At 31.8% G+C, this 144,179-nt stretch overlaps 16 protein-coding genes across 18 annotated transcripts; 9 read left to right on the top strand and 7 right to left on the bottom strand.

Annotated features, from left to right (window-relative positions):
• The first annotated feature begins 22,898 nt into the window (after nt 1-22,898).
• Nucleotides 22,899-26,665, top strand: LOC130942250 (sorting nexin 2A-like). Its single transcript, XM_057870971.1, has 6 exons — nt 22,899-23,714; nt 23,987-24,406; nt 24,752-24,961; nt 25,126-25,386; nt 26,192-26,278; nt 26,359-26,665. The coding sequence occupies exons 1-6, from the start codon at nt 23,112-23,114 to the stop codon at nt 26,443-26,445; spliced, it is 1,668 nt and encodes a 555-aa protein (XP_057726954.1). The 5' UTR covers nt 22,899-23,111; the 3' UTR covers nt 26,446-26,665.
• Nucleotides 26,666-27,136: 471 nt separating this feature from the next.
• On the bottom strand, nt 27,137-30,106 carry LOC130941599 (probable leucine-rich repeat receptor-like protein kinase IMK3). Its single transcript, XM_057870160.1, has 3 exons — nt 30,025-30,106; nt 28,058-29,927; nt 27,137-27,972 (listed from the first exon to the last, which is right to left on the bottom strand). Exons 1-3 carry the CDS (start codon nt 30,058-30,060, stop codon nt 27,359-27,361), a joined length of 2,520 nt encoding a protein of 839 aa, XP_057726143.1. The 5' UTR covers nt 30,061-30,106; the 3' UTR covers nt 27,137-27,358.
• A 6,975-nt stretch (nt 30,107-37,081) lies between these two features.
• Nucleotides 37,082-38,653, bottom strand: LOC130942014 (PRA1 family protein B3-like). Its single transcript, XM_057870680.1, has 2 exons — nt 37,840-38,653; nt 37,082-37,515 (listed from the first exon to the last, which is right to left on the bottom strand). Exon 1 carries the CDS (start codon nt 38,516-38,518, stop codon nt 37,880-37,882), a length of 639 nt encoding a protein of 212 aa, XP_057726663.1. The 5' UTR covers nt 38,519-38,653; the 3' UTR covers nt 37,082-37,515; nt 37,840-37,879.
• Nucleotides 38,654-39,203: 550 nt separating this feature from the next.
• Nucleotides 39,204-44,823, bottom strand: LOC130941845 (probable dolichyl pyrophosphate Man9GlcNAc2 alpha-1,3-glucosyltransferase). 2 transcript variants are annotated; one of them, XM_057870464.1, is made up of 7 exons: nt 44,296-44,823; nt 42,074-42,519; nt 41,574-41,757; nt 41,365-41,472; nt 40,660-40,821; nt 39,913-40,165; nt 39,204-39,826 (listed from the first exon to the last, which is right to left on the bottom strand). In XM_057870464.1, the coding sequence occupies exons 2-7, from the start codon at nt 42,478-42,480 to the stop codon at nt 39,381-39,383; spliced, it is 1,560 nt and encodes a 519-aa protein (XP_057726447.1). In that variant the 5' UTR covers nt 42,481-42,519; nt 44,296-44,823; the 3' UTR covers nt 39,204-39,380. The 2 variants fall into 2 exon arrangements, with proteins under 2 accessions (XP_057726447.1, XP_057726448.1); XM_057870465.1 differs by having other exon boundaries at nt 42,074-42,506.
• Nucleotides 44,824-57,724: 12,901 nt separating this feature from the next.
• LOC130941940 (uncharacterized) lies at nt 57,725-60,613 on the top strand. Its single transcript, XM_057870583.1, has 2 exons — nt 57,725-58,635; nt 59,773-60,613. The coding sequence occupies exons 1-2, from the start codon at nt 57,725-57,727 to the stop codon at nt 60,410-60,412; spliced, it is 1,551 nt and encodes a 516-aa protein (XP_057726566.1). The 3' UTR covers nt 60,413-60,613.
• Nucleotides 60,614-61,648: 1,035 nt separating this feature from the next.
• Nucleotides 61,649-66,274, top strand: LOC130940282 (uncharacterized). Of its 2 annotated transcripts, none has more exons than XM_057868384.1 (9): nt 61,649-61,861; nt 62,394-62,594; nt 62,970-63,037; nt 63,488-63,541; nt 64,013-64,291; nt 64,392-64,454; nt 64,893-64,961; nt 65,065-65,110; nt 65,849-66,274. In XM_057868384.1, the coding sequence occupies exons 2-9, from the start codon at nt 62,399-62,401 to the stop codon at nt 65,908-65,910; spliced, it is 837 nt and encodes a 278-aa protein (XP_057724367.1). In that variant the 5' UTR covers nt 61,649-61,861; nt 62,394-62,398; the 3' UTR covers nt 65,911-66,274. The 2 variants fall into 2 exon arrangements, with proteins under 2 accessions (XP_057724367.1, XP_057724368.1); XM_057868385.1 differs by having other exon boundaries at nt 64,013-64,279; nt 65,849-66,270.
• Nucleotides 66,275-68,128: 1,854 nt separating this feature from the next.
• On the bottom strand, nt 68,129-70,118 carry LOC130941584 (arogenate dehydrogenase 1, chloroplastic-like). Its single transcript, XM_057870143.1, has 7 exons — nt 69,870-70,118; nt 69,628-69,799; nt 69,393-69,548; nt 69,092-69,174; nt 68,942-69,011; nt 68,778-68,852; nt 68,129-68,656 (listed from the first exon to the last, which is right to left on the bottom strand). Exons 1-7 carry the CDS (start codon nt 70,031-70,033, stop codon nt 68,567-68,569), a joined length of 810 nt encoding a protein of 269 aa, XP_057726126.1. The 5' UTR covers nt 70,034-70,118; the 3' UTR covers nt 68,129-68,566.
• Nucleotides 70,119-72,223: 2,105 nt separating this feature from the next.
• On the top strand, nt 72,224-73,315 carry LOC130939379 (uncharacterized). Its single transcript, XM_057867489.1, has one exon. The coding sequence runs from the start codon at nt 72,224-72,226 to the stop codon at nt 73,313-73,315; it is 1,092 nt and encodes a 363-aa protein (XP_057723472.1).
• Nucleotides 73,316-73,603: 288 nt separating this feature from the next.
• Nucleotides 73,604-74,579, top strand: LOC130940315 (protein EARLY RESPONSIVE TO DEHYDRATION 15-like). Its single transcript, XM_057868424.1, has 2 exons — nt 73,604-73,899; nt 74,142-74,579. The coding sequence occupies exons 1-2, from the start codon at nt 73,656-73,658 to the stop codon at nt 74,309-74,311; spliced, it is 414 nt and encodes a 137-aa protein (XP_057724407.1). The 5' UTR covers nt 73,604-73,655; the 3' UTR covers nt 74,312-74,579.
• Nucleotides 74,580-84,300: 9,721 nt separating this feature from the next.
• LOC130941019 (heavy metal-associated isoprenylated plant protein 33) lies at nt 84,301-85,388 on the top strand. Its single transcript, XM_057869363.1, has 3 exons — nt 84,301-84,553; nt 84,676-84,751; nt 84,965-85,388. Exons 1-3 carry the CDS (start codon nt 84,545-84,547, stop codon nt 85,111-85,113), a joined length of 234 nt encoding a protein of 77 aa, XP_057725346.1. The 5' UTR covers nt 84,301-84,544; the 3' UTR covers nt 85,114-85,388.
• A 1,217-nt stretch (nt 85,389-86,605) lies between these two features.
• On the top strand, nt 86,606-89,708 carry LOC130941017 (staphylococcal-like nuclease CAN2). Its single transcript, XM_057869360.1, has 9 exons — nt 86,606-87,307; nt 87,819-87,874; nt 88,004-88,118; nt 88,230-88,340; nt 88,498-88,685; nt 88,780-88,836; nt 88,916-89,075; nt 89,248-89,316; nt 89,402-89,708. Exons 1-9 carry the CDS (start codon nt 87,158-87,160, stop codon nt 89,498-89,500), a joined length of 1,005 nt encoding a protein of 334 aa, XP_057725343.1. The 5' UTR covers nt 86,606-87,157; the 3' UTR covers nt 89,501-89,708.
• Nucleotides 89,709-89,766: 58 nt separating this feature from the next.
• Nucleotides 89,767-91,447, bottom strand: LOC130941018 (uncharacterized). The gene is made up of 3 exons (XM_057869362.1): nt 90,828-91,447; nt 90,126-90,195; nt 89,767-90,049 (listed from the first exon to the last, which is right to left on the bottom strand). Exons 1-3 carry the CDS (start codon nt 91,161-91,163, stop codon nt 89,997-89,999), a joined length of 459 nt encoding a protein of 152 aa, XP_057725345.1. The 5' UTR covers nt 91,164-91,447; the 3' UTR covers nt 89,767-89,996.
• Nucleotides 91,448-92,053: 606 nt separating this feature from the next.
• LOC130941330 (uncharacterized) lies at nt 92,054-94,791 on the bottom strand. Its single transcript, XM_057869799.1, has 3 exons — nt 94,574-94,791; nt 94,392-94,484; nt 92,054-94,080 (listed from the first exon to the last, which is right to left on the bottom strand). Exon 3 carries the CDS (start codon nt 93,993-93,995, stop codon nt 92,334-92,336), a length of 1,662 nt encoding a protein of 553 aa, XP_057725782.1. The 5' UTR covers nt 93,996-94,080; nt 94,392-94,484; nt 94,574-94,791; the 3' UTR covers nt 92,054-92,333.
• An 8,739-nt stretch (nt 94,792-103,530) lies between these two features.
• LOC130941856 (alpha-soluble NSF attachment protein 2-like) lies at nt 103,531-111,627 on the bottom strand. Its single transcript, XM_057870480.1, has 9 exons — nt 111,399-111,627; nt 110,606-110,655; nt 110,425-110,497; nt 105,117-105,196; nt 104,809-104,960; nt 104,494-104,653; nt 104,187-104,234; nt 103,972-104,052; nt 103,531-103,863 (listed from the first exon to the last, which is right to left on the bottom strand). The coding sequence occupies exons 1-9, from the start codon at nt 111,541-111,543 to the stop codon at nt 103,783-103,785; spliced, it is 870 nt and encodes a 289-aa protein (XP_057726463.1). The 5' UTR covers nt 111,544-111,627; the 3' UTR covers nt 103,531-103,782.
• Nucleotides 111,628-120,645: 9,018 nt separating this feature from the next.
• On the top strand, nt 120,646-123,989 carry LOC130940492 (amino acid transporter AVT6C-like). Its single transcript, XM_057868627.1, has 5 exons — nt 120,646-121,141; nt 122,255-122,407; nt 122,508-122,708; nt 122,835-123,318; nt 123,673-123,989. Exons 1-5 carry the CDS (start codon nt 120,754-120,756, stop codon nt 123,779-123,781), a joined length of 1,335 nt encoding a protein of 444 aa, XP_057724610.1. The 5' UTR covers nt 120,646-120,753; the 3' UTR covers nt 123,782-123,989.
• Nucleotides 123,990-127,794: 3,805 nt separating this feature from the next.
• LOC130940368 (amino acid transporter AVT6C-like) lies at nt 127,795-130,904 on the top strand. Its single transcript, XM_057868482.1, has 5 exons — nt 127,795-128,231; nt 128,593-128,745; nt 128,912-129,115; nt 129,208-129,676; nt 130,538-130,904. The coding sequence occupies exons 1-5, from the start codon at nt 127,865-127,867 to the stop codon at nt 130,665-130,667; spliced, it is 1,323 nt and encodes a 440-aa protein (XP_057724465.1). The 5' UTR covers nt 127,795-127,864; the 3' UTR covers nt 130,668-130,904.
• Nucleotides 130,905-144,179: the final 13,275 nt, after the last annotated feature.

The raw sequence follows: 144,179 nt of genomic DNA, 5'->3' as shown, positions 1-144,179 counted from the left end.
AACTCCAAAAGTAACCTCAAAAAATACAAATACCTGCATATACCGATCTATGGCAACATCGCCAATTTCCTCAGCCAACGTGACATCAGACAAATTTTGACAAATATCATCAGCAACAGTCATATAGGGGTAGTCCTTCCCCCACAACGATGCCCCATCACTGTGATCAGTTACATCATGCAATCTCTGTTGACTTTTGAAAAAACTCTGAATCTCCTCAAAGGGAACTTCACCACCATCATCCTCGGAACCTTCCGATAAATCAACAACACTTGTCTTCCTCTTCCTCACAATGACCTTTCTTCTCCCAGGTTTCGGCTGATTAACTTCGCCAACACCCACAGCCTTCTCTACTTTAGAAGTAGAACCCTCTCTATCAACATTTTTGCTCTTCACCCGAGCTCTTAGAGTAGACGCTGACACCCCTGGATACTTTCCACCTGAAACCGTCAAAAACATATACATCAGCACTATAGTTCAAAACCCCTAACATAAACAATATAAACAAAACTCACCTAAATACTCTACCACAGCCTGCCTATCTTCCTTCCACTTCAGCAAATCAAACACCGACATTAATTCTTTACGATCAATAACCTCCACTAAATATTCAATAATACACTCATTCCTTGAACTAATGATCTCCGGCCCTAAAATATTCTGAGGCTCCGAACACCACCAAAGTGGAAATCTCTCCCCCAAATGCTCATCAACATAAAATGGAAACTGCCCCTCAGCACTGGTGACCTTCAAGAACATCTCCTTAAAATCTTTAAAGGACGACTTATATAGCTTAAAAATAGCAAACCTTGGGAAACTATTCAAATTCACCCATCCCCCTTTCCAGACACCTTTTGCTTGAAATAAAGAAAATAACAACTCCACAGAAGGAGCCTCCTCCAGAAAATCCATCAAAATTTCAAAACCTCGCAAAAATGCCCATCCATTAGGGTGCAGTTGCGAAGGCGCACAGTTAAGCTGCCTCAAAACCTGACACTCAAAATCACTGAAAGGCAACCTCACCTTCAATTCCTCCAACACACAACTATACATATAGAAAAACTCAAACCCTTCCTCCCTATGAAAAACACGATCGCTAAGCGCACAAGGACGCAGCTCAAACAAAACCCCCGAACCACCCCTCGCTATTTTACTCTTATCTATCTCTTTCACAGATTCTTCATCCAAGAACAGTAAGCATCGTTTCCTCACATCATCACCCACCCAATCATATGACCAATCAACTTTTTCTTCCTTATCTTTCTCGAAACCCATTTCAATACTAAAGAAGAAGAAGAAAAGTTACAGAGACGAAGAAAAGAAAAACGTACCTCTTTTGCTCATTCTCTTTTCCTAAGATGCAACTGATACGCTCGAAACTTAGAACCAAATACAAGACACCCCTTGGACTCCAAAAAAGAATTAACTTCCCACTAAAAATGGTTTTCGAAAACAACCCAATCAATCACATCAAAAGCCATTACCAGCATTGGGAACACGCAAAGCCTGCAGCACGCATTAAATTTTTCTCTCTCTTCTATTTATAGCACTACTTACCCATTAAAAACTGTTTAACAAAGCAGATTGAACTGGGAGCTACAACGCATAATCACCTGCCGAACTCTCCAAATACCAAACTTATACACCAGCTCAAATGACCGATTTATACTTCATTAAAACACTTTCTCAGGCCAAGCTTGGGGGCTATGATCCGGTCATTACAAATTCAACATCATAAATCGGCATTATCGCTCATAACTCGGCACTATTCAGATCATTACTCAGAAAGATGACGTTATAGTTCGGCAATTCAATCATTAAATCGGCGTTTCCATCATTCAAATCGGCCACTTACGTTACAACTCAGCTTAACGGATTGATTCACAAAATAAAACGTCCGACCTAACGTTTCACCTTATTTATTACTCTTTAATACAGGTAATAAAGGAGAATCATAACAGACTGATATATTTTTCACCTACAAAAAGGTATGGTCTCTCATCTAAAGAGGACATTGAATTCTCAATACCAATTTAAGCTTCAGAGTGCCTTTGCAGATACACTCCCCCTGTTTCTTACTCAAAGCTCTACGTGATTGGATACACTCTTGGAGAAAAGTTCGGATTATCACAAGACTTGAAGGTCGGCACCGAAAGCAATAGCTCGGCGCTGGCCCCCAGAGACTGAGTTCTCTCTCCAGGTATCCATACAAGAACACAAATAAAAACATAAAATACAAGACAAACTTTACTGGGGTGGAACAAGGATAAAAGGTCTTCTTTAATTTTTGTTTAAATTTATATTTGTTATCGTAGTTTGATCTTATTTTTCTTTAAAAATGTTGTCAAGATGTAATGTAATTTTATTTTATGTGATATTTTTTTCAAAGCTTTAGTTTAGTTTTTTTTTATATTAACACATCTAATTAGATACTTTTATGTAACAAAAGCGGATAATTTTTATATTTATGATTAAAAAGGATTTTATTTTTTATATCGTTGGTTAAAGCTCTCAATTATACAAACAAAAATGCACAAACAAAAACAGAAGCAAAACACCTCCTAATCGAACAATTAAGACAAACTCACATGTCCATATGGACTTGGTTAGGAACACCAGAAAGTTTATAAAAAAAATAATACACCATAAGGTGGAGAGCTACCACCATATGAATTTATTGAAGGGACAGAATAAAAAGTATAATCAAGAATTTGAGATTTATTCTTTAAGTTAAATATACATCTTTTTAATATTGACTATGTAACTCTTAGTAAAGAATACACTTTATTAATATTTAAATTAATATGAATATTTTTATTAGTTTTGTCAATTTTCGTTCACCCATCAATTTATTCTTTCAGTTACAAAATAATTTAGTTTTTTAATATCAGAAAAAATTAAAAAAAATAACAAAAAAACAAATAATAATACCTAGTATATTCAAATTAAAAGAGTATTGATTGTCAATGCAAAATACAGTATTTTTGCGGCCATTTAGACGGAAAAATAGCGGCGGTTATAAAATGGCCCATAATAAATTTAAATTTTTAGAACATTAGATAACAGCGATTTGAAACTGTCGCAAAATACATTTTAAAAAAACAACGATCAACAGAATAGCAGCGGTTCAAAACCACGAGAAAGTGCGGCCGAATTTAATGTTGGACAAATAGTGAAACCGCCGCTAAATCAATCGACGCCATTAAAAAATTTCGCTGCGGTTGTGCCGGCGATTCAAGAAAACTGCCGCAAAATCAAATCTTCACGCTCTATACTACAACGGTTTTTGAACCGCTGGTAACTCTCGTTTTGCAACAGTTAAAAATCGCCGCTAAAGCCCGCTTCTCTTGTAGTGATATAAATCATCAAATGACTCTATAACAAGGACTAAAAATTAAAAAGGATTAGAGGCACCTTCTTATATGTTGAACTCCTGTCGCTTACACCTATATAAGGTTATGATTTCAACTTTGCATCACTTTTTTTCTTCTTCGGGTTCTAATAGCCTCCTCATTGCTACACGTTAGATTAAGTTACGAATCTAATCTCTAAATTTTGGTAGCTTCAATTCCTGACTCATCATCTTTATTTTTACTGGAAATTGTCCCTCTAAATCTTCCTCGCTTAAAAGGATTTTAATTTGATGTAAATTAAAGTTTTTTATCCATATGTTATATCATCAAATTAAATGTTAGTATTTTTCGATTTTTTATGATATTCCTTATTAGATGCTTATATAGAATTGGATAAATCAACAAAAATGTACTCAACTTATCTTAGCGCTGACAAAAATATTTTTAAATTTTGTTATCAATAAAAATATTTTCAAATAATTTAAAAACATGTTAAAAATAGTCAGCCGTAATTAAAGACATGCTTTGTTAATAGAAAAACGTGATAGAACTTACTTATCAATTTTAAAATCTCACTTTTTTATAAGAAGACACATTTGTCATATCATTTTTTTTATTAATGTAAAATATTTTAGTTTACAGATGTACATTTATGTCACATTTTTTAATAATTTATAATTATTTTTATCAATAACAAAACTTAAAAACATTTTTATCAACGATAGAATAATCAAATGCATTTTCGGTGATTTATCTTATGGAATTAGAAAGCAGATTGCAAAAAACTTTAATGCATGGTTATAATAATAAACGAAGGATAAAAGATAAAAATTTAACTATGGTCCTTTTTGAATGAATCATGATATACATGACAAAAAGAAAGAAGAAAAAAATGTCATAGAAATACTAAATCTATGTATAGATAACACGATCCAATAATATTCTTCTCTTCCAGAAGCATAGTCCATTAGTCCTGTGGGATTATTGCACAACATTTGCATAAAATTTTACAGAAAAAGAAGTGGTTGAAGGGAAGAGGAAAATTCTTACAATTATATACATGCAATTCATCAACTATAGGTTTTTACGGCCATTCTTATAAAATTACAAATTGCATGGTTTAAACACAATTGATGATGAGGTCCTTAAATTAATTGCAAAAACCCATCAAACTATACCTACTAATGTTTTCCAGGTATCTGCTCCATTGTTAACTACAAAGAAATGCATCAAGAGTCATAATAAAGCACTGTTCCATACTAATAATATATTCATCCATACCTAATAAATATTAGGAACCACTCACATAAAACGCTTAAAACGTTTTTTTGTAAAGATATTTTTCTAATAATTAAAATTTAACTTATATAATCGATCAAACTTTTTTATTTTTGTCAAAATTAGACGAAATAAATCAGTTTGACCAAAAAATCGATAAACCAAATCTTGAACAAATTTAAATTAATATTTTTTATAAAAATGACTATAATATCCCTATTATGAAAAATGACTTAAAATATTTCTATTATATATTTTAAAAGCTCTAAATCCTAATCTTTTTCTTCTCTCTATGCCATCATTGAATTAGAATTTAGAATTTTTAAAATTAATATATATAATAAGAATATTTTAGTTTTTTTATAATAAGATCAGAGTATTATAGCCATTTTCTATTAAAAAGAATATTAATTTAGATCGATTCAAGATTTGATTTATCAATTTTTCGGTTAAATCGGTTTGTTTGGTCTAATTTTAACAAAAAATAACACAGTTTGATCGATTATATAGGTTAAATTTTAATTATTAAAAAACATCTTTAAAAAAAGACGTTTTAAGAGTCTTTATATGAGTGGCTCCCATAAATATTATAATCACTGTTAATTAGCACACAACAATATAATGTTCCTTGAAAGTCTCCAGATTTGTTAAATCCTTGGCTTAGAAAAAAATTGATGTTCTTTGTATCTACTATTTTTCAGTTGTGACTAATGTTCATTAGTCATTTAAAAAAAAAAAAAAAACTTTAGCCACAATAACTAACTGAGGCTAAAATGTGTATTTTTGGTAATGATATAGACAAATCAGTCAATATTTATAATGTTTTGTGGATTTGTCTCTTTCGTCACTTACTTGAAGCTGAAGTTTTGTCTTTAATTATTTTCTTGTGTTAGAATCTTTATTTGTAAATCTCTTCCTAATTAGCATGATTAATTAACGGTTAAGCATCTTCAACTTTCATTGATTTTGGCTTAGCTTGCTACCTTTTTGCTTTGGACATGGAATATCTGCAGTTTCAAAATAAACTTCAGGAATCGTAGTCCAATCATGCATCTACCCATCTAAAATATCATTGTAATAAAGACTTTTAAAATAAAATTATCATGTTACAAAATAAGTTTAGAATAAATTATTATTATATCTGTTGAATAGTAAATGTGAGGGACAATTGATGGATTGTTTTCTAAACCTCGATCGACAATGGTACCGAATGTATCAAATAATACTACGGTGAGTGAATATCATTTTTACAAAAAATAATAGATTGAGCAAGCAATGATTAATTGATAACTTTTAATTAGACAAATCAAAAATAAAAAAATAAGAATTAAACGTTAAACAGAGACAAATAAATAGTAAAGCAGCGAATAAAAACAATCATGATGAGAATGTTAAGGTTTCGAAGATGTCCACTCTTTAGAAAAATAATCTTTGTGTTTATTTATTTAGAGGCATGCAGAGATCAATTTACGACAAACTATAAATATTAAATTCCAATTGTTTGGCAACTCAATTTCTTTTTATCTCTTAATCGCTAATTCCTTAGTCAATTAATTAAGAAAAGAGATTAAGTATAATTCCGATTTATATTTACATAAAGTTCAAGAATGATTCTAGATTGAATTATATGTCACTTATTTAAAATAGTTCAAATCCAACTGAAAATCATGAAAGTTATAAAGCCGCACACTTTTTAAACCACTATTCCTAGTCAATATTAAAAAGTCACGAGAAAGAGTTTTTAAATTAATTCCAATATTAAATTTCCTAAAGTAATACTAGAATCCAAAATGAAATTAAAATGCTTTTTAACAATTCTAATCTTTAGGTATGAAAAATAAAAATTCAATAATGAAATATATCAAAGCATAAACCACAAATAAAATAAAATACTTAGATTAATAATTCATAAAAAGAGATAAATAGAGTTATTAACATTAAGAGAGGAGATTAATTACTCATGATGCAGAAAATGATGAGATATCCGGTGATCCTCCTCGTATCAAATCCTTAGACTTATTTAAATCTTGAGCTATACCTAAAATTTAAAATTAAAAAAAAAATCAAATCAAATCAAATCATATCTTTTCTAATAAATTTCAACTAATTAGTAATCTTTCTTATAATTGAAACTCAAAACTTGGTGTGTTACTTCGTTAGAATCATGAGCTTGCAACTTAATATTGGGTTTGATATAAAACTTGGACAATTAATGTGATATTTGAGGTCTTGGCATGACACGCCAATGCATTGAGTTGTTCTCGAAAGTTAGCCCAAGAATGGCATGCCACTTGAGCTTGTTTGGAGGCATGGACACTTGCTAGATTTCGGCCCATCGTGCCATGCCATTGCATAGAGGTGGAGGGTGTGATCAAAGGTGTGTGAAAGGGATGCTGGCTTATTGCACGCCCTTACTTTGGAGGATTGCAAGCGTGTAGAGGAGGGATCGGCATGTGCACGCGCTTGCTTTGGAGAAGTTGGCGTGGTCTTGGCGTGTTGGGAGGGAAGCTGGTGTGTGTACATCCCTGGTGGAGTGGGCTGGCGCGTGGAATGGCATGTAGGATGTTTGCACGCCCTTGTTTGGAGGTGGAGTGAGGCTTCTGGATGTTGGTCCAGCGTGTCACGCCAAGGAGTGGTGGCATGACACGTCCAAAGAGAGAAATTCACAGGGGTGTAGGATTGGTTTTGGACGTGTAAAATGGTGCTGTTTTTACGAGTTTAAAGGTGAGGGTTGTTCGTGACCCAAATTAAATATCTATTATAGATATATGCATATTATTTTGAAACTCTGGATGTTAGCTTTCTAACATCACTAGAACTGCCTCATTTGGATCTCTATAACTCAAGTTATGCTTGTTTGAGTATGAAAAGGTCAGGATTAACCGCATCTACAAATTCTCTTTGCATTTCTTTAGGATTTGTCTGTAATTCTTGATTCCTTGGGAGGTTGCTTTCTTTTTTATGCCATCTTCTTTGATTCTCTGAGGAGCTTATTTGGTTGTTCTTCTCCTTCTTTATTCTTTTCTAAAATCTTTCAACAACTTCTTAAACATATCAAAGTTCAAAGTAATTCCAAAAAATATTTATTAAAGCACAAAAATCTCAATTATAATAAAAAAAATTACAAACTCTATTAGAAAAAATTAAAAATATTCATGCATCAACAATCTCATCTGAAAATGAAAAGTTTATAGGATGAGAAATTTATAAACTTATTTAATACTTTAAAAATTTGGATTAGTGTCTTTTTAATTATCTTGTGCGTTTTTTTAGGTTTTTTTTGTTGTTGTCAAGAACTTTTCACAGTAGTAGCCTAACACAGTAATCTATATTAAAATACTAAGTATGATAAATTACTATATATACCCATAAAAGATACAAACAATGACAAATATATCCATCAAATAAGAAAACGACCATTATACCTATAAAAATGAGTTTCGTGTGACAGAAATATCTAAACCCTAAAAAACTATTCAAAAACCCCAAATTACCCTTCTCTCCACCACTACTACCAACATCCTCTCTCTCTCTCTCTCTCTCTCTCTAAATCCTCTTCCAACTTTCCAGTGAGTGCTTCATTGAAAATTTCCTCCATTTCTTCTTACTTCTTTTTTCCTACTCTTTCATTCGGTTTCTTCTTCCTTCAGATTTTGTCAAACTTCTCCCCACCCACTTAATCACCATGCACGCCGCGCATGCGCCTCACCCTCTACACAAAAAAGATATATTCCTCAGCAATACGTTTCTCAGCAGCTACGTACTTTACCGCAACGCTATTTTGCTTTTCGTTGAATTGGTCTCCGTGGCAGGACTTCAGCCGGATAATTTCACGCTACCGTGTGCTGTCAAAGCCTACGCTGGGCTCACGGAGCTGAAACTCAGGGAAGCGTTTCACGCGCTTACTTTGAAGCTGGGACTGTGCTCTGATTCTTTTGTGGAAAATGTGCTTATTGCTATGTATAGTAAGTGTGGGTTTGTGAAGAGTGCATTCAAGGTGTTTGAGAAAATGTCTCGAAAAAATTTGATTTTGTGGAACTCAATTATACTTGTGTGCTCAGAAAATGGATTTTTTGGTGAGATTTGTGGTCTGTTTAAGGGGCTTTTGTTGAATGGTGGTGGTGATGAAAGTTCGGTTCCTGATGTTGCTACTACATCACAATAGTTTCTGTGGTGGCTGCAACGGGTGACGTGAATTTGGAGATGCTACTTCATAGTTTGGCTTTGAAACTGGATTTTTAAAATTGAGACACTCATCAGAGAGTTGAAAGAAGATTTAGAAAAAGAGAGGTAGAGTGAGAGAGAGAGTAAATATGGTGGTAGCAGTGATGGAGAGAAGGGTAATTTAGGATTTTTGAATAATTTTTTAGAGATTAAATATTTCTGTCGTACGGAATTCATTTTTTATGAATACAATAGTCATTTTCTTATTTGATAGGTACATTTATCAGTATTTATATCTTTTATGGGTATATATAATAATTTATTCTACTAAGTATTATAACACTTTAATTTAAAAGAAAATAAATGTGCATGTATACAAATAGAGGAGTGTCACCTAATTTTATGAGAAGTTATATATATATATATATATATATATATATATATATATATATATATATATATATATATATAATAGAGGAGTGTCACCTAATTTTATGAGAAGTTATATATATATATATATATTTTGGCGAAGGGTCTTCCAAGCCCTGAGATCGCGGAGTGCTGCGCGCTTCCTTAATAGGAGTTATACACTGACTAGAGCTACAAAAGGAAACCGTCTCGCTACCACAGGTTTCCCTTACCTACCGGAATGAAATACAGGAATTAGGTACTGATCCCCTTCGGCAACTCGGCCGGTGGAAAAGGTTCTATTGAAAAAGGTCTTACCGGAGAGTGGGACGGGTATAGAAGGATGTCCTCTGTGAAAGGCCCCTTGGAATCCAAGGATACTTGATATTCTCCTTTCCTTTTTCAAAAAAGTGGTGGAAGGCAGTCCCGAGACTCTAATAATCAGTGGACTGCTCGCCGCATTGATTCTATCTTTATCCCCGGATGGATATTGATGGATTCCTAGTACCGACCTTACTTCAGGGTCGGGGTCAGGAAGATTCATTCAAGCCTTCAATCTCAAGCAAGCTTTGTTGAATCCCGGTCTCCGCCTGTTGAATCCTTCTCTCAACTTCTGATAGCTCATACATAACGGAAGACAACTCGTCCCTTCCGCCAGGTGGCACGTTCAGGTCAAAAGACGGTTGCTTCGAAGAGCTGGCATAATTTTATGAGAAGTTATATATATATATATATATATATATATATATATATATATATTCATATTTTTAACTTCTTGCAGATGATCTTGATAGCAAGAATAATATAATAAGGTCATGGAAAATCTAGGATCTCATGGGAAAAAAAAACACCAGTTGACTATTTGTCAATATCAGTGTGACCACTTGCCTAACCAATAGCATTCAATTAACAATAAGTGTTTTTTTTTTTTTTTTTTGGGTGTGTGATTAATCAATAATAAGTGATTTATATGGCAGTGAAGCATTATCAGAATATTTTTACTCATAAAAAATCAATTAGGTCCACTATGCTGATTGATTACCAGCACATTAATTGAAATCTAACAACATCCTAATCCTAATTTGAACTAAGGAAATACGGTAATAATAGAACGAAGTAATTATTATTATTGCTGAATGATGCATATTATTGCTAATAAGTCAATGAACCTAGCTTAAGCTAGTCATCATCATGTTACTCCATGTTTATTAGACTAGCTAGGTTAGTGTAGCAAAATAACACAACCTTTTGATAATAATAGACATTAACAATTAAAGTGGTAGATTAATTTCCCTTTTTTCCCCTTTAAATTAGACAATGGATTTTCAAAGGTTTGAATAAATTATTTCTGTAATAAATAAGGTTTAATAGAAACGGTAATATTAGAGAGATCATAACTTAAGATATCTTATTTAATTTAATATTTATAATTTTATATATATATATATATATATATATATATATAATATTACTTAATTTTTTTAGTAGTAATTAAAAAATATAAAATATGATAAGCAGTAATTAATTGCTTTCACTACAACAAAAAAAATTTTAATGATAATAATATAATAGGTCATTATATATTTTATTTAACTTATGTTTTTATAGTAATTTTATTTTTTTTTTTTGAGACCATTAAAAATATTTTAATGTCAATTATATAATTGTCGTTAAAATTTTTTGACAACAAAACAAATGACGATTAATATCGTAAATATATTAGCGATTTTTTTTATCACTATTAAAAGTGATTTTTTTAATAGTGTTTAAACATATTTTTTTACTATTTTCTAAATATTTTTGTAAAAAAAATAACTAATGCTCCAATTTAATCCGAGTTTGAAAACAAATTTAATGTGAAGCTTTTAAAGGGGGGAAGTTTCTAGTATTAAAAAAGGGCACCTGACAATAAATAAGAACTATGTCCCATTTCCTAAGTAAGAACCTTTTAGTATAATTAAAGCAAAAGAATGAGACAAAATATTCTAATTTGAGACGTTAAATACTCAGTAATTAAAGCAAAGGGCTTAACTAGCTCGTCAATTAATTGCCATTTTAGTTGCTGCTTTTATCTTTGGGATTCACAAAGAGTTGCTTTCTAATAGAGTAAAAATTAGAGATAATACTCAATTTGGTTTTTGAACTTACACACAAAATTTAATTTAGTCTATAAAAATTTAATTGTTTATTGTTTAGTTTTCAAATTTCGAGAACATAGTTTATGTTAGTCTCGACAATTATTTTTGACCCATATATATTAATAGAATGCTGATGTAAATAGTTGAGTGTCATATTAGATTCTATAAAGTGATATCATTTTGGTTTTTTTATTCAAATAATTTAAAAATAATATCGTAAGTGATATTTATCGAAATTTTTTTTTTCCAAAGCAAATGATACATTGTCGTTTTGAGACTATTTAAGCGTCAAAACTAAAATGACATCTTTTTACAAGTTCTAGCGTGACATTTGATTGTCAATATTAATGTTTCATTAATGCTTGATATCGAAATTTGTCTCAAAAAGTAATGTGAGTTACGTTTGTAAAATTTAAAAACTAATTAAAAATAATTAAAATGTTAGGAATTAAACTAAAATTCGTATGGAAGTTTAGAAATCAAATTGAGTATCAATTTTAAAAATTATCCATTGTTTTGACTTTCTAAAGTTAATAAATCCATAAAGTTGCTTTTAATTCATACAAGATCAAGTGATTCATTGTAAATAATCACTGATTTTTTATTTACTTTTTTTCCCCTTATGATCATCAAATTGGTTGGGTGGGACATAGAAATTAGAATCCAATAGATACTTGTTTTTGCTGGAACCGGGTCCAGTACTCTTCTTCATTCATTTAGGCTTTCCTATTATTGGGCCTCAATTTCTCAGATCATGGGCCATTTATGGTCCAACTATCATAATCCAAAGTAAAAAATGTCCCATATTTTGGATCCAGAAAAGAGAAAAGGTATGCGCCCGAAAAAAATAACGAAAAGGTAGAAAAAGCATTGTAGCAGTAAGAAATATGATCAAGTATGATTACACACACCACAAAAAAAAACCACGAAGAAGAATAACAGAAAAGAAAACCCACATGAAAAAGTAACTTTACAATTATTATTGGGTTTTCTGAAGAGAAAGGGTAATTATTAACTTGATTCATAGGCAATAATAATAGGAATAGTTTTTTTTAATTAATTAAAGTTGGATTGATCTAGTGATTAATTTATTAGTCTGATTAATTAACTGTTGGAGGTTCGAATTTTTTTTGTACATGCAATAATTTATTGGCCAATAGCAAATATTACTCAGTATCACAGCGGATTAGTCCTTGAATTGTTGGACTGAGATATACCATGAAAAAAAAAATTTTAATAAAAAATTAATAAAATAAGAGTTTATACCTTTAAATTAAGATAATAAAATTTATTTATAACAAATTATAAACTTAATGATAATTAAATTTCACTATTTTGCTTTATTAGATGGTAAAGAGTAATTGTGTTTGAAAAATTGATAGGAAAAAAATTAAAAATAAAATTGATTTATCGAGAGTATGCATATAAATTTTCACAAAAATGATTGATTGATAGAAAGTATCCAACTTGACACACAAAATAAACGGGTTTCTCATGCATCTCCAAGACTCCAACTATTTCACTCTCATTTATCACCTATGTTTGGCGTCAGCTTGTTTCGGAAAAGTATAAGTTTTCGGCTTGGTTATGTCTTAAGGAGGCTCTTCCTGCTGCAAATTTTCGCTTTAGAAGAGGAATGTCGTCATCAGATAGGTGTCCAAGATGTCTTTCTAGCCAGGAATTGGTTTTACATTGTATTCGAGATTGTCCAAAAGCTCAGCTTGTCTGGCATAGGTTGGATATTTCTTGTCATCCTTTGGATTTGAAGAAATGGTTCTTGTATCATAGCAAAGAGCATCCGTTCAAGTTCTTTTCGGGACTTTGGTGGATATGGCGAGGAAGGAATAATGACATATTTAATCCCCATGAAACTTGGCCTCCGGAAAAAGTGATTTGTCTGGCATTAACTTCAGAAAAGGAGCTTAGGAATATTTTTGAATTACAACGTATGTCCCTTCCCTCTACTCTAAATGGTTTTTGGAATTCCCCATCCATTGGTACTTTTAAGATTAATTGTGATGCTAATTATTTTGGTTCGGGTGATAGTGTTGGTTTTGCTTATGTTATTAGAGATTGTAATGGGAGTTGGCAAAGGGGGTGTTTGGGAATGATTGAGAGTAATAGTATTCTTCAAGGAGAATTGTTTGCTATTTGGAGAGGATATCTCTTAGCTTGGGATGTGGGTCAACGAGATGTTATTTGTGAGACGGATTGTGTAGAAGCATTTAATCTTGTTACTCAAGATAGTTTTGGGTTTATTGATCCATTGGTGCTCAAAATAAAAGATATCATACATTGGAATTGGCGTGTTGACTTTCATTTGATTATGAGAGATGCAAACACGGTGCAGATACTATGGCAAAGATGTCGATGAAGTTACAACTTTCGCATGTAGAGCTTATTTCACATTGGGAAGAGTTTAAGAGTAGTCTTAAACGGGACTGCCCCTCTATTTAAGCAGTTCCTTGTTTTGTTTGTTTTGTTTTTCTTTGTTTAATTTATTTCAATCACAAAAAAAATACTCTTTTAATATGTATTTTGTAATACAATAAATATTACATACATATAACATAATTGATTAGCAAAATTATTTTTTGTTTTCATTCTAAATAATTTGTTAACTTACTCCTGTTTTATCTTCGAATTTCAATCAAATACTTAAACTTACAAAAATAACAAAATAAAGTGCCAAATAAATTGCTAATGTAGGAATAATTGGAGCATTTAACCTAAATTTTTTTACCGATATATGCATGGAAATTTTTTTATTTTCTATAATACGCACAGATAAAAATTTCTCTCTAATTGCATATAATCAATTCACAACCCTCACCCACTAAATGAAAATAGACACCATTTCATGCAAGATGGTCATGAAATGGGTGTTGTCATCTAACACACGCCAAGCTCACCAACCACGCATTTCGTGGCTAACACACACGAAGTAATTTAGAATAGTGGATATGTCAAGGATTTATGAATATATGAGAACGTGCAATTTATTTATTAATCAATTATAATCATTAAAAAATAGAAAAATATCATTTATGTTTAGTAATTTTTTAATTAAAATTAGTTTCACAATAAAATTGATTAACTCAAGATGATAAACCATTAACAAATCCTTTGATGTTATATTTGATTGATTGGTCAAGGGTCCTATCGAACAGTGATGGTAACGAGGATCTTGAACCATCTAAAACTCTACTCATTTTAGAAATTATTGTGTAGGACAAGTCTCACGTACCACACATTACTTGTTCAGATTGGCGCAACCGAACCACAACAAAATAAATGATGGGATTTAGTATTTATTATAGGTGTCAGGTAACAGACAGTGATACTTGATTGATAAATCTTATTTTTTTAAAGAAAAGTCTTTTTTTTTGTTTGAATTAAAATCTCAGGTTAAAATTCACCTGCAGTCGACTTCATATGAAATTGTTTTTTTATGGCTAACACATGTTACTATTTGGTTTGAAAAAAAGGTTTATTTTATACATATAATTTAATTAAAAAAATCGGTTTAGACATATCAAATAAATACTTTTGAAAAAAATTTCGATTCTTTCTACGTGTTATTCCTAAATTCTTAAATGATAAATTTAGTACGTTTTTTTCTTTATTTGTTTACCAATCTTTTTTAAAATTTATCTGTTACTATTATTTATTTAATTTTTGTCAAATATATGTATATAAATTATTTGAAAAAGTAATGTTTAATATTTTGAAAAAAAATAAAATTTACTTTTTTTATGTGTATAGGAATGACAAAAAAAATTAGGAATCCAAAATGAAAGATAAAAAAATTAAAATTCACATGGAAGGAAGAAACCGAATTTGTGATGCCAATAAAAAGTTGTAAATGATATCATCTGTCTTTATTCTTTTTTTTTTCAACGACTTAAATTTTTTAAGAAATTTTCATTTTGTTTTCAATGGCTTAAATTTTCAGTTGCTAAATCTCTTCTCTAACAATTAACTTTCATTTCACTAATAAACTATTTTTATGAAAATTATTGTTGATTTTTTAAGATTATTCTATAAATAAATTATTTTTTTAAGATGATAAGACGATAATTTATTTGTTTAAAAATTATGATTTCACTGTAACGCATGATTTTGTGTTTTTATTAAAAAAAACTAGAATTTATTTTAAATAAAACTAAATAAAAATTTTCTCATATTTACTTAGAGATTATAGGTTCGAATCTTCCTATTTTTAGTAAAAAAAAAAAAAAACTATTTAAAAGTTATTTAATGATCCTAGGATGGCATGATTTTTTTTTTTTTTTTACCTAAACCACTATGGGGTAATAACCTACCCACACTATCCTAACACGATTAAAAGAATATGCCTATTTATTTAAATACATTCATATTATTTTTAAATTAAAAGAATATATTTATTTAAATAATATGAGTATATTTATTTAAATTTAAAAATAATAACAGTGTGTTTATTTAAATTAAAAAATAAAATAATAAAAATACATTTATTTAAAAAATTTTAATTTAAAAATAATATAAGTGTATTTATTTGTTAGTTAAAAATTAATAACCATTTTTTAAAATCGAATAAATATAAATAATCATATGAGTACAATAATATGAATACATATAATTTTATAAATTATTAATTTAAATTATATTTGTTTAACTTTTAAATTATAAACTAATACAAATTTTATAATTTAACATTCTAATTATTTAAATAAAATTTAATTGATTAAAAAATAAAAATATACTAATACAATTTAAATCATATTAAAACGTAAACAAGTTTTCTAAGTTCATAAACAAACTTTACGTAAATAAATAAATTTAGTATAGGTAAATTTTGTGCAAAATTCATGAAAACACAATAAAAAAAAATTAAATCCTAAAAAATAACATGATTTTTTTTAGAATTAAATTTTTTATATTTTATAACAGAAAAAAAAAACCTAATTAACATTGAACTGGTCTAATATACTAGATAATTTTATTTTTTTAATGATTTTTAATTATAATTTTGGTTAAAAAAATATATAGTAAACAATTAACTACAATTTCTCAATTTAAATTTGTCAATTTGTTTTCAAAATAAAATACGATGAAAAATCTAACATCATAGCTATATTAATTGGTTTTTTAATTAAACTATTTGTATAAAATAAACCGATTTTTTAAAACTTAATGGTAACACGTGTCATTCATTCAAAAATAACTTAATGTGAAGTCGACTACAGGTGAGTTTTTGTCAAATATTAATCTTTGTTGTTAATATGTTTTTATCATTATACTCATTGTCTTCAAAATTCAAACTCTATATATCAACTTCTAAAATTTTAGCTAAATCAAAGCATTCAGTCTTCATACTTTTTTTCTCTCAATCTTTTTTTTTCTCTATGCTAATAACACTTCTAGTCCTATCTAGATTAACCATTTATAATAAAATTATATAATATAATAATATAAATTTGTGCTATATAGTATTTTTTATTATCATTAAAAATTTGATAAAAAATAATAAAATTATATAATATAAAATTGTATTATTTAGTATTTTTTTATTATCATTGACGATTTGATTTCAAATAATAAAGTTATATAATGTAATAAAATTATATAATATAATTTCAGTTGTGGAATTGGCCAACTCGTGTGTGTCGCCAGTGAGTTGGCCACTTCGTGTGTGTCAGCCTTGAAGTACTCCATTTTGTGGCTGATAGTGAGCTTGGCATGACATGTGTCAGATGGCAGCACCCATTATGTGGCCACCTTACATGAAATGGTGCCTATTTCCATTACGTAGGCGAGGGTTGTGAATTGGCCATGCGCAATTTTAAAGGAGTTTTCATTCGTGCTTATTATGGAAAATAAAGAATTTTTCATGCATATATCAGTAAAAAAAGCCATGCTAGTAACACTTCTAGTCCTACCTGAATCAACCATTTATAATAAAATTGTATAATATAATAATATAAATTTGTGCAATATAGTATTTTTTATTATCATTAAAAATTTGATTCAAAATAATAAAATTATATAATATAGAATTGTACTATTTAGTATTTTTTTAATTATCATGGATGATTTGATTTCAAATAATAAAGTTATATAATATAATTTCAGTCGTGGAATGGGTCAACACGTGTGTGTCGCCAGTGAGTTGGCCACTTCGTGTGTGTCAGTCTTGAAGAACTCCATTTCGTGGCTGGTGAGTTTGGCACGGCATGTGTCAGAAAGCAGCACTCATTATGTGGCCATCTTACATGAAATGGTGCCTATTTCCATTACGTAGGAGAGGGTTGCGAATTGGCCATGCGCAATTTGAAAGGAGTTTTCATCCGTGCGTATTATGAGAAATAAAGAATTTTTTCATGCATATATAAGTAAAAAATCCATGCTAGTAACACTTCTAGTCCTACCTGAATCAACCATTTATAATAAAATGGTATAATATAGTAATATAAATTTGTGCTATACAGTATTTTTTATTATCATTGAAAATTTGATTCAAAATAATAAAATTATATAATATAAAATTGTACAATTTAGTATTTTTTTAATTATCATTGATGATTTGATTTCAAATAATAAAGTTATATAATGTAATAAAATTATATAATATAATTTCAATCGTGGAATGGGCCAACTCGTGTGTGTCGCCAGTGAGTTGGCCACTTCGTGTGTGTCAGCCTTGAAGCGCTCCATTTCTTGGCTGGTGAGCTTGGCATGGCATGTATCAGATGGCAGCACCCATTATGTGGCCACCTTACATGAAATGGTGCCTATTTCCATTACTTGGGTGAGAGTTGCGAATTGGCCATGCACAATTTGAAAGAAGTTTTCATCCGTGCGTATTATGGAAAATAAAGAATTTTCCATATATATATATCAATAAAAAAGTCATTATAGTAACATTTCTAGTCCTATCTGAATCAACTATTTTTAATAAAATTGTATAATATAATAATATAAATTTGTGCTATATAATATTTTTTATTATTATTGAAAATTTGATTCAAAATAATAAGATTATATAATATAAAATTGTACTATTTAGTATTTTTTAATTATGATTGATGATTTGATTTTCAAATAATAAAGTTATATAATGTAATAAAATTATATAATATAATTTCAGTCGTGGAATGGACCAACTCGTGTGTGTTGCCAGTGAGTTGGCCACTTCGTGTGTGTCAGCCTTGAAGAGCTCCATTTCGTGGCTGGTGAGTTTGGCATGGCATGTGTCAGATGGCAGCATCCATTATGTGGCCACCTTATATAAAATGGTGCCTATTTTCATTACGTGGGTGAGGGTTTGCGAATTGGCCATGCGCAATTTGGAAGAAATTTTTATCCGTGCGTATTATGAGAAATAAAGAATTTTCCATGCATATATCAGTAAAAAAGTCATGCTAGTAACACTTCTAATCCTACCTGGATCAACCATTTATAATAAAATTGTATAATATAATAATATAAATTTGGGCTATAGAATATTTTTTATTATCATTGAAAATTTGATTCAAAATGATAAAATTATATAATATAAAATTGTACTATTTAGTATTTTTTAATTATCATTAATGATTTGTTTTCAAATAATAAAGTTATATAGTATAATAAAATTATATAATATAATTTCATCCGTGGAATGGGCCAACTCATGTGTGTCGCCAATGAGTTGGCCACTTCGTGTGTGTCAGCCTTGAAGAGCTCCATCTCGTGGCTGGTGAGCTTGGTATGGCATGTGTTAGATGGCAGCACCCATTTACATGAAATGGTACTTATTTTCATTATGTGGGTGAGGATTGGGAATTGGCCATGCGCAATTTGAAAGGAGTTTTCATCCATGCGTATTATTGAAAGGAAAAGTATATGGAACCAAAAGGTTACCAGCCAAAAACTAAACAAAATCATATTAATTTATATTAATAATTAATTTTAAATTTTTATATTCAAAATTAAAAAAATTTAAAATTAATTAAGTAAACATAATTAAAACCTATAAAAGATTTCCTCTTCTCTCTCACATTAACCTACCCACCCCCAACAATCACACACACATCTCTCTCTCTCTAATGCTGCTGGAAGTGCCGGCGACTTCCATGCTCTCCGCGACGCCCTCAACAAGCATATCCAAAACAATTGCTTCAACACGAAGTCCACCTTCGTCTCCAGGAGGAGAGGTAGATGACGAGGTCAACGCTGGCAAGTTTGGCGGCGGCGAAGAGGTCAGCGAAGACGTCCTAAGTGTGTGGCGATTCTTAAAGTATAAGAGGTGAAGAAGAAGGAGGAGAACAAATGTTGTGCCGTTTTGTGTCTCCCATCATCTTCGCCGTCCTCGTGCACCAATTGTTCGGGCAATTGCAAATGTGTGGTTGTATGCTCATCAAAATGCGAGGGCAAATGTGACAGGTGCGAGAAATGCGAAAGCCCTAAATGCAAATGCAGGTGTGTGTTAGTATGTTCAAAGTGTCAAAATACAAAGTGTGATGGGAATATGTATCTTGTTATATGCTTCAAGTGCAAAAGCCCTACGTGTGATGGTCAATGTTGTAAGCCCCTACCACAACAACCATGCTGTCAGGAGAAGAAGAGGGACATGTGGCTCAACTGCCATTGGATCTGGAAGGCGTTTGGGAGGGGCAAAATGGAAAGTGGTGGAGCCACTGAATAACAACAACAGCATGGGGTAATAGTCCATCTTCAAAAAACATTCATTTAATATGAAAAAAAAATATCCTAATACTTAATAAAAGAAACATCCAATTATATTTTAGTAAAAATAATTAAATATCTATAAAATTTAAAAAAAAATATGAAATTTTTAAAGAAATAGAAACATTCACATTTGCAATACAAAAAAATTCGAAAAATATATTAAAGAACATCCATTTAGTATGAAAAAGAAGCATTCTGATACTTAACAGAAGAAACATCCATATATATTAACTCGTAGAAATTTTAGATTCACCCAAAAGTATTTGGTTGGTTTTTGGCTAATACCCTTTTGGTTCTCTAGCATTGCTCTTATTGAAAATAAAGAATTTTTCATGCATATATCAATAAAAAACTTTGCTAGTAACACTTCTAGTCCTACTTGAATCAATCATTTATAATAAAATTGTATAATATAATAATATAAATTTGTGCTATATAGTATTTTTTATTATCATTAAAAATTTGATTTAAAATAATAAAATTATATAATATAAAATTGTACTATTTGGTATTTTTTAATTATCATTGATGATTTAATTTTAAATAATAAAATTATATAATGTAATAAAATTATATAATATAATTTCAGTCGTGGAATGTGCCAACTCGTGTGTGTCGCCAGTGAGTTGGCCACTTTGTGTGTGTCAGCCTTGAAGAACTCCATTTCGTGGCTGCTGAGTTTGGCATGGCATGTATCAGATGGCAGCACCCATTATGTGGCCACCTTACATGAAATGGTACCTATTTTCATTACGTGAGTGAGGGTTGCGAATTGGCCATGCACAATTTGAAAGGAGTTTTCATCCGTGCGTATTATGGGAAATAAAGAATTTTCCATGCATATATTAGTAAAAAAGCCATACTAATAACACTTCTAGTCCTACCTGGATCAACCATTTATAATAAAATTGTTATAAAATAATAATATAAATTTGTGCTATATAGTATTTTTTATTATCATTGAAAATTTGATTCAAAATAATAAAATTATATAATATAAAATTGTACTATTTAGTATTTTTTTAATTATCATTGATGATTTGATTTCAAATAATAAAATTATATAATATAATTTTAGTCGTGGAATAGGCCAACACGTGTGTGTTGCCAGTGAGTTAGTCACTTGGTGTGTGTTAGTCTTGAAGAGCTACATTTCGTGGCTGGTGAGCTTGGCATGGCATGTATCAGATGGAAGCACCCATTATGTGGCCACCTTACATGAAATGGTGCCTATTTCCATTACGTGGGTGGGTGAGGGTTGCGAATTGGCCATGCACAATTGGAGTTTTCATCCTTACGTATTATGGGAAATAAAGTATTTTTCATGCATATATCAGTAAAAAAGCCATACTAGTAGTACTTCTAGTCCTACTTGGATCAACCATTTATAATAAAATTGTATAATATAATAATATAAATTTGTGCTATATAGTATTTTTTATTATCATTGAAAATATGATTCAAAATAATAAATTATATAATATAAAATTATACTATTTAGTAGTTTTTTAGTTATTATCGATGATTTGATTTCAAATAATAAAGTTATATAATGTAATAAAATTATATAATATAATTTCAATCGTGAAATGGGCCAAATCTTTTTCGACACAGTGAATTGGCCACTTCGTGTGTGTTAACCTGGAAGTGCTTTATTTCGTGACTGGTGAGTTTGGCATGGCATGTGTCAAATGACAGCACCTATTATGTGGCCACCTTACATAAAATGGTGCTTATTTCTTTTTCGTGGGTAAGGGTTGCGAATTGGCCATGCACAGTTTGGGAGGAGTTTTCATCCGTGCATATTATGGAAAATAAAGAATTTTTCATGCATATATCAGTAAAAAAGTCATGCTAGTAACATTTTTAGTCCTACTGGATCAACCATTTATAATAAAATTATATAATATAATAATATAAATTTGTGGTATATAATATTTTTTATTATCATTGAAAATTTGATTCAAAATAATAAAATTATATAATATAAAGTTGTACTATTTAGTATTTTTTTTATTATCATTGATGATTTGATTTCAAATAATAAAGTTATATAATGTAATAAAATTATATAATATAATTTCAATCGTGAAATGGGCCAACTTGTGTGTGTCGTCAGTGAGGTGGTGGCTACTTTGTATGTGTCAGCCTTAAAGAGCTCCATTTTGTGATTGGTAATCTTGGCATAGCATGTGTTAGATGGCACCTATTATATGGCCACCTTACATGAAATGGTTCCTATGCATGGCATGTGTCAGTCTTGAAGAGCTCCATTTTATGGTTGCTAAGTTTGGCAGGGCATGTGTCAAATAATAGTACCTATTATGTGACCACCTCACATGAAATGGTACTTATGTATGGTATTTTATAGTTGCTAAGTTTGGCAGGGCATGTGTCAAATAGCAGTACTTATTATGTGGCCACCTCACATAAAATGGTGCTTATACATGGTATGTATTAGCCTTAAAGAATTCCATTTTGTGATTGTTGAATTTGATATAGTATGTATCAGATATGAGCACCTATTATGCGACTATTTTATATAAAATGGTACTTATTTCTATTTTATGGGTAAAAATTATGAATTTATCATGCATAATTTGAAAATTTTTTTTATTAGTGCTTATTATGGAAAATAAAAATTTTTGCATGTATCAGTAAAAAAGCCAACCCTATATTACTCATCACAAAACTACCTTTTGATATCTCAAAGGTTATTGTTTTTTTATTTTTTGAGTTGATCAAAGATAATAAGAAAAAGAATAATGTAAGTTAATATCTCTTGTATTTATCTTTTTCCTTTTCCCATTTTGAATTATAAATCATATTTTGTTGATATTAAGTGCTGCCGGTGTTGAGGTCCGAGTTGACTCACGAGTCACGAAGAAGGAGGCCGAGTCGTCACTCATTGTCTTCTACTCTTCTTCTTCTTCGTCTTCTTCACATTCAATCTTTCAACCTTGAAGCTTGAAGCTTGTCCATGCAATGATCCACCACACCAAATCCCACTGAGATTCAAATCCTCCAATCACCCTATTCACCTTCCATCGCAACAATGATGAACCACCACGATTTCCAACAAGACCCCGACGACGACGACGGCGTCATGGAATCCCTCCTCCTCCACGACGAACCCTCCAACCCCCTTCAACCTCCCCCAAACCCTAACCCAAACCCTAAACCCGATCACCACCACCCCTTACTCCCCTCCACCCAATCCCCCAAATCCCCCACCACCTTCAACTCCTTCCTCGACCCTCCCTCCTATGCTGAAGCCATCTTCACTTCATTCGATTCTTCTTCTTCCTCCTCCTCCAACGGCACCAACCACAGTCACCACCACAACCGTAACACTTTAACCGATGAACTCCCCTCCCGATCCGGATCCGGATCTGTTTCCGATTATCTCTATATCTTCGTCTCTGACCCTCAGAAGGAGCAGGAAACCTCCGCCTCCCTCGTCCCCGGCGCTGCCACCACCTTCTACACTTACCTCATCACCACCCGTACTGACCTCCCTGAATTCGGCAGCTCCACATCCGAATTCGCCGTCCGCCGCCGCTTCCGTGACGTCGTTACTCTTTCCGATCGCCTCGCCGAGTCTTACCGCGGTTACTTTGTACCTGTCCGGCCCGACAAGAGCACAGTTGAGAGTCAGGTATCAACAATTTCCACAGAAAAACACGGTTATAGTTTTAAGAGTTTGTTCGGAGTTAGTTGCACGATTGTGTTAATGAATGAGCAATTGCATAGTTTCTTTAATGCACTAATTTACTTGTACATAACAGAAAACGGTTATTTATAAGTACTGAGTTGTTAGCAGTTGGTTACATACTGACAGAGGTATGTTAATGTATGAGCGAGTGCATGGTGTCTATGGTGCACCAATTGAGTTGTCTGTGTTCTGATTTATTGTGATTGTGATACCAGGTGATGCAGAAGCAGGAGTTTGTGGAGCAGAGGAGGGCGGCTGTGGAGAAGTACCTAAGGAAACTGGCTGCACACCCGGTAATCCGTCGGAGTGAGGAGCTGAGGCTGTTCTTGGAGGCAAAGGGAAGGCTGCCGCTGCAGAAGAGCACCGATGTGGCATCACGGATGCTTGATGGGGCAGTGAAGTTGCCAAAGCAGCTGTTTGGGAGTGAAGTTGCTACTGCAGGAGAATTGAGCGAGGTGGTGCAGCCTGCAAAGGGTGGGAGGGACTTGCTTAGGATTTTTAAGGAGCTGAAACAGTCTGTTACGAATGATTGGGGTGGGAGCAAGCCTTTGGTTGTGGAGGAGGATAAGGAGTTCTTGGAAAGGAAGGAAAAGTTGGTAGAGTTTGAGCAACAACTTAGCGGTGTTTCTCAGCAGGTTTGTGTTTGCCTAGTTTTGTTTTTTTCCCCCTCTTGTTTTGGGGGTTATTTTCATTTAGGTGTTTTGGTTGGATGCATTGGTATTGTGGGGAAATGGTTGTTAATTTAGGTGATTGAATTGAAAGACAGATATTTAATTACTTATCATGCATGAGTTATTTTAAACTGGATTGTCGGACCGACAAAGTTATCTATTTTAAAGTCTCATTGCCATATTTGTTGTGGGGAATGATTACACTTGCGGTTTTGGCTGAATTATACAAAGAATGGCATTGCTATTCCTTCTATAAATGCTGAGTTGGATTCTGATCTTGGTTTTTATTTTATGAACATTGATTTGCAGGCTGAGTCTCTTGTGAAGCATCAGCAGGACATGGGCGAGACAATGGGTGAACTAGGGTTGGCTTTTGTAAAACTTACCAAATTTGAGACAGAAGAAGCTATATTTGATTCACAGAGAACAAGGGCATCTGACATGAGGAACGTGGCAACTGCAGCTGTTAAAGCAAGCAGGTTATATAGAGAGCTTAACACACAAACAATTAAACATTTGGTAAGTACAATTTATAATGAATTAGAATTTATCATATGCACTTCTTGGTAAATCTACAAGAGAAATTTCATGATGGCAGAAGTGTTAGCTTCCTAATATATATACCTCTCAGTCTGTCATTTTGAAGTAGAGTTGTTGGTGAGTATTAATTCTATATGTCACAGGATAAACTACATGAATACCTTGGGACAATGCTGGCAGTCAACAATGCATTTGCTGACCGGGCAAGTGCATTATTGACTGTTCAAACGCTCTCATCAGAACTAGCTTCTTTAAATTCAAGGATTGAGAAGCTTGAAGTTGCTTCATCAAAAATATTTGGAGGTGACAAATCTAGGATGCGAAAAATTGAAGAGTTGAAAGAAGCCATTAGAGTTACTGAGAATGCCAAAACATGTGCAGATAGCGAGTACGAACGAATAAAGGTAACTTTTTGCTTACCATTTTTGTAGTTCTGTTTTCCCCTTCCAGGGCATCATAACTGTTACTGTTCCATATTCTTTCAGTTCAAAGCCTTCTCTCCCTCCATAGTAATATATATTTACTTCCAGAACGGGCTACTATACAATTCATGTCTCTACTAATAAATTGCTGTCCTTTTATGCTTTTATTTCATGTTTCAATTATGTAAGTCTAGGGAGAAGAAAATTTGGCAAACTATAACTCGACAACCAAGTATGATAGTTTCATTGAATTTAAAACACTCATATACCCCTTCTAGAAAATTGACTTTAAGATACTATCAAAATTTATCATTTAAGCAATCAAAGCATACTAAAATGTAAATACCATCTTCGTCAAAAGCCTTCATAATAATTTGGGATCTATAAATTTCTTCCCCACAACTTTCCAGTAGTTTACAATACCAGATGAAAAATATAGAGTATGGCCAACTACGTTATTTTATGCATTTTAAATCAGTAACAGATTTAATATCTATTTCTGGATCTATTGCCATCCTAACATGTAAAATCTATAAATTCAATAAAGTGATAAGATAGGTTTCTTATTTATGTGGGTTACTGGGTTCCTGTAGAATGAGATAAGTGCACTGATGGTTAAACCTGGTTGAAATTTCTGCTTTATCCGATATATTGTTTGGGAGAAATTCGTATATTATCAATAACCAACTGCACAGGACAGATCCTATGAACGATTTGAAAATTAAGCTGATTAATCTGCTACCATGGTATTGGTCATTTATCAACTCTCGATGTGGAATATGTGCAGGAAAATAATAGGAGCGAGCTTGAAAGAATCAACAAAGAGAGGCATGATGACTTCTTAAGCATGCTGCGAGGATTTGTCGTTAATCAAGTAACATATCATTTATCTTCTGTGTCTGGTAGACTTTTTTATTTCAATGACCATTATCAATGACACCATGCATTTTACAGGCTGGCTATGCGGAGAAGATGGCGGCTGTGTGGGAGAAGCTTGCAGAAGAGACCACTGCATACTCCAAAGAAGCAGCTGAATTGTAGTTTTTGCTGTACATTTTTGTTTATTTGATTTCTAGTTTAGAACAAACATTTTACACGGCAAACTTAGTTTTAACTTTTAAGTCTCAACTATTTAATTTCTAACTAATCAGAGTTGTATATGCATCTTCTTTTACTTTAGCTTTCGGATTGAATGTTTTACTGTCAAGTATTTGGATAAGTTCTATTTAATACATGCAAATATTTCCATTCGAGTCCTGTTCAGCATTTACATTTCTTTTTTTGTTACTGCTTTGAGATGGCATAAGCTACCTGAGTGGTGCATGGGAATAAAAAAATGAATGCAAAGGCAAGATGAGATCATCTGCTGTGTAGAGAGGGTGAAAGATATCATGTTTTTGTTTGTTTATATTTCTGTGCATGTGTTATGACAAAAGTACCAAATATTATTATGTTCCTAGATTTGATTTCCCCCATATGATTTTAAATGCATAATTGATTCAAAACTTACATCTCCCTCAACTTAGGCTTAAAAGAATTCTTGTTCAAATAAAATTTGATGTGATCCCTTATCACCCCATTTCTCAATTTCCTAATTTTTGCAAATGTGGGGAAAAAAAAAACTGAGCATCTTAAAAACTTGTAGGATTCAAAAACTAATTTATTCATAGAAGACTAATTGCGCTTAGCACACTTCTTAGTTACACAAATTATCAGACAACTTTCTTTCGGCTTTCGGAAGAACTAATTTCCATTATCAAATGAAGTGTTAAGGTAGAAACACTTACTTAATCAACAGCAGTATTTACAGACAAACAATCAAACAGGCAAAAATTAACACAAGAATGAAAGAATTGACGACACACTTAAGTCCTACCCACTTCTACTAACTAAAGACCAAAGAACAAAGGCAACTACAAAACTTGTTATAGCACCCCTAACACACTACTTAATATCATTCGCTAGTTGAAGGGATGCCTCCATCATCACCAGAACTGGCTGATACTACCTCTTGCCTAATCTCTTCCAGCTGCTGGAGCACTTGCTGTGCTTCTGGCCGCGCCGACGGAGTAGGATCAACACAGTGCAAAGCAAGCTTCAAAGTGTTGAGCAACTCATCCCCATTTGTTGATGCATCCCTCATCAACTCAACATCAAACACCTCATTAGTCCACTCCTCCTTCACAATAGAGGCAACCCATTGTGGCAAATCCACACCATTCATAGCCTCACCCGGTGGCTTACCCGTTAGGAGTTCTAACAAGATAACACCAAGGCTGTATACATCGGTTTTCGTGTTGGCTTTCTTCAGCTTTGAAAGCTCCGGCGCCCGGTACCCCAATGCTCCGGCCGTTGCAATCACATTGGAGTTAGCCGCAGCTGTCATCAACCTGGAAAGACCATAGTCAGCTATCTTGGCATTTGTGCTCTCATCAAGCAACACATTGCTGGAGGTGAGGTTCCCATGTATGATGTTCTCACGAGAGTGAAGGTGGAACAAGCCACGTGCCATGCCCTGCGCTATTCTCATCCTTGTTGGCCAATCAATCACTGTTTCTGGTCCTCTGGCTGCATCAAAATGAACATTAAATTTTCATGATCTTAGCAAACTTGGTTCCATCTCAAAAAGAAAATGCTAGAACTTTAGACTTACCATGTAAGAAGGAAGCAAGACTTCCATTAGGCATGTAATCAAACACAAGAAGCTTTTCTCCTTTGGGTCCCATGTAATAAGCTCTTAGTGCCAAAAGATTTGGATGTCTAATTCTCCCTAACACAGCAACTTCAGACTCAAATTCTCTCTGACTTTTTGTGATCTTTTCCCTCAATCTCTTAACTGCAGCTTGGCTTCCATCCTCCAATGTAGCCTTGTAGACAGTTCCATAGGTGCTTTTTCCCATTATCTCTGCTGTTGCACACAAGAGGTCATCGGCAGTAAAAGCCAATGGTCCATCGAAATGGACTAGTTTCCCTCCATTCTCACCACCAGTTTCGACATCACCGGCTGCAGCTGGAGGAGAGATTCCCTTCCCTGTCCTTGTTGTGGTAGCTCTCATTGCAGCCCGGCCATGTTCCGTATCTGATGTTGATCTTTTTCTGATAAGGCAGACTAGCAGGATGCAGCAAATTGTTACCAGGACTACAAGGAGCACCCCTGCCACTATAAGAATTATGTCTTTGATGCCTAGTTTCTTATGATGCTGTTGTTTAGATGATTCAGGAGTTGGGACTATGACTCCTTGTGAAGGAGCTTGTGAAGGACATGGATTTGAAGGGCTATAGCCACATAATTGAATATTTCCCACAAATGAGCTTGAGTTAAATTTGTTGGCAAGTAATGTGGGAACAGGACCAGATAGATTGTTGTAAGAAACATTGAAGGAATTAAGACTAGCTAGATTCACAAAGGAATCTGGAATTTCGCCACTGATGTTATTTAGCGACAAATCAAGTCGCATAAGTGTTGAAATGTTTCCAATACTATGAGGAATGTGACCAACAAATTGGTTTCTACTCAAAACTAGAACAGAAAGATTGTGTAATCTTCCTAAAGCTTCTGGGATTTGACTAGTAAAGTGGTTGTTCTCTACATTCAACAGAGTGAGTGAGGATAAATTTGATATAGTAGCAGGCAAGCTTCCATTGAATGCATTGTTAGAAAAATCTAATGTCTTGAGCCTAGAAAGTTTTCCAATTTCAAATGGTATTTCTCCACTAAAATTGTTATTACCAAGAGAAACCTCTCTGAGTTCAACTAGGCTTCCCAAAGAAGGAATGGTTCCACTCAAGTAGTTGTGATCTAAGATCAAATTCTGGAGCTTAAAGAAACCATTTTTACCACCCCATGAGTTAGGAATTGAACCTGAGAGATTATTATGTTGAAGAGAAAGGAAAGTCAAAGAAGGTAAACTAGTTAAGCTAGATGGTATTGAACCATTGAAGGAATTGAAGCTCAAGTTGAGCCAATAAAGCTTGGTTAAATTCCCAAGAGTATAAGGGATTTGACCAGTGAGTAAATTGTTGCTGAGGTCTAAAGATTGAAGCAAAGGACAAGACCCTAATGAAGGAGGAACAGAACCAGTTAGCTTGTTGTTGAAGAGTTGAACACCTCTTAGATTGGGAAGAAGCCCCAATGATGAAGGGATTGAACCACCAATTTGGTTGTCATGAAGACTTAGTTTTCTGAGGCCTTGAAGTTGGGAAATTTTCTGAGTGATGTGTCCCTTCAAACCCTTCCATGGAAGCTGGATCACAATGACTTGTCCTTGAGCACACTTGATTCCAGCCCAACCACCTGAACAAGCTCCATAGCCACTGTCATTCCAGCTTTTCAAGAAGCCTTTTGGGTCAATGAGTTCTTGCTTGAATGCTTGAAGGGCTAAGAAGTTTGATTGTGTGACAACCACTCCATCCCAATGGTCATCACACAAAACTGGCTTCAATGGCAGCAGCAGAATCAGGAATAACAACCACTTTAGATGGTGCCAATGTGCTACATTTCTCATCCCAAGTTGATAAATAACCTGCAAAGAAAAATGGTTAGAGTTTGAACAGCTAATGTAGCAAGAAAATGAACTAAAAACTAAACTAAACTAAAACAGATGATGTTGAAGTGATTACTTGATTGTTGTTGTTGTTGTCTCTTGTAGTGTCCATAAGACACTGTGGTTGAGAATGTAGGAGAGGAGAATGGGGTGTGTGTGGTGCTAATCCTATTCCTAAGAAGAAACATGGAAATGAAACAGGAGAACAACAGTTGAATAAGGAAGGGTTTTGTAGTGAGAGTAAGTAGCAGGAAAGAGAAAGTCTTGCAAGACTGAGAAGTAGCACGTGATTGTCATAAGTTAATAACTAGAAGCTTGGGTTACATTGAAAAACAGTTATTATTACTCTACATTACTTAACTACTAAAATCTTTACTAATATCTTGTGTTTAAATGCTAGGTACACTAAAAAATTAGTTATTAAATTCATTATTATATATTTATAAATACATTTTTTAATTTTTTTTAATAAATAATTATTTTTATATAAAATTAATATGATAAATTATTAGATAATTTAATATATTTGATTAAATATGTTTGATTAAATAATTTAATAATTTATAATATTATTTTTATATAAAATAACTGAATTTAATTTTGATACACAAACAGTATAAAATATTTTACATAATTATATAATTGTATTTGACTTTTTGATGATCATTTGTATTATTAATGAAAATAATAAATTATTTTTTATGATATAATATTATCTGACTAGATACACGTATAAAATTATTTTATATTAATATTACATTAAAATTAAATTGTACATATTTTATAATAGTATCTAATTTAATAAATTGATCTATTAATATGATAATTGAATTTTAACAATTTTTTATGATGAATGGGCGCGTCGAGAGCGTGAGAGAGAGAGAGGGAATCTTGTTTTGGGAAGAGAGAGAGAGGAGAAAGAAAAACTGGAGACACGTTGTCAGAATGGGGAGATAGGAGTACAATACAAGGCTCTCTTTGTTCTTCTTACAAACACAAACGGCTACTTTTTAATTTTATTTTATTGATTGAATGAATGAATGAAGGTTTGATTTATTTTGAGGTTCCAACATTCCTTTTTCGGTTCTTCCTTTTAGTTGCAAGTCCGCACCCCAAGGTGCCAACGGCTAGTTTCTTCCTTCCTTCTTTTGTTGGTCCATCTTCATTACTATTGCTTCATTTGCTTCTCTCTCTCTTCCATTCCTTACCATGAAAACACAAACTTAACTGAAATGACCTTGTTGCCCCTTCAATTCAGCGTTGACAAGTGACAACACATCATTCTTGCCTCTTTTGAAGCTCAATTGAAGGGTTTCAAGCATTAGACGGTTAGACCATCTCGGGACAAAACTCATCACCATCTTTATTTAGGATTCATTTGTCATAAAAAAAAAATACTACATCTATTTTGATGTGATAAATAATAAATAAAAATTCAAAATATTTATCTCTTCTTTAATAAAAAAAGATTAAATTTGGCCTTTATTATGATTTTTAATTAATTAATTAAAATAAAAATAAATTAATATAATTATTAAATTTTTATAATAATATTATTAAAATTTATAAATTAAAAAATAATTTCCTACTTAAAATATTTAGTATTAAAAAAATTAATAACTTCGTAAATAACAATAATACACAACGCATAATTTGAGGTTGAGTTAATTTACAACATTATTTAATATAAAAAAATAGTTAAACTCTATAATTGACGACGCACATTGTGAAATTATCATATGTATTCAATTAAGTCATTTTTCAGTTGTTGATATCGTTGTCTATTTTGAAGTTTGGCATTTCTTTGGAGAAATTGATGATATAGTGCAAAGTTTTCTTCTCCCAAATGAAGTTGTGATAAGTCATTTTCGACATTGTCTTGAGCAAAATTTTTCTGCGTAAGTGTCTCTTTCATCCTCAACTAGGGCTGCACACAGATCGGATCGGATATGATATCCGCAGTTTTTCAGGTTGGATTCGATCCGCATATTTGCGGATCGGATCGGATATCAGGTATATCCGCATAATTAAAAAAAACTATTTTAAGGCCTTGTTTGGCTGTTTTTACAAAAAAAAAGTCCAGAAAATCCATTTTTCAACTATTTAAACCTATTTACTCCTAAAATATTATCAGTAAAAGTTCTCTTGAATAACAAAAAAAATAACACAAGATCTAAGTTTAATTATTCTAAGTTAAAGTAGAACATAAAAAATTAAAAACAATATATCATAAACTATGTTATTTATATGAGACGTGCGGATATGCGGATTGGATCCGCGGATATCACTGTCAAATCTGCAATCCGATCCTACCATAGTGCGGATCGGATAATATTCACGAACTTCAAATCGGATGCGGATAATTACTGCGGATATGCGGATATTATTCGATCCATGTGCAGCCCTATCCTCAACAATCATATTATATAATATAATACAAGTTCTCATTATGTTTTCAAATTTCTTCTTTTTCGAAAAGCGCATTGAACCACGTATAATTGTAGAATGTGCTTGCAACACTTTGAATGTTTGCTTCACGTCTTTTCTTTGCCCTTCTTGATATTGTACAAATAATTTGTGTTTTTCCTTTTGTGTCTTTCATATTGATTTAACAAATATGGCCCATTCAAGATGAATATCATCCGCTAAATAGTATCGCATAATATAATTATTACCATTGAAGTGTAATTTACTTTCGGAACACGATCATTTAGAATATCATCGAATACTGGTGAACGATCTAATATGTTGATATCATTATTTAAATCAGAAAATCCAAAAAATACATGACATATCCAAAGGTCTGAAGATACTATAATCTCAAGTTCTATAGTTACAATCTCACAATAACCACTCATGTACATACCTTTTCACACATTTGGATAATTTTTTCATTGTCAATACATACAATCGATGCTACCTGACATGATAGGAAAGCCACAAACCTCTGCTATTTTTTGTAGGCGTTTACATAATTTGAATTTGGTTTTCGCAAGTATTCATCCTCAAAAACTGAAATGACACCTTTAACAATTTTGTTCAAACATTCAACTGTGGTGCTCTTGCCTATGCACACATAAACATCAACATCATTAGCTGCTACTCCATATGTTAACATTCACATCGTAGTAGTGCATTTTGCAATGTTGACAAGCTTCTTCTCCTAGTAGCATCGACCCTTTGTTAAAAATACGAATAGACATTTGAGAGAGTCTCTACTATCTGAAGGAATACGTGTCTTCTCATTCGAAACTTTCGTTAGAAAATGTTAGCATTATACACAGGCTCATCTGCAAAATAATATTTGAAAAGATGATCATGTCTTGCTTCTCAATATCAGTTGATTCATCTATGAGGAGTTGGGAAAGAGCTTTTATTGATATTTTCTCCTGAATCATCGAACAAACATTTATCAATCCAAATATACATGAATGTGTTATTTTGTCGTCTTCTTCTGCCATACAAAGTCTTGTTAAACATATCATAAAGAATTTTTAGCTATTTGTTGAAATATAATGTGTAGTATTTTTTTGAGGTGAGAAACTAGCTTTAAAGTGGAGTATGTGATTGTAACTGTTTGATAATTGATATTTATAAGTATATTCGCAACAAGTAATTGCTTCTCAATGACTGTTTTTGCAACGGTTACTTTATTATTAGTAGTGTGAAGTTTTGATTTAGAATTTGAGAGTTTGAAAGTTAATATTGTTAGGTATTTGAATTTTAAAAAAAAATTGTAAGTAATTTAAAAAAGAGTTGAATTGATTTAGATTTTTTTTTAAAAGAAATCAGTAAAATTTTGATTTCAAAAATTTAAAAGAAGATTGAAGAAAATTAAAAGAAATTGTAAGAATAAAAGTATAATAGTCGTATATCATTTTAATTTTTTCTCTTCCTAACTTGGCACATGGCAAAGTTTCGTTAGATATTCAAAGTCTCTAAGGAGAGATTACCCTTCCTTGATCTGAGGGACTCTTTGCTTTTCTTCTCCAACTGTTGGAACGCTAAATTTTTTGACAAATAGTAAATGAAAACTCTAATTTTCTAATATTCTGACAATTGGAGCTGCTTTGAAGGAGAAGAAAATGTACTCTACGGCCTACATACTTGGATTTGTTATTTTCACCAATTTTTTTGCCAACTCTATTAGCTGGGTCGTACCGTTTGAAGTTAAATGGTACAAATTAGATTGGATTAGTGGTTATTTTATTAGTATGTTTAAATAAGTGTCGAATGTTTGAATTTTGTTTGTAATAATTCATTGGCCAACGATAAATCTTTAAATAGAGCTTTAATCTGTAATGAATTAGTCATTAACCTACTAGACTGAAGGATACTGTGAGAAAAAAAAACAAAAATAGAATTGTTCATTACATACCAACAAATTTTTTTAAGGGTTAAGTATGATTTTGGTACCTAACGTAGATGTCGAAAATTTATTTCGTCTCTAACCTTTTTTTCGTTACAAAATAGTCCCGAAAGTTTTAGTTTGTTTTAAAATCATCTTTTTTACCAATTTTTTTATTTTTATTACCAAATTACTCCTAACTAAAAAAATTATAAAATAAAATAAAAAAAGAAAGAAAGAGAAGGACGAGGGGAGGGGGGAAGAAAGAGAAGGGGGGAGGGGAGAAAGAGAATTGGGGCGGAGGGGGGGAGGAAGAAAGAGAGTCGGGGGGGAAGGTAGCGCCGCCGCCTGTGATGGAGAGTGGAGAATCTCCATGCCGCCGCCGCTTTCTTGCCGCTGCTTCCTCGTCGTTCTGGTCGCAATTCGCAATGTCGCCACCACTGCCGCAGTCCTTTCCACGTGATTCGCCACCACCACTGCATCTCTCCTCCTCTCACGATTCGCAGTTCACCACCGTAGCCCCTCCTCCCCCACCATTGCCGCAGCCCTTTTTTCTTTAATTTTTCTATTTTTACTTCTGCTTCTGATTTTGCTTTTGTTGTTGCTTTGTTTTCATTATCCATTGTTGTTGTTGGTGTTGTTCTTCTAGTTGTTATTCCATTGTTGTTGTTGTTGTTTCACTGCTTCTGTTTTCTGCTTCTGCATGCTGCTTCTGTTTCTGTATTTTGGGGAAGATGTAGAAGAGTATTTTTGTCCGAAGGATGATTTTTAAACAAACTGAAACTTTTGGAAACATTTTATAGTAAAAAAATGTCAAACACAAAATAAATTTTCAACATCTACGTTAAAGACCAAAATCGTACTTAACCCTTCTTTTAACCAATATCTTAATCTTACTAATGAAAGTTCTATCTATTTTAAATAATTATCGTTTTGATTTTTTTTTATACATTAAAATTAGTGTTTTAAAATTATTCTGCATCCAAATACATTGATTTTGGAGTAAAAGCGATTTTTTAAGAAAATCTTTTAATGTATTAAATTCATTAGTAATTTGGATGTCTTCTCTTTTAATTAGAAGTGTCTTTCATTTTAAAACGTCAACCGCGGTCTTATTTTTTGTTTTTTTTATTACTTTGAAGGGGACATGGGTGTTTTCTCCTTTATTGATACCAAAAAAGAAAGGTCGCGTTTTATTAAGAAGGGGTTAAAATGTTGAATGATGTATAGCTAACTTTAGAAAACCTTCGAGTGGGTCGTTCCAATTGGTATCGATAACAGGCTGTGAAATATGGGAAGAGTCGTCGTCATCATCATGTTCATCATATCAAAGGGGTACTTATCTGCTGCTGCTGTAGTTGGTGTTGGTCCACTATTACTATACCTTTGCATACAACATATTACGACACCTTTTTGCCCTTTGACACTTCCTTCATGTCGTTTTATGTAAATGGAGAACAATGCCGTTCATCAATCATCTTCTCATCCTCCTCAGTTTGTAATGAGGATGATGGTATCTATGTATGTACGTTTGTTAGGTTATTAAATTTGACGGAATCAATATCCATGATCCATCGTTCGAAATGCGTTGTTTCATTGAAGTGGCACATTCAGTACAAAAATTATTGGTCATTTTTGTAAGTGTCTGATTCGACTAAAACGGTAATGTTCATCTTACTTTCGAATTTTCACCAATCATTTAAATTTACCAACTCAATCTTCAAGCAGGGTTCACGCTTCAATAGAAACACCTCGTAGTTATACTCGTACCACACGAAATTATAAGTACCTCAAATAACAAGCGAGCCTTTCTGTCTATCAAATTCGAATCATTTTGTATAGTTTGGTAACGGAAGTATATGGGATGAAAGGACTGCTGACTGGTGTGAATGTTTCAATCTTGTAACGTGATCCACTATCAATAACTAACCTTCACGAGACAAGTGCTGGATGCGATTTAGTTCCAAACCGCTCCTTGAGTTTAATTCTAGTTATTCCTTTATTTGTTTTTATTGTTGCGATAGCTAGTCCTCCCCAACTTTTTAGCAAAGTGAATGAAAACAAACATACAAACAAATAAACTTTCAAACGCATCAACTCAAATCCGCAAAATTGTGTGAAATTCAAAAACTATCCAATTGAAAATGTCAGCATCAAAACATGCGAAGGTCAACTTACCAATTCTCCCCGGACCTATAATGTTGCATTAATTAATTATTGTTGTCTCTTTGGTGCGAGTTAGCTACCCCGAAATTAAATTATCGTATACTCCTAAAACACATATAACTCGTAGTTCCACACTTTAAGTTGATACCGCATCTAAAAAACAAACAAACAAATAGAATTTGAGATCATGACTTGACTTGTGAATCATGACATTGCATTACCCTTATATCTTTCTTTGTGCACGAGATTAATCAATAAACCAATTTCAATTTCCCTCACTGAAGATTGAAGAACGGAGAAGCACAAATTTTCAGCAAGATAGATGCTTACCAAGCCAGTCGATAGAAAGGTATCAGTTCTTGCATGCAAACCATCAATCACCTAATCCCTTCCAGCTGATGCAATTCACACCCAGCAAAGGAATCACTATCATACAGACTCGTTTATTAATTCCATCTTTCATACTTACCAACACCAGAAAACAAGAGATCAAGAGAGAAGTAAGAAAATATAGAGGAAAAAGAAGTGCTCCTCAATGATATTAAGTATTAACTAGATAACAGACTCACTGTTAGGCATATTTATTTTTTTTTTTTTTTTTTTTTGGTGACTAGGCATATTTATGTTTGTAAGATATAGCATTAATCTTTAAGAAGTCAGAATGAGAAGAAACCAACATCCAGGTTCCAACAACCACAGACACTTTTTCTTACCAAAACCCAGGCAATAACAAAACAAAAGATTATAGAATTTGTTGGAGGCAACTACCCAACAAAACCGATCATTTCTACGTTCTGGCAATGCCAGTCTGCAGCAGGTCATCTAACTCAAAATCCAACAAGGCCCCAAAACCAGATTTTCTGTAACATCTATCACGCTCAAAGGCAAATATATATATATATATATGTCCCTACACTCAAGCCAATTATGGCTTATGGGGTAAATATCTCCTATGTTGCTTCATGGAGAAGCCACATCAAGACGCATACAAATGAATAATACCAGAAATTACTTCCAGCAACCAAGAGCCTTATATCGGAACACCAAAATAACCTGCATTTAAAATTAAATTTTTGTATATAAACACCACCATAGAAGGATTTCACAAACATTAACCAAATACTTGTAACCGAAAGAGCAAAACAGGGCACATTTCTATAGTGACGCATGAAATCAGAAAAAAAAACATGCACGCAAATATAGCAAAAATAAATTGGTGACTAAACTGCATTGATTTGATATGGAAGAACGATCTCTTGATAATAAAACAAAAAAAAGTCACATAACTAAACCCTATGCAATTCGCAAGTCAAAAAAGAATCAGCACATTACGATTTTTTCCCCAAGTCACCATAATACAACACCACTAACACGAACCTTCGATCCAGCGGCGAACCTTTGTAGATTCCCCGAAACTCTACACCCGCGAAACTACCGGAGCGGCGGCGGAAGTGGCGGCGCCACCGAGGAACGAAAGAAGTCCGGTGGATCCTGGCTCCTGTTCGTCGAGAAACAGATCTTCCGGCATTCTAAACGCGCCGTGAGCACACACGATGGCCAATCCGACCATCGACGCCGAGATCAAGAGCGACCCGACGCTGGTGAGGAACACGACGAAGATGGTGAGCGCGGTGAGGAGTCCTAGGGTTTCCTTGTCGTTGAAGGTGCGGCCATAGAAAATCACCGGCTGGTCTGCGGGGCGGAAGAGGTAAAGGAAGCACCACGACGCGAGGAGTCCGAGGAGGACGAGAAGCGAAAACGGATGCGTGATGAGTGAAACCGCGACCGCGAACACGATTAGGGTTACATAGTTAACGCGGAAGTAGTTGAAGTTCTTGCGGATCCTTGAGTACGCTTCAGTTAGGGATTCCGGTTTCGAGAAGGAGGATCGATCGGCGAGCTCCGTCCACGGACGGCGCTGGGAGAAGCCTTGGCGGAGAGAGGATGACATGCGGGAGATGAAGGAGCGAAAAGCAGGCGTGGCTATGGGAGGCTGAGATGCAGAGCCTGCGGCGGCTGTGTTGGTGGATTGGGGGAGTGTCGGTGGGGCAGACATGGTGGCGCGTGAATCTCCGAAAGCCCGCGCGTGAGAGTGAGAAGAAGCGCGAGGCAATTGGAGACTCTATAGAAACTTAGGAAATTAGCGATAACGAAAACTCTCTCTGGTTTTGGGGTTTTGGGCTTTAACGCGTGCATGTATATTAAATGCCGAAAGAAAATAATTGTACGGCGTGGAACAAATGCTGGAAAATGACCAATAATTCTAATATGGGGATAAATCTATTTTGCAGAAAAAGATATTGTTAGATTTGAAAAAAAGAGTTAAAAAAAGAAAATAAAAAATCTAAAGAATAGCATTGGAAAAATATATATAAAAAGGATCTCCCATCCCATAATTCACCGCCTCACCGACAACCACTACTTATTTAGACATTCATGTGAAGGGAAATGAAGCTGCATTCTTTTGTAGTTTTTGCTATTGTTTTTTAATAGGGTACAAGAAATGAGGGTACTTTATCTTGGTGCTTGGATCTTGATCTGGCTAGCTAATAATTTCACATTTATTTTGAAATATGACAACAATAATAATCAATATGCCATTTGAGAAGTGTTTGTTAACAATCCATAGCCCACTAATTTCGGCACTAGAGTCTAAAATTCGTTTTTTCCTACACTTTCAAGATTATGAGGCATAGAGATGGTTTATCAATAGGATAGGACCAATAAAATCTGAACAAAAAGTGAAATGAAAATAAAACAGAAACATTGAACTACAAAGTGCAGGGACAAACAAACCTAAAAGATCATAAAATCATTACAGAAGAGAAGAGGTCAATGCGGCCAAACTCTCAATTCAATTAATACTAAACCAATTAACAACAAAAACAATCTATCTAGCCTCCAAAGTAAAAACTGTATCAAATAAACTTCTTGTCTACTTCTAATTTGGTAGGTTTATTCAACACCCACTGCTTTATATTGCAGCCAAGAGTTACAAGCACAAACTGAGAGAAGCACACATTCATAATTATTGCTTCAAAAAGGAAAGGATACTTCTCAGGTGGATTCACGGTCAAGTAAACTATGTGAAGAATGAAATAGCAAAATAAAACAAGGCGTACAGTTGTTGCACCCAAATAATTATACAAATAATTGCCCTCTTTAACTCTCTGTTGACCAGGTGCGTCGAATATCAGGATGAAGAGAGCAAGCAAAGCGAAGTATGGAACAACCAACCCGTCGCGACATATCAGAGGGAACATGGAGAGCATGGCAAATTGCATGAACCACTTAAAAATAAAAGGCTCTTCCATAGCCAGCAGGCTTGCAGGAAGAAGTGGCAGCAAAATGGACTTCTCATGCACTGTAAGGCACCATGCATACACTCATAAGATATTTTCAACAAAAATTATTGCAATATGGCATTGTAAAAAAAAAAATGTTACAAACCTTGAAAAGAAAACAAGTAGAACGCAAATGAACAATTTAGCATCCCATAGAGGAAACCTCGGTTACTTGGAGATTTTATTTGTTGAATCATTGAAGGAAGGCAAGTTATAACTGTTGCAATTAAGCTGAGAAGCCTCAGTGACTCTGGCGTAAATAATCTCTTCCACTTGATGATAATGGAAGAGGCACACCAAAAGTTGGCCACATAATCCTCAAATATTCCTCTTTCAAAAGGAGCAAGGCGCGAGAGGACCTGTTACAAGGACCATCCATACCCAAAGTTCTTATCAAAGATAAAAAATAGTTTTAGCAACAAGTAAGACAGACATCTCTATTATTTTACTAGATTTCTCAATTCACCAGTTGAACTTACTCTACTGCCACATGTATACATAAAACACTCAGTAGGACTTAGTCTAGACGGCTAGACCTATTGTTTCCATATCAAATAACAGACTTTCTGATACCACATTTAAGACCCGAGACCAGGTAGAAGCATCATATGTAACTTTTATTAAGAAAAAATGGACTATCAAGCAATCAAATAAATAGCAAATAGCACAAGTAGGAATTATTAAAATCTCTGTTCAAATAAAGCACAGCAGTAACAGTAATGTTAAATGGATTCCAATTCCATGCATCAAGATTCAAGAGCATACAGCAAATGGAATGAACAATCCAACTTCTGCTGGATTTAGGATTATATCTACTTTCTAGCTGCCAATGATAACAATTTCAGTATTTTACCTCCAAAATGGAATCCTTTGAATACAGATAAGGCCACCACAGAGCTGCAAAGGTTCCCAAAACATAAAACCCCAGTTTTGATACCTCAAGGAGCGGATGTTTACGCCTCAAGCATTTACCCAGGAGATGGCTGAAAAAAGCAGGGGCAAAATATGCACTCATCTGTAAAAGAGTAACTAACAACAGTTATCAAATCCCAATCGATGATAAAGACAAAAAATAAAGGAAATGCAGGTTCAGACTTAGCTTATCCACAAACATTGTTGTGTCCCACATTACTTCAATATTTTTTTCCTTGCAAATGTATGTTTATGGAAACTAGGTACAAAATTCAAACTAAACAAATAACAGAATGAATTGCCATTTACTGACTGCAATCCATTTAAGACATCAGTATCAAGATTGGTCAAGTAAAATGTTAATAGGATTTATTTGACGCAAAGCAATAATACAGCCTAAAGATATATCAAGATACAATTCACCATGCACACATTAACATATAATTAAGAGACATATATGTATGACCATTCACCATGCACACAAACTATAAACACACCCAATTTTTTTAGTGACAATTCCACCTGGACAGGGTTGAGCAATCCTATATGACCATGGACCATACATGGTATAGACTATGTATAATAGCTGAAGGTAGTAAAAGAAATTAATGACAAATAGACCCATACTAAGATCAGAGATTAAAACCTGCTTATGATTTAGAGCTAGACAATACAAAACACATGCTACAAGATCCTTCCCAGAGAGGACACCAGCAACAGCTCCAATGGTAAAGCCCAAGCTGATGCAGTTGTACTGACATACAACACATACAACAGTCAAAGTTAGAGCACTACAAACCTGAAAAATACCTAAAGGGGCAAGGGACTAAACAACAAAAGAATTTCTATGCAAACCTGAAAGTGACCGTGGTCAATTAAGATCAAACAGGGGTTTAACAAAAGCATGGCAATGTGCCATCCTATGTCACTTTTACGACTCCTTGAAGGTTGACCATAGCGAACAATAACAAAGTACAGAACAGCTGGAAAGAGTATCAACAAATCAGATGATAACACTGTCCACCTCATTAGTAGTTTTCTGCAGAGTTCAAAATAAATTATCAATAAAGTTAAAATACTCGGTGCTAGCTCAGAACCTGAACAGAAAGCATTAAAATTGTAACAATTGATAAGATCTTAAATGGACAAACTATCTTTTGTCCCCCAAAATATAAATATCTCATGCGTGATTTAGCCACTGATTTAAATTGAAACATGATTTAGTTGTTGAATTGCACATAATTTAAACCAGGGACTAAATGAAAAGAGAGGCACACTTTCAAATTCCAAGAACCAAATACCATTTCTTTCAACAGATCTGTTAAACTATGAAAGAAAATGTGTAAAATACGCACCCGAGATAAGACTCATGACCTCTGGAGGTGAAAAGGGAAACAGATTCAGGGTGCACAAATCTCAGAAAAAGGCCATGAATGAAACTCTGGTAAGCGGTGAGTGGTGGATAATCAAGGCCCCAGTAGCTCAAATCATTGCTGGTGCTGTTTCTATACCATTCTTGAATTGGGAGATTGATGGTGATCTCCATCCAATGCCTCTGTGCCTCATAGTCCCCAAATTTCGGAGGGTTAGCAAAACCGGAGTAAGGGTGGAGGGACACTGCGGCGCGAACCAAAAGCGCAAACAATCCAACAATAAGGAATGTAGTTGTTGTTCCCTTGTGAACCAGCCACCACCACCAGCAACACTGGTTTCCATCACCATCAACTACACTAACAGTGTCACTAGTCCCCTTTCCTTTCATTTCAGCAAGCAGCCCAATTCATAAGACTGCATCCGAAAACTGAAAGAAAGTGAGAAATTGCTTTCAGTCTAAATCGTGTGGTTGATTGATAACTACGGAATTGAATTTAATTGAATTGAACTATATTATTTGGAATGTGTATGAAATGAATCTGAATTTCTATGTTGACAATTTTGAACATTATTAATAGCTCGGAGTATAGCGACATCACCCAATCAAACCACACAGTGACAACAGCAATAAAAATATCAAAATAAAAATCAAACCACCATTTCAGAAATATTCAGAAAAATATTATGAAAAACCATAGCAAAAACAATATAAATTTGAACAATACCTAAAAAAGGGGGAAAAAGCTTTCCTCAGCAGCGAAGAGAATGATGGTGCTAGCGGATGAAGGAGTGGGAATTTAGTGGTGTCAACATGTTTGACCCTATAGGGCTTTGGCCCTACTTTATAGGGCCGGAAGAACAAGAGGCCCTATAACTATTAGGGTTAAATTTTTAAAAAGCCCTCGGGGCCAAAAGTCCTAGGGCCAACCCATGGGCCACCTAATCCTTTTTTTTTTACATTGCTCTCTATCTCAATAATACATATAAAACTTATTCAAAGTCATTAGCTTATTCTATCTCTTTGTCATTTTTTACGTGTAGAAAACAAAGAAATTAAAAAATAAATATCAATAATGTGCATTGTTCATATTAAATCCAACTTTTAACTATAGACATCAAGAAATCAAACATGGCATTCACTATCTCATCACCCTTCTCCTTACTCCTTAATATCTACCATCAATAATGTCTCTAATAGAAAATCAAAATAAAGTTTACACAAAAATTCATCATCTAAAATCATGAATGTTGAGGGGATGCATCGATTCCATTGACACTTCTTCTTCATGAATTTCACCAATGTCATCATCTAAAATCAACCAAGAGTTGTGAAAGTGTGCAAGGTTCCAAAACCAAGAGGAGCTGGCATCATTTATATATTCTTTAATTACTTTATTTTATAAAAATTCAGTTTAATAGTAAACCTCTATTTGAAAGTTGAATCTTTATGAGAGAATAAGGAAAATAGAGACACAGAATGCATGATCCAAAGGGGAAGTAGTTCTCAACAGAGAACAAAACAAGGTTTGATCCTAGGAAGCAAAAACAGCAAGAAAAACAACTAAGTTTCAAACCAAAACCAAAAGGGTTCACTGATTCCTAAGTTTCTGATTTTCATGCCCTGATTAACCATTCAAAACCTACTTGCATATTCGGTGAGAGACTAAAAACAAGATAGCAGTTGCCACTGCTGGCCAACTAATTGCTGCTGCTGATTTATTTAAACCAATTCTAAATGATTTTCATCTATTCTTTGCAAGAAACAAAAAGCAGCAAAGTTTTACTTGTATTACTTAATGTGGTGAAAATGTTATTATGGCTTCAGAATATAGTTCATCCACAATCCAAATGTACTATTATGCAGTTACTGAACTTGAAGAAGATTCATCAAGGCAGATTAAAATATTAAACCATGCAGATTAAAGTTCATATCAGTTCAAGGACATTTGCTAAACAAACAGAGGAATCAAAACCATGCTCAAATTCTCAGGAAACAGAGGAATCAAAATGTTTACAATCAATTAACCTGAAAATAGACAATTGAAGAAACAAGTTCACAGTTCAACCATTTTGAAATCACAGAGAGGGGCAGAGAAAGGGTAATCATAGACCCATCTCGGTTTATTTAACAAGAGAATTAAAATGGGTGATGCAAACAAACAAAGAAGAAACTCAGAGAGGGACAGAAAAAGAAGAAACTCACCTCTGATTCCGCGTCAGGGAGGAGGAGCAGCCACTGATTTCGTCCACCGCGTCAAGAAAGAGGAGCACCGCGTCAAGAAGGAGGAGCAGCCACCGCGTCGTCCACTGGGTACAGCCACCGTCATAGGAGGAGCAGAACGCAGAAGTAGAATGCAGAGGAGGAGGAGGAGCACCGCGCAGGTTTCCCCGTTTCAGACTTTCAGCATCTCAGGGTCAGGGAGGAGGAGATCAGATTTGGGGCTTTTAGGGCTTGTAGGGCCAGCCCTGTTTTAATATTTTTGGGAGATCTTAATTTAGGTTAAGGCTTACAAAAAATTTTGGCTGTAGACTGAAATTAATTTGGGGGTTTAGAGCCAGCCTTAGGGTCTTGGGCTCAATTGACACTACTAGCTGGGATGCTGTGTCGACGACGAGATCGAGAAAGGGAGAACTGGCGAGGGGACGAGATCGGAGGAGACAGCAGCTGCTGCCGGAGCGTGTGGAAAATTTTCAAAGAAGAATCGGTTGTTATTTTCGCTGAGGACATTTTCGAAAATTCATTCAACTAACTTACAATGTCCAAAAAGACAAAGGATTATTCGTCAATAATTTTTTATTATATCATTAATTGTTAAATAAAAATTTAGAAGTTAGAACAACAGATAATTAATTAAAAAAAATTAACGTTAGAATATTTGTGTTTTTCTTCATTAATAATTTATATTTTTAATAATATTTATTGATTAACTTAATTACCGTATATAAATACAAGCAAATAATTAGTTTAAAAATAACAAAATAGAAAATGTTAGCAATAATACTGCTAATACATAAATTATATGAGAAAGCAAGAATCAATTTTAAACTTGGTTTGAAATTATATATATATATATATATATATATATAATTTTAAAAAAGGATCACGATTTTTTTAAGAATCAATTTAAATGTTTACTTATAAGAATTTTCTAAAATACTTTTGGTTCTTAGTTTATTCATCTCTTTCCTTTTATATATATATATATATATATATATATATATATATATATATATATATATATATATTTAAACTAAGTGTTTTTTTTTTCCAAAAAATATTTTAATTTATTTTTTTATTATACCGTTTAGGATAAAGTACTAAATTGGTCCTTATATTTAGATCTAATCTTTTTTTAGTTTTTAAGGTTTAAAGTGTCTTATTTAGATCCAAAAAAATATCATTTAGTTTTAATGTAGTCCTATTGCCATAAAATCAATGTTAAATAATTAATGAAACTCAATTTGTAGATATGAAAAACTTACATAATCAAACTCTTCGAGTTGCCGAGGAGAGTTTCCTTGTGACTATGGCCTTGTCCTTGTCGCCACCGCCGAACTTCTCCACGGAAAGCGAGTTATCAACGATGTTCTTCATGTGCTTAAGGCAAGGCCAGTGACTCGCAGTGATGGATTTGCTGCTAATAGTATACCTCTCGAGTTTCATGACAAGACTACATTGAAACTAAATAAAACTTTTTTATATTTAAATAAGATATTTTAAACCTTAGGGACCAAAATAAAATTAGGCCCAAACATAAATAGGCTGCACATGAATCGGATAATATTTGCATATTCGCAGTAATTATCCGCATCCGATCCGAATTTTACGGATATTATCCGATCCGCAAAGCTATCGATCGGATCGGATCTGATCCGCACTATGGTAGGATCGGATTGTGAATTTGGCAGTAATATCTGCAGATCAAATCCGCATATCCACACATCTCATATAAATAGTATAGTTTAAGAAAGTAAACCTAATTTGATCTGAATTTTAGTGTGTTGTTTTATGAATTTTATAATATCTTGTTTTTTATTTTTTATGTTGTACTTTAACTTAGAATAATTAAACTTATATTTTGTGTTATTATTTTTCTTTTGTTATTCAAGAAAATTTTTATTAATAATATACGATCCGTGTGCAGCCCTAAAAATAAAAGACCAATTAATAGTTTACCCTACTATTTAATATTAAATAAAAAATACATTTTAAGAATAGATAATTAATATAAACAATTAATGTCAGGAAATTTATTTTTTCTTATTAATTACTTATATTTTAAATAATATTTATTAATTATTTTAATAACTATATATAATTGAACGATGACAGTTAATTTGAAAAAAAAATAGAAATATTGCCAATACATGGATTAGAGGGGTAAATATTTTTTTTTATTTGTGTTCAAATTGGTAGAAATTTATGCACAATTATTTTTAGATAAAATTAATGATTAATAATTATTAAATAATAATTTAATTAAATTTATTAAATTATTTAATAATTTTTATTTACTAACATCATATAAAGATAATATATATGCTTTCCTCTCAAATTTTAGTCTGAAAAAAAAAGTTAAGAGTTGATGTCTTTATGAAATCTTTTTACAAGAAATTAAAATGCCAAATATATCAATTCTAAGAATAACATTATTCGTCCTTGAAGCTTTCTCCATCTATGAATGTGTATTGCGTGCAAGCGACACTATGAATGCATAAAGCCAATAAATCCATCCCCCATAGGCCATAGCTAGCTAGTCCCCTTTTTTCCCCCCTCCTTTTCGTGTTTTAAAAATGCTGTTTAAATAAGAATTATATCTCTTTTTATTTAAAACCTCCATAATCTTTTTAAGATTGAATTAATAAGCCAAGAGTGCAATATTATTTTATGAATAAAATAGATTTAATCTTTTCTCCTTATTAAATTAATAAGCCAAGAGTGCATAAAATTATTATTACTACTACTACTATGTACTACTAAGTGCTTATTTAGATGTCATTAAATTGATAAAAAATATTTTTTATTTTTTAGTGTATTTAACAAATTTTTAATAGTAAAAATAAAAATATTAAAAAATAAAAAAATTACAATTTACATCTTTTTAAAAAAAATTTAAAAAAATATTTTTTACATAATAAATTAACAAAAAAATACTTTTATCTTATTTTATCCAAACAAAATTAATATATAAAAAAATTTTACATAAATTATTTTTTTTTATAAAAAATATTTTAAAAAATATTATTTAAAAAGGATCTTGTTAAAAAATATGGCCCTAATTTTAGATTTCTCGTCTTCCTTCTCATTCTCCTTAATTTTCTAATCTTTAAAAAATTAGTCGTTCATGCATGTAAGTCGTAAGAGACTAAGAGTCAACTATATCTGCAGCATCTGAAACCTAAATTTGCCTCTAGCTAGAAGCTAGTTAACCTTTAATTTCCGTGGCTTAATTAAGATCATGACATTGAACATTGTTTAAACTCAGTTATCACTCATGGATAAATGACTACGTAATAGCTTTTAGAATAAGAGTTTTGTGAGCTTGTTTTCTAAGAACATAAATGAAGTATATTATAAAAAAATACTTTATAAAATTATTGTAAAAACTAATTTTTTTTATACTTTTAAAATATATTCTTAGAATATAAATTAGTTATTTTCTTAAAATAAAATAATAAATAAATTCTAAAAATTTACACTTCAAATAAATTAGTCTTTTAAAAAAATACCAATAAATTCTTTCAAAATATTAAATATAGACACATTACTTTGTCTATATTTATTAGTAATTTAATTTTTTAAAATTAATTTAAAATATAAATTTTCATAAATTTATTTATCATTTTATTCTAATTTTTTTTCTTTTCAAATCAAACTGAAATGCACGCGTTGAGGGCAACTTTCTTACTTTCTTTAATATATCAGAATTACGTGTATATAGAAAACAGACACCAACGAATTATTACGTGTAAAAATATATTATTATTAAAAAAATATTATACTATTTATATAAATAAATTTGAGTACTCGTTTATTATAAATTTAATTATTTAACAATGATAAATTTAGTTTTTCTGATGACTATGTTAGGAAATTATTTAATTTCCTAACTTATTTGTGGACAATACATATATCAATTATAATCACAAATGATGCTATTTCAAATTAAATGACTTATATAATGATGATCTCAATTATTGTTATAAATGCTATTTGAATAAGTCATTGTTACTTTTGATTTGGAATTAAATGAGAATAAAACCGGATATTATCTTTTGTTCCTTAGATAATTATCTTTTTGGATTTTAGATATATTATCTTTTGGGCTTTAGATACTATTTTATTTGGGCTTAAGGGTTTAATGGGTGTCATGCTCAAATATAAATAGACCTTTAGGGTTTCGGTCCCCAATATACCAAAGCCGCCTTTGTTGCTCTTTCTCCATCAAAAGAGTTACAGTTCAACCCCCTAGGAATACAGAAGGCTTTGGTTGAGGAAGATCGAAAGAACCACAAGATCCAAATTCTTCCGATCGTATGATTCATGTTTATGAATTCAGGTACGCTTCCGCATTATGTTATATTTTTGGTGATTCAATATGGATGATCTGGGATATGAAAATTAATTTATTCCAACAAGTGGTATCAGAGCCATCCATAATTTAATCATCCAAAATATTCGATTTTTATTAGATCAATATATATACATATGCACGGTTTACATTACATATAAAATCACTAAAGGCTTCGTGAAATTATTTTCATGATGTGCGTCGTCTGTCATATATGTATATATATGTATTAATTAGTATGTTTATTGATGCACATCATGAATTTTCTATATATGAGTAAAGACGTGCTAATGGGTATAAATGTTGATAGACATATATCATTATTTGGTTATACATTGAGACACGTATATATTTTATGAGGCAATCTTTCAGCTCGGCAGAATTTTTATTTTTTTTAAGTAATAAATTTATTTATTTTAAAATATTAATAGAGTTTTGCTAAATTCTGATTGTTCAAAAAAAAAAAATTTAATTGTTACATAAGGAAACTAGTAACAATTTGGATTATTGTACCCACTTTTTTTATAAAGATTTGGTTTTAGAATAAATTGATTGAACATTATGCTGCCAAAGTAGCCTCTTTTGTGAAAATTGATTTATTTAAAACATTAGAAATATGGTGATATGTAATTCATGCGAATATTGGTCGGCCCAAAGAAAGGCTTATATTTGGCCGAATTACATACACATATTAATGGTAAATAAATATTTGGGTAACTGATTAAGAATAAAGTAATACTTATTATTTATGCGAACAATAATCGGCCCAAAGGAAGTTTATTGTTTGGCCAAATAATAAGCATTGCACACTTTTGTTTATTTTCTATTAATTATGCGATCAATAATCGGCCCAAAGGAAGGTTATTGTTTGGCCAATTAATAGAAAATATATGCGGTAATAAATAGGTTGCGAAGTTTAAGTTTCCATGTGCGCATTAAGTCGGTCCAAAGAAAGGCTTAATGTGTGACAGGAATTTTGACAATATTTGATTACTGCAATGAGAGTATCACTTACAGTTAATTTTTCTATCCAAAGATTGAAAATTAATGTTGTGCTAGATATCTCAATATGGATTTTTACCCATTAATTAACTAATATTTACTGCATGTTCTTTTGTTCTAATCCAGAAACTATGGCTTTAGCTACCAATGTTTCTGCGCAAATTAGCAGTATTCCTATGCTGAATGGTTCAAACTTTAAAGTTTGGAAGGATACTGTGGAGATTGTCCTCGGTTGTATGGATCTAGATATAGCTCTTCGAAAAGAGAAACCCACTTCCACTCCAGAAAATCTCAATGAGGTTAAAATAGAGAAGTGGGAGAGATCCAATCGAATGAGCATTATGATCATGAAACGCTCAATTTCTGAGGCGTTTCGGGGCTCAATTACTGAGGATAAAGATGCCAAACAGTTCCTAAAGGATGTAGAAAAATTCTTTACTAAGAATGAAAAGGCGGAGGCAAGTAGTCTTTTGAGCAAACTTGTCTCCATGAGGTATAAAGGTAACGGGAACATAAGGGAGTACATTATGGAAATGTCTCATCTTGCTTCAAAATTGAAAGCACTAAAGTTAGAGTTGTCTGAAGATTTACTTGTGCATTTCATTTTGATTTCCCTTCCTGCACACTTTGGGCAATTCAAAGTGAGTTATAACACTTTGAAGGACACTTGGTCCTTAAATGAGCTTATATCTCACTGTGTGTAAGAAGAAGAGAGGCTACAGCAAGATAAGACTGAAAGTGCTCACATGGCTTCATCTTCTCAGTATAAAAGAAAGCGTGATACTACTGCGGATGTGCCTTCTCAGCAAAAAAAAAGGCTAAGAAACAAGATCAAGTTTCAACTTGTTTCCTTTGTAAGAAGGTGGGACACGTGAAGAAGGATTGTACCAAATATGCCACCTGGCGTGTGAAGAAGGGTATAATTCTCACTTTTGTTTGTTTTGAGGCTAGTTTAAGTTATGCACCTGTTGATACTTGGTGGGTAGATTCTGCTGCTACTACTCATGTAAGTGTCACTATGCAGAGTTGCCTGTAGAGCCGACCGCCAAGTGATGCTGAAAGATACATCTACGTGGCAGACGGCAATATAGTTGCAGTCGAAGCTATAGGAACACTTTAGATTATGTTCCACGAGTGGACTTTATTTGGATTTATTAGAGACATTTTATGTACCGTCATTTAGACGAAATTTGGTTTCTGTTTCTCGTTTGGACAAATCAGGTTATTTTTGTTCATTCGGAGACAATAAAGTCAGTCTCTTTTATAATTCGAATAATATTTGCTCTGGTCATTTGGTGGATAATCTATATAGGCTTAAATTAAATTCCTATAATAATGAAATACTGCAAACAGGTACAAAACAAAAAAAAAACCGAATGAGAATTCGGCATCATTATGGCACAAACGCCTAGGCCACATCTCTAAACAGAGAATTCAGAGGCTCGTGTCAGATGGAATTCTCGGACCCCTAAATTTGGCAGACTTTGAAGTCTGCATTGAGTGCATAAAGGGGAAAAGGACAAACGAAAGGAAATTAGGTGCCGAGAGAGCTAAAGATGTCTTAGAACTAATACATACCGATATATGTGGCCCATTCTCTATTGTCTCTTGGAATGGACAACGGTACTTTATTACGTTCATAGATGATTACTCTCGTTATGGGTATCTATATTTAATTCATGAAAAGTCCCAAGCCTTGGATGTTTTCAAGTCTTTCAAAGCTGAAGTTGAACTTCAACTTGGAAAGAAAATTAAAGCTGTCAAATCTGATTGTGGTGGTGAATACTACGGAAGATATGACGGCTCAGGTGAGCAACGTCCCGGGCCTTTTGCTCTTTTCCTAGAGGAGTGTGGTATTGTTCCGCAATACACTATGCCAGGCAAACCTAGCATGAATGGTGTTGCAGAGCGAAAGAACCGAACTCTTAAGGACATGGTGAGAAGTATGATTAGTCATTCTTCCTTGCCTGAATCACTCTGGGGAGAAGCATTAAAGACCGCAGTATACATCCTTAATAGGGTGCCAAGCAAAGCAGTTAACAAAATCCCATATGAAATTTGGACTGGGAAAAGGCCCAGTATAAAGCATTTGCATATTTGGGGATGTCCAGCTGAGGCGCGACCTAATAGGCCGCAAGAAAGAAAATTGGACTTAAGGACAATTAGTTGCTACTTTGTTGGTTACGCGAGCGCTCACGGGGGTACAAGTTTTACAATCCTGCATTAAGGTCTATTTTTGAAACGGGAAATGCGAGATTTCTTGAGGATGTTGAGTTTGGGGGGAAGGGAATATTAGAAATGTTGCTTTTGACGAGGATTCTATAACTGACAATGATTAGGTCTTTGTACATACTATTGTTCAAGACACAGTTATAGTACAAAAGCATAATGAGAATCCTACTGTAGATCCAGTTACAGTACATGAGAACAATGAGAATATCGTTGTTGCTCAAGATACTGCTACAGCACAGAAAAATAATGAGAATCCTCCTCAATCCCAATCTATACAGCAAGCTCAACAACCTCAAGAAGTGTCATTAAGGAGATCCAATAGAGAAAAGAGAAAATCCATCTATGATCTCAAACAAGCTTCCCGTTAATGGTATCACAAGTTTAATTAAGTCATTACCTTATGATTTTGAGGTAAATATTATAGATGAATGTGTATACCGCAAGTTCAGTGGGAGTAAATATATCCTTTTGGTCTTATATGTTGATGACATTCTACTTGCTAGTAACGATATAGGCTTGTTGCATGAAACTAAGAAATTTCTATCGGACAAATTCGAAATGAAAGATTTTGGTGATGCCTCTTTTGTATTAGGAATCGAGATACTAAGAGATCGCTCTCAAGGTATTCTTGGATTATCACAAAAGAACTATATCGATAAGATTTTAAGTAGATATGGTATGGAAAGTTGTAGACCAATGGACACACCCGTAACTAAAGGAGACAAGTTCAGTCTCAAACAATGCCCTGAAAATGATCTTGAGATGACAGCAATGCATGATAAACCTTATGCATTAGCACTAGGGAATTTAATGTATGCTCAAGTCTACATATATCCCGATATATCATTTATAGTGAGAGTGTTAGGTAGATACTTGAGCAATCCGGATATGGATCATTGGATAGCTGTTGAACGCGTAATGCGTTGTTTAAAGAGAACAAAGGATTACATGCTTATTTATCGGAGATCAGAAAATTTGGAGATCATTAGGTACTCTGATTCCGATTTCATGGCATATGGTTGCAAAACTTTGTCACTAAGCTTCATATAGTAGATGACATTGAAAGGCCATTAAAGATGTTTTGTGACAATAAGTCAGCAGTATTATACTCCAACAATAATAAGAGCTTGACAAAATTGAAGCATACAGACATCAAGTTCTTAGTTGTCAAGGAGGAAGGTTAAGAAAAATAGATTTCCATAGGACATATAGGAACAGAGGATATGCTAGCAAACTCAATAACCAAGGAATTGATTCCTAAAGTCTTTCATGAGCACACTGCTCGGATGGGTGTCAATATTAGTGATGCCTTGGTTTAGTGGGAGTTTATTTTATGTTATATGTCCTATGACAGATATTGAGTTATTTTCTGCAGAATTAAGTTGATGGTTTATTTCATGTTATATGAAATGTTCATTTTGCAATATTTGTATTGTGTTTGATCTCAATAAAGTTGGACCAGCTGGAAATAGACATGCATGAGATCACTTGGCATGTAATTTCCATATTACTCATCCAAATTTGATCTATGTCGTTAAGTATATTAGGATGGTGATTGGCGTGGTTTAGTCACGGCATTTAATGTGATAAAAGCTGCGGTAGTTCCATATCTAATGTATGAGACGGACCAGATTGTTAAAGTAATGAAAGAAATAGCATTCAGATGCGCGCATGAAGTTTATAAAATGTGATTATGTCAAGAAAGAATATATGTATAGCCCAAGTGGGAGATTGTTAGGAAATTATTTAATTTCCTAACTTATTTGTGGACAATACATATATCAATTATAATCACAAATGATGCTATTTCAAATTAAATGACTTATATAATGATGATCTCAATTATTGTTATAAATGCTATTTGAATAAGTCATTGTTACTTTTGATTTGGAATTAAATGAGAATAAAACCGGATATTATCTTTTGTTCCTTAGATAATTATCTTTTTGGATTTTAGATATATTATCTTTTGGGCTTTAGATACTATTTTATTTGGGCTTAAGGGTTTAATGGGTGCCATGCTCAAATATAAATAGACCTTTAGGGTTTCGGTCCCCAATATACCAAAGCCGCCTTTGTTGCTCTTTCCCCATCAAAAGAGTTACAGTTCAGCCCCCTAGGAATACAGAAGGCTTTGGTTGAGGAAGATCGAAAGAACCACAAGATCCAAATTCTTCCGATCGTATGATTCATGTTTATAAATTCAGGTACGCTTCCGCATTATGTTATATTTTTGGTGATTCAATATGGATGATCTGGGATATGAAAATTAATTTATTCCAACAGACTAAATAATGAGAGAGTTAGAAAATAATATGTACATATACAGATTATATATATAGTTCTGCAAGCCAATAATAAGGCCTATCATATTTTTATTTTATTTTTTAATTTCTTTTTATACCATTCATCATGGTTCCATCTTATCCTATTTCTTTTGGAATGAGCTGACTATGGATTAAAGTGATAAAATATACTAACTTATATTCCATAATAATTAAAGTATAATAAATTATGCCAACGAGTTATAACTTAAATGATATAATTTCTTTATTTTTGTCTAAAAAATTACAGATTTGAGTCTACTTATATTTTAAAAAAAAAAGTATGGTAAGTTATATTCCATAATAATAACCAGTTCATACATATTTCTTATCGAACACAACATAATTTTAATAATTTCTATCTCATTTACAAATTAAATAGCTTTAAAAATCTCATCATCATCAATTTCAATTCAAAATTTTAAATATTTCTTCCTTGGTAGGGGTATCCCAAAAATATTCCCTACTTATATATTATGAAAAAAAATCAGAAATTAATCATTTTTATTTATATTGATTAATAATTTTAGTTAATACACACTCTATTAATGTATTTAGACCTTTTTTAACACCAATTTATAAAATATATTGACTAACTAAGTTTTGTTATAAAAAAAAAATTGTGTTTCTTTTATAGCATTGCTCGGATATTATATAGCCAATTACCTTGCATAAGAAATTAAAAGGGAGCACGAATCTGCATAATCTATATATATTCCAACTTTGAAATCTTTATGGTAATGGATTATATTCGTTACTTAAGCACTATTGAATTAACTACATGCCACTTTTCATACATTGCATCTAAGTAAATTGTTACCAAACAAAAGATGCCATATATTGCCCCATAAGTCTCATCTCGAATAATTAATACACCATTTTATGTTTCTTTAACTTATATGATGGAAGTACTACACATACTATTTTCAAAATGCAACAAAATCTTCAGTGGATTTAATCTATGTACTTGTTATCATTACATGTAGGTGAATGCTATGATACCTATCATATTGTATCTAAGTTATTAAAAAGGATAAATAAATAATATTTAATAAATTTTACATGTTTACTTTTTTTAAATATTTTATTTTTTATTTTAAAAAGTAAGTTAAACAATTTAGACACTATAACAACAACACTATAGAACTCATTTTATATGTATGTTCCCTATATATATATATATATATTCATTATGATGAAATGAATAAATATCATGGTTATGAGAATCGAATCAAAATAATCGATTTAATTAAGTTAATTGGTTATCACATTAATTCGATTAAAAAAAAAATAATTGATAACGATTTAGTTAAAGAATTAAAAAATCAATTAAAGAGCGATTAATCGATTAAATCAATATAATTTTTAATAATTAATTAAATTAAAATAATAAAATATAAAATATTATTTTTTTGAAATATATATTTTATAATATTTGATTTAACTTCGATTAAACTTCATTTAAATTTTTAATTTTATTAGGCCAATGATTAGTTCGATTGTTTGAACTATGCTGAGTATTAATTAGATGATATATATTGACTTATAAGGTTATTATGCCTTATCTAACTCTGATAACTATATATTACTTCACCACAATTTTTTCTCATGTGGCTATGCTAAAGCCATGCATTTTCTGCTTATTATATTTATGACATGTGATGGAAATAAAATCAAATGGAATATAACAAACCAGTTGTCTCTTTTCTTTTCTTGCACATTTAGCTCTCTTAGGTTCTTTTCTAGGTAGCCCGTAGACTCTTATTATTATTATTATTAAATATAATTTATGCATAGTACTTTTGACTTTTTTACCCCAATAAAGAATCAATCATTGCTTTAATTTGCATCCACTAAAGGGGAGTCCCAAAAATATGAGAATCTGAGTTATAGTCAAACAAGTGACTTCAAAAAAGATGTGATGACTATTATATAAGCTTAAAAAGAAAAAAATTGGAATTTTATTTCAATTTATAGATCTCATATTAATATTACCTTGTTAAAATTAAACGATATAAAGTTTTTGCATGTGATGATTATATTTTTTTTCTTAATAAACTTATTCTTTTTACTAAATATACATTGGATTATTATTAATATATACTTGCATCGTTTACTAATGAATGTGGTATATATAGATGAAACTTATTATATAAAAATATTGTATTTTATCTATTGATAAAATAGTTTGTATTAATTTCAAGATCAAATAAACAAACAAATAATGAAGTATGACACAATTACTGAACAAAAATCATTTATTACACCAAAAAAGAAAAAAATTTATTTGTATAAGAATTTTATTAGTGTTGTAGACAAATACCAACTTTTTAAATAGGTGCATGTTATAGTGACTGTAATGATAGTTACAATAATTATATAATTTTAGTAACACTTTCTAAATTAAATTAATATTGTTTATATTTAAAAATATTTTAATTTAAAAATAAAAGTAAAAAGTATTACAAAATATAAAAAATATAACTTTAATTTTATCATTCCTTAAAAAAATTGCCAAATTAAAATTTTAGTTGTCCTTCAATTTTTTTTTTTTATTTTTTTAGGTCTATCTGTTAATTCTTTTTAGTTAATAATTTTATCAACACGTAATTTTTTTATATATAATTTTAGTATCCGTACATGGAAAAAAACTTTTATGCATATATACAGAAATTTTATTTTGATGCACTGTCAATAAATATAATTTTATACGTACATCTAATTACGTAATGCCACATTAATAAAAATTATTATCTTTTATATTAGAGAGCCACTTCAATAAAGACGTCTAAAACGTCTTTTTTTAAAGATGTTTAATAATTAAAATTTAACATATATAATTGATTAAATCATGTTATTTTTATCAAAATTAGACCAGATAAATTAATTTAACAAAGAAATAGTGAATCGAATTTTGAATCGTTCTAAATTAATATTATTTTTTATAAAAATAACTACAATATCCTTATTATAGAAAATGACTAAAATACTCTTATTATATATATTAATTTTGAGAATCCTAAATTCTAGTATTTTTTTCTGTCGTCACACGGTTAGGATTTAAAATTTTCAAAATTAATATATATATATATATATATATATATATATATATATAATAGGGGTATTTTAGTTTTTTTAATAATAGGAATATTGTAGTCATTTTTTATAAAAAATATTAATTTATACCAGTTCAAAATTAAATTTATTAATTTTTTGGCTAAATTGATTTATCCGGTCTAATTTTAATTAAAAAATACAGTTTAATTAATTATATGTGTTAAATTTTAATTTTTAAAAAATATATTTAAAAAAAAACGTTTTTAACATCTTTATCTAAGTAACTCCCTTTATATTAACCGCGTAAATAGTCTTTTAAAAAATCGGATGTGATTGTACAACTGTGTACTATATCAGTGCTCAAAATTAAACTCTATATATAGTAGGCATGGAGACAAAAATTATCCGAACTAAACTATTGACTAAGTTATTGGTAGCAAAGCAAATGGCTTATTGCAAATTCCCTGATGTTTATTGCTGGATTCAAAAGCTTCCACCAATCTCAGAATGGAGAACAATTTCCATGTCACTAACCATATGTTCTTCATCAAAATCATCACAACCTTCTCTCTCTCTCACCATAGCCAAAAATCACCAAACCCCAAATAAAGTAATCTTTGCAATTGTAGCTGATTTTAGCATCCCCATCTCTCTATGGACCTCAAAACCCTTCAAACCAAATCCAAAAACCATGAGGCTCATAGATAGTGAAGAAACCATTTCCAATCTCCTTGTTAATTTCATTGAAGATATCCTTCACTATGGCCCCAACAAAAACACCAACACCTCCTACATAAAATTCCCATATTCAAATCCAAATAACATTCCAAACTTTGAAGAAATCTTCAACCTTGCATTCCTCACCTTGTTGTTCCTAGTTTGCATATATGAAGCACCTTTGGATATTAGATCCACATGTCTCACTACTTTGAAGAACAACTTACAAGGTTGTCAATCAAGACAAGCATCCAAGTTGTTGATGAAGATGTTGGGGAACAATCTAGAAGAACAATGGATGCGTTCTATAAACCTTGCAATAACTAATTGGATTGTGGAGACTCAACAACATGAACTACCACATCTTAATCATCATCATCAACATAGCATGATGATGAGAACACCATCTCCTTTGTACTCTTATTCATTCTCAACTCTTGGGTTATGGAAAGTTCAATTGTATTGCCCTGTTATAAGCATGGATGTTGTGCATTCAAATCACCATCATTATTTAGCAGCTGATGAGAGGCTTCAATTCTCTCTTAAGTATCATCAACTTGAAGGTGTTCTTCAGTTCAATCACAGAGTCTTGAACAGAGAAAGGTGGATTGAGATCATCGTCAACATTGACAACATAAGGTAATCCATCAATATCATTATTATCATACATACCATTAATTATCGTTACACATTTCTTTAATTAATTCCACTTTTAGAGATTTGGTATATTTACAAATCAAGTAAATTCTAGCCAATTCTCTTATTTTATAGGAGGTTAAGTATTCTTTATGACTTGTCTAATTATAATGGAAAGAATTTAAATGTGTTATCATGATTACTAATTCTAACTATCTCTTTAACATTAATTTTGAAAACTAAATCACTAAAGCATAACAAATTTTATCAAATTTAGTGATTTACTTTTGAAAATTAAGATCAAAGAGATAATTAGCATTAATCATGATAAAAAAAATTATCTAAAGTAAAGAGGTTGATAAAATGATAATATAATATTTTAATTATCTTTGAATTTATAACATTTATTATCTGTGAGCCACATTATCTTAATTCAAGTGTGATTAGAATATTATTTTATCACTTTATCAATCTTTTTCATTTTAGAAGAGTTTGAATTTCTTCAACCACAATTAGACAAGTTATAAAGAATATTTCACCCTCTATTTATGGGAGAATTAGCTAAAAATAACCATCAAAATATATATACACAAACTCACTTCTATTTTATTTTATATGCATATATATAATAGCTATATTTTGTACAATCTTTTCTAAAAAGATTGAAAGAACTTTTTCTAAATATTTTAATTATTTTATAAAATTTATATATCAAAGTAGTTAATTTTATCGATATAACATTAAATAATTAAATATATATGTAACTTTTTTATAGTATATCAAAATTAAATTTCAAATAATAGACGGTGTATGTTGAAGTAATTTTGAAGTTTTTGGATTTTGATTTTTGTAATTGTATTGTATTATAAATTCAACAAAAAATTTATTTGTACATCAAAATCAGCTACCAATGTATTTATGTATAAATACATGTGTGGTTTAATTTATTTTCAATGTGTATTTATATTCTAACATATATTTTATACTGGTGACTAATTTTGATGTACACATAGCGTAACTCTTAATTTAAATATGTTCATTACTTGTATAAAAATATTTTGTACGAAGATGATAGTTAAAAATAATTAAATAGTTTAGTATATTTTATTAAACTGCTTTTTAATTGTTATTTTGCAATAGGTGTGATGTATTGAAACTAGTAGATGATAGCCTTTTGAGAGAAAGAGGAGCAGGAGCATCTGAGAAATATTTCCCATCAAGAATATTGTTACAACTAACTCCCATGGTCCAACACCAAGTATTGAGTTTATCGGTTGGCAAGTCCTCAGAAAATCCATCAATAGAGATTGGCATGGAAAGAGGCATAGAAGCCTCATTCCAGCCACCAAATCCCCAAGTAGGGCTCACTTTTTCGGCCGGCGAGTCGTCGACCGTGAGCCTAAAGCCTTGGAAATTCGAGCAATCCGTGTACGGCTATAGCGCGAATTTGAATTGGATCCTCCATGATAGCATTGATGGTAGGGAAGTGTTCTCATCAAAGCCTTCAAAGATTGCATTGGTGAATCCAAAGTCATGGTTTAAAGATAGATACTCTAGTGCTTATAGACCTTTTACTAGGCAAGGAGGGGTTATTTTTGCTGGGGATGAGTATGGAGAGAGTGTGTGTTGGAAGGTTGATAAAGGTGCTAAGGGCAAAACAATGGAGTGGGAGATTAGGGGTTGGATTTGGGTGACATATTGGCCTAACAAGTATAAGACATTCTATGATGAAACTAGGAGGTTGGAGTTTAGGGAGATACTTCATGTTAACATTCCTTAGCTTTAGCTTATTATATTACTACACTACGAGAAAAGCGGCGAACATTTAGGGGCGGTTTACAAAATCCGTTGCTAAATGATATCTGACAGTGATTATTTCAGTAATTACTATTAACTGCTGCTAAAGATTTTGTTATACCTTATCTTTCAATGAGTTGGCAACTGCTGCTATTTACTTCCATAACCGTCGTTAACTGCCAAATGTGGTGTAGTGCTAAGAGAAAAATTAAATCTAAATTAAATAATGGTGTGATTTAATTTGTACATTTGGTTAATTTATCTCACTTGTGTATGATTCACATGTGTGAATCTTGTTATTCTTGTTTTACTAATGAATATTTTTAAACCAGAGAGAGTTTTGTGTATCCTTGCAACAGCATGCATGCGGATAAAAGATAAAATCAAAATTTGAAATAAACAATTTTTTTTTTATTTTTAATATATGAACATTAATTATTAATATTGACATGAATACAGAACACGATATGATATGAAAAATACGAACATATTTATTTTAATTTCTTATAAAATAATAATTAAATCTTAATTTATCTTTATAATTATTTTTCTAATATTTAAAGAATAAAAATTTAAAATATATATTATTTTTTTAAAAACATTAAAAAGATAAAACAAAAATTTAAAACTTTCTTTATCTAAGAGTTATAAGGATAAATTAAGACTCCTAATTATTTTTTTATAAAAGACAGAAATAATATAAATATATATATATAATATAAAATATTTTTTAGATAAATTACAATAACATACATTTTTATATTCTATAGATATTAAAGTACAAACTAATATTTTTATTCTACCAAATAATTGAGAACATGTTAAAATTTTGAGATATACAAAATAATTCAAAAATGTCTTTGTATGAAAATAATAATTAAATCATAAATATATGTTATATTAAATTGTTTAGTTAAATGTATAAAATTATCTAATAGTATTAACTTTTCACATAAAAATACATTTAAGTCACCAATAATTTTTTTTTTTGTAAAAAATTACATGTAATTATAAGAAATCGTTAAATAATTTAATATATTCAATTAAATTATTATTTAATAAATTTCAACTATCCAACTTATACAAAAATAATTGAATATGAGTCTGCATATTATTTTATGTCCATGATTAATCATTAATTTAACTAACATATTTGAGTTTCACCAAGAAAAGAAATAATTTAAGAGGAGCATGCATGCACCATGGGGGCAAGTCCACGCAAGAGGGCGCACGTTAGCAACAACAACAAGAAAAATGGAGGGAGTGCGAAGTGTAACGGAGAATGGGATGAGAGAAGGCGAAGATATCGAAGCCCACGGCAATAAGAAAGAAAGACGTTTAAATCGTTATTAACACTCTTAACCATTTCATCGCTCGCTGCATTTTTTTCTGCAAAATCTCAATTCCTTCGCTCCATTCTCTCTCACATTCGGTATTAATTTTCACTCTCTTCTCTCTCTCTCTGAATGTGTTTCATATTTTGATTCTTTTTTTGCCAGCAGCGCTTCTGTTTTCTTTGTGATCTTTAATCTCGCTGTTATAGCATTTCATCTTTGATTTTTTTAGGGAAAAACAAAGTGAAAATTGTTAATATATACTTGATCGGAATCGAATCGTGTATGAACTTAATGTATTATTGATTTTGGATTAAGTTCTGGACTCAGGTTCTGTTGGATTAATATAGTAGTAATGTTTTTTTTTTCATTTCAGGGTTAATTAGTTTTGTAATTGGTTTAGCTTTCTTTAGTGGTCCATTGCTTTAGATTTGGCTGATTACAATGTATAATTTTGCGAATTTAACCTTTTATGTTTGTTTGTTAAGTTACCATCACTTTAGGTGGTGTTGTTTCCATATTATGTATGCATACATCTATTTCTTACTATCAATGCGTACGTAATGATCGGAATGGAAAGAATTGCAATTAGATACTTTAATCATTATATTTTAACTTTGGCTCCCATAGGCACCATGTCCCATATTCAGCCCTCACTTCAGAATTCTGGTTTTACCATCCACAATGCTGGAAGGAGCTCCGAAAGTAGGCTTTTGATTCAGAGCTTAACCATGGGTGAGAAGCACATGGATTCTCGTTCCGCCAAGTGGAAGCGAACACAAGTATCATGTCAGAAAACAGCTGAACCCGTCAGCCTCTCCAAGTCTGATGGTGGGTTATTTTTTTTTTGTATGTAAACGCATCATGTACTTGTCTTTGTTCTTCATGGTTGTTGGTTGAAGATTTCAAACTTTTATAGAAGTTATTTTATCAATTCTATAAGTTCTACAGTTTTATATTTGTATTGAAAAAAAAATAGATGAAGGAATTGTTCCATTACTATCGTTATTGAAATTGAAAGTTCACAAATATATCAATGCAAAGTACGGTATGTTACTGCTGAAGGTTAATGTTCTAACCGAGAATTAGTTCTTGGAAGTTACATGTTTTAACTCTTTTATACTCTGAAAAAGTTGGCAGTTAAAGTAGTTTGCTTCTTGACATTCTTTCTTTTAAAAGCCTGATAATCATGCTATGACGATGCAGCCTCTTTGCAAAGCTTTCCTATGGAGAAAAATCCTTCACAAGCTGCAAGTTTTCCTTATGGATTTGAGGTCTACAGCCATCCATCCTTTAATTTTCTTGACATTTCATTTCTCTGATTCTTGATAATTATATGCTTGATGGTAATCAGCAATAATGTGGCCACAAATAAAAAAGCTTTATGTAAGCTTTTAGCAGGACATAGGATAAGATACTTTTTCCTTGCGATTGATGACTTTTGTCCAATCTACAGAATTGTGTTTATGAAATAGCCATGTCCCAGTATGGTTCTAAACCTCTGAAAATCCGCTAGAAGTACTCTGAAATCTGAACCACAAACATGACTGGGCATCAACATTTTTTTCTTCATTATCCTATGATACAAAGTTATATGTTGCATGAGATGTCTTTTGGACATACGACAGAGCTTAGGTTTGACAACAATTGTATTCACAATCTATCATTATCTTTGTAACTCTTCCTTCCCTGACATGGAATATGTCTCATTTGGTTATGATCAGGCTTTGGTCACAGAGGTATGTGATGAGACTCAGATTGCTGAATTGAAAGTAAAGGTGACCTTTCTCGTCTCTTGTTTTCTGCTATTGTAAAATTTGAAATCACTTTCAGTATAAATGAAATGAATGTCAGACTGTATCCTAGGCTATAGCTATGGTTTTCTGCTTTCCCTTTTACTGTGTCTAATTGTTTGGTATGAAACTATTTGGGATTTTCTATTGAAATATATAATATAATGCAGCATGTCAAAAATGATGTTGGCCATATGAATATAGTCCTCTAATATGCTGCGTGTCATGAAGCTTTTTGATGAATGCAATAAATTTGATTTACTCAACATATCATTTGGCAAATTATTGGATAATGGAGCTTTTGTCCATTTCAGCACAATTTTTTTTTTCAGACGTGAGGTAGTGATGTTTTTTGAGACTAAAATCCTATCTGAATATATAACGCATTTTTCCTTTACATGGAAGAGAGTTCTGTATCGGTTTGTTTATGACCTTAGTTGACTTTTATTTTGATAGGTTGGAGAGTTTGAGATGCATATGAAACGCAACATTGGAGTAGTCAAAGCTCCTTTATCCAACATTTCACCAACTACAGCACCACATGTTCCGAGTAAACCTATGGTGGAATCAGCACCTGCTACACCAGCACCATCACCACAACCACCAAAATCATCTCCAGCGAAGACCAATCCATTTCTGAATGATGCCACCGTGAAGTCATCAAAGTTAGCAGCACTGGATGCTTCTGGTCCCAATACTTATGTCCTTGTGTCATCCCCGACGGTATCTCTAAATGTTTTCCGCTGAACTCTGCTTTTACTGGTTTATTTTGTCTACTTAAGCCTTATAGAGTTTGAGTGGATTTTTATTTTCATTTTTCTGTCTCTTTTGTCAGGTTGGTTCATTCCGAAGAGGTAGGACAGTGAAAGGGAAGAAGCAGCCTCCTATCTGCAAAGAGGTACATTTAGCATGCTGCTTTCTCCACCCTCCACCATTCTGTTTCTAAGTGATCAACCAATTATGAGTTTATGACTGATGATTTTGTTTGTGGAAACTACATCAATGAAATGTATCTTAGGCTCTCTAAGTTGATCCATAATTTGGAAAATTTGTAGTATGTTCTAACAAATTGGCCTTTCTTTCCATACAAACTTATGAATGAAAGATATAAATGATATATTTATCCTGGGAATACAAATATAATTGAGTTATATTTTCTACTAAGTTAATTATATATATGCTATCATATAGTTGCATAGTCATGATTTTTGTGGGTCTAAAGTTCATTTGACCGATTACAAATCACTTTCATCACCATGTTCCTGATTCAGCACTATCATTTCTGCAATATCTTCTCTTTTCCTTCTGTTTTGCCTTTTAATTTTGAAATATACAGGGTGATTACATCAAAGAAGGCCAAGTAATAGGGTATCTGGATCAGTTTGGCACTTCACTTCCTGTTAAGGTGATTTTTCTTAGCCTCTTTAATCGTGAATAATTCTGAAATGTCTACTTCCTACTGACCCTTTTTTTTATCTTTTTTTTTGGGTTAAATTTAAATGTTGCAGTCAGATGTGTCTGGAGAGGTGTTCAAGCTACTCTTTCAGGATGGAGGTAGTGTCCACTGGAATTAAGTTATAATATATGACTTTTGAGATAGTAGTAGTAGAAATGCGATTCAGCTAGATTTGAAATAAAGACACCTTTAAGTTTCCTTCGAGTAAGTAAAGATGACAAAATCCATAGATCAAGACTGGAGAAAAAGGGTCCTAAACTTGTTTTTCTACACTGAATTCTACCATCTTATGCGATACTTAGTACTCGGCCTTTTCCCACCTTTGTAAGATATTCTAGTAACTTGGATGGATATGGTTGGTACTAGCCTAACTTTAAAAATGACTATTTAAGATATTGAAGAATTTATGGTTGGTACTAGCCTAAAATCTTTCCACGTGTTAACTGACAAATCACATCATATCCATGAAGATCTTGAATTCTTCTACATCGAAGACATTAGTGAAACTAAACACACTTTACAAACTATGTGCCTGTTCTTTCGCTTGTACTTTTTAAATGATATAAGCTATGGGATAATCAAGATTAACATGGTTCATTATAAATTAGTAAATTACCATAAAAGTCTACTGCTGGGGGTACGAATGATTTCATGGGTTATTGACTAACTTAATGCTTATGATCTACCTCTCCAATGTCCTTTTGATTGTTATTCATGATTTCCTGCATCCTGCCTAGTGCCTAGTTGCAACTTGCAACTTACAACCACCAAGACTAAGGTGCAGTTTGATATTCATGACTGTGAATTCTTATTGTTTTTCTGTTTATGATTTACAGAGGCTGTTGGTTATGGAGATCCTCTTATGGCTGTCTTGCCTTCATTCCAGAATATCAAGTGATGAGTCATGTGGCATCATTTCTTGAGCAGCTGATATGACGAATTCATTTGTAGTCTCGTTATTCTTTCTTTTCGGCCGCAAATAAGTCAAGAAATAATGAATGGTACCGCTATATTGGCAAGGAGTCCTTTATAAGAATTTGCATGAGTTGTAGAAAAAATAGATATTACAAGGCAACTTCTAGTTCTATAGTGCTTAGCTTGCTTAGATATATTTGAACCAGCATTGCAACAATGTGCAAACATTTCCTTTTGCTGAATGATATCACAACACATAAAATAACCTACTGATCACATCCACTGTGTCCATATATAGTTCTTAATACAGCGGGATGATTGTGAACAAATTATTATACTATAAAGGGCAATTTACCCAAATAAATAAAATTGGTGAAACCTTTACCCAAATACACAAAACAGAAATATGTTACGTGCATGTGCATTTTCACTTTTCTATGTAATTCGTGGGAAGCAACTACGGTTTCACATTTTTACATAAACCATGGCTGATAAACCATGGCTGACAGGGACGGATTATGAATGGTAGGTGTTGTGTGTAAACCGTGGCAAGCCACCACGGTTTACTAAGGCTGCGAGGTGATGATAAAACGTTGTGGGCTACAACAGTTTATGAAGTATTGGCCTTCCATCATTTTCACGTAATGTGACCTTCCACCATCATTTTCACGTAATGATTTATCTGTTGAAAATATTGACCTTCCACCACCATTTTAAAATAATGTTCCATCTGAACCACCTATTGCATATATTCCTTCCAGTTTTTTTTACTACTCTATTTTTATTATTAAATTTGTATTTAACATTGTGTGCAGTATAAAATCTCAGTTTTAATTTTATTTTTTTCTATGTGATTTTATTTTTATAGAGCTGCTATTATTTTTATAGTTAGTTATAGCAAGTTCTTGACCCCAATAAAAGAGGAAGAAATTTTAATAGAAGTAAAAAAAATAAAAAGAAACAACAAAATATACATTGACACACATTTCACATTTATTTTTTATTTGTATCTACCATATCATACACAATAAAACAGCAAACACTAACTACACAATAATTTCTTTGGCATTGCCATCAAGATTATTGTGAATTAAAATTTTATTACTATTTACCACATACAAGAAAACTGTTATGGGTGAAGATGAAGTAGAAGAACCGGTTTCTACCTAAAAAATGAAACTAACAAGAGAGCAAACAAAGAATTAATTGCCTAAATAATTGTAATCTTAGTGATTAGGTTATAGAAAATCAACATTCAATATTAAAAAGTATTTGTTATTATCCATTTCTTGTGAAAAAAATTGTATTTTTTGACTTATTTATCCAAACGCTACAACTTTAAAATAAGTATTTTTATAACTAAAAATCTAAATACAAAATAACTTATTTATAAGCTGCTATCAATAAAAATAACTTATTTTAAATTTATTATATTTAATTATAAATATTTTTGTATATTTTAAATATTTTAAAAGTTTAAATTTTTTATAAATATTAAATATGAGATATTATATATAAATATTTTTATTAAAAATTAATTTTTTAAAAATAATATTTTTATTTTGGTAAAAAAAATTTATTAGGCCTTTTAACAAATTCTAGATTAGGTCAGGTTGAATAAAAAGTCTCACTTGGCTTGACCTGTTTTCATCCCTATTTATTGGGACACATTTAGCCTTTTATTTATAGTATTTAAGGAGTAATTATCTATGATGTAGACGGACACTGGTGACATGAGATATGTAGACACACGAATTTTAAAATCTTATAAGACACAGAGATACGTATATATATAAAATATAAAATATTTTTTAGATAAATTACAATGATATTTTAATATTTTATTCATATTAAAATATAAAATAATTTTTTAACTATTTTTAATATCTTCTTTTAATTATACAAAGTATTTAAAATATTTTTTATTTTAATAAATAATAATATATATTATTTCTAAATTCATTTTAAAAATTCATATTAAAAATAAAATTGAACACACTGATACGTGATAATATTTCAGTATGTCTAACTGTGATTGGAGTAAAATTTTTTATTTTTTAATAAGATACACAAAAAAACAAAACATATTGGATGAATATCAATAATTATTATTGGAGATTCAGCGGATTATGTATTTATAGCCCCTAACACGTAAACTGTGGAAAGTTAGAGTAGTTTATCTTTACTGCACCCTCTTCATAAACCGTGGGAGCCAGCCACGGTTTATGCCTTGTTTTCTCCCTTTGTAATTCGTTGCGGCTTACCACGGTTTACACACAACACCCACCATTCATAATCCGTCCCTATCAGCCACGGTTTATGTAAAAATGAGAAACTGTGGTTGCTTCCCACAGATTACATAAAAAGGTGAAAATGTACATGCACGTAACATGTTTCTATTTTATGTATTTGGGTAAAAGTTTCACAACTTTATTTATTTGAGTAAATTGCCCTACTATAAATGAAATTGATTGACCTCCACCACTAAAGAAGGCATTTTAGTGTCCAAGAAATGAATACCCATAAAAGTTAAGAGCTTATGAAATCTTAATGAGCCCCATTAACCAATGGGGAAAATCACTATTTTACACCCTTGGTATAAAGAGATTATTATAACCTACATAAAATTCACTAAAGAATTATGCAGTCTTCTTTGAACCCAGCACATCACTCATCCTTTGAACCAGCATCTCTTTCACTTTGTGTAGGGCATGTTCTAGGTTTTCCAGCTGCATAATTGGCATGATGGATGAGTTTATTTATGTGGTTTATTGCTTGATAGAATGAATGATTATTAATTATTTCTTTCCTCTCTAATACAGCTTACTTGAAAAGTTTTGAGATCCATACCTCTTGTCTAGCAAATCTGTTATGCAAGAATAATCCACTATACAGATCAAAACTATCTCTCACGGTGCTTTCCTTCTGCAATTAAGTTGTCATTGTCAAGTGTCAATTTATTATATAAGATTGTTTCATGACTAGGTTTGGAAAGTGTATAATTAAAAGTGTACCAATTGAACAAGTGTCTGAAAGCCCTTTGTATCAATCGGTGTGAATTTAGCATCCATTTCTGCCAATGTCCTGGTAAAAAAAAAATCCTAAAGTTGTATCTACTGAGCATATCTTTAATGATTAAATTAAATGTATAGAAATCTGCATACCTTCCTATAGTGTGTGTGATAAATTGGCTCTTAGCAGCAAGTCTATCATGTTCTTCACATGTCATTTGTATCATCCTGCAACCCTGTTCAACAAATAACAATTTCAAATGGATTATTACATCACCCTATACTTGTGTCATGTTCTTGTGCAGGATCTGAAGATTCTTTTGTTCGAAACTAAATCGATTTAGATAGTTGTTTCGTTCTTCATTTCTTTTGACTCCAGAAAAATTTATTCTTAGTAAAGTCTCACAGCACTTACAGATCAAAATTGTCAAAGTTAATTAAGAGCATTGACTACCTCGGTTGCAAAAATGTTGAGGAAATTAGAGCAGATAACTTCATCTCGAATTCGAACTTTATCGTACATGAAAGTGAGATCCTTCCACCCATTCTTACCACTTTCTGGGCCAAACATGGGATGAGTGCAGAGAATGTCTGATTCCTCTGGCAATTTCTATCAACAATACTAGAGGAATAAAAAAACCAATGGTCCAAATTATCCAACTTAACTAAGAACCAATGCATGTATTTACCCGCAGAAGAAGTTCTCTTGGGTGCTCTTTGACTGAAAGAACATCAACAAAGAGTGTTGATGATCGCTTCAGAGAAGAAATTGGCATAGAATCAAGAACCCCAGATAAAGAAATAATGGATGTGCATATGAGTATGACATCATTATCAGCCTCAAGGAATTCATTCACATCCCTGCAAGTTTCCTTAACATGAATAAATCAATGAAACTTCATTGAGAAGAGTGGAAGTCGTTGTTCCTTACCTGAAGAATTGGATGCCAAGTTGGAGGGAGTGTTGGGAGTAATCAGTTCTTGAAGTAGCTGTAAGAGTGTGGCCTTGTTTGATCATAGTCTTTGCCAGAAACTGGCCAAAGGTGCCGAACCCAATGATGCCAATTTTCAGAGATGATGATGATGATGAAGACATGTTTGATTGGAAGATGGGAGTGCACTCTGCACAACCAAATCCAGTTTGTGATGGCTAAGGTTAAGATTATGCTGAAGGACCAGGCAACTCAACACGTGTCAATTTGTTATACGTTTAGGATACACTGTACTTTTGTTTTTTCTATTTCCTTCTCTAACACTCAACGCTTGCCTTTTAGCACTTCAGTTTTGCCTTCATGACAGAGTGATATGTCCTTATTATAATTTCGAAAAATTAAAAAAATAACAAAAGTAACTTGATCTTGGATGTATATTGTAAAAATTTGGTGTTATGTTTGGTATTTTTTTTCCTATTCTTTTTGTTAATGACCGATTTTTAAAAAAAAAAATAAAAAGATTAGAAATTGATTTTTTTTGTTGTATCTTTTAAATAATTATCTTTATATTCTTATAAAAATTAGAATTAAATATACAAGTTATTTTTTAAAGTCGTTCATCATTTATCAAAAATATAATTTTTTTATTATTTTTTATCATATTTTCAAATTTTTATAAACTTATTGTCGTTCGCATAATTTTAAATTGTTTTTATCAAATTATAAATTAACTATATATACAAAAAGTATTTACGATTATCTTATATATATAAAAAAATTAATCACGAATTAACTATTCCTATATAACATATAATAAAATATAAAATATATATTTGAGTTATATGAAAAGTACATATAATTCTTAATACTTAATCAAAAGAAAAGATGAATTTTTTGGTGCATTTGTTGTATAGTAACTCCGTTTGCATTGCATCTAATACTATTTAGATGTGGAAATAAGAAACGAAGAGATCTAACATGGATGATTTACCCCTCATAGTGACTTTGCAGAATAACATTTTGGAAGAGCATGATAATATATTTTTCTAATGATTATGGTTTTAGGCTTTCTCAATTATCTTATCTTATACACAATTACTATATTTGTATAAAAGTCTGGAATTTATTAATAAAAATACTAATTATCTATTAAAATTAACTATTAAAATTAATTACTGAATATTTATAATATATACAAATAATTTTATTTATTTTTAATATATATTTTATTGTATACATTTAACGGTTAATTTATTTTATATGAAAAAAATATTGATATTTTTGTTAAAAATATGAGTATTTAGTGTAATTACAGATGAATGAATTTTTTAGATAAAAAATCAACACGTAAGAAACGTATTGAACACGTGACAATATTTTAATCAATACGCTAAAGACGTATTAAACACGTAATAATATCTTAACCAATACGTAAAAAACGTGTTATATATTAAATAATTTTTGTAATATTATAATATATTTTAAATATTAATATTCAATTAAAATACTATTTTTTTATATTAAAAATAATTTCTGACATTTAACAAGATTTATTTGTAAAGCATAGTAAAAATTGAAATCGAAATGCAAAGAATCTGCATGGGGACACTGTCAGCTTAACTTTAGGTGGAAGGCTTCCAAAAGTTAGAGATATTTATTTATAGTTTAATCACCGACAAAGGTGAGAGTAAAAAAGAATGAGACAAGAAATGACGTGTAACATAGTGTGCATTATGGATGATGGAGCGAAGATAAGCGCGCATGGTTTGGCAGACCACAACGGTTACCAAAAGGGCCCATAGTGTGTGAGTCCAAAAACAGTGGCTGCCTCATTAGTCGTTACTTTCTCCAATCCCAATATCTTTTCCCCTTAGGCTACACGTAACCCTCAGTCATATCACACGCTCAATTATTCTGCTATTAAAGTTACGCTTAAATATCCAGCTTGACGATTGAATGGTCAATTTATTTGTTTGTTTAAATAAATGTTAAAAATTTAAATTTTGTTTTATATATATAATAATGGATGAATAAAAGTATATTTTAAATTATTTTTTAAATTTAGAAAAAATATATTAATATATGTCTCAAAAATTTATTTTTATTTAAATTTTAATTGTATATTAAATTAGTGAAATATATCATTTTTTGATATAAATATTAACTTTTAATTTTTATAATTAAAAATTATAATTTACTCAATTGCTACTTTTATCTTCCCTCATTCACCCATGATCCAACACGCCTTTTATTTTTATTCAGTAGCAGAAAAGTTGATCTCACTGCAAAGACGGTTCTTGTGGAGTAAGGAGGATGGGAAGTTAGGGATGCCACTAGTGAGATGGGAGATAGTGATGGCTCCTAGAAAGGCGGGTGGGTTAGGAGTGGGAGATGCAGTGGTTAGGAATACAGCCCTTTTATTCAAGTGGTGGTGGAGGTTTTCGAAAGAGGATTGCCCCTTATGGAAGAGAGTAGTTTACTCTTGTAACAGCATGAATCCCTCTGTAATGCTGTGTGGTCAGCCTATTCCTTCAAGAGGGGGCTCTTGGAGAGATATCTATCAGCTCCAGATCAGGGAGCTACATATCAGAGAAAAGATGATCAGAGGATTATCTATGGATGTAGGAAATGGCAGAACAATCAAGTTCTGGGAGGATATCTGGTTGCCTGGTGGAAGGTTGAAAGAGATGTTCCCAAGACTTTTCTCGGTCTCAAACCTCACAGGATCTGTTATAGGAGAGTGCGGGTTTTGGGATGGGTTAGAATGGATCTGGAGTTTCCAGTGGAGGAGAGAATTATTTCAGTGGGAGCTGGATCTTTTACACCAACTCCATGAGGTCTTGCAGTCAGTTAGAATAACAACTGAGAGGGAGGACAGGGTGGTTTGGAAATATGATAAAACTGGTATTTTTACTACTAATTCCTTTGTGCAGGTAATGCAGGAAGCAGCACTCCCGGAGGAAATTACGAGCTATAGCTTCACTAGCGCTCTTTGGAGGGGTTTTGCTCCGCCAAGGGTTGAGTTATTTTCATGGTTTGTTTTGGTTGAAAGGGTGAATACTAAGGAGAGGCTATGCAAATTAGGAGTCATTGACCAGCATGATAATATGTGTGTTTTATGTTGTAAGTCTGTTGAATCTGCTTGTCATCTATTTATTGGTTGTGAGATCACTTGGCAGGTGTGGTGTGCATGGCTATTCGCTCTTGGAAGGATATGGGCTATGCCGGGTACAATAAAGCTACATTTTGAGAGCTGGTCGAATGCTTCACAAAGAAAGAATGAGCGGAGGCGGTGGTTGATTGGGTTTTTCGCTGTTATCTGGGCAATTTGGATAGAAAGGAATGGTAGAGTCTTCAATAATAAAGGCTCAGGGGTGATGGAAATAATAAACAGATCCTTTATGCTCTCCGACGAGTGGCTTGGTGGTGAACCTCCTGGTTGTTGATGGCAATGCCAAAGATGACTAGGGGTACTTTACTGTTTGTGTTGACTCATGGAGGTCTGTACGTTTAGTAGCCTGGTACTTATGTTCTGATGCTCCACCTTGTTGTGTTGAGCACTATTTATTTCAAAAAAAAAAAAAATTGATTGAAACTTGAAAGGGTAAATTGGTAAAACAATTTTTCATTTTTGTAAGGGATAATACATGTCACGTGCCTAATGTCACGTGACCCATATCCCTTTTGGACCATTTAGTCCCTATATATAGCATCCCCTTAAGTCTTTGTGGATAAGCATCAAAGAACAAAGATCAGAGCTTTCATCCTTATCCTCTTCACTCAACAATGGAAGTGATGTCTGCTTCAAGATCCTCTTCTTCCACTTTGAATCCCAACGCTCCCATGTTCGTTCCTCTTGCTTACCGTACGGTCGAGGATTTCTCTGACCAATGGTGGGAACTTGTTCATTCTTCACCCTGGTTCCGCGACTATTGGCTCCGTGAGCGCTTTCAGGATCCTCAGAACGAAGCTTTCGACTTTGATTTTGATGAAGATGCTATCTTTCGTGAGCTTCATCAACTTGTTGACAGTAAGCTATTATTTCATTATCTTCTCGTTACTGTTTTCTTAGATCTCGAGTTCTAGCATGTAAATGTAAATTTTTCATGTGTATCTCTGTGTGAACAAGTGAATCTTGTGATATAATGTAATTGGGGTGTGAAAAGATTTAATTTTTATGGGGGAAATGTTATGGGGGTGATTAATTTTGTTGTATAAAGCAAAGGGTTTAGGTTACTTTCTTTGTTGATGCAATTGATTTGATTGATGCAGCGCAAGAAGGAGTTGAAGAAGGAAGAGAAGGGAAAGAGTTGGTGAAATTGGGATCACTGAAATGGCAGAAAGATGCAAAATTTGTTGAAGTTCCAAGGTATGCAGAGAAGGCACCCAAGATTGTGAAGAACAATAGGGTGAGTCCAAGGGCAATTCACCAACCTAGGTAGAGAGATAAGAGTATAAGACTTAAGAGGGAGAGTGTTTCACTCGGTTTGTAATCTACTACCATCTTTGTACATATATAAGAGTAGGGTTGTAGATGATGATGATGATGATGATGATGTTGTGGCTTCTAGAGCCTTTGTGTTAAGATTTCCCCATTTCCTAGGTTTGTTTTTTATTTATCATTTCTGAACATGCTGTTGTTCTTGGCCTTTTTTTCATGTAAAGAAAAAGAAAAAAGGAAAAAGTAATAATAACTGAATTTGACATCTAGTCATATTCCTCTTTGTTCTCTCAGAACAACTCATCTTTCAAAATTGTCTCTAAATACTAAAAGCCTTAAACAGTTCATAAGGATACAAAAGAAGCTGCAATTGTGAAGCAATAACTGGTTTTGACAAAGAGATAACAAACTAGCAAAATAAGATGGCAATAAACTAGCAAAATAAGATGGCAATGGAACTTAATTGCCTCTAAAATCTAAAATCAATAATAGTTATTAGAAAGTAGGCAAGTAATTCGTTCATTTTAGTACTGAATTTGTTACTTGAATTAGTACTGAATTTGTTACTTGAATTGCTTCTATTCTAATAATTATGCAGAATCTGGTATATTCAGAAGTTAATTTGTGTAGGTAAATGAGAGAACTGCTAACTGACTCAAGGCCTGAGGATTCTACACTCTTTACAATAATTATTACTTGAACCTAATGCTGGCTGCTGGCTAATTTTTTTTTTTTTTTTATAAAAGTAAAAGTGGTGATATATTTTAATATTGTAATTTTTTATGTTTTTCAACAGGTTAATACGGTGGAAAGTACACAAATTCTTAGATTTGATTTCTGTATTTAAAATTTTTTAATTTTTTTAACATAAATTGGACCGTCTGATTTGTGTATCTCTCAGAAATCAGATGGATCGTTTAATTTTTGTGGTCCATCCGATTTCTGTACCTTTATAAATTAGACGGTTCGATTTGTGTACCTTTGAAAAATGGACAGTTCGATTTCTGTATTTCTAATAAATCGAATGGTTCGATTTCTGTTTCTCTAGTTAAACGATTCCACATTTAAATATAATACCCTAACAATTCACATTTTAAAAAAACACTATTACTATTCTAATATTAAAAATAAAATGTTCCCTAATGCAACCCAAAATATCAAAGTCGTTTTCAATGTCAATTGTGGGTAACAATTGTGGTGAAACAGGTCACTCCATCTGTCACGATGAGCTGAAAAAATTTGACTTTTATTCATAAAAGTCTCATTCAGTCTGACGTGTAATAAAGTGCCTTTGGCACTCTCCTAATTATTAATTTTAAGCCGTGCAAATATAATTATCTTGCGTATTTATCACTATGTTGCCGCTCGCAAGAATAATGATGGCAAGTAGAGCTGAAATTGAGTAAAGCTAACTCATGAGCCAATTCGAGTTCATTTCGTTAATAGTTTGACAAGTTAAGTTCGTGAGTTGGTGAGTCAAATTTGAGTCTGAAATTGAGCTTATAATTTAAATAAGTCGAACTTAAACTTGGATAAGCTCAACTCATTAACTCGTGAGTTGACTCGATTATATATATATATATATATATATATATATATATATATATATATTAATACACATATTCTATATGCATTTAATCTATATTTTTAATATTATATATATATGAAATAGTAATATATAATTATATATATTAAGGATCTTAATTATTTAAAATTTTATATTTATTTATTACATATAAATAGGATATAAATAAAAAATTTATATTTATAGATAGATAAACAATATATAAAATTATAGATTTTGTATTTATGTTTCTATTATTTGAGTCAACTCGTGAGCTTGAGGCAGCTCGTGAACTTTCGGTGAGCCGAGTTTGAGCTTAAGAAATAGGCTCGATTGTTAATGAGGCAAGCCGTGAGCCAAGCTCAATTTTGGTGAGCTGAGCTTGAGCTTGGTCTAGCTCGACTCAGTTCGGCTCCCTTCCAGCCCTAATGCCAAATTAAGAAAAACTTTATCCTGTATCAAACAAAAGTTTGGACCAATTATACACTTATTTTTTATTTATATCAATTTATATATATATATATATATATATATATATATATATATAATTATATTTTATACTAATAATTTATTTTAATAATTAATTATAGTGTACACGTAATATAATTTATTTATAATAGATAAATATTTCCATGATGAAAATAAGTATTAAAAAGTGGAGATGTTTAATTTAGAAATAAGTTGGTGAAGGATATCAAATCCCATAAAAACTGTTTCCTTCTATACAAATTTAGTTATGCCATTAGGGGTGTGCATGGATTGGGTAAAATTGGATTTGATGTGATTCAAATCTGACCTGAAATATATAAGGACCTATTTATTATACCTGAACCCAATTCTAGACTCGATGAAATCTATATACTTTCTGGCCACGATTATACCGGTAAAAATCGGGTGAAAATCGAGCCGTTAACATTATATTACCTTGATACCTTCTTATAAACTAGCATGTGAAAATATCCAAATTTCCAATACTCTAACAATTATTTGACATGGTAAAATTCACTTAGAAAAATATAACAAGAACCAACTCTTTTCTAAAATTAAAGCATAACTATAATCAATACTAATATTGTCTAATAACACCAAATATTTAAATCAATACAAATAACACAATATTATGTATTAATTAGTCTAAAATCTTATACATTTTAAACATAAAACATTAACTTATAGTCTTATAATAACTAATAACACAAAATATTAAAGTTTACAATACTTAAATTCTACATAAGAATAGCCATCATCTATCACTAATAACACAAAATATTAATTGTATATAATGACCGGGTCGCCGGGCTGATTTCGGGTGACCCGAGCCATGGCCCGGACCCGACTCAAAATAATGACCGGGTCTATTTTTGAGATCCTTACCCGACCCAAATTCAATAAAATCACACCAAATTAGCCTCTAAAATGTTCGGAACCGGACTGGGTTTTCGGACCGGATCGAGCCAGGCACACCCCTAGTTAAAATAGAGAGTAAATGTAAAAATAAAATAAAATAATCCTTTTGACCTAAGTATAGATTTTGACAAAAAGTATCTTTTTAAATATGGTAATGAGAAAAACTTCTAAAAAAATATTTTATTTAACAAAACTAACAGATATACTTGGTCAAATCTTAAATTTATTTAGCCAGCGATTAATATTTTATGAAGTTATAATTTAATTCGATTACAATTTCTGCTATATTCATCTTCATATTCATCTAGTTAAGAGTTAAATTAATAATTTTTTAAAAAGTTAATGGTTGATTGAATAAGTTAAGGATTAATTATATGGCAGATATATTTTATCAAAAAGACTATATTCTTTTAGGATCATTTATTGTTTTAATTTTTTAATGAAAATTTTGTCAAAATATATATTTTTAGAGATTAAAATAATTATTTATTAAAAAAATTATTTTTTCTAATAATTTTTTGCTTGAAATTTTTACCGTAATGGTTAGTTATAGAATTATTTTTATAAGTTATTTAATAAAAACTCTTAACACATAAATACTCTCTAAAGCTAAACTAAAAATCACACAAATAATCTTTAAAAAAAATCCTTTCTAAGAGACCTTTATTTATTCAGAAGACTAATGGTACTCTACTTTGGTCAGGATAGAAAAATATACGTGTATACTAGGGGTAGAGGTGTATATGGCCTGGTTAGGTTTGAATCTGAATACTTTTAGTACTATTTTAGTGTGATTTTATTAGATAAGGGTCTTAAAAATAAAATTGGTCGTGAATTACCTGAAAAGAGAACTCCATTGCTTCCCAAACCTCAACCTCTTTTCAAAGTCGATCTTCTATGCATAGCAGAATGCTACTTTGCTCTCATGGTGAGAGACCAATTTTGCAAACTTCAGGAATAAAGGAGAATTCTGGTTGTAGATTCTGGGGTTGCGTCTATTTTAAAGTATGCTATTTTTTTCAATTGAACTGCTTGTGTGGTGGATTGAAGGGTGATAATGATGGATTTGTGTGGGTTCAACAAGGGTGCAATTTCTTTCATTGGGTAGACCCAAAGGCAGAAGTAGAATATTTAGAAATTGCAAGAATGAGGAAAAAAATTTTGCCTTTAAAATCAAGAACGAAAGTTGCAGAGTGAAAGTTGAAGGTCGTTACTGTCTTGGAGTTTATTGGGTGGGTTGGCTTTGTTTATTTGCTGTTATAGAAAATTTTGAAAATAAGGCTACCATGTGTAATTCCATTGAATCTTGGCTGAACAGTGTGTTAGAGTTTGGATGGAGTATGCTGTTTTGGTTTAGAATTTATTGTGAGTTTTGTTATTTTAAGTGTGTGCTTAGAATTAGATGGGTAAATTGGGTTAGAATTTATTATTTAGATTGGTCTCCTATTTCAGTTAAGCTAAATTCTATTTCAAGTATATATAAATGACAATTATGTAATAATGGTTGATTTTTGAAATAAGATCAGAATTTCAATTTGGCAATTAGATGGGTTTCGTTATTTTGTTTTGCATAATTTTCCTGTTATAAGTCTGCTGATAAATGAACAATTCCATAACAAAATCATAAACAACAAACTAAATAACATTAATATAGTAAATATCAAAATAATATGCCAAATCAACATAATTTTTCACAAAAAACTAAATTCCAATAGGACAAATAGTCCAAGCTAATAATGCAGAACAACATTGAATAACCCATAACCAAAATATCACCAGCATGCAAATAGTTCAGAATAAAATAGAACTAACAGCACCTGCTTGACATTACTAAATTAAATACTAACTTAATCCAAAATAAGACCATATACATTTTATCTAAATATCAAAATATTTTCTAATCGTCTAAATTTCTTAAAGTTGGTCCTATTTTTTTGGAGGCAACTTTGCCATCGACCTCAATTTCTATGAAGAAACATGAGGTGCTCTAAAATTTTTCATAGAGAATTATGCATGTTTTCCAATTGGTTGGCTTGAAGTCTGTCTCATTGCATGTTTATGTTGGTGTGGTAGTTGTGTTGAGGGTGTGATAGGGGTTGTTGAGATGCTAGAAGGGATGTGGTGTTTAATTGTGATTATGAAGGCGCTGACTTTTTAAACTGTAAGGATTCTTTGTGCTGACTTCTTGGGCTGTGAAGATGAAAAAGGTGTTATCTTCTTGGGTTATGGTGTTGCTTAGGCTGAAGAGTTGGGCTTAGTTGTTCTTTTAGGCTTATCTTTAGGCCTTTTGAACTGTGATGCAGAGTTGGATTGGGGGTGAAGAGTTAGGCTGTGTTGCTGAAGAAGTTTTTTTCTTTACACCTATCTTAGTAGTAGGTTGTAAAGATGCAGTCTTCCTTCCTCCCTTGGTAGCTTGAGGATATGAGTTGGTGTTTGTTGTCTTCTTCTTTTTTTTGTTTAAGCTTCTTTGATGGTTGGGCCTAATAGACATATGCAAATTAAGTTTATAGCAAATATAAGACAAGTTGTGAAAAATTAAAAAACAGCGTAAAGACAAGTTGTGAAAAATTAAAAAATCAGCATACCTCTTCAATAGGTTTAGGGCATCTCCCCTTCTTGTGTCCAGCTGCACCACATCTTGAGTATCTTTGGATCTGTCCCCTCATTGACAAGTGAGTATGACTGCTCTGTTCTTCTTTTTCAATAGATGTTCTTCTCTTTTTCACCGATTGGTGACTAGGTCTTCTATAAGCTGGTGGCATAACATTATCATATTCTGTCATCTTCCAAAGATCAGGTCCATTCAATTGGTGTAAACTGACTCGTAGTACTTTAAGTATGCTTCTTTCTTATAACAATCGGCCACAAATGCTTTCATGTCAAGTCCCTTGAAGTTGATGCAACTAACAACATGTGCACAAAGTATGCTACTCATCTGTCACCTTCTACATGAATACTCATGAGTAGTTATGTCCATAACAAACTTTTCAATACCATTAACTACCTCATATTTTTTAGTTGTAGACCAACATGGCCACCACTACCCAGCTGACCTAGACCTTATCTCTAATCTCTGTCTAATTCTAGGTAAGATAGTCCCTAAATAGTTCTGAACCACATCTCTGTTTTGTGCCCATCTAGTCATTAACTTAACCTTAATCTCTTTTAACATTATAATTATAGGCTTCTCTCTAGCATCTACTATAGCATAATTAAAACTCTTAGACATGTTGTTAAGTAGTGTATCTACTTTAGAATGAACAATGAACCTAGATCTAGACCAATATCTAGATGCAATAGCAATTAAGTGGTGAAAAGCTTCTTAATTTACAGATTTGAGTTCTGCCATGTACTTCTCCTATTCTTTTTAGTAAATCACCTTAGTACACTTCTATATCATTTACTTCAAACCCAATCCTAGAAATTTTTTTCTGAAGTTGCTATATAAATGTCTCACATACAATAGGTTGTCTACACCTGGTATCACATCATGGGATGCAGGCAACAAACCCTATTCAAAGGTGATATTTTACAGGATATAGTTAATCATAAATTACAAATTAAATCATAATGTATTGTACTTTACAATTTAAATGTACAGATGCTATTAGTGAACTGGACTTACTTTCTGTTGGTCGGACATGAATGTTGATCTTCGTATCTTCTCAATCTCGATGTCAGATGTAAGATGATTCATGAGCCAAGTCTATGAATCCTTGGTCTCGACCTCTACAACCGCATATGCAATCGGTAGCATTTGGTCATTAGGGTTTCACCCTATTGCAATAAGCAATTATCGACCCTGAAGTGTCTTAAAAACAAGTATTCATCCAGATTAATGAATAGCCTGCAATGCTGAAAGCTCTACTTGCATGCTTTCAAGCATACATATATCCTTTGAAAGATACAATAATAGGTTATGGATGAGGTTTGCACTTCATTAGCAAAATTAGGGAACCTTTACACTTGTATATCGACAGAGGAGCCTGAATTTTTCTCCAATAGCTCATGACCATAGTCATATATTCTCTTATATTGTTCTCTAAATGTTCCCTAAATTTCATCCAATGTAATCTGCTTTGTCCTAGAAGTCATTGATTTAGTCACAGTTAAATTCTAATTTTTCAGAGGTTTGAAAACTAACTCATTTATCTTCAGTTTAGGATTTGATTCAACTTTCTTTTTAAATGTCTTGCCAAGTCATTTGGAGTGTAAAATTCTCACTCTATGTGCCTGTGTACATGTGCGCTTCAAATTCATACTTCTAAGTTGCCAAGTATCCTTTTTTCTCATTTTGGCAACATATAGCCAAAAAGGATAGTCATTAAAACAAACTGCCCCCACCCTCTTAAAATCATACTTTCTAAATGTAATGGCTCTAGCAGTCTGCACAGCATATACAGTGACAGTGTCCTTAAATTTCTCTGAAGATGCATACAATGTCCCAACTTTTTACTTGTATTGCTTTATATCTTTTTGTGCCTTGTGAACTGGATATCTCACTCCCTTATGGTCTGACTCTGACCTCTCATTTTCACCATCCTCATCAGCCTAGCTCCAACCTCGTGGTCCAACTCTAATTCATCATTATCTGCTCCTTCATCATCTTCAAAATTTTCATTTGCCACACCTTTCTTCTTTGTTGCCCTACATTTATCAACCATGACATTCACATTCTTGAACCCACTAATATCAGGATCAAGTTCATCTTCACTATCGGTGAAGTACAAATCATCTGTATTGTCATCTTCCTCTTCAGATGGTTGATACTCTAAATTGAGACTATCACTATCACATCCACCAACATTAGCAAACTCAGGTTCGTGATGCTCGTCCTCATCACTATCATTGGACTCTGCCCCAGTATCATCAGCACCTAGTTCAGTTTGCTTTTTTCCTGCCTCATTAGACCTATCGACTATATCAATCACATTGTCACTTTCTTGATGTAGCTGCTAACCATCCTCTGCATGTTCTCCAGCATACACTACCACCTCATATTCCTCACCTTTATTACCAACCCCTTGATTTCCCCATTCAAGGAACACATCCTCCTCCTTAACCTTGTGCACAACATACAATTCTATATGTTTTCTTAATTAAGATATTTTACACATGACAATCAAATTTGTATCATCTTGAAACAACTTTAGATTATCCTCCACGTCTTCATTTATAAGATCCTTGAATCACAATGCTGAGATATTCTCCTTAAAGTAATCAAACTGCTTTAACTCTGCATAAGCTTCAAACAAGGACCACCGATCATAATCAATATCTTCTATAACGATTATTTCTCCTCCCATATACTATAATGGCCCTTTATTATAACTAAACCAACCTTTATGATAGAACTTCAATTTAAAATATTCCATCTTCTTCTCCAACACCTTATTAGTAAACAACTATCAGAACACATTACTAAATTAGAAGAGAAAAAAAATATACACAGATATCCCTAGTTCATAGAGATATTAATCCCTAGTGCACTACAAATACATTTGGTCTCTATTCAATCATCAACAAAAAATGCAACCTAAACCCTCAAATCCGAAACTAACTACTAAAAGAAGAGATACCATAGTCAATGAAAATACAGAAATCATATCTACGCCAACTTTGCGATTACTAGTAAACTAACTGTTCAAAACCCTTCCTTCGAACAAATTGTGCTCGCTTGCTCTCTTTTCTCCAAGAACAGTTTTTGTCGTTTTCGATTCTGAGTTAGGGCATGAAGCATTCACATTGATTTCTGAAACATTATAGTTAATGTTTTGAGGATTTAGAGACAAATAAACATATATAAAGTATTTTGTGTGAAATCGTAAAAAACAAAATGGGTATGTTTGTTATTTTAAAAAATATTTTATTTAAAAAAACGATTTTAATACTAAATGAAATGCTGAAGATAATTTTAAATAATAAATAAGATTATAAACGATTTTTATTTTGATTATAAACTTTAAAACTAAAACAATATTTATCCTTAATAATGATTATCCAGTAAGAGAGTTGCACAATACACTTACAGGTAATGTGTGTAATTACTTGTCAATCTTATAGTTTATTTGGGCTTGTTGAACCGTATGTTTTGCTATTCTACTTTTATATATATATATATATATATATATATATATATATAGAATGATACAAAATTAAAAAAAAATAAAATATTATTTTAATTTTTAATATTTAAGGTGAATTTTATTTTGATCTATAATATTTTAATTGTTTTATTTTTATTTCAAAATATTTAAAATGATATCAATATTATTTCTAACAATTAATAAAATTAATGTATTATTAATAATGTTTTTATTAAAATTATATTTGTTCAAATTTCTTTTTTTATTTTCACCTTTTTATCAAGTTCAAATTTTATGGTTTTACTCTTTTTTTCTTCCTTCTCAAATTTTGGAAGAAGGATTTGAGGAGAAAGAAAAAAAAAAATAGAAAAATAAAATTTGTACTTATTGAAAAGGTGAAAATAAAAGAGGAGATTAAGCAAACATAATTTTAACAAAAGCAGTATTGTACATCAATTTTATTAAGTGTTAGTAAAAAATTTGATAATGGAATAATATTAATACTATTTTAAACGTTTTGGAATAAAATAAGACGATTAAAATATTAAAGACCAAAATAAAATTCACCTTAAACATTGAGACCAAAATAATACTTTATCTAAACTAAAAATATGCACAGTACACCTTATCTAATAGCAGACGTTCCTAATTAAATTAGTCTAAGTAAATAAATATATCATGGGGTTGACTTTTAAAAAATTGTTAATACTAATAATAATAATAAAACAAAACTGAAAAGAAAATGAACGGTGATCATGAGACATCATAGTATATTCCAGAAAAAATTAATATTTTATGTGAAAGATTAAAAAAAAAAAAAACAGGTGTCAGGTATCTAATGAAAGCTCAGTTGGGTGTTGATGACAAAACTCAGCAGGTTCATGGTGGTTGCCAACTTGCTGAATGAGTGGATTCCAATTACTCCCAAATCAATAACAACTAGGAATAAAGTTTTCATCAGCTTTTCAATTTGTTCACACAAAAGTAAAGGATGCCATAATCCAATTACAGAATCTAATTCCATCTTCACCTACATGCAATGTTCCTTATTTCTATATAAATCTTTTTGTTCAATCTCACAATCTGTTCAATACATTAAAAACAAACTTGCTCCTTTATTGAAGGCCTGTGCAGAAGAAAAGAAACATTTGTTATAATTTTCTCCTCAGAAGTCAGAATGACCAATGTAAGAGTCTAAGAACCAATGTCACATCAATAAGCAATTGGATCATATAGTTTAATTTTCAACAGAGGACTTGATCAGTATTACTTATTTTTCGTTCTTTCTTTTTTTCTTCTTTGGTTCAGTTGGTAGAAGTAAAGGTTGGTTTGCACTGTGATGAATGTATCAAGAAAATTCTCAAGGCCATCAAGAAGATTGAAGGTAATTTCATTAATCAATTCATTCCCCAAGCTTATAGAACTACATAGTATGACTTCATTATTTATCTATATATAGAATAATTATCATATAGATAAATAAACCTTGGTTCTGAATCTACCATTTTACTTTAATTTCTAGTTAGTTAAGTTTACAATTACACTTTGACAGCTTAATTTTGTTTCTTAAGTAATGTTGGAATCTTGGGTTTTGCAGATATTGAAACTTATAATGTGGACAAGCAGCTAAACAAGGTCATTGTTACCGGTAATGTGACCACAGAAGAAGTGATTAGAGTTCTTCAAAAGAATGGCAAGAATGCAACACCTTGGGAACAAGATCTTCAACCTCAACCCAATTGCTGAATTCACAATCAATTCTCTTACTATTATTATTATTATTACAAGTTTTCTTTCCCCATAGAAACATAATATATAAACTATTCATGATCATCTATCTATATGAATTTGTAAAACCTACCCAAGTTTTGTAATTCTTGTAACCTTTATTATATTGTCATATATTTTATTTTAGGGTAGAGTACTATTTTAGTCTTAAATGTTTAGGTTAATTTTTAATTTAGTTTTTAATATTTCAAAGGTTTTATTTTAATTTGAAAAAGTTTTAAATATATTCAATGTTGTCCCACCTTTAAATTTAATATGAATAATTAATGAAGTGACGTGAACATTAGCAATATTTTTAATCAAGTCATATTTTTTTATTTTCCTATGTTAGAAAAACATACATAACCAAAACTTTTTTTTTTTATTTTTCTTTTTGTATAAAATCTAAAACTCTAGCAATCAGTCGTCAAAATTCTAAAATTAAAAAAAAAATCATTTATATTGATAATTGTTGGAGAATCAATTTTATTTACATACTGAAGTCGAATGTTATTGTATTTTCAATATGTTAATATATATATGTTATTGTTCATATCAAATTTAATAGTAGAACAATATTAAACTCATTTAAAATTTTTTTATTAAGACTAAAATAAGACATTTAAAATATTAAAAATAAACTTCAAATTTAATTCAGATATTAAAAGCTGAAATAATACTTTACTCTCTATTTTAACTATGAAACATTGGTGGTGCTGGCATAACTAAATTTGTAAAAGGAAACAGTTTTTACGAGATTTGATATATCCTTCACCATTCACCAACTTATTTCTAAATTAAATATCATCTCCACTCTAATACTTATTAAGTAATTGGTAGGATACAGTTCGAAATAATTTATATTATTCAGGATATTTGAACACCAAAAGATTTTTTATGCATGTAAGATTGTACCTTGAAATGACCCTTTTTAAGTGCAGTCAATTTTATGTGAAATTAATAGTTAATAATTATTAAATAATTTAAATAATTTGACTAAATTTTTATTTAACGTTTTTCAGTTATCAATTTCACATAAAATTAACTGTACTTGAATTTTCACTTAATTTAAATAACTTATAAACTAATTCTATAACTAACAATAAAAACGTAAAAATTTCAAAAAAATGTTAAAAAAGTATTTTTTTAGTAATAACAATTTTAATATCTAAAAAGAGATATATATTTGACAAAATCTTCATTAAAAAATTAAAACAATAAAATGATCCTAAAAGAATATAGTCTATGTGACAAAATGTATCTACTATTTAATAAATCGTTAACTTATTTAATCAACCAGTAATTTTTTAAGAAATTATTAATTTAATTCTAACCAAATGAATATGGAGATGAAAATAGTAAAAAATGTAATAGAAATAAATTATAATTTCATAAAATATTAATCGTTGGCTAAACAAATTAAGATTTGATCAAATATATGTGTTATTTTTGTTAAATAAAACATTTTTTAGTTGTTGATCTCATTACCATATTTGAAAAGATATTTTTGTCAAAATCTATATCTAGGTCAAAGGGATTATTTTATTTTATTTTATTTTTTACATTTTTATTGCAGTTAATATAGGAGATATTTTTTGAAAATTCACACAAGCGTGCCCCCTAGGTTTTTACTTTCTGACGTCATAACGCAACATCTCACGCGCTTTCACGCTCCAAAACACAGCAAAAGTGTTGGGTGTTACCCAGAAATTTACGTTAAACCGTTGACATAGAAATCCCAACTCTCTAATATAGTTAGCATCAGCAAATCAAAACGCTCCACGTGTCATTCTATTACATTTTTATTATCTTTTCCAATTGGCATGTGTTTCCTCTCCCCTGATTCCAGTAACCAGATTCGCCGCAAACCCTCTTAGATTTTCTCCTCTTCTGATCCCTTTTCCTTCCCTCTCTGCATTTTCTGCATCTAAAGTTTCCAACTTTGATCAATTCCCATAATTGGGTTCATCAATTTTCATACTTTATTAAAAAACAAAGATTGGGTTGAGCTTCAAATTCAACCATGGGAAATGCATTGAGGTTCCTGTGTGGGAAGTGCTTCGAGCCCTCAGCAGCTGATTCTGGATCACTTGGGCCACACGGTGTCTCCTCCGCTACCGTCGGCGTTTCGGCACTTGCGCATGATCTCTTTCAATTTGACATCACCTCTCAGGTAAATAATGCCACCCTGTACAACACCCTAATTTGGAACTAGGTTCATGCTTGAATAAGCTTGTTTTATGTTTAGAGCTGGTTGGTTATAGTGAGAAAATAAGAAATATTTCTTGAGATAGTTAGTTGTTGAAGCCAGAGAAAGCATGTTAGGATTATATGCTTGTTTGGTTTTGATTATTTAGTTACTTCTGCTCAGAGTATCTCAGAAAGTCAAGTTCTTTCTCTATTGAGAAGAACATAAAAAGAAACAGGTCTTAAGTACTTACCAACAAGAAAATCAGAATTGGGAATTCATCTAAGCCCATGTGGAGCAATGAGCTAGCTTAGGTAAACTTGAACAGTAAAGCTTGTAACCGATTTGAGTTGACTCGAGTTTAATAATATGGTTACCACTTTCCAAATCTACAATGGCGCGGCGCACTCGAGGCCTAATTGTGTTATTTTCAGCTAATCTACGCCGGTTTTGTGAGATCTGTATTTTTTTTTATTTTCCTTTTGTGTTTGTTTAGGTCCCGGAAGGGCTGAGCAATCATGTTGTATCTTCTAAGAAGGCTCAGGCTAACTGGTATTAATCACATTCTTTACGCTGAGTTGATTACTGAATTGTTGACTTATTATTATGATTGTATATATATTAGTGCAGTTTCTGGTTTTTCTTCTTTTTTTTACAAATTTTTTGGACCTAAATTTGAAGGTATAGAAAGTTAGTAGATGCTTGGAGAGAATCAAAACCCCCTCCAAAGACACCTGAAGAAGCAGCTAGGCTTGTGATTCAGACCTTGAAGAGACACCAAAAAGCAGATGTTGAGGTTTGCATGTACTAATTACAAACTTATGTTAAAGCAATGAATGTGTCTTTTGACATACAAAAGCAAATCTTAGAAAAAAATTGGGAAAAACTTATCTTGGTTTGTTTATAGGGATTACTGGCTTTCTATGGTCTTCCACTACCTCATACCCTTGTTGAAGTAGCTGCTCAACCCCCTACATCCTTGCCAGATGGAGTGAAATTTGAATTTCACACCTTGCCAGTAAGAGCAGTGTTTATGTTTGAATCTAATTTGGGTACATTTTTAGTGTATTTTATGCAGATATCCAAATCTATAGTATTATCATAACATTTAGTGATATGTGCAATCAAGCTTAAAATTTGGTAGCTGACATAATTTAATATCTCAATGCGACTAGGTTGATGCAAAAGCAGTGGCAGATGGTGATACTGTAACAGTGTATGTTAGCACAACAGACCCCAGGGAATCAGCATATGTCCCCGGCAACGTGCACGCAGCAGCGGTGCAAAGATCAGCAGCGCGTGCTCGGAGGAACTATGAACAAGCGGATGCACTTCACCAACAGATTATCGACTCAGGATATCGGTTGGTTTTTAGGAGTTTTCCAGTTCTAAATATCAAATGCTCCAAAATCTACTTAGTTTTTGTTCAAATGGTTAGTAATTGTTGTCTTATTCAGGGTGATTGTTCATCAAAATGAGGAAGTCCTTGCTAAGAAGTACCGGATTCGACTAAGGTAATTAATGATCAAACTAACAAGAGAAGAGTTTTGTTTCAGATTAGTAAGAATTCATTGGACTTGAAAATTCGTACAGGGGAATTGATGCTCCTGAAAGTGCAATGCCATATGGAAAAGAAGCTAAAAATGAACTAACAAAGATTGTTCAAGGTAAGTCTTTGAGGGTCCTTGTATATGGAGAAGATCGCTATGGTCGTTGTGTCGGTGATCTCTACTGCAATGGCATTTTTGTACAGGTAATTCAGTTTGTACTTTCTCTCGATTTTTCGTTCATTTGTCACGGTCGCCTTTGGAACATTCTTGAATCAATGCAATTAAATAATAACGAAATACATGTTAGTTCAATTTAGCTCTATATAACATAGGATTGCTTTTGAGTTTCTCATTTTGCTTTTCTTTTATGATAAGGAAATGATGCTGAAGAAGGGTTTGGCATGGCACTACTCAGCCTATGACAAAAGACCAGAACTAGAAACAGTATGTGATATACTACTTTTTCTGGTTTCCTTCATTTCTTTGTCCCAAAGCTATATATCTAAACTTTATATTGCTCTTATTCTAGTGGGAAAAACAAGCAAGAGCAAAGCGAGTTGGATTATGGGCCTCAAAGAATCCAGAGAAGCCATGGGAATGGAGAAAGGACAAGAGAGAAGCTAGATAACATCATCAAAATGCCAAATGCAAAATAAAATTCTGCCTCTTCCATTCAATATAATGTATTGTTGTAACTTTTAACAAATTACATGTATATGCAGCAGCTATTAACTTAACTAGAACCATTCTTTTTTTTATTTTTATTGATGGCTTGGGTGATAAAGTTAACAAAAACATGAACATTGAACACAAATTTTACAGAAGAGGTTGAAACATATGGAAGATTCACATACCATCAGGTATGAAAAAAATGACATATTTGATGTTTAAGTTTCTCTAACTCCTTGAAAATGAGCAGTACATGTGCTTACTACATATAGACACAAGAGAGATAATTGAAGTAGAACCTTGTTATTTTGATGCTATAATAAATATGTATAAACTATCATATAGTACATGTTACATATTACAAAAATGAAATTACAAAATTGAAATTGAATCTGGTAATGGAGCATTAAAGTCTTATCATTACCCCTTACCCCTGTGGTAGTGAACTATGGAGATTACTTAGCATCGTTCTCCAGTCCATATGAATCTGAATCACTAGTTCTGTAACCTAAAATTCCATGAAGAAGAGGAAAATTACGACACAGAATGCTGCAATCTATTAACCCATAATAATCGAGTGTTACCTATATGCTTATCACATGCTTTCCAAACTGAATTCCGACTTCTAGCTGCTTTATCGATCCAAACATTTCCCTTTAAACCAAGTTCATCACAGTATATTAAGTAACCAGAAGTTCCAAAGCAGGGTAGTACAAAACAAATGGCACACAACAATCAAATCACCCATTGCTATGGATCTAGATTGCCAATTGAGCTAGACTCAGAAATCATATAATGTCAACACCAAATACCAATCACAAATGGTGACTCAGACCTTCTAATTCTGAACAATATGCATTAGTTTCATTTCCAATCCCACACACTAAAATGCTAACGTGCAAGGACATCATAAAAAAGATAAGTAATATATTAGTTTTTCTCTCTCCAACATTCACAAGCTAGGACTTTGTACTTCTGTCTATATCAAGTTATGTTTACATATCTGATGTAACAATAACATTTCTCACAAGGTGGAAACTCACAAGTTATGTTATGTGTATACCAGTGACTAAGACTAAATTGTTATATAACCATTTTCAATTATCAACTGCAAATGACTAAATTGCTATTTAACCATTTTTAACTATCCACAAAGATAGATGACAATTTAGTCAAATTAACTAACAATTCTCAGATATGAAAATTTACAAAGACAACTGCACCTAGTCTGATCCTTCACAACTATGCTAACATAAAACACAAAGAAATGAACAAAAAAATGTAACCTTTTGAGGATCCTTGGGGACCCCATATCCACTGAAATACATCTGAGCAACAAGGAGCTGCATAGAGGTGTCACCAGCCTTTGCCTCCTTAAGGGTATCATGGAACCACCGATTGGTACAATCTGCGACCACACGGGACAGTGGCATCCGACATTGTTCCTCCGATGTTCCCATCTTACCATGTTTTAGAGAAGGGACAGCAACCGTCTTTGTTTGCATCCTTTGTGGTTGTTGCTTCTGTGCTGTCGCCGTCCTCTTCGCATTCCCATTCGCAGATGATGAAACGATGCGACACAACTCGTGGAACCTAACCGCAGAGAGAATTGATTTTCCCATATATGAAATGGAAAAAAGTTTAGATTTTTGAGAAGCAGATGGTTGATAATGGATTGGATTTTTTTGGGTTTTGTTATTTTAATGTTAAAGTTTAGATCTTTGAGAAGTTAGCGATGGAAAATGTCGGGTTTTTTTTCCCTCTTTTATGGGTTTTGTTATTGGTGGTGGAATTATAAAGGTGTGAGATTTTAAGGAAATGATAATGGAATTGGAAGAATAAAAGAATGGATCATAGACTGAGACATGGGGTTCAAGTTCAATTGCCAATGATCCTTGAATCAAGGGTTAAGGGTGCGCTTGTATTAAAACATAAAAATATCTGTCTTTGTCTTTTTTTGTCATGAACAAATATCTAATTTAAACAAATATAATAGGCCTTTCTGAAAAATTATTATGAAGAAGAATTTTGTGATGATTTTGTCAATATAATTTCTATTTTTTTTTCCTCAATGGACTTGAAAATTTAAGTTTTGGAATCTAAAAAAAATTATATAAAAAATCTATACAAGAAAATGTAATAAACAAGGTCTCAAATAAGCATTGGCAACTGCATCTCCTATGATCCAATAACAGTTTCTGTCATGTTTTACATTATATGATGAATGAACCACCATACAATAAGTGAGGAAGAAAATTTGACAAACACTAAGCTGTTGCATTAATGTGGCCTATCCCTATTTCATGATGAAGACTGTGAGCCCATTTTACTGTGTTAAAAGGACCAAGGGCTTGAAAGAACATCACCATTCACAACACAAAAGCTTGCTCTTGAATTCTCATTCTCTCAACACAATGAGTGCAAATTGTCTTTAAAGCTCTACAATGATTTCATAAATGTATGACTTAAGATCAATCAACAGTATCAAAGAATAATTCATCATCCACAATCATTAAGGCAATAACTTCACACTCTCATAAGAAGGAACATAACTAATCCTCTCCACAATTATTTAATGCCTATTATTACAGATGTGTTTCATATGTGGGAACAAAAACACAGAAAATCTCAGGAAAGAAAAAAAAGACCCTCAAGTTCACACTTTACACATACATCTACTCAATTATTTACATGAATGTTCTAAAAACTTAGTGGAGTATCCCACATAGTGTCATATACAAAATGCAAGCAGTGGTTTGAACTTTGAAGACCCTGCCTTTAAACACCAGGGATTAGGGAGATTCTCTGTGTAATAGTGGTGGTATTGGCGGGCTCATCATTCCCTCTTCCCGTCTTTCGTGATTCTCTTCTTTTACAGTAGATAGTGGCCTGTTTGGACTATGATATTCCTTGAACACACTGCTTGAACTTAGAGGGCTAGGTGGTCTGATCATAGAAGGGGAAGAGTTGGTACCCAGAGGAGAACTTGTGCCGGAGTTGGGAGATGCAACATCTTCGCGCGGCAAAGGAGAAATCGGTGGTTGTTCACCAATATCAGTTTCTTTCAAGGAGAATTTTTCCTCCACAACATCATAGGTATTCCCAGTCCTAACTTCTTGAGCAAGAGAGCACCAGCAACAGCATAGCCAAAGTACGCAATCAGAAGCCGAAGCCTTACCAAAGCAGAAGTCATAAGCAGGCAAATTGAACCTTTTCCTCATTTGGATCCTCCAAAATCCACCATAAAGTAAACCAAGAAAGCACAAAAGAATCCCAGTAGCTACTAGAGCCTGCCTAACAGTATCATCCCCAATATTAACAGCAGCCAATATAAAAATCCAGAAAGGAGCCATACAAAACAGCATAAAAGTGGCAATATGAACAAACATATTTCCAAAGCCTAGTCTCTCCATATTCCACCCGAAGACACAAAAAGTGCAGAAAAGTGATAGATAAGCCTGAGAAATATCATCCCAAAGGTCAAGTATTCCTCCACTCCACTGAGGTCTAGTTTCAATTACCCTTTGACGATCATGGGTTGCAAATGAATATTTCTTCTCAAATGTTTTCACCTGTGGCTTTTGAGCAGGAGATATTCGAACCTGCGCTTCTTCGTCTGTTGGAGAATCATAATCTCTACCAAGAGGGCTAAGAATGGTATATAGACCAGCAGTCGCAGCTGCACCAATCGAAAAAGACATACATATTCCGACTCCTATGGCTGGGCGCTCAGATCTTTTGTACCCCAAATTTAGACCGCAAAGTGCATATTGAGAAAAACAGTTTAACTGAAGGAGAATCACCACCACCATCATGTGTGCCCACTCATGAGGCTTATATGTTCCATTCTTGCAATACAATTTTCTAAGTTTTGAGATATCTTTCGGACTCCATCGGCACAGAAGAACAAGGTGGTAGACTCTTTGTGGGTGCTGATATAAACACATAAGTGTAAACAGTGCATTGAGTATTTGATTGTTCACTTCAAACCATGCATTCCTCTGGGACTTCTTCGGCAGCACAGCATTTAACATTCCAGTCATCACAAGGAATAGAATTGCACCCGAAACAGCGACGCAGAAGATCCACACAAAAAGGGCAATGTTCATTGGGTCCCTAAACCATTCTATGCACATCTTCTTGAGTGAACCCCAATCTAGTTTCTTAGAGAGCATTCCGCTGAACCTTCCTCTCAAGCCATGAGGGGAAGGCACAGCCTGTGAAATCTGGTCTTTCGAGGTTGCAAGCCGCTTGAATTTCGCAGATGCAGAACCAATTTTGAAGAGATTGAGCCTATTGGGAATGGAACTCAAGGTGCCCTGGAATTTCTTCTGGGGATTTTCGCTGCTCAGCAACGTTCTTCTTGAAGTTGAAAAATCTATCGAAACGAACTCCATTTCCTTATTACTTCCATTAGATTCCTCAATTTCATCTTTACAATTGTCAACAACCATTCTGATATTTGTACTCTGAGCTTTTCTCAAGTCAAGATCAGAACCTTCTAACCAATTATAATGTTACAGAACAATTTCACAAACACTGCAAGGGCATAAACAGAACCAGCTGAGATAAGTACTAAAAATTCCCTGGCAAATTACAAGTGGATCCAAAGAAAATGGAATATCAAGACACAAACTTCATATACACAGATCATTCTAAACCGATCATTAAATAATCAAGGTCAAACCCCAAAATCTAATTCTAAACAAAATTCAACAGATCCATAATCTAAAAATCATGGTAACCAAACATGCTCTATAAGATAGAAATCTCAGAAAAGTAACATCAAAATTCAAAAGGCATATTCAGGAATTGGTGCAAAGCAGAAACAAAAACACACACATACATACCTAAGAAGGCGTTGAAAGCAAGTAAGAATCAGATTCGACAAAACTCAGAAAAGATGAAACCAGATACTAATGAAGCTGAAGCTGAAGCTGCAGCTGCAGGATTTGAAAAACAAAAATGGTTAGTTCGTTTATTCTTGCTTGGAACAAAGTAATAACTATAAAGCAGGGTTTGGAAGTAAAACCTTTCAATCATGAGAGTCAAAGAGATAGGTAACTGCCACTTGCAACCAAAAATGGAAAATAAGAAAATGAAAGGACACAGCTCATGCTATTGAAAATTCTAAATTCCATTTGGTGGGTGCAGGTTTCTTGTTATCTATATGTAAGAAACCAAACAATGACAACATTAAACGGAAAAAACAGACCCAGTAAAAGAAAGGAAGAAAGAAACAAAGGAGAACAACAAGGAAACTGAAAATATTTTTTTTTTCTTTTTCTTTTTTTAATCTAATCTAGTCATCTGAGTTTTGTCACCAAAGTGGAAGAGAAATATGGGTCCCACCATTGTGTAAGTGAAAAATGAATCAATGTTTGTTTATTATTGTCTTTTATGTTGTGATAAAAGTGGATGACCATGGATAACCACGCAAGGCTCACGTGGATTTCATTCTCAAGACTAAATGAATTCATTTACAAGATAAATGGCAATAAATGAAAGTTAAAAGTGGTATCATTTTTCATGTATAAATAGCAAGCATCTTCGTATGCTTTGATACACAGCAATAACAAATATTTCTACCTCTCTCTTTTTTCATATATTATAAAGTCTATTCCTATTTCTCTCTCTCTTTACAGTAATAAAACAAATGCTATTCTATCTCTCTTTACTTTTTATAATCCTTTATATCTTTATATATATATTTATGCAATTCTCTCTCTATACTTTTTGTACTCCTTTCTATCTTTGTGTATATATATACATTACAACATATAATATTATTAATATACATAAATTATTATTGAGCTAATTATTTTAATACTAGAATTTTCTATTTATACATCTTTATTTTATATATCTTTTATTCTACAACACGTTATCAGCACGAGACTCTGATCAAATTTTTAGGAAGACTCAGGTAACAAATTTTCATTATGTCGAAGCTCTCTCATCTTGAATTCAATGCTCTTGATATATCTGGAAACAATTATTTATCATGGATACTAGATGCTGAAATCCATCTTGATTCAATGGATCTTGGAGACACCATTAAGGCTGAAAATAATGCATCCCAGAAGGATAAAGCTAAAGCCATGATTTTTCTCCGTCGTCATCTTGACGAAGGATTGAAAAATGAATATCTTACATTAAAAGATCATGCAGATCTTTGGAAAGACTTTGAAGAAAGGTATAATCATCAGAAAACGGTGATACTTCCTCAAGCCCGATATGAATGGACGCATTTGCGTTTACAAGATTTTAAATCTATAAATGAATATAATTCTGCAATGTTTCGAATCACCTCACGAATGAAATTGTGTGGGGAAAAAATAACTGATCATGATATGTTGGAGAAAACTTTTTCAACCTTCCATGCCTCGAATGTGCTCCTGCAGCAGCAGTATCGAGAGAAAGGATTTAAAAAATATTCTGAGTTAATTTCTTCCCTTCTTGTTGCCGAACGCAACAATGAGTTGTTATTGAAAAATCATGAAGCGCGCCCAGCTGGCGCCGCCCCATTTCCTGAAGTAAATGCGGTAAATCATTACCCCAGAAGAGGTAAATGGCAAGCTTTTAATAACAAGAAAAATTATGGAAGGAAAAAGAATTATGTTCAAAAGAGAGGATCTCACCAGAAGTGGGATAAAGAAAGGAATATCGGGCAGAATAAATCAACCGAGGAGAAGTGTTTCCGCTGTGGTGGAAAGGGCCATTGGTCACGTACCTGTCGTACCCCAAGGCACCTAGTCGATCTTTACCAAGCATCTTTGAAAAAGAACGACAAAGGAAAGGAAACAAATTTTGTTTCAAATGATACTGAGAACTCCACCACTCATTATGATGTATCTGATTTTTTTGAGGACCCTGAAGGAAATATTGGTCATTTGATCAATGATGGAATAGTTTAATATGTGGGATTGTGAAGTATATATGTAAATAAATAATGTAAAGAACTTATTGTTAAGTTTTATTTTCTATGTATTTAAGTTTCAAATGTGATGTACATAAATAATGAAATATTAATGAATTTTGAAATTATTAAATGTGTCAAATTTTAAAATAAAATTTCAGTATATGACATTATTTTATGTACAGTGTTTCTTAGAAAAATAATTCTGATCAAGTATTCAATTTAACTGTGCATACTACTTATTTTATTATTATTTGTTTTTGAAGAGAATGGCAAGGATATGTAATGAAGATGTATGCCTTGCGGATAGTGCAAGTTCGCACACTATTCTCAAAAGTGATATATATTTTACCCATCTTGTGCCAAAAGAGGAATATGTTAACACTATTATTGGCTCAGGCAATGTGATAGAAGGCTCCGGAAGAGTTATAATTTTGTTTCCTGGAGGAACAAAATTTATAATAAATAATGCACTGTTATCTACCAAATCTCGAAGAAACTTGTTGAGTTTTAAAGATATTCGCCGAAATGGATATCATATTGAGACTATGAATGAGGGAAATCATGAGTATTTATGTATCACAACTCATGATTCAAATAAGAAAGTTATATTAGAAAAATTACCCTCACTTTCATCTGAGTTGTATTATACCAAGATTAGTACAATTGAATCACATGCCATTGTAAACCAGAAGTTTACTAGCTCAAATGAGTTCATAACTTGGCACGACCGATTGGGTCATCCGGGAACAACCATGATGAGGAGAATTATTGAAAACTCTCATGGACATTCACTAAAGAACCAGAAGATTCTTAAAACTAGTGAATTTTGTTGTGCTGCATGTTTTCAGGGAAAGTTAATTTTAAGGCCATCACCAGTAAAGATTGGATTTGAGTCTCCTGAATTCCTAGAAAGGATTCAAGGTGATATATGTGGACCTATTCATCCACCATGTAGATCTTTTAGATATTTTATGGTCCTAATAGACGCATCTTCGAGATGGTCACATGTGTGCTTATTATCTTCTCGCAACCTGGCGTTTGCGAGATTATTGGCTCAAATTATTCGATTAAAAGCACAATTTTCAGAAAATCCAATTAAAGCAATTCGTCTTGATAATGCTGGTGAATTTACTTCCCAAGCTTTTGATGCTTATTGTATGGCTAATGGAATAAGTGTTGAACATCCAGTAGCTTATGTTCACACACAAAATGGGTTAGCAGAATCACTTATTAAGTGCCTCCAATTAATTGCTAGACCCTTGCTTATGAGAACAAATCTCCCAACCTCGGTTTGGGGGCATGCTATTTTACATGCCGCAGCACTTATTCGTTTGAGGCCAGCGAGTTATCATCAATTCTCTCCTATGCAATTAGCTTTTGGCCAGCAGCCAAATGTTTCCTATTTAAGAATATTTGGGTGTGCAATATATGTTCCCATTGCACCACCTAATCGCACCAAAATGGGACCCCAAAAAAAATTGAGAATATATGTTGGATATGATTCTCCCTCTATAGTGAGGTATCTTGAGATACAAACTGGAGATGTATTTAAAGCCAGGTTTGCGGATTGTCATTTTGATGAATCAAAATTTCCAACATTAGGGGGATAGAATAAGCTTCCTGAAAAGGAACTTAATTGGAATGCATCATCGTTGATGCATTTAGATCCTCGATCAGGGCAATGTAAACTAGAAGTTCAAAAGATTATACATTTGCAAAGAATAGCAAATGAATTGCCTGATGCATTTTCTGATACAAAGAGGATAACCAAATCTTATATACCAGCGGAAAATGCCTCAATTCGAATTGACGTCCCAGTAGGACAAGTAGCCACTGAAGCAAATTCACGCCAGAAGCGTGGCATGGCGGAAAATGCCCCAATTCGAATTGATGTCCCAGTAGGACAAATAGCCACGGAAGCAAATACACGCCAGAAGCGTGGCAGGCCTGTCGGTTCCAAAGATAAAAATCCTCGAAAGAGAAAAGAGGTAAATACGATTCCTGTTGAAAAAGACATAGTAAAGACACCGGCAGTTGTCCAAAATTCTGATATAACGCCAGAAGACGTTCAGGTACCTGAAAATTGTGAAAATGATGAGATCTCAATAAATTATGTCTTTACAGGAGAGAAATGGGACCGAAATAAGACAATTGTCAATGAAATATTTGCATATAATGTGGCATTAGATATCATGCATGAAAGTAAGGATCTTGAGCCAAGATCAGTCGAAGAATGTCAACAAAGGAATGATTGGCCAAAATGGAAAGAAGCCATGAAGGCTGAATTAGACTCACTTGCAAAACGTGAAGTCTTTGGACCTGTAGTCCGTACACCTGAAGATGTAAAACCTGTTAGATATAAGTGGGTATTTGTGAGAAAACGAAATGAGAAAAATGAAGTTGTGCGCTACAAAGCCCGACTTGTGGCACAAGGTTTTTCACAAAGGCCCGGTATAGATTATGAAGAAACGTATTCCCCTGTAGTGGATGCGATAACATTGCGTTATTTGGTCAGTTTATCTGCATATCATAAACTGCATATGCATTTAATGGATGTGGTAACAGCCTATTTGTACGGCTCATTAGATCGGGATATCTATATGAAAGTCCCTGAAGGACTAAAGATATCTAAACCATCTAGTGAATATTCGCAAGGGTTATACTCAGTCAAATTGCAAAGATCTTTATATGGTCTAAAGCAATTTGGACGAATGTGGTATAATCGTCTTACTGAGTATCTGGCAAAAAACGGATTCAAGAATGATGATATCTGCCCATGTGTTTTCATAAAGAAAACTATATCTGGGTTCATTATAATTGCTGTGTACGTTGATGATTTAAATATCATTGGGACTCTTGAAGAGATTCCAACAATTATAAAAACTCTAAAAGAAGAGTTTGAGATGAAAGATCTTGGAAAGACTAAGTTTTGTCTCGGCCTGCAGATCGAGCATATAAAAAATGGGATCTTTATTCATCAAACAACATACACAGAAAAGATCTTGAAGAGATTTTATATGGATAAGTCACATCCATTAAGTACCCCAATGATTGTAAGATCTTTAGATGTGAAAAAGGATCAATTCCGTCCTAAAGAAGAGAATGAAGATATCCTTGGTCCTGAAGTACCATATCTTAGTGCCATTGGAGTGCTAATGTATCTTGCTAATAATACGCGACCTGACATATCATTCGCGGTGAATTTACTAGCAAGATATAGTTCCTCTCCAACCAGAAGACATTGGAGTGGAATCAAACAAATTTTTCGATATCTTCATGGAACGGTTGATATGGGATTGTTTTATCCCTATGGATCCAAGTCACAATTAGTTGGCTATGCAGATGCCGGATACCTGTCTGATCCACATAAAGGGAGATCTCAAACAGGATACTTATTCACATATGGTGGTACAACTATATCATGGAGGTCCACAAAACAGACGATTGCAGCAAACTCCTCTAATCATGCTGAAATACTGGCGATTCATGAAGCTAGTCGCGAGTGTTTTTGGCTCAGGAGTTTGATCCAATATATCCTGTCATCATGTGGACTGATTGATTATAAGATAGCTCCAACTATCCTGTTTGAAGATAATACAGCGTGCATTGCTCAACTTAAGGGCGGATACATCAAAGGTGATAGAACAAAGCATATATCTCCCAAATTCTTCTTCACTCATGATCTTCAAAATCAAGGGACTATTGATGTCCAACAGATTAGTTCAAGTGACAATCTGGCAGATTTATTCACAAAGTCACTCCCAAAATCCCCTTTTGAAAGATTGGTACATGAGATGGGGATGCGCCGATTTCGAGACATTAAATGATGTCGGCAAGAGGTGGAGACTGTACTCTTTTTTCCTTGGTCAGGTTTTTTTCCATTGGGTTTTTCTTGACAAGGTTTTTAATGAGGCAGTCCCCATCACTAAAGGATATTGTACTCTTTTTCCTTCACTAAGGTTTTTTCCCACTGGATTTTTCTTTAGTAAGGTTTTAACGAGGCAATAATCCTAAATGGTCATCCAAGGGGAGTGTTGTGATAAAAGTGGATGACCATGGATAACCACGCAAGGCTTAGGTGGATTTCATTCTCAAGACTAAATGAATCCATTTACAAGACAAATAGCAATAAATGAAAGTTGAAAGTGGTATCATTTTTCATGTATAAATAGCAAGCATCCTCGTATGCTTTGATACACAGCAATAACAAATATTTCTACCTCTCTCTTCTTTCATATATTATAAAGTCTATTCCCATTTCTCTCTCTCTTTACAGTAATAAAATAAATGCTATTCTATCTCTCTTTACTTTTTATAATCCTTTATATCTTTATATATATATTTATGCAATTCTCTCTCTCTATACTTTTTGTACTCCTTTCTATCTTTGTGTATATATATACATTACAACATATAATATTATTATATATATATAAATTATTATTGAGCTAATTATTTTAATACTAGAATCTTCTATTTATACATCTTTATTTTATATATTTTTTATTCTACAACATTTTAGTTATTTTTTAAAATCTTTTAAAAGTTTATCTGTAATTCATAATTTTTAAGAGATATAATAGATAATACTTATCTTTTAATTCTTTCTCAAAATTAAAGAATAAATTATCCTTTTATACATATTATAATGTAATAAACTTAATTATACACACATACAATATTTAAATATAAAATATCAAATATAATTTTTTTTACTAAAAAATAACAATATAACAAATAAAAAGGAAAAAACAAAGAATAAGAAATTGCTTATGAAGCAAGATAGTCTACTCTCAAATTTCTTTCAAGACAACGAGAGCTCTACTTGGTGAGTATGATTCCTTATCGTTGTCTTTGTCATGATGTCTACTCACTTTATTTGCATCTCTCAAGATCAACCGAAAATTAATATGTCATTGCTAAGACATGATGTCCCAAAATTTCAGCACCAAAGAATCAACAAAATCAGAGTTATCTGAAAATTATTGACAAGAGTAAAGGCATTCATAAAATCTGTTTCACAAATAATATCTCTTTACCCCAAGTCACAGACTAGAAGATATCATCTCCAAATAGCAAACAATTCTCCTTGCAGAATATTAAAACTCTCAATCGTTTCCAAATAGTCTCGTTGCCATTTGCCAACTTCCATTCCAATTTTTGCTACCACATACAAAACCAACATGATCACCAATACCAGAATAACTTACATCATAATTAATCTTAAAAATACCCACCAAGAAAAATCCATGAATCATTAATGGTAGATGGGATAAAAATTCATTGCAACTCAAAAATATTCTGAAACTCCTTTTTCAAGGACAATGCTATACTAGTCACCTTATTCACGGATCAAGATTTGTGTGGATGAAAGATCTCATTATTTCTGAAACGCCAAATCCACCATAGACAAAAAAAAAAATCTAAAAGGACATTCTTTACTATGAAGCAACAACCAGTTCATCAAATTCAAAGGTTGATCAAAAATTTCCAAAGCTTGCCAAACTAGTTGAGCTTTCAGACAATCCTAAATACAATGAACAACTAATTCCTGACAAAAAAAATATTGTGAACAACTATCCGTCAGTGATATGCCCTTCCTGAAATGAAAAGTAGCAATGGGCAAAGCCTCCCTAAAACAAAGTCAGGCCAAGAATTTATGTTTTACCGAAATAAACTGATACCAAAACTAAAGTCAATTCCTCTGGTCCTCTCAAACAAATTTCTTTTTATTAAGTCACAAATAACCACTACGAGAATCATAAACCTTTGACGTTGCACTAGACAAAAACCATCCTACCTCTGAACCTACTTGCACATATGGATTATAAAAAAAATATTACCTTGCAAAAACTGATTTAAAAGATCATAAATATTATAAAGGTGCCACGGTTCAGATGACCAAAAATCCAAAATCCCAAAATCCGAAAATTCATATCATATATAATTTCAATTCTAGATAATTAATATATTCCATCATTTCTATTTTCATGGAATATAAAACTTGAAAAATGTTTATTTAATCCTAAAGCACATTTAATATATACTCCAAAAGCTTAATTTATCCAAACTTTAACTATATATTAAATTAGTTAAATGAGTAATTAATTTTTGTATTATAAATGTGCAAAATAATTATATATTTATTTGGCTACGTTACTATACAATACAATCATATTAGATATATATTAAAATTAACTACTAAAATCAGTTATAATATAAAATACACATTAAAATATAAAATACACACTAAAAATAAGTTAAATTATACATATATTTATATATAAATACATAATAATTAATTTTAATGTACAAATAATATCTTTTTATACCATCATAATGTATAAAAAAATAATTTACTCTCTAATTTAAATAAAAAAAATACTTGACCAGTTACCTATAAACTTTACCAATATTAATATATCCTTTTGAAAAGTATAACATCTCTTGTATGGCATTAATTTTATTATTGGGTCAACTTTATCATATTTTATGTTAGCTGACAGGAGCTTGAATGCGATACACTTAACAGATCATGCAATGACATGTCTTTCTCTGTAGTTTAGCAATTTTAAATTAAAGAGTGAGCAAGCATTTTTGTTAAGACGATACACTTTTGGTGTCTTGAATTCGCCACATTAATGATTACTAATAAACTATAATTATCAGCAACCAGAAAAATGTAAGGAAAAAAAGGGCCAAGGAACTATAAACTTAAGACACTTCTTTCTTTTTCATCCAACATAATCACATATCAACTTTCTTCATTTATCAATTGTAACTAATTTTTAGGTTAGGCCAATTTCGATATATTACCCTCCCAACTAATATGTCACAAATCTAAGCTCCATTTAAGAGTTTGATGCTGACTAATGAATTGTTGCATACACAAAATGGGATTCGAACCTCCCAATATTTGGTTAAACAGACAAGTGAGCTGACCACTCGATCAACCATCCCAACTAGAACAGCTGAAAATGATGACATTTACCATCTTTTTGCATGAATTACAATGGCAAAATAAAAGAATTAGAATGAGTAATAATGAGTCGGATTGAATAACAATGTAATTTACATTGTACATGCCTCAAAATTAAATGGTATGTAAATATTAAAACATCTCCCTATGGACAATAATAGGTTCACGCAATCTCAAAAATAAACTTAGTTCTTGAATTTAAGTCCACTTTGAAACCAGGAAACAAGCACACTTTATATAAGTTAGATTAGTAAGATGAACAAACTTGAACGACAAGTATAAATACAAGGCAAATTCATCAAACATGAAGTCCAACCCACAAAAGACTAAGGTGTGCAATTTAAGTAAGATCATCCTCCTCAAGTTCTTTGGCTTTCAGCTTTTCCTTCACCCTCAAAAGAAGCGTTGTCTTCAATGAATCCTACACAAAATTCATGCATAAATGCAATATTTATTATCAAATAAAGACTAGAGCCTCTTATGGAATGATCCGAACAGGTGCAGGTTATACAAGTCGATAACAGCTTACCAGAGGGCTCATGCTATCGAATTCCTTGATAACTTCGGTAAATTTTGTGACATCTTCTTCATCCATCGCGGAAGCAATATTCTGCTCAATTTTTCAAAAACTTCAGTACTTCAACTGGATCACAGATTTGGAAGATTCTAAAAGGTCCTGGGATTCTTATACATTGTACTTTGTAATTAAAAATTAATAAGGAAATTCCACAACGGGTGACATACCGCCAATAGTCTATATTCACGTGTGCCTCCAAATGTTGGATCCATCTCCTGCCAAAAGAAAAAAAAAGGTCGTGTAAAAGGAATTGCGCAACAGGCTATTTTTTCAGGAGGAGTGCTAGGGGACAGCAGATTTTATGATTTGTAGCCATCAATTAGTCATCAATAGTGTTTTAATTGTATAAAATTACATCTAATGGTGGAGAATTATTCATTTTTCTTTTGCTGGCCAAATTTTAATAAAAGTACTGGTCTTCTAGACTTTCTCATCTTTCCAGACTCAAGTAAACTAGTCTAAAAAATATTAGACCTGATATCGCTCCAACGCATTGGTGATAGCAACAACATCTCCCTTGCAAAGTTGGCAAATGCCGGCATTAAGAAGATGCCCTCTAGCTCCATATTTCAGCAAATTATTGTTGAGAGATTGGCGTGCTATGTCTTCGTAAATCTCAATTGCCTTCTGGTATCTATAGAATTATCATAATCAGAAGAACAAGTATAAATTTTAACTGCAATGGAAGGCTAAAATAAAGTAACTTTCTAAAAAGTAATTGCAACAACCTATGAACGAAACCAAATGCAACTATGGACCAAATAACCGAAAAGAAAAGAAAAAACTCACTGTTCTAGTTGAGAAGCAAATTGAGCAACTTTTGCCTTGCACTGGTTTGCAGAAGTTGTCCCTTCTTCATTTTCATAAAAGTCAGCAGACTTTTCATAGTAAGCAATGGCCTGCTCAATGTTCTGTTCAGATTCATACAACTCCGCAATTTCCTGGGTGTAAATCAGTAAAAACTAGTGTGAGATGTTCATAGTGGTTCCAAAAAGAAAACCCCCAACAAGAGGGGTACCATATATAAAAAAATATTCATACACAAAATAAATAAATAAAATATCATATGTAACCAAAAAAAAAAACATAATGTATACCTTCAAATATTTAGCTGCCATAGTGATTCTTCCAATTTCACAGAAAAGATTTACAGCTTGGTCTAAGCAAGATACAGCCTCTGCATTAAGAGAGAAAAAATAAAGTGAATTTTTGAATGGAACCGTTTTCTTCATATTAGTGCAAGCCATGGCATGTTAGCACAAGGTTCGTGGTTAGCAACATATAGAATTTTAACTTGGGAAAATCAAGCTTAGCAAAATAGGATGCAAATAATCACCATTGTTGATTAAAAATTTTAAATCAACTTGCACGGACTAGAATCTTCATGAAACATGGTTAAAGAATTGAAAGAAGCAAAGTTTGAATTGAAAACAATAATCATCTATTTACTAGAAGATGTTGAAAATTTGAAAAATTACCAAGAATGTTCAAGAGAGGTATTTGATTATTAAAAGAATGATGACAAAGCATGCAAGTTCTACAAGCTTCATGATCATCACCAATGTAGTCTTAGTTGTTAAGAAAAAGAAATTATTATTTTATTAAGAAGTTTAGTCTATATAAAGCCATACATGCTTTGTGTATTACGTGTGTTCCAAAAAATGAAATGAATATGTTTTGAAATGTTAGAAACTCTCCTTATTATTATGAGTGTTGGTGAGTTTGAGAGATTGAAAATATGGTAGTGTTACTTATGAGAGTGAGTGATCTTGAAGCCAATTAAGTGTGAGTATTATACTTAAATTTGGTATCAAAGCCTGGTTAGATGGAAAACACTTTCAATATTGTGTGGTCCGATCCCAAATTAGATGGAAAACTTGATTATAGTTATTGGGAGACTTTGATGTCTACCCATTTGAAGGACCAGAACCTGTGGAATTTTATTGAACTGGGTTTGCAAGAAGGAGCATATGTTGTCTAAGTCTAACAGAGGAGAGATCAATTGGCGCTATCTCAATTTCATCAAGGTGTAGATTATATGGTGTTTGGCAAAATAGCAAATGCCAAAAGTACCAAAGAGGCATGGAACACGTTGAAGCTGTCATATAAAGGCATAGATAAAGCTCAGAAAGCAAAGCTACAGTCTTTCAGAAGGGAATATGAAAGATATGAGATGTCTAGCTCAGAAACTGTTGAGCAATATTTTACTCGTGTTACGGATCTTGTCAATAAGATGAGAGTCTATGGAGAAGATATGCGATAGTAAAGTGGTGGAGAAAATTCTTCGCACCATGCCGATGAAATATGATCATGTGGTGGCTACGATACTAGAATCCCACGATATAGATACCATGACGATTGCAGAGTTGCAAGGAACCATGGAAAGCCACATCAGTAGAATACTGTAAAAGTCAGAAAAATCAACCAAGGAAGCCCTAAAAAGTCGAGTGAATTTAAATAATGTTACAGAATCAAGTCGTACACAAGAAAGACGAGGTCGTAGTTTTAATTTTTTAAAGTAGAGGCAGAGGAAGTTTTAGACGTAGAGGTCGTGACAATTACAACCAAAGAAGTTATAATAATTTTACACCACCTAATCAAGGAAGAGGTAGAACGAATTTCAGGCCTGTCAACCGAAGAAGAGGTCGATGCAATTTTTATCAAAAAAGAACCAATTTCAACTGCTTTCATTGTGGAAAGTATGGACACAAAGCAGCAAATTGCAGATTCGAAATAATGAATAACAATCAAGTACACGTTGCAGAAAATCAGCTTCAAAATATTGATGATGATCCGAGTACTCAAACTTTATTTTTTACAAGTAATTCATGTGCTGAAAATGAAAATATATGATATTTGAATAATGCCTGTAGTAATCATATGTCTGGTAGAAAGGGTTTATTTTCTTCACTAGATGATTCAGTTAAACTATTATTGAAATTTGGTAATAATACAAAAATTCCTATTGAAGGAAAAGGGCACATACCAATTAGATTGAAGGATGGTTCTCTGAGTTATATTTCTGATATTTTCTATGCTCCTGAACTTGATTACAATTTATTAAGTATGGGACAATTATCTGAGAAGGGATATAAGATGATAACGTACCGTGGATATTGCACTGTATTTGACAACAATGGATGGTTCATAGATAAAGTAAAGATAATTTCAAACATAATATTTCCGTTAAAATTTTAATATGTTAATCCCTCTTGCATGAGTTTTGTGATACTTGATGATAACTGGTTGTGGCACATGTGATTCGGACATTTTCATTTTTTTTGGCCTAAACTACCTATCAAGAAAAGGACTTGTTTTTGGACTACCACAGGTTCATATTCTCAATTGTGTTTGTGAGATTTTTCAACTGGGAAAGAAGCACAAAGATCTATTCCCTATAGAAAATTCATGGAGAGTCAGAAGGTTACTTGAAATTGTATATTCAGATCTCTGTTCTGTAGAAATTTTAAGCAACGGGGGTAGTAGGTACTTTATCACTTTTATTAATGATTTTAGTAGATATACATGGGTATGCTTTTTGAAGTATAAATCAAAAGCATGTGATACCTTCAAGACATTCAAGGCGTTTGTTGAAAAACAAAGTGGTTGTAAAATCAAAATTTTCAGAACAGACAGAGGAACAAAATATTTTGCAGTTCAGATTACTTTAAGTAACACGGAATTTAACACCAACTAACAACTAGATATACTCCTCAACAAAATGGAGTTGTTGAAGGAAAAAATAGAACCATCATGGATATGGTCAGATGTATGCTCAAGTCAAAACAAATGCCTAAAGAGTTTTGGGCAAAAGCAGTCGCAATGGCAGTTCATATTTTAAATAGATGTCTAACGAAGAGTGTTCATTATAAAACTCTAGAGGAAGCTTGGAGTGGAAAACGACCTTCCATCTATCATTTCAGAGTCTTTGGGTGTATTGCTTATACCCACGTACTAGATCAATTAAGGAAGAAGTTAGATGACAAAGGTGAGAAGTGTTTCTTTATCAGCTATAGCACAGACTCAAAAGCATACAAGCTGTATAATCCAAAATCAAAGAAAGTAATGAGACGTAACATTTGACGAGAAAGCCATGTACGACTGGAACACAAAGACAGAAAAGCAGCTGACTATAATTTCAAATACGTGTGATGAAGTAGAAGAAAGGCAACCTGACACAAATGAACAATCAGAATCATCTAGAAGACCTCAAAGAGAGCGTAGACTACCTGCTAGATTAGCAGATTATGAAGTTGGTAATGACAAGGATCTGTCGGATGAAAAAATCATAAAATTTTCTCTATTTTCATATTGTGGCCGTTGAACTTTGAATAAGCCTCTAAAGATAACAATTGGAAGAAAATAATGGACGAGGAGATTCATGCCATTAAGAAGAATGACACATGGGAGCTGATAGATTTACCAGCAGATAAGAAGCCGATTGGAGTAAAGTGTATTTACAAAACTAAGTACAAATACAGTGGTGAAGTTGATCGTTTCAAAGCAAGATTAGTTGCAAAGGGAAACAAACAAAAACTAGGTATCGACTACTTTGAAGTATTTGCTCCTATTGCTAGATTAGACACTATTCGTATGATTATTTCACTCTCAGCCCAAAATAAGTGGAAGATACATCAAATGGATGTTAAGTCTGCATTTCTAAATGGCACTTTAGAAGAAGAAGTGTACGCTGAGCAACCTGTAGGATATGAAGTTTTTGGAGAAGAAGATAAAGTTTACAAGTTAAAGAAAGTTTTGTACTTAATTGCAACCAGACCAGATATTATATTTGGAGTTAGTTTGTTTAGTAGATTTATGGAGGAGCCTTATACCAACCATTTGCAAGCGGCAAAAAGAATTCTTCAATATATCAAAATTATTTTAAATGATGGAATTTATGATGAGAATACTAATGAAATAAACCTTGTTGGCTACATTGATAGTGATTGTGCCGGAGATATAGAAACAAGAAAAAGTACTTCAAGATTTGTATTTCATCTTGGTTCTGGTGCAATTTCATGGTCGTCAAAGAAACAACCAGTAATGGCACTCTCTACAACAGAAGCATAATATATAGCAGCAAGTTGTGTAACACAAACATTTCGGTTAAGAAGAATTCTTGAGTAATTGAATGAGAAACAAAGTACTCCAACAATAATATTTTGCGATAACAAGTCAGCTATTGCACTTTGCAAAAATCCAGTATTCCATGGAAAATCGAAGCATATTGATATTCGATTTCACAAAATTAGAGAGCTGGTGAATGAAAAAGAAGTTTTGATTGAGTACTGTTACACTGAAGACCAAGTTGCAGATATATTTATAAAGCCGTTGAAGATCGAGTCATTTTACAAGTTAAAGAAGATACTTGGAATGATTAATTCTGCAAGTTTGATTTAAGGGAGGCAATGTTGATTAAAATTTTTAAATCAACTTGCATGGACTAGAATTTTCATGAAACATGGTTAAAGAATTGAAAGAAGCAAAGTTTGAATTGAAAACAATGATCATCTATTTACTAGAAGATGTTGGAAATTTGAAGAATTACCAAGAATATTCAAGAGAGGTATTTGATTATTAAAAGAATGATGACAAAGCATGCAAGCTTTACAAGCTTCATGATCATCACCAATGTAGTCTTAGTTGTTAAGAAAAAGAAATTATTATTTTACTAAGAAGTTTAGTCTATATAAAACTATACATGCTTTGTGTATTATGTGTGTTCCAAAAAATGAAATGAATATGTTTTGAAATGTTAGAAATTCTCTCTTTATTATTATGAGTATTGGTGAATTTGAGAGATTAAAAATATGGTAGTATTACTTATAAGAGTGAGTAATCTTGGGACCAATTAAATATGTATATTATACTTACAACCATGAAAGTAAGCAGGCAGATGGATCTCAATTGTTGCCAACATACATGTACACAAAAGTTTTAATATCCAATTTAAGGAGGTGGAAGCATGAAATCGGACTTTGGATAAAATGCATTGTATATGTGCAGCCAAGTATTTGATATTTATACATGAAAGCTTGAATAAAGACTAAAGAGATAACAGCAAAAAAAAACCTATATATTCAACCATGAAGAAAACCATAGATTTGGATTAAATTTGGTAGTATAAGTAATCATGCTGAAAGTAATTAGCCTTCCTGCATAAAGAAAATAACACTATTTGAATCCGCAAGAGTCTTTTGGTGGTGTGTGCACAAAAAAAAAGTAAAATGAAAGAATCCATCATCTACCGTTTATTTCAATAGAAATATTTACTTTTTTTGAGTAATATAACTATATAAGCACACAGACATACCAAAATCAATATTTGTGAATGGTTCAACATAGTATTAAGTGCAGAAAGCCATAAATTAATATGTAATCACATGTATATACAGACATACATACCACTTATATTAACTTTTTTGTAACTATGTGCTGCATCAACATAGGCACCAGCAGCTTCATGTTTGCTATCCAACTACAGGCCACGAAACAACATTGTTATTAGAAACTCAACACATGTACATCTGAACAAATCAAGCTCCAAAACTAAAATTAGAATGACGAAAAAAATAGAATCATTTACCTTGATATGGCAATTTGCCAACTTGACATAAGTGGCTCCTGCTTTGTCCCCTGAAAATGTCACCATAACCAAACAACATTAGCATCAAAACATACTCAACCATTTTGATTTACAATTACATCCACCAAAATCAACAAAAGGAGCCATCATTGATCATACATTCATGCTATGCAATATTATCAATTAAATGATCACTAACCCAAAAAAGAAAAGAATATAAAGAAAAAGAAATTATCACTTTCAATCCAAAATTAAAAAAAAAAGCTAAAATCCAAAGAACATAAAACAAAAAGATGGAAATTAAATTCCATCACATGGTTAAACCACCTACATGCATACAAATACAGAGTACGCATATATACAATATTGTTGACAACTACTAAATTGATATTTTAAACTTAGTCTTGAATTTATTTTGAGTACGTAATGTACATTATTATTATTATTATTATTATTATTATTATTATTATTATTATTATTATTAGGAATATTAACAATCTTAAATCTTAATAATGGTACCAATCTCAAACATTCTAACACTTCCATGCAAGCACAAACCAATAATTAACCTCGTACAACTAAGAACAAGAACATGCAAATTCCATGGTTCCTAAAATTGAATGCAATGACATTAATCACGAACATTCTAACAATTCCATGCAAACACAAACCAATAATTAACCTCATGCAATAAGAACAAGAACATGCAAATATATCATGGTTTCTAAAATTGAACGCAATGAAGAAATAGAGAAAGAAAGAAATGAATTGAGATTAAAGTAACATAACATACAAGATTTTGCGAGCTTGTAGCAATTAGCGGCTCTTTCAAATAGGTCTGCAGCATCGTCGAATTTGGAACCAAACAATCCCCAACCACCGAGCTTCTTCTCTGCTTTCTGCTCGTAATCCTGCCCTTTTTCCAAATTATCCCCCATTGCTATCGATTAGATTTTCTGAAATCGATTTTGATTGATTTTTATGTTAATTCATACATGAAGAAAATGAAAGGAGGCGTGTTATTACAGGTTGATACTATTCAGCACCAGATCAAAAAATTCAAAAATAAAAAACGATGCAACAGAAAACCAAGTTTGCTTCTTTTTTATTTTTTTGGTAATATGCTTTTTTGGGCTTTCTTATTGTCCAATCGATTCGTCTGACATATTTTTTTTAAAAAAATAGCCTTTTAATTTCTAAAAATTTGATAAAACAACGAAGAACAAAGGATTTTTTATTCAAAAATCAGTGTAAAATTTATTTATAAAAATATCTAATAATATATTTTTAGATCAACAAAGTTAGCTTTTTTTAATTTAATTATTTATTAACCGAATAGTGAGTTAAATAGATGAATCTAATTAGATGTATAATTTCTTTTGTGTGTATTATGAATATATTAAAATTATATTTAAACAATTAAAATAAAAAAAATTATAAAAGAAAGTATTCTATTTGAATTTTTTATATAGAATTAAGAGAATAACTAAAAAGAGTATCATTATAGTTTTTGATAAATAACATAAAGTGTATTGTTCATACCAAAAAAAAAAGAGTAAAGTGTACTGTGATGCTCATTATAGTAGTTACAATGATTATATTATTTTAGTAACACTTAAAAATTATTATTAAAATTAAAATTATATTTTTTATATTTTTATAATATTTTTTGTTATTATGTACTTACACTAAACACTACTCACATATATAGGTCAGTAGGCACTTCAATTTAAGTCCAAATCAAGTACAGTAATTATAATTAAATTTAGGACACATTTTAAAAATAAATAATCTTATACATCTAAATTTTTTTATAAATCAAATTTAATTAAGTTAAACAATAAAATTTAGATTAATGTTATTTATAATTAATTTTTTTTATATTAGACTAATTTAGTTAGATTTAGTTAATAAAAATACTTAGATGTGTAATATTATTTTTTAAGAATATAATAATAAAAACTTTTTAATGCTTTTAATGCATTCAATACATTGAAAATATAAAAAAATTAATCTTTATAATATTTTTTATAAAATACTTTATTTTATAGTATGTTTAACTTATCCTCTTAATATGTAAGTTAGTTAAATCCTTCAAATAATTAAGAAGTATTTTTTAAATAATAAAAAATATTACTTTAATTTTCAATAACATTTTAAAATTACAAAAAGATTTTTTCTCGTTTTAAGCAAGTAGATGGGAAAACGTGATCTGGTTTGGTTGATGGGAGATTTATGTTTGAATGTAGAAAGATATGAGGAATGACCAGATTCGATCTTAAAATACTGCCAAAGATTTCTAAGCTGGCCTAAATGGACGGTGTGTTTAATACAAAATTCTGAGAATCTAATCGGTTAGTGAACCAAAAAAATAGAGATTTAAAAGTTTAAAAATTCAATTGAAGTTCAATCCAAATTAAATTGAATATGAAAAAATAATATATTTTTATATGAAATATATATTTTTTTATAAAAAATATTTTTTTATATTTTATTATTTTGAATTAATTAACCGTTAAAATTATATGAGTTTGACTGATTAACTTATTTTTTAATTGATTTTTTTTTATTTTTTTGAGCAGCTCATTACTAATTAATTTTTTAGTGAACTAACCAACTCAATCAAAATCATGTTTAATGTCAAAATCATGGTTTAATGTCAACTATATGATGATGAGTTAAGAATAAATTTGACATGTTTAATCTTATGAATACGTCTAATCTTATGAATATTAAATTGATATTTTTTTTGGGATTATTTTAATTATTAACCTTTTAAATTAAATGTCTTACAGTATAATTGAAAAAAAACTAAATTCAATATTAACAATTAATTGTCAAAAAAATTATAAAAATGCTATATATATTAAGTTACCAAATTATCCACTGTATGTTCGTATATAAATTATATATGTTGCTTTATAAATTTTTAATAGGTTTAATTATTTTGATGTTCTCTATAATTTTGCAAAATTTTTAATTAGGTCTTTATATTTTTTTCTTTTAATTAAGTTTTTGTATTAATTTTTTTAATTGGGTTCCTATACTTTTTTTATTCATTTATTTGGGTTCTTGCACCAAATTTTTTTTAGTTGGTCCCTATACAATTTGTAAGTGATCTTGCACCTATTGAGAAAGAACACTTATGCCAAAAAAGGAGAGAATGATGCAAAGAAAGTAATGACCAAAATTGATTCAGATCAGAATGAGAAAAATGTGTTATTAGAGAGTTATTATACAAAGCCACTTAGCTCCTATTTTATAGCTTAATAAAAACTGCACTAATACCCTCTAACAACCTCTAACAGCCACTCTAACTGAATTCTTCTCATAACAGAATTTTACTGACTTCATGTAATTTGTTACTTAAGTTTTGACTTCTTCTCCCTTAACACCCCCCCCCCCCTCAAGCTTAGTTGGGGCTTTGTTCCCAACCTAAGTTTGGACTTAAACCGTTCAAACAATTTACAAGACAGGGGTTTAGTCAATATATCTGCTATCTGATCTTGTGCAGGTATACTAACTACAAAAAGTTGCTTTCTATTAACTAGCTCTCTCAAAAAGTGTAGATCAATTTCAAGATGCTTGCAACGGCTATGCATAACTGGGTTCACAGCTAGGTGACAAGTGCTCTGATTGTCACAGTAGATCGTTGGTGTCACTTGTTGTGGAACTTGCAACTCTTGAAGAAGCTGCTGTATAGACATGACTTCCGTTTGAGCAGAGGCAACCGCTCGATATTCAGCCTCGGTACTCGACCTGCTAACTTTTGACTGTTTTCCACACTTCCAAGCAATGAGGTTGCTTCCTAAGAACACCAAATAGCCACTGATCGACCTTCTATCATCCAAATCTGTTGCCCAATCTGCATCAGCAAAGGAAATAATTCTATAGTCAGTACATTTGTTAAACACTAAGCCTTGATTAGGGGTACCTTGTAAGTATCTCAATATTCTCTTGACAGCCTTCCATTGTTCAATTGTTGGCTGATGCATGAACTGTGAGCACTTATTTACTGCAAAAGCAATATCCGGTCGTGTGATGGTCAAATATTGTAGTGCTCCAACAATTGATCGATACTGCTTAGGGTCGTCAAAAATTTCTGAGTCATTCTTGTGCAATCTTAATGAAGACACCATTGGTGTTGGCATTGATTTTGACTGGTTCATCCCTGCTCTAATTAACAGATCATGTACATATTTAGATTGTGTTAGTAATAGTTTATCATTTGCCAAAAATTGAGCCTCTAACTCCAAAAAATAATTGAATTTGCCTAAATCTTTTAGAGAGAAAATTGAATTCAAAAAAGTAATTAAATCATCAATTTCATTTAGGTTAGAGCCTGTAATCACTATATCATCAACATAAATGATCATGTATATAACAGAATTATGAGATCTTCGAATGAATAAAGCTATATCGGAGTTTGAGTTAGAGAATCCAAACTGTTTTAGAGTGTGCGCTAGTGTCAGATACCACGCTCTGGGGGCTTGCTTAAGACCATAGAGGGCCTTGTGTAGCTTGCACACTCTTGTAGAACTCTGAGTTTTGTAGCCCGGAGGTTGCTGCATAAACACTTTATCTTCTAATTTGCCATTGAGAAAGGCATTATCAAAGTCAAATTGTCTCATAACCCAGCCTTGTGTTAATGCTATTGTTATGATTATTCGAATTGTGATAGGCCGTACAACAGGACTATAGACTTCCTCATAGTCAATGCCTTCAATTTGGTGAAATCCTTTGGCAACTAATCTAGCTTTGTACCTAAGGATTTCACCATGTTGATTTTTCTTTACTGCAAAAACCCACTTACAACCCACTATTGTTGCATTTGGTGGTGGATCTATTAGTGTCCAAGTATTACACTTGTAGAGAGCCTTGATTTTATTGTCCATGGCCTCCTTCCAATGAGGGCATTGTAATGCCTGTTGAACTGTAGTTGGGGTTTCTTTTGTTAAATCAATATTGTTTACTATTTTGGCCAGAAAGGTTTTTGGCTTTGATATACCAGATTTTGATCTAGTGATCATATGGTGGGTATGATGTTCTTTTGTGGTTGGTGGTGGTAATTGTGGAATGGGGGGAATGTTTGTTTCAAATTCAGAGTTTGAAATTGTCGTGGACTGGTGGTGTGTTTGTTGGTTAGCAGCAGAAGCTTGTGGATGTATAGTATTTAAATAAAAAATCATAGGTGGTGTATGTTGACTACTAGAAGTAATATCAGCACTGGTTGTAGGGGTTGTAGTATAGATGATATTGTTGGAATTAGTAGAAGTGCTCGATGAAGGCATTGTACTTCTTCTAAAGACAGGAAAGTATGAACTTGAAGCATTGTCAATGATATGCTTGGGAGGAGCTGTTGCATTTGAAAGATTAGTACTAATAATTGGGAACAATGTGATAAGGAAACAGAAACTCATTAAACACTACATTTCTTGCAAGATAGATTCTGCCTTCTTTAGATAAACATTTGTAACCACTATGATTAGAATCATATCCTAAGAAAATACACATTTGAGATTTAAAATCAAATTTTCTTCTGTTATAAGGTGTCAATAAAGGATAGCAAGCACACCCAAAGACTTTAAAAATAGAGTAATCTGGTTTGTTCTTAAATAGAACCTCAAAAGGACTTTTAGAGTCCAAAACTGGAGTAGGTAAGCGATTGATGACATAGACTGCAGTAAGAAAGGCCGAGTCCCAATGTTTAAGAGGCATTGAAGCAGTGGCCAAGAGAGATAAGCCACACTCTGTATTGTGTCTATGTTTTCTCTCTATAGATCCTTGTTGTTGGTGTGTATATGGACATGACAATCTATGGAATATACCATTGTTAGAGAAAAATGTAGAAAATGTTTTAGATAGAAATTCTTGGCCATGGTCACTTTGCAAGGCCTTGATTCTACAACCTGTTTGATTTTCAATAAAAGATTTATATTTTTGAAAAGCTTCTAGAGCCTGACTCTTGTTGAATGAGAGAAAAATGCAAGTATATTTACTAAATGCATCTAAAAAACTAATATAATATTTGTAGCCATGATGAGAAGGAAAGGGAGCTGGACCCCAAATGTCAACATATACTAATTCTAAGGGTTGTGTATAAACAGATTCTAATGTCTTAAATGGTAATTGATGCATTTTTGCAAGAATACAAAACTCACACACTTTATGACTTTCATCAATTGGGGAGGTCTGTATGCCACACTGGTGCATGACTTGAGCTACTGTCCTAAGAGAGCTATGGGCAAGTCTTTTATGCCAGAGTTCTAAGTCATCAATTTTCTTATTATAAGTATAATAAGCCACAGGATAATTCATAGAAGGTGTTAATGATGTTCCTGTAGAAGAAGTAACAAAATTAGCATTAGATCCTAATGAATCAGGTATAGAAAAGTGAGAATTAGGTGTAATATGATTGGATGGAAAGATAGAATCAAAGGAACTCTTTACTGCATTGTTATTCAAGAAAGAACCACTATTAGTGTCAATATTGCTATTGATAGAGGAATTATTACAATCAGTAGCATTAATAGGATCCTCATTACACAAACGTGATTTTTTATGATCTTTTGTACTAACAAATTTACAATGTGAAACAAAATTAGACAAATTGCTTGTAGTAGGATTCAGATGAGATGTTGTTGGCACCACTAGATTATCAAAAGAGTAAATGCCTCCTCTAGCTATTCCTTGTAGGAGAATGTCCTTGGACACCTGATCACGAACCATACAAGATTTAGGCCAGAATTCAAAATAGACTTCATTATCCTCAGCGAATTTGGACACACTCAAAAGATTTTGTGTAATAGAAGGGACATGCAGTAAGTTATTCAATTTAAATAAAATATTTTGATATTTATCATAAAAAATTGTAGATCCATGATGTAAAATAGGTACTCCCTGACCATTACCAACAAAGAGTTGCTTAGGGCCTTGTGATGAATCGGTGGAATTCAGGAAATTGGCATGTTCAGCAGTAATATGATGTGAAGTACCAGAATCTGGGTACCATGCACTGTCATTCATGGTGGAAGAGGTGGTCATGTATGCCCGAGGTTGATGAAAGGATGCTGGAGGAGGTGGTGGAAGTGAATTTGCATATGGAACTGCAGTCTGAGAAGATGTTGGATTTTGAAATTGAGCATCAAACCTGTGATAACAATTTTGTACTACATGACCCATTCTACCACATAATTGGCATTGGGGTCTTGAATTCATAAATCTACTACCCCCTCTCATAGGTCTCCCAGCACGGCCCCTTCTTCCATTGTTGCCTCTTCCAAAGTTTGGTGGTGAAAATGGAGAAACTTGAACCAAATTTGCGAAAACAATCCCTTGTTCAGGCTTTTTAAACCTCTCGAGCATATCTTCATAGGCAAGCAGAAATGATTCAGCTTCATGAATTGTGAAATTTGTCATTCGAGACATCACTGATGTGATGTAACCTTGATATTCTTCTGTGAGACCATCCAAGATAGCTTGGATGTGATCATCTTCTTGAAATGAGTAACCTATAGCAATGAGGGAGTCTGCAATCTTGCGAATTGTAGAGAGATATTCAGCAATTGTTGTAGTTTTCCTGCAAGCCCTAAGCTGAGTCTTTAAACTTTGAATACGTGTTCTTGAAGAAACTGTAAAGATGTGATTAATCTTTTCCCACATTTCAGCAAAAGTAACGCAGTGTACCATCTTGTTCTTGTATGTACCGTTCATGGAGGACACAGCCCACATCATGAGTGCAAGGTCATTTTGCCTCCATTCTTTGTATTTGGATGAGTCCTTTTGAATTGTTGATGTAGGTGTGGATTTCGATGTTGCAGGGACCTCAGCTTTTGTAACAGCGGGGGTTGGAGTTTGTTGTGCAGAATCTGAGCTTTTACTTTCTTCAACAATTGTAACTGATTCTTGCTGTGATGGGGTTTTTGACGGATCGAGATGATCCTCAAGCTCTAGCGTCTGAATTGTTAGAAGAATGCTGTGCCTCCATGTTGAGAAGTTATTTTCTTCAAGTTTGTCTGTCAGAGGAACCAGTGCGTTCTTGAGATTTGTTGATGAAGTTGCAAGGGGTAGAGCCATGATCGTTTTCAACCTGCTCTTGATACCATGTAAGTGATCTTGCACCTATTAAGAAAGAACACTTATGCCAAAAAAGGAGAGAATGATGCAGAGAAAGTAATGACCAAAATTGATTCAGATCAGAATGAGAAAAATGTGTTATTAGAGAGTTATTATACAAAGCCACTTAGCTCCTATTTTATAACTTAATAAAAACTGCACTAATACCCTCTAACAACCTCTAACAGCCACTCTAACTGAATTCTTCTCATAACAGAATTTTACTGACTTCATGTAATCTGTTACTTAAGTTTTGACTTCTTCTCCCTTAACACAATTAAACCAATTACTATTAAGAGAAACCTAATTAAAAAAAAATTGGTGCAAGGACTAAATTGAAAAAACAAAAGTATAGAGACCTAATTAAAAATTTTGCAAAACTATAGAGACTAATAAAGTAATTAAATCTTTTTAATATATATTTTATACGAATTACTAATTTTTAAGGATTTTTTAGTATAGTTGAAAAAACACACTGGCACTACTAAATTTTTTTAAGGACAATTTACCTAAATAGAGGCAAAACTATAGAGACTAATAATGATTAATGATTATTTAAATAAAATTAAATTTATTAAAAATAAAAATATACTAATAAAATTTAAATCGTATTAAAACGTAAACAAGTTTGTTGAGTCGATAAACAAATTTTATGTAAATAAATAAGTTTAGTTAATGTGATAGGTGAATTTTGTGCAAACTTTACGAAAACACAATAAAAAAGTTAAATCCTAAAAAATAACATGATTTTTTTTAGAATTAAATTTTTTTTATATTTTATAATAGAAATAAAAAATCTGATTAACATTGAGTTGATCCAATATTCTAGATAATTTTGTTTTTTTAAATGTAATTCGAATTGCATCCCTTCTAATTCGAATGAGTGTAATTCGAACTACCCTAGATCAACCTGTATGCATTATTCGAATCAGGTAGGTTCGAATTAAGTACAAATTTTGGCTGCATATTTGGAATTAATCAACTTCGAATTACTGTTGGTTTGTAATTCGAATTAGTTTGATTCGAATTAGATTAAAACACGCTTTTAGTTATCTATGTTACATTTTTTTTTCTTTGGTTGAATCACGTAATTTCTCTTCCATTCTGGTTTAATAGTGTGATTTGCCCTTATTATTTAGAAAATTCTCTTCCTCACTTGCCATTGTAAAATACTTCTCTTCAGCAACTTGAATTTCACTCATATGTATAAAATTTTTCTCTTCATAAACCGTGGCAAGTAACAAAAATTTTTGTATTTACATGTCCCTTTCTAAAAAGTAATAAGGTTTTATGATAAAAGTTCTATCTTCGTAAACTGTACTTAGTTATCACCGTTTATGCTCATTTTAGTTACTTTATAAATCGTGCTTACCTACTACGGTTTATATATAAAAAGTAAAACCTGGTAACTTACTACGGTTTACATAATAATGAATCAGGACACGTAAATAAAGGAATTACAATTGTTACATTTGAGTAAAGATTTATCTCAACCATTTTATTTAAGTAAATTGCCCTTTTTTTAATTATTCGAGACAAAACTGAAATATTTTAAATTTTTAAATTAAAATTAAATCTTTGGATAAATTTTAGGGACATTTACTATATTCTCCCCCCTAAAATAAACAGCAAAGCGTTGTCTTTGTATATTGAGCAAACAAAAAATGATGTATCATTTCTCAATTTATTATTTTAAAAAAATATTAAATAATTATTTTTGTTATTATTTTTAATTATTAATTTAATTTTTTATTTTAATAATCTAATAATATATTTTAATACATTTTTTATTTGAACAAAATTTATATTTTTTAAATATTAATAATTAATTAATAACTAAAAATAATAATTTTTGATGGTCTTATATAATTAAAGAAAATTAACATGTGGGTTTTTATTCTATGAAGGGAGCATGAGATTGGCGTGCCCAATAATTGACAACTAAGAAACTAAGATAGGACAGACAACGTGGAAGAAGAAGAAGAAGAGATAAAGATGAGAATTCAGAATTCTCTGTCAACATTGAATCCACAATGAAATTGGAACCCAACACAATAACCACAACCGCCACCCAAGTTAATGTCCCTCTCCTCGACGACTCCCAGGAAGATTCTCAACAACATGGGTCCATTTCCGGGGCAGTCTTCAACATCTCAACCACCATGATCGGTGCCGGAATCATGTCGATTCCGGCAACCATCAAGGTTCTGGGCATACTCCCTGGCTTCATTCTTATTGTTTTTGTGGCGTTGGTAACCGATGTCACCGTGGAGTTTATGTTAAGGTACACCGCACATGGAAAATCTCTTACATATGCTTCCATGGTTGGTGAATCATTTGGCTCATTGGGCTCCCTTGCCGTCAAGATTTGTGTCATCATAACAAACCTTGGTGTTCTTATCATTTACTTCATTATTCTCGGTCAGTTCTTCTTTACTTTCTTTCTTAATTAATTAATCATCATTCATCAACAATTTCTATTCAATTTTCTCCTCTTGTTCCTTTTTCTATAGGCTAAATATGGATTTTTCCAATTTTGTCTCTTTTTTTTATTTCCTATTTTAAGCAAATTTGGGATAACGGATAAGGAAAAGCTGGAATAGATTTTTATGATAGTCTATAAAAATTAATTACTTGGTTGGCCTAATGGTTTGGTGAGATTAAGCTGCAATTAATACATATCAGAGGTTGATAGATGGTATTAATTGCGGTATGGTATGAAACTATGAATGTTGCATTACTGAGTTTTTGGTAGATTGTATGTGGGGCCAAACTTGTTATGGGCCAATCTTGTTATAGTTCAGAGTACTGTGTAATCAAAATTTCAGCTGCTGTACAAATATGTATTTATATTTAGTTCACTCTTAGACTATATTTAGTAATAATCATAGGACAAAAGTATTAAAACAGTTGCTGAAGTAAAAATACAAAAGAAAAAATTGGTAGAACTGTGTATGCATGTGTAATAGTCTAGTTCACCTGTTTAAAGATATTATCCGTTTTGACTCTTTACGAAAATGTTTGGTAACAAAAAATAATTAGCCAAAGATGAACGAAACCACTTAACTTATTAAAACACACTCAAAAAAGAGTATCTACATTTTTATAAAACATGCTGCATTTTCTTCTCTAATTGATATAGGACTTTATAGATAGTATTAGAAAATCGATGTCCTAACAAAGGCCTTGAGTCCATTGGTGGTGAAATGTAGAATCCTACAATTGGATAAGGCATCGAAACATACCATGTAAAACCTTCTTCCTTCTGAATGTGTTTTGATAGATAGATTGAGTAATTTCTTTCCTATACTAAACAAAAGCGTAAGGTGAAGACTTACGTGCAGTTGTTTTCATTGAACCTGATAATTGAGAATTATTAGATGATAATTTAGTAAAACTTGTCAAATTATCTAACAATTTTTAAATATTAACTTCACATAAAGACAACTGCACGTGAGTTTTCACCAAATCATAAGCCTCAAAATGTCGAAAAAGAAAAATGAAAGATTGAGTTGAGTGGGCATGGTTTTGTAGGAGACGTGCTGTGTGGAAATGAATGGAAAGGAAGCACACATTTGGGCATCCTTCAAGAATGGTTTGGGATCCACTGGTGGACCTCGCGCGCTTTTGCTCTTCTTCTAGTTGCTCTTTTCATAATGCTCCCACTTGTTATGTTACGCCGTGTTGGTAAGTCATTTTTAATTCTTATTCAAATTGAAAAATGTAACAAGTTTGGTTGATTAACTAATTAAGCATATGATGTTGTTTTGTGTTGATGTGGAAAAAGATTCATTAAGGTATAGTTCAGCAATATCAATCCTACTAGCATTGGTGTTTGTTGCAATATGCTCTTCCATGGCTTTTTATGCATTGTGGTGCGGCAAAACTCAGCCACTGAGGTTACTTCCTGATTTCTCTCAAGTCACTGTCCTTGATCTTTTCACCACTGTCCCTGTCTTTGTCACTGGTTTTGGATTTCATGTCAATGGTTAGTAACTACTTTAAATTCATCTTTAAATCATCCATTTTTTTTTTACTTTTTTTCTCCAAGAAATTAAATCATCAAGTTTAAGAATATTGAATATATACAATTGTATGATATTTGGTGGTGCAGTTCATCCAATTAGAGCAGAGCTAGGAAAACCAGGGGACATGAATTTTGCAGTGAGGATAGCATTGATGATATGTGTAGGCATATACTTTGCAATTGGCTTCTTTGGTTACCTATTGTTTGGAGACTCAATCATGGCAGATATGTTAGTCAACTTTGACCAAAACTCCAACACAAGTGGTGGTAGATTGCTCAATGACATAGTTAGGTTAAGCTATGCACTCCACCTTGCCCTTGTATTCCCCATCATGAATTATTCCTTGAGGGCCAACATTGATGAACTTATTGCATTCTCAAATCATGATAATAACAATAGACCTCCTCTTGCATTAGACACACCAAGATTTGTGTCATTAACTCTTGGATTGCTAGCATTCACATATTTGGTGGCAGTGGCAATTCCAAACATTTGGTATTTCTTTCAGTTCTTAGGCTCTACTACCATTGTTTGCCTCTCATTCATTTTCCCTGCCTCAATCATTCTAAGGTATGTCATTTTCTAATATGAACAATGTTACATGGTCCAGCAAATATTGTCAGTAATAATTTGCACTCATATTTACATGGGTTTTACACACAAGAAGCATATAGTTTACACTTTACACTTATATTTACTAAAATTTTATACACATGAATTAATACAGTTTGCACTCACATTTTTTAGAATCTACACACATAAATTAATAAAATTTATTTGTTAAAGATAATTTAGTATTTGTGCTAGTCAAAAATACTAAAAATTACTAGTTCCTAAGAGTTTTTCTTCTAATATATACTAATATTTATGCTAATTATATAATATATATATATGAATTTTTCTCTCCTAATTTTGATGAAACAGGAATACGCATGGCATATCAAAGACAAAAGATCAAGTGATGGCAATAGTAGTGATAGTTTTGGCTGTAGGGACCAGTGGAATTGCTATATGGACCAACTTGTATGGTTGACCATCTTGACATTAATGAACTGTCTTTTTTCTTTTAGTTCCTTTTTTCCTCTCTCTCATTATGGATCTAAGAGGCAATCAACATGTATATAACTTCTTATTTTCCCCCTTTGGTCATTTGAGTGTTTTTCTTATATTCGGTGATCAATATTATTCCAATTTTTTTTAATAAAATTATTTGCATTTGTAAGTTCAGTGTATGAATAAAAGCTTTAATAATTATTTTATGTCTCATATTTTGTCTTTATTTTTTGCTTATTTTTGTAATCTATCTTATGCTGAATGACCTTTTTATTTTGAATGTAATAAAGATAAAATTTTAGATTTTTCAATTATAAAAGTTTTAATATCATATTATAAAATTATTTATTTAAAAAATTTAAATTAACAAGAGATAAATGATTACATCTTTAACACATATGTTATCAGAAATATACAATCATCTTCATCTTTCATTTTAATTTTCTATAAATCTCTTGCTTTTGCCCTTTAATTACCAGGAAAATATGTTTAGTGTGTGAAATCTATATTTATGAGGTTAAGAATATAATATTTCTATTATGGGTTTTATAAATGGTAGAGAGCACTGACAGAGCTTGAACATAATTTTAGGGTGGGCAAAAAAATTATGACAGATAAAGAATAATCGTCTAAATAATTTTAGTATAGGTTTCACTTAAAATAATTTTGTCTAACCTCATTTAGGATGTTATTATAAAATTTCAAATTATTTTTTGAAATGTCATTGCAAATAATTAAAATCAAATTTATTATTAAATTTGATTTTTTGAATTTTTGAAGGTTGTATCTCATTTTTTTTTAATTATTAGAGTTGTAGAACTATCAACTGGAGAGTTGATATTATTGAATTTATATTTTTCTCCTTTTAATGTATTAGCCTTCCTCTTAAAAAAACACTAATTTTTTTAATTTTTCATTATTATAGTTGTAAAAAATTTGAAATATATAAACTACAAAAATATTAAAAAAATTATAGTTCAAATGATAAATACTAAAAACTATAATAATTATTGAATATTTGAATATCTTTGTTTAGTAAAAAAAATTCAATAAAAACTCATAAAGAATAAAATAATACTAAGTTAAGTAGATAAGGAAAAGCAGTAAATAGTAATACTACGTGAACAGTAAATATTATTATTTTAAGCATAAAATTTTACCAACAATCATTTAAACCCATATTTGTCCGTATTTCCATATAAGAAACATATAATTTGTACCTATATTTATAGAGTTTGCACATATAAGTCAATATAATTTACACCCACATTTTTTATTACACACATAAATAATAAAATTTATTTATTGAAGATAATTTAATATTTGTGTTGGTCAAATAATTACTAAAATCTGTTATTGGCCGCTAGAATTTCTGAAAAAAAAAGTTTGCAAAATTAAGAATTTAAATTTAAAAGGTCTTGTGACTTTGTGTTTATTTAATTGGGTGTTTCAATTAGTCAAAATTTAAGAAGCTCAATTATTTAAGTCTATTTTATCTATTAATCCAATATATTATATATTATTATAATTAATTAGTATGAATTTAAACTTAAATACTTTAAGATATTTGAGTTAGAAAAGCAAAAATATTAACTAATTAAACAAACAATATTACGTATAACAAAACTACTGCCGATGGTAGAGAGCAAGATATTGCATTATTGCTCTAGATAAAAACCACGCATTATTGAGTTTTGAATTTGTTTTTGCTTTTTAATTTTAGTGGTGGTGGTAGCTACCTGCTTCCCATGTCACTATAACGTGCATGTTCAATACACTTTAATGGGGCCATTATTTCAATATTCTAATAATGCAAGCAAAGGCGTTTTCGATTAAATGAATTACTGGTATGCTAGATCGATCTGTGTGATGTAACTTGACATAAATAAGTGGGGAAGGGAGGTGTTTATAAAATGATAGACAGAAGGCACCAATGAGGTTTCATCATCATTTTTGTTTTTTGGTGTTTTGGGTTGAGGTTGATGTAAAGAATGAGAATTGTGGTTTTATTTTTATCAGCGTGAATTTCATATTGAGTTAATAATCAATTTAGTCTCCGAAAGATAAGATATTTTTCAAATTTATTTTTGAAAGATTTTTTCAATTAAATTGATCTTTCAAAGATTGCAAATTAATCATATTTGTCTACCGATCACTCCATTAATAATTTTTTTCAAAGATTGATATTATAAAACGTTAATTGATAATATATATAATACCTGATATGTTTAATTGGATATTGACCAAATATGTTTATAAAAATTTATTAATTTAGTCATTTTTTCCAATTATAAAAATCATATTCCTAATACGACCTAGTGACTAAATTGATAGATTTTCGTAAACATATTTAGTCAACATCTAATTGAACATATGCAATTAGTTAACATTTTACATCATTAATCGTTGATAAAAATTGTGAGTGGAGTAACTGAAAGACAGATATGATTAATTTGTAATTTTTAAAGAATCAATTTGATTGAAAAAAAAATTTTAGGGACGAATTTAAAAAATATCTTATCTTTCAAAAACTAATTTGACTAGTAATTTATTTCATATTGGATGAGGAGTTGAAGACAAATTTCATAGGTAAAACTGTTGTTACTTTTTTTTTCTAAAGGTTTAGAATAGATACCTTATATCTCTTAGCATTATTACTAATGCAATAGCTAACATAAATAAAGAGTGCAGTGCTGGAATCCTAGAAGGGGAAGGAAGTAGCTAGAGGTGGTGGGATGATTGTTGATGAATGATGGAACTAGGTGGAAAGAGATTTGGAAATTAATTATGTTATATAGATATTAAAAATTAGCCATTATATAAAATTACGTGTTTAGAATTAATTTGGTTTAATTAAGAAGTTAATTCACTTATTTACATAAATAAATGTTAGATGATTTGAATTTTACTTTATGTATATAATAACTCATTATTTAAAAAAAATATTTAAATAAAACTTTGATCGACCATAAATTAATTTTTAGTCTGACAAAATAAAAAAATATGTAAAAAACTAAAAATTTAATGTAATTGATAATAATACAAACTCACTTAATTCACCTCCAAATTTAAATTTTGAATCGAATTTATCTTACTTGAATAATACATTCTCTCTATTTTATATTAATTTTTTTTAATTTTATACAAATATTATGATGATTATGAATTTTTTTAAAATATAATTAATTAAATAAAAAAGATAAAAAAATTGAAGTACTATTTTTAAATTAATTTTTTAATCTTCTAACTTTTTAATAATAGAAAATATAATAACTAAAATATAATTAATGATTTTTAAAATTAAAAATAAGACTTAATTTTAGAACAAAAATTAAAATAAAAAGAGTGTTAATATATAAAAATAATACTACATAATTAATAAATATTATTATTTTTTGTCGATATTTAATCAATAATAATTTATAATTTATATCCATATTTTTTTTAAATTTATACACATAAATTAATAAAATTTATTTATTAAAAATAATTTAATATTTATACTAACTAAATAATAATAAAAATACTAAAAATTACTTCTCTAAGTCTAACTATAAAATAGAAGGGCAGGTCGCCATCGAAATTAATTATACAGAGTTTCACTTACACATATACATTGACAGAAATAGCCATGACAAACAGAAACGTTGAACATCATCTGATAAGCCAAAAGCCGAATAGTAAGAGGAAAACTGGAAAAGGGTATAACATTCACAGCAACCACTTTTCCGTCCACATTCATTGCGCGTCCCCATTCACCATTCCAACCTGTCTCTCACACAATCGCATATTATACTAACCAAACAAAAAGCACCACGCAGAACCTCCTCATCGGAATTACAATCCTACCCCTTTCCCCCTTAACACCTTCACGTTTAGCACGTGCACATTATGAGGGCATTATTGGTAATCCAAACACCCCAATCATTCATCTCACGTGCCTATAAAAACCAACACTGGTTTTGTACGTTAATAATAATAATTTCTGCAAAATAAAGCTGCTTCTGCTGCTTCCTTTCTTCTTCTCTCTTATTCCTCTTCCGGCGACATATTTTCCGTGAAAATGTCCCCGGTGGCCGGAGCACGCGTCCCACTCTTGCCAGCTACTAAGCTGGTGGCGGAGGTGCCTCCGGCGACGGTATCCGGTGCCGTGTTCAACGTGGCGACGAGCGTAATTGGCGCGGGAATTATGTCAGTTCCGGCGACGATGAAGGTGCTGGGAGTAGTTCCGGCGTTCTTGATGATATTTGTAACGGCGATTCTGGCGGAGATATCGGTGGAGTTTCTGATGAGGTTCACGCATTCCGGGGAAACGACGACGTATGCCGGCGTGATGAGAGAGGCGTTTGGTTCGTTAGGAGCAGTTGCTGCACAAGTTGGTGTTATAATCACTAACCTTGGATGCTTAATTATGTACTTAATTATTATCGGTAAGCATGTTTCTTTATTTGTTTTGATTTTCTTTTCTCAAGTAATCAAATAAGCTAACTTAATTTCCTTATTAGTTGTTATGAATTCGAGCCGGGGAATATTTTAGCTAATTTAAGAAAAAAAATCTATAATTAGTGTGAGAATTTAGCTTCAGCAAAATTTTTTAGCTTTAGTTATTTTTTTGGAAAATACTATTTGTAGACTAATTATTTTATATATAAATATATGTTGTTTAATTCATTTTTAATATATTCTGTACTAATAACTTATTTTTTTGTTTAAATTAAAAATATTGGGATTTTGGTTTGTTTTATTTGAAATTATTGTCCGGGTTTAATAACGTTATTTTTGAGTGAACAGGTGATGTTGTTTCTGGGAAGCAAGGAGAAGGAGAAGTACACTTGGGAATCTTGCAGCAATGGTTTGGAATTCAATGGTGGAATTCTCGTGAATTTGCACTCCTTATTGTCTTGGTTTTTGTTATGCTTCCCTTGGTCATGTTCCGTCGCGTAGGTAAATATCACAGTTCATAATGGTTAGATAATTTAATATATTTAAATAAATTATTTAACACAATAGATATTCACGTCTTAATACGTTTAAATTTATGAGACTTAGTATGGTGCATGTGCGCCACATGTGTAACATGCATGCTTATATTTTGGTTTCTTTTTGGCAGAGTCGTTGAAATTCAGCTCTGCAATATCAACGTTTCTTGCTGTGGCATTTGTTGGAATATGTTCGGTTATGGCTATTATTGCTATTGTGCAAGGACACACACAAACGCCTAGATTTTTTCCTCAATTGGATCAAAATACTTCTTTCTTTGATCTCTTCACAGCTGTTCCTGTCATTGTCACAGCCTACACTTTCCATTTCAATGGTACTCATCTTTCTATCAACCAACTCTTCATTGAAAGATACTCTTGGCCATAACATTATACTATTTTGCTAAGATTGATCCATGTTTTGCAGTACATCCAATTGGTTTTGAGCTTGAGAAGCCATCAGACATGACGAACGCGGTTAGAATAGCATTGTTGCTGTGTGCCGGAATATACTTTGCAATAGGGCTATTTGGGTACCTGTTGTTTGGTGATTCAATAGAATCAGACATTCTCATAAACTTTGATCAGAATGCTAGTGGTTCTGCTGTTGGTTCATTGCTTAACACATTGGTCCGTTTGAGCTATGCTTTCCATGTGATGTTGGTGTTCCCTTTGCTCAACTTCTCATTGAGAGCCAACATTGATGAGTTCCTCTTCCCCAAGAAGCCTCTTCTTTCCACAGACAACAAGAGATTTCTTACCATTACTCTCGCATTGTTGGTGTCTAGCTATGTTTTTGCTATAGCACTTCCAGATATTTGGTACTTCTTTCAATTTCTTGGATCAACTTCTGCTGTCTGCCTTGCCTTCATCTTCCCTGCTTCAATTGTTTTAAGGTACTTTATTACCCTCTCTAAGTGTTTTAAGTCACAAATATAAATCAATCATATTATGTTTATAATCATTTATACAAAGAGAAACTCTTGGGCCATTAGTTTTTTCTTTTAATTTTAGTCATCATTTAATGGGACTGTTCAACAAATAATTTTTACTTATTTATGTTTCTAAATTCTTAAAAAAATGGATACAAAACTTGAATTGACTTATGTAGGTAAATTTTAGTAAATATAGGTTGTAAATATATATATATATATATATATATATATATATATATATATATATATATATTTGTAAATTTTTATAAATATAAATATAAATTATTATTGACTAAATATGTACTGAAAATGATAATATTTATTAGTCATATATTATTGTTCTTATATAATTATATTTAAAATATAAAATATATAATAAAATAACATGTATTACATCTAAATATATGGTGGTTATTTTTTATATATATAGATATAAATTAATCATATTATGTATGTTAATTTTATAAAATATATGTTAAAATATAAAATATACATTAAAAATATTATAAAATAATATATATTTATATATAAATATATAATAATTAATTTGATATCTGAATTTTTATGTGTATATAGTATTTTTTAATATAAATATAAATATTGTATAAGCAATAAAACATACAAGAAAAATTTTATATTTTTCTTTTTTATTTAAAAATTAGATAACTTGTTTTAAAACAAAATGTATTATTTTTGTATCGGTCTTATTTTTCAAACATGTTTGTATTCTTGATTATATCTTAATATCTGCTAAAAAATAACCGTGACAGATTAGGAACTAGGATTGTCTAATTTCTTTTTCCCTTTTTTTAACAATTACAGAGATGCTCCTGGTATAGCAACAAAGAGGGACAAAATGATAGCACTAATTATGGTTATAGTAGCTGCAGTAACAAGTGTGATTGCCATCTCCACCAACATATGCAATTATTTCAGTAGCAGTAGCTCATGAATAATGTAATTTTTTCCCTCATTTGTAAAAATTAATTTTGATTAGAAAAGAGGTTGAGGTGGTGAGAGAATTATATTCTAGAATTGAGGTGCTTGTGCTTCTTGAGTTTGTTCTTGGATGGCATTTTTATTTGGTTGTACAAATTTCATATAGAGCCATCTATAATATATAATGAAAGAATGTAAATTATCAAGGAGACTAATATAATATGAGAGATGGAAGGTTCCAGTTGTTGTACCTTTTGATCTTGTTTTGTTGCAAATTTTGATTACAATATTATGCAATCCCCAAGTATATATATATATATATATGTTCACATTCCCAATCAAAATCTAAAAGATGTGGAGTCTTATTAGCGCTTATTATTTTTTGTGTGGGAGAGAGCTGAGTGCATCTCACAATGATGGGAGAAGAGATAAGTTTTTCATTGTTATGGTGTGAACAAATCGGTTCCTCCGATTTATTTTATTTTTTAAATCAACAATCACAAATCGAATGATCCGATTTGTGTTTTTGAAAATAAAAAAATTTTTACTGTTGAAATCGGACTATCCGATTTCTATTTCAAAAATAAAAAAAATTAAAAATACAAAACGGACCATGCGATTTGTAGTTTTTTTTATCAAACAAATCGGACCTCCGATTTGTACTTTACTTTTTTTTTCAAACAAATCGGACCGTCCGATTTGAATAAAACATCATATAAAAAAAACACCTAATCTTCCCATAACAATGTATTACACATATATTTATACAATATAAAAAAAATTAGCCGTATCTTATTAGTTATAACATGTATTATTGTTTGACTCTTAATTAATAATTAAACAGATCTTGCACCCGTACCTCTATTGATATATCTTGTATTTTGTATTATTATCATTCGGTCCATAATTTCATGAATTATTTAATTTACAAAAATGCTAAGTGTACAAATTTTTTTATTAACTAAACTAATCAAGTTGTTAAAATTAAAAACCCTCTATTACGCGCTATACTCACTTTCTTTTTCTCCTTTAACAAACATCAGAATTATGTAGTATGTATGAAGAAGGTTCACTCTCGAAACCTTCTTTTTTCTTCTTCCTTCTTTTTCTTTATATCGTGCTCAACTTTTTCTTCTTCCTTTTCTTTCAATTTTTTTCGCATTGTGTTCGACGCCTTCTCTTTCTTTTGCATTCTGTTTAAAATTATGTAGTGCTTGTCTGAGTTCTCGTTAAATATGTGAATCTTCGATAATTATGAAAAATTGTAGTCTAGATGAGCTAAATCAGTGTAAATTGGATGTTTTTTCTGTATCAAACATAATTGAGAAAGTACGAATGACTTTTTTTTGTATTGAATGATTCTATATTTAATGATTCTGGCAAATTAGTGTAAGCTACAAGGGTATTAACTTCTATGTTTGATATTTATGTGTTATTTGTATATATTTTTGTTCTTTTGTTCTTGATTCTGGTTGTTTATGATGATCTTAGTTTTTGTTCTATATATATGAATTTGTGTTTTATGCTACTTAAAATATGTACTATATGTAAGTATTTGTATGTTGCGCCGAACCAAAACTTTTTTTATGTGATGATCACTGTGGCTATTTCAAGATCAGTTTTTGTATACCTAAGATTGCAAATACATCAAAAGAAAAAAAAAAAGAAAGAAAACTCTTACTAAAGTAATTTTCATATGTCATTTTATATTTTTTGTTTATCTTATTTTTAATTCTCTAAATTTGATTTTTTTTAGGATTTGAATTTGATAGATCATGGATCAATAGTGGAGTAATGTTCAATTTCTTATCATGAACAAAACATGATTCAATCAAATCGAACATAAATTTGTAAACAAAGAGAAATAAAAATATTTGTAATTTTACTTTTTCATTATTTTAGTTAGAAATTATGAAGGATTTTGATACATGTTAGAATAAAACAAAAAATGAGTGATTTGTGCTGACATAAATATTTTATGTGCCACGCTCTACATAATTTGTGTGCTAGGCATAACAATTTTGTGCTAGTATAACAGTTTTTGTGATATTGACATTAAATAAAAAAAGTAAATTTATACGATGAGTTTTTAACAAAATTCCCAAAACTTTAGAATAAGCAAAAAATAAATATTTGTATTGTTCACATTGAAACCATGAATCAATATTTTCAGCAGGCTCTATTCGTTATTGATCCACTTATGTCAAAGTTGCTTTCTTAGTTGATGACTGTGTAACAATTCCAAAATCAAAAGACAAATATGAGAAATCTCAATCTTTTTCCATTACAATATTTTCAATCATTCACAACTCAGCAGCAATATCTACTTGATTAGCTTTAGCCAAACTATATAAAAACAAAAGAATTTATTTACACAGAAAAAATTTTGTTACTCAACAAATAAAATACAAAGTATAGCACAACAATAGCTATTCTAGCACATAAAATTAGAAAACTCACCTCTCAGTAGCAGCTGTCGGATCTTTAATTGCTGGCTCAACAACTTTTCCTCTTCATCGCTCTTCAATGCGAAATGTTATATGTGAAAAGAGTGGATGTTGAGGAACATCTATAACTTATTTTCTCTTACTGAAACATCGATTATATTAGTTTTAATCAATCTATATAAAAGTGGGTAAGAGAACACGCAAGCACACAATATTTGGTTCTCAACACATAAAATACAAAATATAGCACAACAATTAGCTATTCTAGCACACAAACAAAAAAACCTCTCAGCAGCATCTGTCTAGTATTGAGAGATGTAGCAACAAAATGTACGCTCATTTGTGATTGCCAAGAACAGAGATGTGTTGCATTTCATGACTAAAACTATATAATAAAGCAAAACATACAAAAAATAAAAACACAACACACAAACAGTGGACCTCAGCACACAAACATTTAAACACAGCATACACACTATGAAACTCAGCACTGAAATACAGAATCAAAGCATATAGTATGAAACTCAATACAGAAATACAAAATCAAAGCACATAAGAAAAAAGAAAAAGAAAGTAGTACTGAAAAACAAAATGAGGAATGTAAATCCCGTAAAATTAGCGAAGAATTAATCAATAAATTAATTTTTAATAAAAAAATTAGAAATTTGAATTTTATAATTTTAGAAGGTAAAACTAATTAAAATACGAATTTTAACATTAATTTTAAAAGTTTTATGGTCCAAAATTAGGTCACGGACTAAACTGGTTGGGCCGTGCCCAAGACCCAACATATATAAACTCAACTTAAGCAAATCAGTTATTTCATTATGTTAATCATGCTGAACTTGAATGGGAGAGCACCCCAAACCCTAGCTTCCATTTCACTTCCAACTTCAAATCCTTGTAACTTTCAATCTGAAACTCCGATTGACAAGTCGTTTGCGACCACATGTTCGTCTCGGAGTCCTCTTCCTTTTTATTCAAACAAAGTGCTAAGAAACTTTGTGATTTGCCCCCAGTTCCCTTTCCCCTTTCTGTTTTGCGTTTTTGTATGTGTATTGAGTGATTTTGATGATTTTGGTGGTTTAGGTGCAATCTAACATTGGATAATTATTGGATTTTAGCCCAATCATCAAAGGATAAGGTAAAAAAACTCTAATCCCTTGTGGGTTATTCAATTTTGTGTGCCCTACTGCTAATTTAGTGAATTGTATGAATTAGATTGAATTTATGTTAAATTGGAGTTTGAATCGGTGAATTGGAGCTCTTGGAACAAATCCTTAGTGGCTGAAATCATTGGAGTTGATTGGGAATCTTGAAACTTGAATTTTGGTAGTGGAACTTGTGAGCTTGCCTTGTGGGGTTGTCTTGGGTTATACGAGAAGATTGGCCAAGATATGGTTTTGGTTTCTCGTATTTAATATATAATGTCTTATGAAAAATTAGGCTAGATGACCTAGGATAAGTTGGATTATGAATTTTGGAGATTGATTAGTAGATTAGTTGACATGGTATGTTGAATTGAAAATGCATGATAGATTCAATGATTTTATGATATGAATATAGATGATGTGGTAAGAGAATTAATGAATGATGACTTTGATGGTGGTAAATGAGAATGTTGGTTGTGGATATGTGAAGGTTAATGATTTTGATGTTATGATTGAAAATGTTGAAAGGAAGTGTATGCAAAATTGAGGTATGATTGATTATAGTAGGATGTGGAGATTATGGTGCTGTAGATGGTATGTTGTGGTGCTATTTATATGATTGGAATGTTGGTATTAAGTTTGATTTTTGGTGGAAATAGAGGTTTATGAATTTTTGTAAAAATTATATTTTTGGCCAAATTTTAGCGAGCCATAACTTGGCTTCCAGACTCCCAAATTCTTTCAAACTTATTTCATATAAAGATTGGGTCCAAGAAGTTTATGTCATTCGAAGAATGGATGAAAAATGTTTTAAAACGAGAAAGTTATGCGCGTCAGAAGTTCGGTATGTAAAACTAAAATTCTGCAGACTTAACTATTTTTGACCAACCTGGAATGCATGCGTACGCAAACCCTTCTATACGCAGTTGTGCGTTGTTGTTTGGCATGTATGCATACGTGAGCATGTGCTGCGTACAGTGACGGACTCAGAAAATTTATGTTAGAGGGGCAAAAATAATATACATTATCAAAAGATATATTAATCCAAATTTAGAAATATAAAAATGCACATTAATTATTCGAATACAAAAAAATGAATACATATAATAAAATAAGACGAAAAATATTTTTTAAAATATTTTTTCATTACTATTTCTAAAAATAAAAAATATATTCTAAATTAGTAAATTGATCAATTGACTTTAGAAATTTATATGCAACATAATTACATATAATAAAATAGAACGAAAGATAAACAAATAAATAATAAGGATCACTAAATTGAGAATAAAATAAAATATATAAATTTATGAAGAGAATAAAAAATTAGATTAATACTAAAACTATAATTGTTTGAATTAAAATTTACAATTGAAAATATCAAAAAAAGAAACAATAAAATTAAAAGATACATAGAGTCATAGAGAATTATATAAAAAAATATTTAAAATTTACCTTTTGATAAAGAGTAGATGACCACTAAAAAAGAATAGAAAAAAAAGTTGAAAATATGACATTAAGAAGACGGTTTAAGAGAATAAAAGAGTAGTGACGGTTGGAATTCGAGAATAAAAAAACACTAAATTTGATTAGATTAACTAATAGTCAAAATAATAGAAAGATAAAATGGATTTGAGACTTTAAATAATTAGGCTTAATTTATTTGTAGTGAAATCATTTAAAATAGAAACACACACATATATATATTAAAAAAAATTGAAATGGAAGTGGGGGCAAGTGCCCCCTACTCTAACACTTAGGTCCGTGTCTGGCTGCGTACGTGACATGGGCAAAAAAGAACCCTCATGTACGCGGAGATGTGGCTTCATATGCGGACGTTCGATTCTGTCCAGCGTACCTACGTACACGGACAAGGGAATGCGTATACATGATGGAAAAAATTGCATTTTCGCATACGTGTGACATGGTTCGCGTATGTGGAGCCCTACTTTTCAGTAAATAAACTTTTGTGTTTTAAAACCCAATTTTAAACATCTAAATCTCTGTTTTCACTCTTTTAACCCTAGATCTTATTAGTATGCCTAGTAATGAGATGAAGTTAGGAAAATGTAGTAACTTGGAGATGAAGAAAGCTTAAGAAGTGATGAATTAGATATGAGGATATATATATATATATATATATATATATATATATATATATATATATATATATATATATATATATATATATATATATATATAATATAACCTGATTAAAGAAAGGAATAAATATTTCATCTGAGCACTGTTTCTTGAAAGTGTGATCCCAAGAGATGATGGAAGGTGAGAATCCTCTTCCTTGTTCCTCCTGGTATTGTAAAATCGCCCCCAGTGAGATGGTGGGAGGTTAGGATCCCCTCCTTTGTTCCTCATAGGAATATGAGAACGTACCTCTTGGGTAGACGCAAAGGTTGTGGTTTCGCCCTACTTGCTCCAGGTTGGTTAGTATAGAGGCTCCTCGGGTAGATGCAAGAATGTGGTTCGCCCCACTTGCTTCAGGTTATGATGATTTATGTATAAAGTGCAAATACATGATGTATATGTGATGTTATGGCCATAAGGAATGATTATGAATGAATATGAAAGCTTAAGTGGCTTATGCACTTATTTTATCTAAGATACAAGTTTCCTTGGGTAAAGTACCGTGGCTTGCCACCACGTGTTTCAGGTTAAGACTCGATACTCTGTTGATCCTACGACGTAAAGGTGACCGAGCACTTATAAATTCTCGGGAAGGATACCCCCATTGAGCAATTTTATATATATGAGAAAAAGCTATGCATAGACTCTTGTGGATGCGCGTCGGAGGACAGTCCAGGGTTTAGCAGCCGGACTTGTCAAGTTGGCTTGATAACCGACAGATGATATTCATCAGCCATAGGACAGGCACACATCATATGCATATTATTTGAATTGCTTGCTTGTGCATTAATTGGGAATGCCTAAGTGATTTTAATATGCTATTTGTTGTACTTGCTATCTGTATTACTTTTATTCTACCTGTGTTTGTCATTGTCTGTTTGTTTGTCTATGTGGTTTTATCGGAGTTGGAGGAACGAAAGAAAGGCGGAGAGATTAAGGGTTTTAGTTTGATTTTGGTTAAGTTAGAACCTTAGAGGACCACCTGTTTATGGTTTCTGTTTTAGTTCTCTAAGTTTTATAATATCTAAGTGTCGGCGTTCTAGGATTGCCTCTGGCTTTCCCAGGACCTTATATCTTATGTACGCGACACCTTTACCATGCTGAGAATTCGCGGTTCTCATTACATACGGATATTTGTATATTTCAGATGCAGGTCGAGAGGCACCTCGTTAGGCATCTGGAGTTCTCTGCAACGAAGTGGGCTTTTGAGATTTCACTTTTGTTCTATTTTGTTGTATCTATATATATAGACTCTCCTTATGTATATATGTTTTACTTTTACACCTCCTAGAGATTTATAGAGAACTAGAGTGTCTTTTATGTATTTTGGTTATGGATTTTCTATATGTATATATATGAATATTTCTCCGGCCAAGCTGAGTTAGGAGCTTGTTATTTTATACCTTGATCTTCTACTCTTACTTCTATATATATGTGTATGTGTGCCTTAGCTTTCTTCGTACGCAAGTTATGTTATTCCTGAGCGTTGCGCTTTTAATTTTGTGATTTTTTTTACCTATTTTTCAAGACTCCTCGTATTATTATATTCTTCCAATTATTATTCGTATATATATTTTATTTTAGAGGTCGTAATAGTGTAATACCACACTATCTCTATTTTAGTCATCAGTTTCTTTTTTTTCTTAGGGTTTGTTTGAGTTTTTGTGCTTTGATTTTGAATGATTTTGAAATCTGAAGATAAAAATAAAACGGTTTTGAAATGAGAGTAGAAAAAAGAATTTTGAAATGAGGGTGGAAGAAGAACAAAATGCGTGTACTTTAAATTGGCGTTAATGTAGTGCATGTGCACGCGTTTTTTTTAGTGTTTTTAGTTGTTGCTGGATCAACTAATTGAGTTTGGTTATCAACAAATTTTGTACATGTAGCAGTACTGTTTACTTTATTCGTCTTTTGTCCTTTCTTAAATTTTCTTTGAGAAGATTGCTCAAGTGCTCAAATCAAGTCTATTTAGATCACTAATCGATTTAGTCTATAATAGTAAAATGAACACAACTTGATATCATGTGTGGCGCTGGTTAGCGCATGGATCATTTTCACTATAATTATATGCAATATATTCAACATTATAATAACATTAATTAATAGTGATGCTGGATGCGGCTAGTTTTGCTTGCCGTTGGATTTGACATTCACAGTTTTCTAGCACCTCTCCATGCACTATCATATTCGTATTTTTAATATTGATTGAGGACAAAAATAAAAAATTAATGTTAAGAGTTCAACATGATTTAATTATATTTATTCTGAATATAAAAATATCTAAATTCAATAAAATATAGAGAAATAATCATCTTTATAATATCATTGTCTGTCTCATTGTATAATTAAGAAAAGAAAAATATTAGGAACCTATCATTTTTAGCTAATAAAATAATCAATAATTCACAATAAAAAAATTCAATGTTAACAATTGAACTTGAAGCAAGAATAGATTGCATGAAGAGTAATCATGCATTGATACAGAAATTATACCCAAAGAAAAAATAGAATAGAACTTCATTCATTGAGTTAGAGTATTGTTCACATTCTTGAACTGAAATACAACGTTATTTATACACAGAATATAAGTACTACTAGTACAGTAGGTACCAATTCAGGGAAATAGAGACAAAAAAATAACATAATTGAGGATTTGTTTAATTTTATAACTAACTTTTTATTTTATACTCGCCCCCTTTAAACTTAGCAGTAGGTTAAAGAACTACTCTAAATTTGTCTCTGAACTTGTGAAATAGGGGTACTGAAAGTGGTTTAGTAAAAATGTTCCCAATTTGATCTACGGAAGGTATATGAAATTTTTTTTTATTCACTATTTTTCTGAGGCAGTGCAGGTCAATCTCCATATAGTTGCACCTCGTACGGAGTATTGGATTGGCATCCAATAAACACGCACTTTGATTATCACAATATATTGTTGGTGCAACTAGTTGCTGAATTCTAAGTTCTTTTAAGAGTTGTTGAATGGATATCAATTCAAACTAAGCTACTGCCATACTCATGTATTCTTCTTCAGTGCTACTGCAGATAACCTTGGCTTGCTTATTGCTTCTCCATGATATACAAAATTGCTTCCTAAGTATACACAATAGCCAATGATCGATTTCCTATCTTCCAAATTCCCTGCCCAATCTAAATCTGTAAAAGCAAATAATCTAAAATTAGTACATTTCTGAAATCAAATGCCTGTCGACACTGTACCTGTCGCATATCTTAGGATTCGTTTCACAGCCTTCCAATGCTCAATTGTAGGTGAATGCATGTAGTGAGATATTTTGTTGACTAAGAAGCAAGGCCTGGTCTAAAAATAGTCAAGTATTGCAGGGATCCTACAATTTCTCTATACTGGGTTGGATTTTGAAAATGATAAGCACCATTGGATGTGAGCTTAAGGATAGAAACTATTGGGGTCGGGATCGAATTTGCAGCTTCCATCTTCGCCTTTTGGAGCAGTTCTCTAGCATACCGTTGTTGAGAGACTATAATAGAACCATCTATTAGGCTGCGTTTGTTTATGAGAATAGGACAGGACAAGACATTGAGAACAGGACAGGACAAAACACTGATGGACAGATACACAAAATTTTGTGTTCTTGTATTTTATTTGGTGATATTATTTAGTGGGAAGATATTATTTAAATCAGAAATCAGTTTAGCTACTTCACTACTATCACTGCTAGTGACAACAATATCATATACATAGGCCAAAAGAAAGGTTGTGGAAGGAGAAGTGTGTTTGACAAAAAAGAAAATATCACTTTTTTGGTCCTAGAAAACCCAAATTTCAATAGAGTTATAGTCAATGTATTGAACCAATCTTTTGGAACTTGCTTCAAGCCAAAGATTGCTTTATTTAGTTTGCAAACCAGGGATGTGTTACCAATTGGATACCCTGCCATTAAGGAAGGCATTATCAAAATCGAACTGCTGTAAAGTCCATCCAAGAGATAAAGCAATAGTAAGTACAATCTTTAATGTAGTTGGTCTCACCACTGGATTGTATATCTGACCATAATCGATGCCTTCTACCTGCAAAAAACCCTTGGCAACCACCCTGGTATAATGTTACTCGAAGGGTCCCTTTTTATTGCAATAACCTATTTGGAGCTTATAATGGTTTTGTCAACTAGTAAGTCTACTAGATCCCAAGTTTTACTTCTTGTTAAAGCTTGAATTTCAGCATCCATAGCAGTCTTTCAGTAGAAACACTAAAGTGCTTACTTAATATTCTTAGGAATGTTATTAATTAAATCATAGGGTTCTGCAATGGTAGCAGCAAGAGCTTGAGGTATTTGATTTTTGGTTTCAGATCTTGTCAACATATTATGAGTATTAATAAATGTGGGATGAGTAGTACAGGTTGTATGGTTAATTTGGAATTACATAATCACATACAATGATGAACTCATTATTTTCGCAGTTGGCCATTTTCTAAACTATATTATATATAAATAAATGATTTCATATTATTAAAAACAAATATTCTCCATATACAAGTCATTTTTTTTATATAAGTCCATACAAGTCTCTTTAACCTGATTCACCTCACGTGCCACTATCTAACCAACCTTTCAATTAATGCGCGAATATATAACTGCCTTTTTCGAAAGGATTTCGTTTTCATTTTCAAATTTTTTCAGCATTTTCTATCTATGTTCTCTTCTATCTCTGCGTTCTCTGCGTTTCGTTTCGTTCATTTTCTGCGTTCTCTTTCATCATTTTTCACGATTTCCTTCATTCTCTACGCTTTTGAAATCAAGCTCTAAAATCAGTTTTGAACAGTTATCTCGTTGTTGAAGTTAATGAATGATTCAAGTTCAAATTGTCAATTGAACCACAACGAAGTATATTACTATTTTGAATCCAATCAAGTGGTTGAGGTATAGTTCGATTCTAGTTAATGTTTTTGTCAATAGTTTATGATTCTGTAGGTGAACAATGTTTTTGGTTGTGAAAATTGATGTTCATTGTTGATAGCTTGAATTGAATGCAATGTAGGAGTTCTGCATTAAAAAAATATTTTTGTGTATTTGTAGCAAATTTTGAAGTAAAACTAAGATATTTATGTGTATTGTTAAGAATTTTCGATGTATGTGTACTGATAAGCTCTGTATAATTTAAAACTATTCTTCTCCCTCCTCCTCATCTTCTGCTGCTTCTTCTTTTTCATATCATCATTATCATCTTCTTTTTTCTTTTTCATCTTTTTCTTCTTGTTTTACCTTCTCAAGTTTCTTCTTGTTTTACTCTCTTAACAAGAATAAAAACAAAAAAATCAAACAAAGAAGAAGAAGAAACACATAATGCTACAAAATTACTTGGAAGAGGATGAACCTATATTCATTCAACTAAAAAGAAAAATAAATAAGAAAAAAAAGAAAAAAAAATGCAGCATTAAAGAAAATATTTCAGTGTATTTGCAGCAAATTTCAGTGTAAAACTAAGATATTTATGTTTATTGTTTAAGAAATTTTTGGTGTTTTTGTACTGATAAGTTCTCCATATTTCAAAACTCTTCCTCTTCATCTTCTGCTGATTCTTCTTTTTTTTTTCATCATCATCACTATCTTCTTCTTCTTTTTCTTGTTTTACCTTCTCAAGTTTCTTCTTGTTTTACTCTCTTAATAAGAATAAAAACAAAAAAAATAAACAAAAAAGAAGAAGAAATACATAATGCTACAAAATTACTTGGAGAAGGATGAACTTACATTCATTCAACTAAAAGAAAGAAAGAAGAAAAATTTTGTAGCATTAAAGGAAATATTTTTGTGTATTTGTAACAAATTTCGGTGTAAAACTAAGATATTTATGTGTATTGTATAAGAATTTTTGGTGTTTTTGTACTGATAAGTTCTGCATAATTCAAAACTCTTCCTTTTCCTCCTTTTCATCTTCTACTGCTGCTGCTTCTTTTTTTTTCATCATCGCCATCTTCTTTTTCTTATTCTTTTTATTCATCTTTTTTTTTCTTGATTTACCTTCTCAAATTTCTTCTTGTTTTACTCTCTTAGAAAGAATAAAAACAAAAAAAATCAAATAAAGAAGAAGAAGAAACAAATAATGCTACTAAATTATTTGGAAGAGTATGAACTTACATTCATTCAACTAAAATAATGAAAAAAATAAGAAAAAAAAGAAGAAGAAAAAATGCAGCATTAAAAGAAATATTTTTGTGTATTTACAGCAAATTTTAGTGTAAAACTAAGATATTTATGTGTATTGTTTAAGAATTTTCGGTGTTTTTGTACTGATAAGTTCTGCATCATTTAAAACTCTTCCTCTTCTTCCTCCTCATCTTCTGCGGCTTCTTCTTCTTCATCTTCTTATTTCATTTTCTCATAATTCTTTTTGAATTTAGCTTTAAAACTTCCTTCACTTTTCGCGACGATTTTGAGAGATTTTGATCCTTGTTTGAATTTTGAGTGTTGAGGTTTTGATTAGGAGAGAAGAATCGTTTGTCATTGATAAACCACTATTTTATGGTTTATCTTGTGCTCAATTGAGTGGTTTTTATCAACTCTTTACGCACTTATTCATATGATTTGCATGTTTTATATTTTCCCTCCTGATTTTGTGCTATGATTGAAAACATGCTTCTTTGGCTTTTATTTCCTTTTATTTAATCCTCTCTTATTACCATTAGATGCCTTGATATGTGTGTTAAGTGATTTCAGGAATTACAGGGCAGGAATGGCTTAGAGGGTGGAAAAGAAGCATGCAAAAGTGGAAGGAATACAAGAAGTTGAAGGAACTGCAAAGCTGTCAACCTGACCCTCTCGCACTAAAACGATCATAACTTGAGCTACAGAGATTCAAATGATGCAGTTTTACTTGCATTGGAAAGCTAACGTCTGGGGCTTCGATTTGATATATAATTCGCCATAGTGGGCGTACAGATAGACGATGCGAACGCGCGCTCCACGCGGACGCATCGCATCTGCGAATCTCATTCCGCGCGGACGCGTGGATGACGCCTCCGCGTCACTTTGCCGCGACCTGTACGGACCAGATTTCACAATCAGCAATTTCTGGGCTGTTTCTGACCCAATTTTCGGCCCGGAGAACACAGATTAGAGGCTATAAAGTGGGGGAATGCATCCATTCATAATCAGGCTTTCATAATTCACTTTTTATAGTTTTAGATGTAGTTTTTAGTGAGAGAGGCTCTCTCCTCTCTCTTAGGTTTTAGGATTAGGATTCCTCTTAAAGGATTTAGGATTTCTTTTAGTCATTAGGATTGTTTCTTCATACCAGGTTCAATAATTTATGTTTCTCTTCTACTTTGAGATACTTTAATACTCTTATTTGTATTTGATTTATGTTGCCCAATTGGCTTATGAACTTTTACATGTTAGATTTTATTGCTTTGAATGTATGTTATTTGAGGTATTCTAGACTCATGATTGCTTTTCTTTATTTTTAATTTAGATTATTTACTATTGGCTTAAATTTATTAACTGGAAGCTCTTGAGTTATCAACTATTCATGATTGATTGTTATGTCGGCTAATTAACTGGAATTCCACTAACTCTAGTATTTCCTTAGGATTTGGCTAGGACTTGGGAAATCTAACCAATTGGTTTACTTGACTTTCTCTTGCTTACGCAAAGATTAACTGAATGGGATTAACTTCCATTCTCATAGGAGTAATTAGGATAGGACTTCCAAATTTTCATATCTTGCCAAGAGTTCATTTTATAGTTAATTATTTTATTTTATTTGTCATTTAATTCACTTGTTCCTCACTTTCAAAACCACAATTTACAA

The sequence above is a fragment of the Arachis stenosperma genome, chromosome 7 (genome assembly GCF_014773155.1).
Source record: "Arachis stenosperma cultivar V10309 chromosome 7, arast.V10309.gnm1.PFL2, whole genome shotgun sequence".
NCBI classification, from domain to species: domain Eukaryota; kingdom Viridiplantae; phylum Streptophyta; class Magnoliopsida; order Fabales; family Fabaceae; genus Arachis; species Arachis stenosperma.
Note: the sequence above shows the minus strand (reverse complement) of the source record. Positions and strands in the feature narration are given on the sequence as shown.

Bases quoted from the DNA above. Each gene is read 5' to 3' on its own strand.
- LOC130941018 (XM_057869362.1), bottom strand. From the start codon at position 91,163: ATGGGAAAATCAATTCTCTCTGCGGTTAGGTTCCACGAGTTGTGTCGC. The intron at 90,196-90,827 runs GTTACATTTTTT...CTTGGTTTAAAG, and splicing joins TCCCCAAGGATCCTCAAAAG to GGAAATGTTTGGATCGATAA. The intron at 90,050-90,125 runs GTAACACTCGAT...ATGGAATTTTAG, and splicing joins AGCATGTGATAAGCATATAG to GTTACAGAACTAGTGATTCA.
- LOC130941330 (XM_057869799.1), bottom strand. From the start codon at position 93,995: ATGGTTGTTGACAATTGTAAAGATGAAATTGAGGAATCTAATGGAAGT.
- LOC130941584 (XM_057870143.1), bottom strand. From the start codon at position 70,033: ATGTCTTCATCATCATCATCATCTCTGAAAATTGGCATCATTGGGTTC. The intron at 69,800-69,869 runs GTAAGGAACAAC...GGAAACTTGCAG, and splicing joins CTTGGCATCCAATTCTTCAG to GGATGTGAATGAATTCCTTG. The intron at 69,175-69,392 runs GTAGTCAATGCT...TTTGTTGAACAG, and splicing joins TCAACATTTTTGCAACCGAG to GGTTGCAGGATGATACAAAT.
- LOC130941599 (XM_057870160.1), bottom strand. From the start codon at position 30,060: ATGGACACTACAAGAGACAACAACAACAACAATCAA. The intron at 29,928-30,024 runs GTAATCACTTCA...TTTTCTTTGCAG, and splicing joins ACAACAACAACAACAATCAA to GTTATTTATCAACTTGGGAT. The intron at 27,973-28,057 runs GTAAGTCTAAAG...ATTTTGATGCAG, and splicing joins TCTTGCTTCCTTCTTACATG to CCAGAGGACCAGAAACAGTG.
- LOC130939379 (XM_057867489.1), top strand. From the start codon at position 72,224: ATGGCTCCTAGAAAGGCGGGTGGGTTAGGAGTGGGAGATGCAGTGGTT.
- LOC130941017 (XM_057869360.1), top strand. From the start codon at position 87,158: ATGGGAAATGCATTGAGGTTCCTGTGTGGGAAGTGCTTCGAGCCCTCA. The intron at 87,875-88,003 runs GTATTAATCACA...CTAAATTTGAAG, and splicing joins AAGAAGGCTCAGGCTAACTG to GTATAGAAAGTTAGTAGATG. The intron at 88,686-88,779 runs GTTGGTTTTTAG...TGTCTTATTCAG, and splicing joins ATTATCGACTCAGGATATCG to GGTGATTGTTCATCAAAATG.
- LOC130942250 (XM_057870971.1), top strand. From the start codon at position 23,112: ATGATGAACCACCACGATTTCCAACAAGACCCCGACGACGACGACGGC. The intron at 24,407-24,751 runs GTTTGTGTTTGC...ATTGATTTGCAG, and splicing joins TTAGCGGTGTTTCTCAGCAG to GCTGAGTCTCTTGTGAAGCA. The intron at 24,962-25,125 runs GTAAGTACAATT...TATATGTCACAG, and splicing joins CACAAACAATTAAACATTTG to GATAAACTACATGAATACCT.
- LOC130940282 (XM_057868384.1), top strand. From the start codon at position 62,399: ATGTCCCATATTCAGCCCTCACTTCAGAATTCTGGTTTTACCATCCAC. The intron at 63,542-64,012 runs GTGACCTTTCTC...TTATTTTGATAG, and splicing joins TTGCTGAATTGAAAGTAAAG to GTTGGAGAGTTTGAGATGCA. The intron at 64,455-64,892 runs GTACATTTAGCA...TGAAATATACAG, and splicing joins AGCCTCCTATCTGCAAAGAG to GGTGATTACATCAAAGAAGG.
- LOC130940368 (XM_057868482.1), top strand. From the start codon at position 127,865: ATGTCCCCGGTGGCCGGAGCACGCGTCCCACTCTTGCCAGCTACTAAG. The intron at 129,116-129,207 runs GTACTCATCTTT...CATGTTTTGCAG, and splicing joins CTACACTTTCCATTTCAATG to TACATCCAATTGGTTTTGAG. The intron at 129,677-130,537 runs GTACTTTATTAC...TAACAATTACAG, and splicing joins CCTGCTTCAATTGTTTTAAG to AGATGCTCCTGGTATAGCAA.
- LOC130942014 (XM_057870680.1), bottom strand. From the start codon at position 38,518: ATGTCTGCCCCACCGACACTCCCCCAATCCACCAACACAGCCGCCGCA.
- LOC130940315 (XM_057868424.1), top strand. From the start codon at position 73,656: ATGGAAGTGATGTCTGCTTCAAGATCCTCTTCTTCCACTTTGAATCCC. The intron at 73,900-74,141 runs GTAAGCTATTAT...TGATTGATGCAG, and splicing joins GCTTCATCAACTTGTTGACA to CGCAAGAAGGAGTTGAAGAA.
- LOC130941019 (XM_057869363.1), top strand. The intron at 84,752-84,964 runs GTAATTTCATTA...TGGGTTTTGCAG, and splicing joins GGCCATCAAGAAGATTGAAG to ATATTGAAACTTATAATGTG.
- LOC130941940 (XM_057870583.1), top strand. From the start codon at position 57,725: ATGGCTTATTGCAAATTCCCTGATGTTTATTGCTGGATTCAAAAGCTT. The intron at 58,636-59,772 runs GTAATCCATCAA...ATTTTGCAATAG, and splicing joins GTCAACATTGACAACATAAG to GTGTGATGTATTGAAACTAG.
- LOC130940492 (XM_057868627.1), top strand. From the start codon at position 120,754: ATGAAATTGGAACCCAACACAATAACCACAACCGCCACCCAAGTTAAT. The intron at 121,142-122,254 runs GTCAGTTCTTCT...ATGGTTTTGTAG, and splicing joins CATTTACTTCATTATTCTCG to GAGACGTGCTGTGTGGAAAT. The intron at 122,408-122,507 runs GTAAGTCATTTT...ATGTGGAAAAAG, and splicing joins TGTTATGTTACGCCGTGTTG to ATTCATTAAGGTATAGTTCA.
- LOC130941856 (XM_057870480.1), bottom strand. From the start codon at position 111,543: ATGGGGGATAATTTGGAAAAAGGGCAGGATTACGAGCAGAAAGCAGAG. The intron at 110,656-111,398 runs GTATGTTATGTT...TGACATTTTCAG, and splicing joins CTACAAGCTCGCAAAATCTT to GGGACAAAGCAGGAGCCACT. The intron at 105,197-110,424 runs GTATGTATGTCT...CTCTTAATGCAG, and splicing joins CAAAAAAGTTAATATAAGTG to AGGCTGTATCTTGCTTAGAC.
- LOC130941845 (XM_057870464.1), bottom strand. From the start codon at position 42,480: ATGAAAGGAAAGGGGACTAGTGACACTGTTAGTGTAGTTGATGGTGAT. The intron at 41,758-42,073 runs GTGCGTATTTTA...TGAACTCTGCAG, and splicing joins GGTCATGAGTCTTATCTCGG to AAAACTACTAATGAGGTGGA. The intron at 40,822-41,364 runs GTTTTAATCTCT...ACTCTTTTACAG, and splicing joins TAGCTCTAAATCATAAGCAG to ATGAGTGCATATTTTGCCCC.